The sequence below is a fragment of the Cervus canadensis genome, chromosome 14 (genome assembly GCF_019320065.1).
Source record: "Cervus canadensis isolate Bull #8, Minnesota chromosome 14, ASM1932006v1, whole genome shotgun sequence".
Lineage (NCBI taxonomy): Eukaryota > Metazoa > Chordata > Mammalia > Artiodactyla > Cervidae > Cervus > Cervus canadensis.
In genome coordinates this window covers 46324478-46458503 of record NC_057399.1, presented here as the reverse complement: position 1 = coordinate 46458503, position 134026 = coordinate 46324478, and the positions used below count along the sequence as shown (strand labels likewise).

The window sequence follows — 134026 nt, the reverse complement described above, 5'->3', positions numbered from 1 at the left end:
GCCTATCCGTGTACCCTTTTCCTCCTAATAAGACACTTTACTTGTTTCGCTTCTTTCTGTGTCTATGTGGAAATTCATTTCTGTACAGCTGATGGGCCAGGGCCTTGTCACTGACCACTGGTCCCTGGTGGTCTAGTGGCTAGGATTCAGCACTCTCACTGTCGAGGCCTGACTTCAATCTCTGGCCAGAAGCAGAAATCCTGCTTCAAGCCTCTGCAGGCCCAGGTCACCTGAGATCATGTAGTTTCTATATCAAAGCTAATCTAGTCCCACTGATTCCTGGAGAAGGAAAAACTCAATTGTTTCAGTTGGTCATGGCTCTCATCCTTCTTCCTTGGGCAGCTCTAGAAATTCAGCTCAAGATAGCAGTGGCAGAAGAGACCCTGCTCAGGTGACCGTCACTAGGATCTCCGAGCTCCAGCCTACTTGGTACCCTGAAGGCCAGCACCTCCCCAGGGCCTGACCTCTCTCTGACTTGAGTCTCCACTTGGCCCCTGGCTAGTGCTCCAGGGTCTTATGCTCCCAGTGACCGTCTTCCACAGGTTCCTGCAGAGCCATTTGTTTATCTTTCCAGACCTCCATCACTGATAGAAACTGCAACCCCCGGCTCCTCTCCTATACTCCAGCAAACCCAGCTTTCACCCCTGGGAGCCAGACCACACTTCTCTTTTCAACTTTGTCCCAACTCCTATCCTGTCCTCTTCCTAGACAGCCAGTTCCACTGTGTCCTGAAAAATAAAACTACCATATAACCCAATAATCCCATTCCTGGGCATATACCCCAAGAAAACTATAAAAGGTACACGTACCCTAATGTCCATATCAGCAAGACATGGAAGCAAACTAAATGTCCATTGACAGATGAAGGACTAAAGAAGGTGTGGGGTATATATACATAAACAATGGAATATTAATCAGCCATAAAAAGAATTAAATACTCCTATTTGTAGCAACATGGACAGACCTAGAGATTATCATAGTAAGTGAAGTAAACCAAATAGGGAAAAACAAATGTCATATGACATCAGTTACATGTGGAATCTAAGAAAAACGATACAAGTAAATTTATTTACAAAACAGAAATAGACATACAGACATAGAAAATGAACCTATGTTTACCAAACGGGGAAGTGGGGAGAGGGATAAATTAGGAGTTTGAGATTAACATATACACACTACTATATACAAAACAAATAACCAATATTACAATGCAAAACAAAGTTTTAGTATCAGTGAAATTTGGAATTCGCTGGATAGTATTCATTCTTCTCTCCAAGTCCTGCTAAAAGAATGAATTTTCTTCCTACACAGGAAGTCTTATTGCAGATGAGAGTTTTGTTTCAAAATCAAAGCTGACCCCTTGGGTTCGCCTAGTTACAACTGCACAGAGAGACGGTGCTCAAGCCAAAAGCCATTGGTGACCAGCATGAAGGATGCAAGTTACATTACTCCAAATATGCCTGTGTTGGCCTTCTTGGAAGTGTTTTAACATTTTTCTGATGTTTTCATCCACTCTCTCCATTGCTAACATTTTTTCAATGGATATAACCTTAGTCACTTAACACCATGACCTGTCATTCAGTTCAGTTCAGTTCAGTTGCTCAGTCGTGTCCGACTCTCTGCGACCCCATGAATCGCAGCACCCCAGGCCTCCCTGTCCATCACCAACTCCCGGAGTCTTCCCAAACTCATGCCCATCGAGTCGGTGATGCCATCCAACCATCTCATCCTCTGTCGTCCCCTTCTCCTCCTGCCCCCAATCCCTCCCAGGATCAGGGTCTTTTCCAACGAGTCAACTCTTCGCATGAGGTGACCAAAGTATTGGAGTTTCAGCTTCAGCATCAGTCCTTCCAGTGAACACCCAGGACTGATCTCCTTTAGGATGGACTGGTTGGATCTCCTTGCAGTCCAAGGGACTCTCAAGAGTCTTCAACACCACAGTTCGAAGGCCTCAATTCTTCGGCGCTCAGCTTTCTTCACAGTCCAAATCTCACATCCATACATGACCACTGGAAAAACCATAGCCTTGACCAGATGGACCTTTGTTGGCAAAGTAATGTCTCTGCTTTTTAATATGCTGTCTAGGTTGGTCACAACTTTCCTCCCAAGGAGTAAGCGTCTTTTAATTTCATGGCTGCAATCACCATCTGCAGTGATTTTGGAGCCCAAAAAAATAAAGTCTGACACTGTTTCCACTGTCTCCCCATCTATTCCCATGAGGTAATGGGACAGATGCCATGATCTTAGTTTTCTGAATGTTGAGCTTTAAGCCAACTTTTTCACTTTCCTCTTTCACTTTCATCAAGAGGCTTTTTAGTTCCTCTTCACTTTCTGCCATAAGGGTCATTAGGTAATTAATTTTGAAGCAGACCTATTAATAGAATGTTGCCTTAGAAACTGCCATTAATAGTTTAACACAAAATCTGATATCTGGAGTAAAAGGAGCTTGGGGAGAGTGGGAGTAAGGTGGGGACTGCAGGGTGTGACAGCAGAGAACAGGGTCCAGCTGAATTCTGATGATAAGTTTGCTTCTGGTACTTTTGGTTTAAATAAGAGTCAGTGATAGAGATCTAGGAGAGAGCAGGTTTGGAGAACCACCCTTGCAGGGAAATCAGGATGCCAGCATCTATTTTTACAGAATTTATAACTATTTATTTTTGGTCTAAGTAAATATCTGATGATAAATATCCAGTTCAGCTGGTCCCACAAGTGGAAATAAATCATCAAGTAACAAAGTCTGCCTTGGGGGGGAAAAAAAAAGGGCAAATGCTTATGTAAATGAAGCAAGAAGTGCATGATCGAAGATGAAATTTTCTGCATTTTGCTGTTTGGCCAGAGTTTTTCATCACTGGTCATGCTTGAGGCTTGTCGTTTAGGCCAGTGATTCTGAAGGTATGGGACCAGCAGCATCAGCACCACCTAGGAATTTGTTAGAAATGCAAATTTCTAGGTCCATAGCCCAGACCTATTGAATCAGAAACTCTGAGGATGGACTCCAACAACCTCCAGCTTAACAAACTCTCCAGGTGATTTTGACCCACACTCAAGTTTGAGAATCACTGTTTTAGCTAATACACTCATGGTAGCGGTAAAAAAATTCACTCTGGACTATATACTTAGCTTCCCTGAAAAAGAGAAAAAGGAAAAACAAATCCAAGCCAAGACTGCAGCTGCTGCTGCTACCAAGGAAAAGAGGAAGAAAAAAAGAACCCAGTGAAGGAAGTCATTCTTTCATCAGGCTCATCAGCAGGAAACTAGGGCTCAGAGTCTGGTCCCTTCTCCAGCTAGGAGAGAAACAAAAAAAGTCACTAAGTTTTTGTTTTTCTTTTTCATCTAAGACAGTCTCCAGGCTCAGAAGGCCATGGGGGAGGGCTGCAGAAAGCAAGACCTCACCAGGGAAACACTGGTGCAAACACTCCAAGAAAGTGGCTACCTTTGCTGCCGTGGGTGCTGTTGGATTATTTCCTGACAGTCATTAGAGGGCACTTCCTGCAGTTGTCACTGGGCCTCTCTTCTCCTCTAATCTGCCCTGGAAAAACACAAACAATGTTAGGACTGGGTGTATAATAAAAGTAAATTGATTCTAATTGAAAATCTGAGGCTTTGCCCATGCCTGAAGTGCATGGACGTTGTTAACATGTGTTTTGACCACTGCTTTCCGGATAGAGAAGCTGTTCCTTTGTTAAATAACTATAGCTTGCCACAGGATAGCAGCAATTTTGAGCACCTGTTTCATGCCAGGCTCTATAGTAAGTGTTCGGTAATACAAGACAAAAATAACACTCTTGGCTTCATCGAGTTTAGTCTAGTAGAAGCACACAAACCATTAGAATACAACAGGACAGTTGCTATAACGGAGGTGCAGACACAGAATGTGGATGCAGAGGGGCCCAAGTCTACATTGAGACCAAAGGGGCACAAAGAGCAGAGGAGGCAGCCTCCAAACTAAGATGTACAAGGTGTACAGTATTTTACCAGGCAGAGCACTGAGGAGGGGGAATTCTTTAGAAGAACTAATATGTGCAAAAGGATGAGGGTCTGAGACAGCATAATAATTCAGGAAACTTCAGTATAGTTCCAGCAGGAAAAGTTACAGAAGAGGAGACTGAATTAAAAGACTGGTAGATGATGTGAAAAGAGTAGGTCTTTAGGAAGGAAACCTTGATAGATGAAGAATAAAATAGACATCAGAAACTATTGATAATGTCTGCCAATAGTCCAAGTGCGGGATGATACTGGCATGACTAAGAAATGCATTCATTCTTTTGCCTCATTTACAGAATTATTGAATATGCTATGTGCTACGCTAGACAGTTTTCCAGAGGCCAAGGATCAAATGGTGAGCAAAGCAGATGTTGTGTCTGCCTTCATGGAGCCTGCAGTCTAGGAGGAAAGCCAGAGATTAAATATTGCATAAATAATTCATTACAGTTGTGCTGCATGCTATGAGAGAGTACAAGTCCCATGACCGCAAAGAGCAGGTAATGTGATCTTGTCTGAGAGTACCAGGGAAAAGGCTTCCCTGAGGAAGTGAATTCTAAGCTGCAAGAAGTGAAGGTTGAGACAGGGGTAAAACGAATTGAAATAAGGAATGCAGCAGAGATAGAAAATAGGAGTTGTGATAGGTTGCACTATTGACTGAAGATACTCAGCATACTTTCCCAACCCATGGATATGGGACTTGAGTTTGTCAATGGCTGTGGCAAATGAAATGTACATGGAATTGATTTGTCCATGACTGAGCAGAGCATTTGAAAGTGATTTCTAATTCTGCCATTCCTCATTTCCCTTTTCCAAACCCTGTTTTGGGACGGTGTCTTCAGCCTGGATCCCAGAATGAAGAAGACAAATAGAGAGCACAGAGTGGGAGTCAGTCCACAATCCACTCATAACTTGAACAAAAAATATAACCTCGTGCTGTCAACCATGGAAACTGGGGCGAATTGTTTCTTACCCCAGCATAACCTAATGGTGGCTGACAAATACAGAAGGAGAATAAAGCTTAACTGCTGATTAGAGGTACAACATAAAAGAGTGGGGGAAAAAATGGAAGAGAACTTCAAACAGTGTAGTCTGAGCAATTAGAAGAAAGCGACTAGGTTACTAACTTGAAAGGGAAGATAAGATGGAAAATAGTGATTTAGGCTTTGTATTGAATTAAAGGGCAGGCTGAATATTTGGGAAGACACGTTCTTTCAGTAACCAGAAAGGTAAATTAGAAGACCAAGGACAGGTCAGGATCAGAAAGATTTGTGGATCGTGACTTTAAAGGTGACACCTGAGCCATGGGGTAAATGAGCTCACTGTGGGTAAGTGAGCTCACTGGGTCTCAGGAGAGAAAGAGAATGGAGGCGGGCAGAGGGCAGATCCATGGGCATGCTGCATTTTTCAGAGGCCTGAGTGACAAGGAGGCTCAAGTCCTGATAGACCAGAAGCAGGTATGTTGGGTTGAGAAAAAATCAAGGATGCAACATGGCCTATAAAGCAGCCTCGCCACCCCCCCAAACAGTGACCCTAAACCAGATCAAAACTATAGCTCTCACTACCCATTCACAGGAGGTGAATCACCTGGAGATCTTGTTAAAAATGTTAAAAATGCAAATTCTGATTCTATAGTTTTTGTGTGTGTGCGTGCTCAGTCATTTCTGACTCTGTGTGGCCCCTGGACTATAGCCCGCCTGGCTCCTCTGCCCATGGAATTTTCCAGGAAAGAATACTGGAGTGAGTTGCCATTTCCTACTCCAGAGAATCTTCCTGACCCAGAAAGAGAACCTGGGTCTCTCTTGTCTCCTGCATTGGCAAGCGGATTTTTTTATCACTAGCACCACCTGGGAAACCCAGGTGGGGTTGAGTGGGGTCCAAGATTCTGCATTTCTAACAAACTCCCAGGTGATGCCAATGCTGCTGGTCTATTTGCCAGATTTTAGAAGCAGGTCTCTGGGAATGGAAGAAATGAAAACATGCAGATACAGTCAATAAATTCCAGATTGGGACTCCCTGGTGATCTAGTGGCTAAGACGCCACATGCCTGATGCAGGAGACCCGGGTTCGATCCCTAGTCAGGGAACTAGACACCACATGCCACAACCCTGCATGCTGCAACGAAGACCCAGCACAGCCAAATAAATAAATAAAAATAAATATTAAAAAATAAAATAAGTCCAGATTAAGGGAAATGCTTCATGACAATCTCATTTCTTAAAACAAAAAATGAGGAGGAAATTTATAGATTATCTCTAGAGATGTAACAACCAATAGCAATCCTTTGTTTAGATCCTTAATCAGAGTATAAGCAAATGTTTTTTAGAGCAATTGTAGAAATGTGAACACTGGATATTTGCTATGGGGGAATTATTGCTGACTGGAGAGATGTAGTGATGATGATTACATTTTAAAAGGTGATTCTTCAAGAGGGTACATACTTAATGATTCCATTTTTATGACATTCTGAAAAAGGTAAAACTAAGGAATTAAATGGCGCTAATGGTAAAGAACCTGCCTGCCAATGCAGGAGACATAAAAGACTCAGGTTTGAGCCCTATGTCGGGAAGATCCCCTGGAGGAGGGCATGACAACCCATTCCAGTATTCTTGCCTGGAGAATCCCATGGACAGAGGAGCCTGGGGGTCTACAGTCTATAGGGTTGCACAAAATCGGACGTGACTGAAGTGACTTAGCACACACTCGTGGTTACTTGAGGATGGGAGGTGGAGTTGGCTTCAAAAAGGCACAGGGAAATTTTGAGGAGTGATGGAACTATTCTGTTTCCTGGGTGTGTGGCTATCTGACTGAGTTTCTAAAACCTCAGAACTGTACCTAAGAAAGGAAAATTTTACTGCATGTATTAATAAGTTAGACCTTAATAAACCAGGCCAAAATAAAAAATAAACCCCCCAAAAGGGACATGATCGTTTAGAGATACATACTGAAATATTTACAGGTAAAACATTTCTGAGATTTGTTTTGAGATTTGGGGGAAGGGTGTTGGTTTGGTCGTATAGATGAAACAACATTGGCTTTAAATGGCTTATTGTTGAACCTGAGTGGTTGAACCTGGGTGATAGACCAGTAAAACTAGTCTCTCTACTTTCGATGTGTTTAAAATTTACCATAGTAAAGAGTTAAAAAATTAAAGCAGCAAAAGGCTCCATTAAATAGGATGTCTCCATAAGCACCCATATATCCCAGAGCACCAGAAAGGCAGGTTGGGGAGCAAGTTCTGGGGGCTCCATCTTCACCGGGAGGTACCCTGAAAGTAACAGTTCCGGTCCAACCCGTAGTTGTTACCTTCTCCTTCATCCTAAAGGACACAGGCCAGGCAGGGAAGTTATTCTCACCTGTGGAAGTGAATGGCAAATGGCCTGAAGGCCACCCCCAGGCCTCTGAGAAGGTCCTTTCACCAAAGGAGGCTTTGATAAACAAACTTAGATCAGCAGCCAGGGTGGGGTCCAGGTGGAGCTGTGGCCAAAGACTCCTTGGAACCAGGAAGCTCGAAAGGTCAGGGCCTGGTCAGTACCACGCCTCACAGTCCAGGGACCCTTGGGGCTGGGCTCTGAGGCTACTGAGATGGGTCAGGAGGGGTCTCTGGCACGTCAGAGAGCTCACACCTGCTCACCGTGGCCTATACTTTTCATGCTGCCTTCACTCTGCCTTATCTTTGGCCTTTCGAACACCAAGACACACCTTGAGGAAATGGAGGTGGGAGGAGACCAGGTTAGGGTGAAATGTGAGCAAAGGGCAGATGAAATTTATTCGCTGGAAAAAAAAAGGTACACGATTGGGCAGGAGCTTGAAGAAGAGGAGTTATGGGGTGGTCTTCTAGTAGAGGAGGGCCTTGAGCAAATTTTTTCTATTTGTAATGCCCAAATAGAAAACAGATTGAAAATGTAAAAGAAATGAAGGAGATGGAAAGAAGTGAAATATAATATTTGCATGGAGAGAAGGGACAGCATGGAGTAGACACGTATTGTTTTGTTCCAGAATCCTCTCCTTTTCTGGGACCTTCTCCTGCCCACCTCCCACCTTCCCCTGCCCCCACCTCCATTCAGATGGTACCGTAGGAACAGCCACGGTAACACACCGTGACCCAACTCCACGGCTAGAGTTCATTGACCTGGCTCAGGCTGACTAATCAGAATGCACCCATCGGAATCTGGAAGCAGAACTGAGCTCTTCCAGTTTCACCTAGTTGTCTAATGGAATGGAGATTTGAACTGAGGCACTATTGGTAACTTCTTCCAATGGATGGAGACGTAGGCAGAACCCAGCAGAAGAGAATAGACAAGAGACAGTCCCGGTGGAAAAGAAGTCCCTGGTTTGAGCTCAGCTCAGAGACCTAGCCACATAGAAATGTTCCGAAGATAAACTGGAACCCTCGTAGTAAAGCCACATTTTTGCTTCAGCTAGTTTGGATAGGATTTCTGTGACTTAAACCCAAGTGTCCTAACAGAACTCTATGCAAAGAAAGAGGGGAATATGGAGGATATATATAAACACCTGGACACATTCGGAGGGTGAGAGAAGATTGAAGCAATTCATTGTTGTTTAATCACTAAGTCGTGTCCAACTCTCTGTGATCCCATTGAGTGCAGTCCACTGTCATCTGTTCATGGGATTTCCCAGGCAAGAATACTGGAGCAATTTGCCATTTCCTTCTCCAGGCGATCGTCCCCACCCAGGGATCAAACCAGTGTCTCCTAGAGCTTCTGCGTTGGCAGGTGGATTCTTTACCACTGAGCCACCTGGGAAGCCCCAAAGCAATTCATACCTCTGCAAGAAATGGGAAGAAACACTGTCTACTGAAAAAGAGAGGTCCAGGTGAAAGGTCAGGGGTTTTAAAGTGAAGAAGATTGGGGCCGAGAAGATCGTCTTTTTTTTTTTTTTTTAATTAAATTCTCTAATCATTATAATAGTTGGAGGCAAGAATGTAAAATTTAGCATCTTCTGTAGATAGAGACAGTCATTACCAGGAAGGTTACAAACTAGACATCAAGAAGAGCCACAGATTTTTCTTCTTTCTCATTAGCTGTGCAGCCTGGGAAACAAAAGGGAAGTTAGAGGACACTTGACCCTCCTGTGAAGTGTGAAAATGTAAAGAAATTTAATCCTAGAAATATCTGATAATTCCCAAAGTGAGTTGGACCCACCACAAGGGCTGGGATTTCTCCCTGTATGAAGACATTACTAATGTATTTTAGGGTGTGCATTTTGAAGAAATCTTTGACAGGATTTATAGTGATAATTTCAGAGAATAATTCAGGTATCTCCTTGCAGATACCAACTAACTACAAACAACTCATGAATTTTCATCATGGCGACCTTTCGGGCCAATCAGTGAGGAACAGGAAGTGGATGCCATGGGACCCAGGCTGTGTCTGAGCCACAGCTCTCCCCGCCCTCTCTCTCTGGTGCTTCTAGGGTCTGTGTGGTTTCCTACTTGATGACGACTTCGAGTAGATTAAATCCCACTCTCAACTTCCTCCCATGGAAGAAACTGCTGGAACCTCAGTGCCAATTTTTGATGAAATTGCTGTGTGAATTTGTTGAGTCCAGAAGGTGTGTTCTCAGTAATGCCTCCTCAAGGCTATCCACCAACTGAGTTAATCCACAACATCTCAGCACCAAGTTCAGCTTTCCATCTCCTCCTCGTAGCAAGATCAGCCTAGGTTGGAGCCCTTGGGGAAAGCCTCCCCAAAGCACCACAGTTTAAGGGGAGAGGAAAGGAAACATTTCTGGAAATGACAGTGACAGGAGCAGAGTTAGAGGGATGTAGATGATGCCAGGTGATAACGTGGTGCTGGGGATGGTGAGGACGACTAACACTCATTGAGAGTCTACCATACTCACTCCCAGAAGTGTTTACCTTTTTTCAAGTGTAGGTTCATTTATCCCTGACACAAACTCTATAAAGAAGGTATTACCACCATTTTAAAGATGGTGAAATTAAAAAAAAAAATAAAGATGGTGAAATTAAGGAATGGAGAGAATGAAATAAATAAGTTGTCCAAGGCCACATAGCTATTAAAGAATGAAAATAGGTGGAACAAAAAGAAGATTGCTCTGATATAGTGACTTAATCTGATAAAAAAAAAAAAAGATTTATTCTAGTATTTTTCTTGTCATCCCCTTTCCTTCCTGCCCACCACCAAATATTTCATCAACATATGCCAGAGCTTGTTTTCCACAAACCTGCAAAAACATCCCTTAGCCCCTGACCCAAGGGGTGAGAAATCCATTGTAATTCTTGCTCCTGCATATACTTAGAGAAATACTGGCAAGAAGTTTTCCTAACTTCATTTCTTTGATTTAGCTTCCTTTCCCAAATACAGCATGGCATGTTTTAAAATTAGTTTCTTCCTACAAGTAGAAATTGCCCTTGAAATTTAAAGTTTTTTTATGTCTAAATGATCGTTATTTCCTGTTTTCTTGACTTGAGCCAAATATGAGACAGCTTACTGAAATGCTCAAGTTCCATTTCCTTCCTTACTACTTCTCTTCCTTTCTGTGTTTACACCTCCTTTTGGAAAATGTCTCTTTCCCTAAACACACTTGAAAAACTCATTTGCTCAGTGAGTTAGGGGAAATTTTATTGGGTTGGCCAAAAAGTTCCCTTGGGTTTTTCTCTAAGACACTATGGGAAAACCCATGCAAACTCTTTGACCAACCCAATACCTTTACTGAGTGCTTTGAGAAGTACTTTATCTCAGTGCTATTGAATACAAAATGTGTTCCATTTAGTCAGGCTCTTCATAGTAGAGAGACTTGACCTTTGGGCCCTGTTAGGAGTTGGACTGTGTACCCCACAAATTCTCATGTATAAGTCCTATCCCCAGTATTTCAGAATATAACTGTATTTTGAAGATGGGGGTCTTTAAAGAGGTAATTCAGTTAAAATGATATTATTGGGCAGGGCTCTAACTCAATATGACCGGTAACCTTGGAGGAAGAGGAGATTGGGACCCAGACACACACAGTGGAAAGGCCACGTGGATATGAGAGAGAACATGGTCAGCTACAAGCCAAGAAGAGGCCTCAGAAGAAACCAGTCCTGCTGACACCTTGGCCTCAGACTTCTAGCTCCATCCAGAATTGTGAGAAAATTTATTTCTGTTCTTTAGTCACCTCGTTTGTGGTACTTTGTTATGACATCCCCAGCATGTTAATTCAGGCCCCCCACTCCAAACCCACCTTTTTCACTTGAGTCAAATATTCAGCCTTCACGCCTATGTACCTAACAGTACCTGGATATCTCTGCTTGTATATCCCATCAACGATTAACACCTAGTGTGTCCCCATTTCTACCACCTCTCAGCCCTGACAACCACCATTCTAACCCTATTTCTATGAGTTCTGCTTTTTTTATTTTTAGATTCCACAAATCAGTGAGGCCATACAGTATTTTGCCTTCTATCTGATTTATTTCCCTCAGCATAATGCCCTCAAGAGCTGTCCCTGTTATTGCAAATAGCAGTTTTTAAGAAATGGATGAATACTATTCCATTAGAGATAGATAGATACCAAATTTTCTTTCTTTTTTTTTTTTTTGTAGGATATTAGTTCCCCTAGCTGGAGAAGGTACTGGCAACCCACTCCAGTATTCTTGCCTGGAAAATCCCATGGATGGAGGAGCCTGGTGGGCTGCAGTCCATGGGGTCACTAAGAGTCAGACACAACTGAGCAACTTCACTTTCACTTTTCACTTTCACGCATTGGAGAAGGAAATGGCAACTCACTCCAGTGTTCTTGCCTGGAGAATCCCAGGGATGGGGGAGCCTCGTTGGCTGCCGTCTATGGGGTCGCACAGAGTCGGACACAACTGAAGTGACTTAGCAGCAGCAGCAGCAGTTCCTCTAGCAGGGATCGAACCCAGGGACCCTGCAGTGAGAGTGCCAAGTCCTAAGACCTGGACCATCAGGGAATTCCCCATATTTTCTTTATTCATTCATCTGTTAGTGGACACTTGAGTTGTCTTCATGTCTTGCTTATTGTGAATAATGCTGCAATGAATATAGGGGTGCAGATATCTCTGAGAGGTCCTGTCAGTTCCCTGGGATGATGGGTTACTTTCAGAATTGCAGTCTTGCTGGATGAGAGCCAGTTATGTGATGTTGCTGGGTCTGTGGGAGTGGGCAGGCTCCCTAGCTGGCAGGGATGTTACCAGAGGTTTGGGCAGGTGTAGATTCTGTCTGATCTGGTGTGTCTGGTATGGGACTACCTCTAGTACTTTGTTCAATATTCTGGTGTTGGGAGAAGGATCTGCCTCAGTTTCCACAGCTGGGTCCTCAGGCAGCAGCCTATTAGCAGGTACATGGAGGTAGTTCCCACCAGGTCCCTGGGAGGACCTGGTAATTGGATGAATCCCTGGACAGGCAGGACTGCTTCTGGACTGTGGCTGAGAAGGGGTGAAACTGAGGCCCATGGTTATTTCAGGTTTCACAGGCAAGAGTAAGGTCTGCAGACCTGGGTCTGGAGGTGTGGATTGGAGGGTCTCCCACCAAGTCCCTGGGTGGGCTGGACTGCTTCACAGCCACGATCAGAGGGGCTGGAACCAAGTATAGGGCCATTTTAGGGTTTAGAGCGTCTGCTGCTGGGTCCTTCCATCAGCAGGGCCATTTGCTAACTGACTACGATAGACTGAATCCCAGTTAAAGGTTATTTTAAAATCTACAGTTTGACTGAGTTAGGAGGGATATATGCAAGGATTCCCAGATCACAGGCAAGACTGGCTAGACCCTGTTCATAAGCCACTTCAGAATTTACAGCAAGACTGAGGTCTGCGTACCTGTTGTCAAATGCACGGGTAGGCGTGACACCTTCTGGGTCCCTTAGTGAACAGTACTGGTGACAGAACCAAAGCCAAATGGTGCTGTAGCTGAGTTCTCAGATATGGAGCTGTTTCAAGTCTGTGACCAGTGAAGTCAGCACCCTGGATTCAGGACTGCCTTCACAAAATCTCTCTCCCTGGTCTGGGACTGGACTAAGGTTTCACAATCAACTTGGGTCCCAAAGCTGCCACAAAGGCACTTTTCTCCCTGATGGATGCTGAATTATTGTCTTTGATGAGAGGGGTAGGAGCAAGAAAGTATTCAGCCATCTTGCTGATGTTATTTTGAATATTCCTTTTATGAAGGATGACATATCTCATCATCCTCATCCATCTCATCATCTCCTGGAATTTGCATTTCCTTGGTGATTAGTGATGCTGAGTATCTTTTCCTTTGCCTGTTGACCACTTATATGACTTCTCTGGAAAAATGTCTATTCATGTCATCTGGCCATTTTTCATCCTTTTTTTTTTTTAAGTAAACAAGTTCTTTGTATATTTTGGATATTAACCTATTATGGGATATATTGTTTGCAAATATCTTCTCCCATTCATAGGCAGATTTTCCACTTTGTTGATAGCTTCCTTCACTGCACAAAAGTTTTTTTAGTTTGGTGCAATATTTATTTTTACTTTTGTTTCCCTTGCCTGAGTAGACACATCAAAAAGAAAAATATTGGTAAGGCCAATATCAAAGAGCGTACTGCCTTTGTTTTTTCTTTTCTAAGAGGTCTCAGATCTTGTACTTAAGTTTTTTTTTTAATGGTATATAAATTTAATAAGAAGGTATATAAATTTATTAAGAAGAGCAGATAAAACCATATCCTTCTTAATTAATTTACCAGGAAATTAAAGGAAACAGCATAAAGTTATTTGCCTTACCTAGAATTTTACCAGATTGTGGACCTTATGAGTTAGCTTGAAGCCTTTAACTTTGGGTACTATACTTGCTTTGAAAGATGACAACTTGAAAGACTGAAGGGCTAAAATGGTTATATTCAGTCAGGGTTCAGTTACAAGAGACAAACTACTCTAGCCTGTGGACTAGACTGCTAAGAATTACTTCTATTGTTTTGTTTTGTTTTTCGTTTTGTCTGTGCCAGATCTTAATTGCAAAATGTAGGATCTTTTTTAATTTTTTTAATTTATTTATTTTAATTGGAGGCTAATTACTTTACAATATGTGTTAAGTTTTAATTTATTTTGAGTTTGTTTTTGTCTATGGTGTGACAAAGCAGTCCAGTTTCTTTTGCACGTAGCTGTCCTGTTTCCCCAACACTATTTTTCCCATTTCATATTCTTGCCTCCTTTGTCATAGATTGACCATGTAAGTGTGGGTTTATTTCTGGGCCCTCTATTCTGTCCCATTGATCCATATGTCTGTTTCTATGCCAGTAACATACTGTTTTGATTACTATAACTTCATTATATTTTAAAATCAGAGAGCATGATGCCTCTAGTTTTGTTTTGACCATTTGGAGTCTTTTATGTTTTCATACAAATTTTAGAATTATATGTTTTAGTTTTGTGAAAAATGACTTTTTAAAAGAAATTGGGTTTCAGTGCCAAATTGTGGGATCTTAGTTTCCTGATCAGGGATTGAACCTAGGCAGTGAGAGCATGGAGTTCTAACCAGTGGATTGCCAAGGAATTCACTGACTTTGGCATTTTGATAGAAACTGCATTAAATCTGTAGATTGCCTTGTATAGTATGAATTGATTTATTGATCCTTTCTAATGTATTTTTTATTTCCATTATTGTATTCTTTGGCTCTGCTTGGTTCTTCTTTATATATTTTTACTCTATTAAATTTCTCACTGTGTTCATCCAGTCTTTTCCGAAGTTCATTGAGAATCTTTATGAACATTATTATCAGGTAAACCGCTTATTACCACTTTGTTTAATTCTTCTTCTGGAGTTTTGTCTTGTTCTTTTGTTTGGATATGTTGGTAGGTGGGGCTGGCCAACAGTCTGATTAGCTACTAGGCCCTATCTCATGCAGTGTCTGCTGGTTACATGGTCCAGGGGATCCTGGGGCTGGTACCCACCTGCTGATGGGTGGGGCCAGGCCCTCGAGCTAATAGGTTTGAGGGAAAAACTAAAGCGATTTGTGGATAATCAGTAAAATTTAAATATGGGCTGTATAGTAGAAAGTATTATGTAAATAATAAGTTTTAGATGGGATAACAATATTGAGGCTATGTAGCAAAATAGCTGTGTTCTTAGAATATATCCCCAAGTATTCAGAAGTGAAATGCTTCTGAATTTCAAACAGCTTAGAAAAAATAGTATATGCGTGTATATATATATATGTATAATATATATCATATGTTATCCACAAGAACAAAATACCTAGGAATAAACTTAGTCAAGCAGGGAAAAGACTTACATACTGAAAACCACAAAACAGTACTGAAAAAAATTAAAGATGACCTAAATACATGGAGAGACACATCATGTTCATGAGGTGAAAGACAATGTCATAAAAATGGCAATACTCCCCAAAATGATCTATGGGTTAAATGCAATCCCTATCAAAATTCCAAGAGCATCCATTGCATATAGGAGTATAAAATTCATATTGGATCCCAAAGAACTAAAAAAAAAAAAAAAACCTCCAAAAAGTCAAGGACTCCAGTTCCTGATTTTGAAACCTACTGCAAAGCTACACATCAAAGCAGTTTGGTATTGGCATAAAGACAGATATGTATAAACCAATGGAGCAGACTTGAGAGGCCAGAAATGAACTTGTACATCTGTGGCCAATTGATTTTCAACAGAAGTGCCAAGGAGGGAAAGGATATCCTCTTCAACAAATGGTGGTAGGACAACTGGATGTCTATGTGCAAAAGAATGGAGTTGTGTTCCCAACTGCAAACCGTATCAACAAAATAACTCAAAATGGATCAACAACCTAAATACAAGAACTCAAACCATAAAATTATTGGAGAATATAGGGATTTTGGATTTGGCAATGGATTTGTCTCAGATATGAGAATGTAAGCACAATCAACAACAGACAAATTAGATAACTGGACTATATCAAAATTTAAAACCATTGTACATCAATGGACTTTATCAAGAAAGTGGAAATATACCTATAAAATGGGAAAAAATATTTGCATATTATGTATCTAATAAGGGTATAGCAGAATATATATATTCAGAATATATAAAGAAATTTTATAATTCAATAAGAAAACAAGCCAATTCAAATATATGAAAAGAAGCCCTTGTGGGATTATGAAATGGTGCAACTCCTATGGGAATTAGTAGAAAGTAAAAAATTAAAAATTGAATTACCATATAATCCAGCAATCTCACTTCTAGATATACATCCAAAGGAACTGAAAACAGGGTCTCCAAGAGACATATGCATGTCTATGTTAATACCAGAATTCACAACAGCTAAGAAGTGGAAATAATCCAAATGTTCACCAACAGACAAATGGATAAATAAAATGTGGTATATAAATACAATGAAATATTTTTCAGTCTTAAAAAGGAAGGAAATCTTATCACACACTACAATATGGATGAACCTTGAGGACATCGTGTTTAGTGAAATAAACCAGCCACAAGAAGACATGTACTGTATGATTCCAATTGTATCAATTACCTAAAGTAGTCACATTCATAGATACGTAAGACTGGTGGTTACCAGGGATGAGGAGAGGGGGGAATGGGGGCTGATTTATGAGTCCAGAGTTCCAGTTTTTCAAGAAGAAATAGTTCTGGAGATAGTTTTACAACATGAATATATTTAACCCTACTGAACTGCATACTTAAAAATTGTTAAGACAGTAAATTTCATGTCTTTTACCACAATAAAAAATGCATTAGAAAAGAAAAAAAACCTGAGGAATAGTCCTGGATTTTACTGTTTGCCTCTTATTAACTCACTACTACTACTTCAATAAAAATAGAACTTAAAAAAAAAGGGCAAAGGGCTTGAATAAACATTTCTCTACAGGAAATATACAAATGGCCAAGATGCTCATTAGTCATTAGGGAAATGAAAATCAAGACCACACTGAGGTACCACTTCACACCCACTAGGATGACTATAATTTAAAAGGAGAGATAAAGTAACAAAATAACAAATGCATACATTTCTGAGGAGAATGAAAATGAAACTGAACAGTTTAGCAGTTCTACGAGGCACAGATTTACCACAAGACCCAGCAATTCCTCCTATATACCCCAAAGGACTAAAAATAGGTACTCAACATACCAGCACTATTTAGAACAGTCAGAAGTTGGAAACAGGACTTCTAGCGCCACCTGGGAGGCCGAAATCCTGTTTGATCATCTGATATTAATGTAAAAAGTGTGCCCAAATGATGCATTTAAATTCAGTGTATGTGATTTTTGTTGTTAAGGTGAAATTGACATGGCATAAAACCATTCATTTTTATGTGAATAGTTCAGTGGCATTTAGCTCTCACAGTGTTGTCCAATCACCACCTCTTTCCTGGTGGTCCAGTGGTTAAGAATCTGCCTGCCAACACAGGGGACACGGGTTTGATCCCTGGTCCAGGAAGATTTCATATGCTGTGGGGAAACTAAGCCCCTGCATCACAACTACTGAAGCCCACCTACCCTGGAGCTTATGCTCCACAATAGGAGAAGCAACCACGCTGAGAAGCTGCAACTAGAGAGTGGCCCTCATTTGCCACAGCTGGAGAAAGCACAGCAATGAAGACCCAGTGCAGCCAAAAATAAACTTAAAAAAAAAAGCTGGCAACAGCCCGAATGTCTATCAGTGGATGAATGGATAAACAAATTGTGACCTACATGTACAAAGTGCTATTATTCAATCATTAAAAGGAATTAAAAAACAGATACACACTACAATGTGGATGACTGTAAAAAAAAATTAGAAGGCAGACACAGAGATCACATACTGTATAATTTCACTTATATGAAATATATAGTTTAAGTAAATCCATATAGACAGCGCACAGATTGTGGCTACCAGGGGCTGGTGGAAGAGGGGAATGGGGAGCAATTGCTTAATGGATACAAGGTTTCCTTTTGGGGAGATGAAACTGTCTTGGCACCAGATAGAGGTGCTGACTGTACAACACTGTGAGAGCTAAACGCCACTGAACTGTTCACACAAAAATGAATGGCTTTATGCTATGTCAATTTCACCTTAACAACAAAAACTACATATACTGAATTTAAATGCATCATTTGGGCACATTTTTCACATTAATATCAGATGATCAAACAGGATTTGGGCCTCCCGGGTGGCGCTAGTGGTAAAGAACCTAACTGTCAATGCAGGAGATATAAGAGTGGCGGGTTCAATCCCTGGGTCAAGAAGATCTCCTGGAGTTGGGCATGACACTCCACTCCAGTATTTTTGCCTGGAGAATCCCATGGACAGAGGAGCCTGATGGGCTACAGTCCACAAGGTTGCAAAGAGTTGGACACAACTGAAGTGACTTACCACACAAATAGGGTTTAGTAGAATCTTTCAGCTTTGAATGTGAAGCGGACCTAAACTCAAAACTTTGTGATACTGAAGCAGAAGATGGATGTGATAATCTTGGAAAGTAAACATTTATTTTAAATGCAGGGTTTTTTTTCTTGAGGAAAAAATATGGAGTAAATATGTAATAGATAGTAAGTGTTCCATTCTTCAGGGTACTGTGGGTTTCAAAGTTTTTCTTGAGGAAAAAATATGGAGTAAATATGTAATAGATAGTAAGTGTTCCATTCTTCAGGGTACTGTGGGTTTCAAAGTTTTTCTTGAGGAAAAAATATGGAGTAAATATGTAATAGATAGTAAGTGTTCCATTCTTCAGGGTACTGTGGGTTTCAAAGTTTTTCTTGAGGAAAAAATATGGAGTAAATATGTAATAGATAGTAAGTGTTCCATTCTTCAGGGTACTGTGGGTTTCAAAGTTAGATCATCTGGATTCTCATTCTCCCAACAATGTTCTGGAGGACTATCAAAGGCACCCTGTTTTCTTCACATCTTTCTGTTCTATTAAGAGCTGAATTATTGCTGATTCAAAATTTACTGTAATACACTCAACTCATTCTTCCTCTGCTGGCTGGCTCCATACCACCACACTCTGAAAGACTAATACATATCAAAACTAGGGTTATGATCACATAATATTATTGAGCCTTACTTATTAAGTGCCATGCATTTTACTGCTTCCTGTATACCATAGTGAAGTTATGAGACCTAGCCTAATTTACCATCTAGTATGCAGATAGACCATAAGCAAACTATTTATGTATCATGATTAAATAAAGGAAAATAGTGCTACACTAGAGGAGAGGAATACAATTTCTGGTTGTGTGGTCAGCAGAGGCTTCTCTTAGCAAGGACTGCTGCTGCTGCTAAGTCACGTCAGTCGTGTCCGACTCTGTGCGACCCCATAAACGGCAGCCCACCAGGCTTCCGTCCCTGGGATTCTCCAGGCAAGAATACTGGAGTGGGTTGCCATTTCCTTCTCCGCCTTGCATGGCATTAACAAATGGCAATAGCTGAACTTTGGACTGTGGAAAATATATGAAAGTAGGTTAAGAAGTTTGGAAAGTATTTAATTGCAGTGGGAGATAAATTGCGCTTCTCCAGAACTTCGCGTTTTAAAAAGATCGCAGGGGAAAGGCAGAAAGCAGAGAGGCTCTTTAACAGGCACCAGGACTCGGAGTAACTATGGTTACGTTAAACGGCTTGCAAGACAGGCTGGCTGAATGCATCATTCTGTGGTAGAACTGCAGGTGGCGCTAGTGTAGTAAAGAACCCGCCTGCCAATTCAGGCGACAGAAGGAATGCGGGTTCCATCCCTGGGTCGGGGAGATCACCTGGAGGAGGGCATGGCAACCCACTCCAGTATTCTTGCCTGGAGAATCACATGGACAGAGGAGCCTGGAGGGCTTCATTCCATGGGGTCGCAAGAGTCGGACACGACCCAAAGGACTTAGCACGCACGCAACGTGACAGAACGATGACTGCAAAGCGGTTAAAGGACAAGTGGGTGATCAAGTATTTAAGAAAAAACAAAGCGCAATTTTTCAAGACCGGAACCAGGGCAGGGCACGCTCCTAAACTGGAAATCTTCGGATAGAGCCTGAGGTACAGGAGAGCGCAGGACAGTCGAACTCCGATCCCGCCTCCTTCCCTGGTATCATCAGAAGCAGTGTCCGGGACCGAGCAGAGCTGCTCCCTAATCCAGAATCGTACGGGAAATAACAAGAAGTAGAAAGACTAATCTCCCGTACTAAACCTGTGCCGCTTCGCATGCACCGCCCACCGACTCTTATCTCCCAACCGCTGATTAGCCCCACCCCGGAAGTACTGCCTACCAATACTTACGTCTACTATCCCAGGCGTCTGCACATCTCGCGAGAACTGGAAGAGCCTATGTGACCTGGGCTAAGCGGAAGTTGGGTCTCTTTTTCGTGGCGCCTCGGAGGCTGTCGGCCACTTCAGAATGAAGGTAGGAACTAGTGGCGGGTGTTCGGGTAGGCTTGTGGAACGTGGATCAAGCCCCACGATGTGTCGTTGCGCTCCAAAATCCTGGCCCTGGATGGAGAAGGGTCTGAGGCAGGAGAAGGGTCGCTCTTCTGGGGCCGGATCTCCATGGGAGAGCGGATGGCGAGCGATTGCAGCTGGAGCTACGCCGGTCGGGGAGCGCCATGGTGGCGTCTTGACTCCCAGGCAGGACAGAGGCGGCCGGGCTGACGGCAAGTAGGTCAGGCTCCTTGATCTGAGAGTGAACGACTGTGGGCCGTAATTGTCCGTGGCGGCATTCCTCAAGCCTTGCAAGATGGGTCCTGTTTTTAGTGCCGTGTTTGTGGCTCCTTGCACGTGTCCTTTAGTGAATATAATCAAATTTTCTGTTGTGTGGGGGTGACAGGAAAGGCTTTTTGCTATGGAATAACCTATCTAGTGGTTCTGCGATTTTCATGAAGTTCTTTTCCCCGTCGTTTATAATTTTTAGCTGAACATCTCTTTCCCGGCCACTGGCTGCCAGAAGCTCATTGAAGTGGACGATGAACGAAAACTTCGTACCTTCTACGAGAAGCGTATGGCCACAGAAGTTGCTGCTGACGCTCTGGGTGAAGAATGGAAGGTAAAAGTTGACTGTCGAGTTGAATTGTTAGCTCTATTTAAGAGAGGTGGTAAACGCTATTGGTAATTGATAAATATAATGGGCTTCACACTCGGGTTCTGTTTCCCAACTTTAGTTCCAAATGTCACTTTATAAGGTGGCGCTATCACCCGGCAGGGTTGTGTTTATGTAGATCAAATGAAAATATATCGTTCTTGACCTGCAAGCTAAAGGTCTCCAAAGGGATCTTCAAAAGTGCCAAGAAGGATGGTTTCTGATTTGTGGTTCCTTAATACTTCGGTTTCATAACACACTCTTTATACCCTAAGAGTTGTTAACTCTGGTAAAATATAGGCTAGAAATATGACTTGATTGAAAAGATTTTGCTAATCTAACTTGGGAAACTGGAAGTACAGGCAAAATTTAGTGACTGGAGGAAACTAAAGTGTCAAATCAGTCTTAATGAATGGTACTAAGTAGAATTAAGGGTGTACTTCTCTGAGGCCACAATCCTTTGTTTTAAATGTGTCATCGTGTTCTCTTGCAGGGTTATGTGGTCCGAATCAGTGGCGGGAACGATAAGCAGGGTTTCCCCATGAAGCAGGGTGTCTTGACCCATGGCCGAGTTCGCCTGCTACTGAGTAAGGGGCATTCCTGTTACAGACCAAGGAGGACTGGAGAGAGAAAGCGCAAATCTGTACGGGGTTGCATTGTGGATGCCAATCTGAGTGTTCTCAACTTGGTCATTGTGAAAAAAGGTGAGCCTTTTATTCTGGAGTTTATTTTTGTCAACACTGACTTAAATCTGTCTTTGAAAGTGGACTTGGCTTTGGCAATGCCTGAACAGATTAGGGTTCTTGTTTTTAAGGAAGTTGTTGAATTAAAAATGTCTGTTCACTTTTTTCTTTTAGGGGAGAAGGATATTCCTGGACTCACTGATACTACAGTGCCTCGTCGCCTGGGTCCCAAAAGAGCTAGCAGAATCCGCAAACTTTTCAATCTCTCTAAAGAAGATGACGTCCGCCAGTATGTTGTGCGAAAGCCCCTAAACAAAGAAGGTATGAAAGATTACGCAATATAAGGCTTTCTTAATTTCATTAGTTGTACCATTCTGTATGCATGTTGGAAGCCAATCTCTGCCTACTATTTACCTAGAATATGCGTTTTTAGGAAATTAGTGTGGAAAAGGGTCAAGATATGCAATTGGAATTAATCCTCATTATAACTAGTGCCCTATAGTGTTAGAATTTTTCTTGGAAATTTGCTTTTGAGTCATTGTATGAGTTCATTGAAAGATAACTTCTCAGATGTTTTAAGTTCATTGCTTTGGGGTCAGGAGAAAGGTCTGGGATTGTGATTGAATATGCTCTCACGGTCACACACTTGCTTTCTTAACATATCAGTGGTTCTAATTTTTTGTTTACTGAAGTGGATAAAGTTAAGCTGATGCTTTCATTAACGTAAGTTGCTTTAACTTCTGAATGTGGATAGCGATAGCTTTGTGAATTAGAAAACCATTCAAGATACCAGGGAACATTTTATATATATATATAACTATTATGTTGAAGTGTAGTTGACTTAACTATAAAAATGTTTTGTTAAAGTTAATTTTGTTGTACAGCAAAGTGATTGTTATATGTAAAATCTTCTGTTATGATTTATCTCAGGTTATTGAATATAGTTCCCTGTGCTATGATATGAGTAGGACTTTATTCCATGTGTAATAATTTGCATTTGAGAATCCCTAACTCCAAATCCATCCCTCCACACCCAACCTCTCTTGGCAACCACAAGTCTGTTCTCTGTGTCAGTGAGTCTGTTTTGTAGAGTTTGTGTTGTATTTTAGAATCCACATATAAGTGATAGGGTATTTGTCTTAACTGTGGCTTCACGCGGTATGATCATCTAGGTTCATCCATGTTGCTGCAGATGACACTCATTCTTTGTAGCTTCCTGTTTCACTGTATGTATGTATGTATGATGTCCATTCGTCTGTCGGTGGACATGGACGTTGTTTTCCTGTCTTGGTGACTGGGAGTAGTGCTGCTGTGAACTTAGGGGTGCATGTATCTTTCTGAATTACAGTCGTGTCTGGATATATGCCTTGGAGTGAGATTGTTGGATCATATGGAAACTCAAATTTTTAGTTTTTTTCAAGAAAACTTGGTGTTTTATATTTTAAGCAGGTATATTGTTCATTAGTCAACATAACACATCATCATAAATAACATATTAGTTTCAGGTTGAGTTTTCCTGACAAATCAGAAAAAATTGGGGTATTGGTGTCCAGGACTGTGGGCTTAAATAAGCTAATTAATACCTGGCGTGTGTTAAGTGCTTATTGGTCACTCATTCCAAATATTTGGAAACCTTCTCTGTGCTAGGTTCTATTATGTACTGAAGATATGGTATACACACACAATTATCCTCATGAAGATCATACACTTTAAAAAGTAATTGTAGTCGCACTCCTGGAAATAACATTAGTAAGTGCTAGTTCATAGTATTTATAAGATGGTTCTTGTTTCTTTATAACTCCTTTATCATTTAGCAGAACCTGGAAAATTGAGCATTTAGTCTTAGACTATATTTATATGGAGTGTTTATTGCTCTCACAGGGGTCCACAAACTAAAACCATTACATCTGAAAAGACTCCTGCTCTGAAGCGGATTTATAATCCAGACAGGCTCAATGAAGATACTTTAGGAATTTGCTGCTGGTCCAGTGATTAGGACTCTGCCTTACTGTGGTGGCCTAGATTCAAATCTTGGTTGGGGAACTAAGTTCCTACAAGCAGCACAGCATTGCGAAAGAAATTAATGAATGTTGATGGTTTTACTCCTCAGAAGCAGATAAGCAGGTCCTGTCTTGGAAAATAGAAATTTGAGAACAAATTGGGACTTCAAAGCATGGTGGGTGGGATAGTGATGCAGTTAATGCTTTACTTAAGTTTTCATGACAAATTAAATACTGTTTTAAAATAATGCTCACGTCTTATGATATAGACACACAATACCCTACCAAGACAATGTAATTATGGAAGGGACATCAAAGTGAGTAGTAAAAATTAAGATAGGACTTCCATCTGTTCAACTAAATAATATAAATTTATATATGACCTTGAACTTGATATCTAAACTATTGGTATGGTTTAGTGAGCTGTTAGAGGATTAAATGTGCTACTAAGTTTGAATCTCTGATGTTTTAAAAATGTAAATGTGGGTCCTGTTGAGCAAGGGTATTGAAGTGATTGAGTCATCATCTAAATTTTTAGGTAAGAAACCTAGGACTAAAGCACCCAAGATTCAGCGTCTCGTGACTCCACGAGTTCTGCAACACAAACGCCGGCGTATTGCTCTGAAGAAACAGCGTACTAAGAAAAACAAAGAAGAGGCTGCAGAATATGCTAAACTTTTGGCCAAGAGAATGAAGGTAAATCTCAGGGGGAAATAGGAATTATGGGATTTGCAGTTTTTAATCCAGATAAGCTTTAACCGCACTTTGTTTTTTGTTTAGGAGGCCAAAGAAAAACGGCAGGAACAGATTGCCAAGAGACGGAGGCTGTCCTCTCTGAGAGCTTCTACTTCTAAGTCTGAGTCCAGTCAAAAATGAGATGTTCTAAGAGTAACAAATAAATAAGATCAGACATCAAATCTCCCTTCTTGACTTTTAATTGATGATCAAATAGATAAATGAAGGCCCACAAACTCTTATGTAAAAGCAGGTACTGTATAATCTAGCAGTGGATTAGGTCTACAAGAGATACTTGAGAGTGATAGTCCTTCAAATTCAGAAACAGTCTATATATGATAGTGGAAGAAATGGCCAGAACAGAGTTTCTTTTAGTGGGTGTCTCAGAATTCTTATATTGATTGATTGACTTTTCAGCAACGCATGGGACAAGATGGGGGAAATAAATGACTTAGGACTATTAATCTTTGATAGACTTTATTTTAAGGAATATAGTTTCTACACGATATATGAAAAGTGCCCTTGTGAAGATGGACATTGTCATACGTAAAAAGAGTAAGTTGTGGAAAACACAGTTAATGGATACCATTTTAGAATAGTTTTACAAAGCTTTTAAAAACAGTGCAGATTTAATACATTAACAGAAACCTTTTCAACTCAAGTGGATTTACATTTTTATATTTCACACTCTGCAGGGGACTTGACTGTACCTGTTTTTAGACACTTGCATCTATGAAGGATGTGCACAGAAAGCATACCTTGTGCTGTTTGATATACGGGATGTAGGCTCTTTCTTAGCTCCCCGATGAGGGATTAAACCCAGACCCGTGGCAGGCAGAGCATACTCCTAACCACTGGACCACCAGGGAATTCCCAAAGGGTATTTTTTTTTTCTCTCTATAGGTACCATGTCTGCTTTCTATAGTAACTGCAGTTAGAACCTTTATTCAAACCATTAACAGGTGAGAGGGTCTTGAGAGAAGGTACATTAGGCTTTAAAAGGTGCTCCTTTTCTGGAGTACGTATTAACACAGGTGAGTAAAATTTTCAAGTGGCTTTGGCATGTAGAGACTGAAGAAGTGCTTCAGTTAAGACTGTGCAGAAGAATCACCCAAGGATCTGGCTAAAAAGTGGATGATGATTGGATAGTTTGGGGCACTTTGCACTATGAGAAGCAAGATTTGTAGAGGGGATGCCCACAGGTCTTTTTAAAATTGGGGTGCAGGTGTTGTTACTTTCTGCTGGACAGGACCAATAGCTGCTAAGAGTTACAAAACTTCAATTGGCAATTGACAGAGAAGTTAACTTGGAGCATTTTTTAAAAAGGAGATTGAAGTCTCAATGATTCGATGTTTTGTCTTTGTTTTTGCTGTAAATTTCTACTGCCCAGTGGTAGGTGCCAGAAAAGGCCTTTAAGCAACTTTAATACAAATCAGACTTATTTCTAAATAGGCTAAGCTTTATATTGGCTGTTTTTTAGATTAATAGTAAAAGTTCCTGTAAAATTCACATACTCCTAAATGTGTAAGATTTAGGAATACATGAGTATTTTTTTAGTGGGAAGTGCTTTGTTAATTAGTTCAAATTATTGAAAACCACAGAAAAGTGGGAACACAGTACTGGGATTCTGAACACCACAAGAGCTTGAACTACTGTGCACATTTCAGGAGCCTTAAAAATGTAAGAGACGAGAACAGCAAACTTGTGACGTTTTCACTTTATTCAACCTCAATTTTTTTTATATGCAAGGTAATTCCAAACTTTCTGTTGGGGCAGTAAGTGTTAAAAGTATTAAAACTAGTACCAAGTCTTAAGTTGCAAATATATACACTCTGAGACAGTGCAAAAGATTCATTTTTAAGGCAATGAGAATTCTAAAGTTCTTTCACTCACCACTTTAACCATAAATTGAAATAAGGATTCTGCATAGGTCTTAATAACCCTGAAATCTTGGAAGATTGGTATAGTAACAGTGTATGCTGTTAACTGTACCATCTGGAAATAGTTATCAACTGTGATTTAGTCATCTGCATAATTATTCTATAAAAGGAAGCACACATAATCATTGGTTTTTCAAACCATGCATACAAAGGTAAGGAAGACGAAGTTTACTATCCTTAAGGGATGGTTTAATGAAAGGCATGAATGTCAGTGAGGCATGTGAGGTCATGATTTTCTTAAACCTACAGCAACAAGCTTAATAAGCTTTAATGTTTTAAGACTTAATTGATTCATCCTAAAAAACCGTATTTACAAATGCACAAATAAGCATACAAATCTAAGTATTATACAAGAGTAGAATTCTGTGCAGTGCAAGTTATTCCACAGGTTTTTAAAAGTGAACAATAGCAACAATTTAATGTGCCTGAACAATTTCAGACCCAAAGACACACAAGAATTTTAATTTTGTAAATTATGAAGCTGATCTAATTTCATTTAAACTATTTGGCTCATTTATTCCATTTTAAAGCTGTTGCAAATTAACATGGTACTGGGAAGAGGATGAAGGAACTGGATATTCGAAATACAACCTGTTAAGGGGGCTAATATATAGCATGAAGGGTAAAAATAATATATTAATTTTGAAGTCAAAGGCATGGCAGTTTTCATCAGATTTTCAGGTAATTTTGAACTTAAAATGACTACATAGAGTACTCATTTTAATAGTTGGAAACCCCTTTCAAAAAACGATTGCAACATGCAATTTAAGAATTTTAATAAATATAATATGGCTGAATAGACACCTACACAGCCACACATATATACACAATACACAAATAGTTGAGATTTCATTTGCTTGGGGGTTAGGCAGGTTTACATTAATTTGCCATTCCCCAAACTCAATAGCTTCAAACAAACAAAATGCCAAGAGCAAATATGGTTTTCCATTATCAAACTACTAGAAATACTGAGAAATGCGACACCAATTTTCAGCAGATATAAACAGCTCAGAAATTGTAAATCTTCAGTAAACCTTGGGGCATTTTAATGGCATTTTTACACTGAGATGATTCGGTATGATTTCATCATAAATACTGTCCCAAGAGGAACTTCATTTCAGTTTTCGCCAATTTGTAATGTGAAACAAACCTTAAATGTCTCCAGATTGAATCTATTCCCCCAGCACTGTGTCAAGAGTCTAGTGAATCTGTTATTTAAATGAGAGGTGCTCCAAAACACTTCCTGCACCATTCCACACTGATACTTGGTGGAGCATCAATTTTCTGCAACTTTTCAAGAATCTCTGGAGACAGACTGTTGTATGCAAGTCCATACTCATTGTCAAAAGCCTCTGAAAGATATTTTCAAAAATGTAGTTGGAATTTAATAAGATGAAAGCTATGCATTTAAAAATGGTAGTCAAATCATTTTGTATATATATAAACTGCACATTTAAAAACAGAAATCTTTTAAAAGGCAAATGGAGTATTTACCCATATCAGTTAGAATTTTTTAAATTACTTATGAGAATAAGACTAAACCACCTTTAGTAATCCCCATTTGACCAACTTACCAATATCAATATTCTCTCTTCCAAGAGATACTAATGATAAGAAGAGGATTTCTCTGTATAAACTCCTATAAAACAAATATTTTAAAGTTAATGGGCGAAAAGCATAAAAATATGCTAAGAAGATTTTTTAAATAGTGAAAAAAACACCTGAAACTAACAGCACTGTAAGTCAGCTATACTTTAAAAAAAGATTAGGTTCTGTGTATTCATCTATGTCAGTGTCACAGTTTTGACTACACTGCAGTTTTAAGGTGTCACCTTTGGGAGAAACTGGGTAGAGGGTCCACAGATACTTTCTTTGCAATTTCCTGCAAACTTCTATTTCAAATTAAAAAGTTTAAAGTTAATGGGCATAAAGCTTCATGTTCAAAACAAAAATGGCTTATTTTAGCTATTAAAATTATTGATATTTAATAATGCAATAGGTAACTTTCAATTCTAATTTCTAATTCATACAAAAGCAATTTTTTGCTACACGACAAAGTAAGAAATTAGTTTCTAAGTAAGTTAGGGGTCTAAACCCTTAGACACAAACAGGTTCTGTGGTCTCTTACTAGTAATTTAACCCAACAGTAAAGGTAAAATCACCTTTATCTGATTTGCGAACATAAAAGCAAGACAAATCTTAAAAATCAAATTCATGCCTCAGTTGTTGAAAAAGAGGGGGGAATTTAGGAACTGACTTATGAGTATTTACACAGAAAAAAAAATTTGTAATGCTGATTCTGATGATGCTCCATGCAGCTTTCTTTAAAAGCTTCAGAAGCTGTATCATTTCTCATATTCCTTCCCTGCCCTTAAATCAGATGCTTGTAACAGGCTACTCTTTAGCCTGTAAAGGAGATAATCTCCATATCAACTGCTAAAATTATAAAAGGATCTATCGATTTCCATCATGAATTCTTGTCCTATTACTTCTGAGACTGTCTTCAAAGATGCCATGACTACAAACTTGAAGAGCACCTGGAAACATTGTTTATGTTTGATAGAAGATACTATGTCCCTTTTTCTGAAGCTTATATCACAAAATTCACTCAGGCTGAGACCACGGTGAGTACTGATCCAAATGTGTTAGCAGATAATAAATAGTAAGAGGATCAGGATAGCTCCATATCCTTTGTGATTCACTGCTTCCATCATTTTCTTAAGTTGGTTCTACTCCTAAACCCATATATATTTTTTTACATCTCACAAAATACGCTGTGTGACATGGCCTGAACAAGCAGTAGGTATGTTTAACACTGATGTTAAACATATTTATAGGTTTCCAGTGAAGAGAAGTAGTGTTTCCCAAAGACTGAGTGTATTTTAGACATGAATGCATCACTTACTAAAATTTATTCATCAGACATTTTTATTATGTTTGTGCTGAAGTATGACTGTATACATTTGGGTAGCACTTTAAAAAAGAATCAGATGTTCCATAATGAGTATGTTTCTTTTACAACTGGAGATAGTTTTGAAAGTAATTTTTTAAAAATCATGAAATTATTTCCAGTGACATCAAGTAAAAACTACTGAATTATTACCTTTGTCTTTTCACATCTCCCTTCATTTGTTGTGAAAGTAGGCTGATGGGTTTAAGAACATCATTATGTTGAATACTCTGCCTGATGGTTTCTACTAAAGTGCTTGTTGCTTGTTGTTCCTCTGACAGGAGATACGATTTCTTTTCAGAATCTAACGATATGAACACAGTAATAAAGAATACACTTATTCAATCTATTAAAGAAGTTATTTCTTTCCATCTTCACAATTATGCAGCAATGTAACCAGTTAATGCTTTCTTCAGATAGCAGAGGCCTGTCCCTTTTTCCTTTCCCTGCACTTAAGGGCTTTGTGCTTGAGGCTGGGGATGTGATGGCTGGTACTCCAGCAGCCATCCTATGACCATGAGTCTTTACAGATGGGAAAGCAGACAAAGTATAAGGAGTCTAGGCCCCTGCTGACAGAGGAACTGCTTACCAGTCCTGGAGTAGCTACATAAATTCTTCACATGAGAGAATCATCTTTACCTGTTTAAGATTCTGTCATTTTCTATTAAATACAGTAGAGTATAATCCTAACTGATACAAGAGTAATTCCTGAATTACTAAGAAAAAATACTTATACCAATTTCATATGTTATAAAAGTGCTTCAGTGGCATATTTGAACTGAATCACAGTTAACATTAAAAATACACCAAATCAACAATGTAAGCTTGGCCCAGAAAAAGGGTAAACTTAATACTGGACGTAGTCCCAGCAACCATACAGTTTTATGATACCCACATCAGCTGAGATGGAACTGTGTATCCAAAAGGTGCCCAGTCAGCCTCCTTTTGAGCATCTGTCATAAAGCAAGCTATTAATTTGCATACAACCCAGCCCCTTAATAAAGGTAACTAGTAATATTTCCTTTGTGTTGAACCAAAAAGCAAAGTTCTCTGTTACAAGAGGAAATGCTGGCTGCCATGGGTTTATGTTTTGTAAAAATTAGACTTATTTTTGGCTGTACTGGGTCTCTGCTGCTGCCCAGGCTTTCTTCCGGCTGCGGTGAGGGTGGGCTGCTCCGTAGTCATGGTGCGCAGGCTTCTCCTGTCGTGGAGCACAGGCTATTGAGTGCGCCAGCTTCAGGAGCTGCAGCACATGGGCTCGCTAGTTTTGTTCCCGGGCTCTAGAGCACAGGCTCAGTATTTGTGGCACACAGGCTTCGTTGTTCCATGGCATGTGGTATCTTCCCAGACCAAGGATTGAACCTCTGTCTCCTGCACTGGTAGGCAGATTCTCTACCAGTGAGCCACCAAGGGAAGCCCTCTATGGGTTTTTTTTTCTTTTTAAATTTTTTTTTCCCCATTTATTTTTATTAGTTGGAGGCTAATTACTTTATGATATTGTAGTGGTTTTTGTCATATATTGACATGAATCAGCCATGGATTTACATGTATTCCCCATCCCGATCCCCCCTCCCACCTCCCTCTCCACCCAATTCCTCTGGGTCTTCCCAGTGCACCAGGCCCAAGCATTTGTCTCATGCATCCAACCTGGGCTGGTGATCTGTTTTCACCCTAGATAATCTACATGTTTCGATGCTGTTCTCTCGAAACATCCCACCCTCGCCTTCTCCCAGAGTCCAAAAGTCTGTTCTGTACATCTGTGTCTCTTTTTCTGTTTTGCATATAGGGTTATCGTTACCATCTTTCTAAACTCCATATATATGTGTTAGTATACTGTAATGGTCTTTATCTTTCTGGCTTACTTCACTCTGTATAATGGGCTCCAGTTTCATCCATCTCATTAGAACTGATTCAAATGAATTCTTTTTAATGGCCGAGTAATATTCCATGGTGTATATGTACCACAGCTTCCTTATCCATTCGTCTGCTGATGGGCATCTAGGTTGCTTCCATGTCCTGGCTATTATAAACAGTGCTGCGATGAACATTGGGGTGCACGTGTCTCTTTCAGATCTGGTTTCCTCGGTGTGTATGCCCAGGGGTGGGATTGCTGGGTCATATGGCAGTTCTATTTCCAGTTTTTTAAGGAATCTCCACACTGTTCTCCATAGCGGCTGTACTAGTTTGCATTCCCACCAACAGTGTAAGAGGGTTCCCTTTTCTCCACACCCTCTCCAGCATTTATTGCTTGTAGACTTTTGGATAGGCAGCCATCCTGACTGGCGTGTAATGGTACCTCATTGTGGTTTTGATTTGCATTTCTCTGATAATGAGTGATGCTGAGCCTCTTTTCATGTGTTTGTTAGCCATCTGTATGTCTTCTTTGGAGAAATGTCTGTTTAGTTCTTTGGCCCATTTTTTGCTTGGGTCATTTATTTTTCTGGAATTGAGCTGCAGGAGTTGCTTGTATATTTTTGAGATTAATCCTTTGTCTGTTTCTTCATTTGCTATTATTTTCTCCCAATCTGAGGGCTGTCTCTTCACCTTGCTTATAGTTTCCTTTGTTGTGCAAAAGCTTTTAAGTTTCATTAGGTCCCATTTGTTTAGTTTTGCTTTTATTTCCAATATTCTGGGAGGTGGGTCATAGAGGATCCTGCTGTGATTTATGTCGCAGAGTGTTTTGCCTATGTTCTCCTCTAGGAGTTTTACAGTTTCTGTTCTTACATTTAGATCTTTAATCCATTTTGAGTTTATTTTTGTGTATGGTGTTAGAAAGTGTTCTAGTTTCATTCTTTTACAAGTGGTTGACCAATTTTCCCAGCACCACTTGTTAAAGAGGTTGTCTTCAGACTATACTACAAAGCCACAGTCATCAAGACAGTATGGTACTGGCACAAAGACAGATATAGATATAGATCAATGGAACAGAATAGAAAGCCCAGAGATAAATCCACGAACCTATGGACACCTTATCTTCGACAAAGGAGGCAAGGATATACAATGGAAAAAAGACAACCTCTATGGGTTTTAATCCTAGTTTTTCTACTGCTGAACAGATTTAATTTCATTGTATGCTATGATTTTAGGGCATTCAACTCAAAGATAATATGCAATTTCACTGCTGCTCCTTAATTCATGGAGTTGTGCAACCATCACCAATTTTAGAACATTTTTATCACTTCCAAATCTACCTATTAGCAGTTACTTCTCTATCTTCCCACCCCCTCAGCCCTAGGCAACCACTAATCTAATTTTGTCTCTACAGATTTGCCTTTTCTGATTGTTTCATATAAAATACTCTTGTGTCTGGCTTCTTCTGTAATATTTTAAAATTCATTAATTTTGTAACATATCAGTATTCACTACTTTTTATTGCCACATAATATTCCATTGTATGGATATACCATACTTTCCTCTTATCAGTTAATATGAACATTTAGATTGCTTCCATTACTTGGATATTAGGAAAATTTATTGCTGAGAACAGTGTACAAGTTTTAATGTGGATGTGTGCCTTTATTTCTCTTGGGTGTATACCTAAGAGTGCAACTGCTGTCATATACGGTGTTTACCATTTTGAGGAACTGTGAAACTATTTATACCAAAGCAACGGAACTATTTTTTATCCCAATTAGCAAGGAACTGGGGTTCTCTATATCCTCACCACAACTTAATATCTGCCCTTTTGGTTAAAGCCAATCTAGTGAGTGTGAAGTGGTATCTCTTTGTGGTTTTGACTTACATGTCCTTGACCACTAGTGATAATGAGCATCCTTTCATTTGTTTCTGGTCATCTGCATGTCTTTTTTAGAGATCTGTCAATTCAGGATCCTGCTAGGATCTAAATGTCTGTGTCACCCCAAAATTCATATGTTGAAAAGGAATGCTTACTAAATGGTATTGGGAGGTGAGACCATCAGTGGGTGGTAAGATCATGAGGGCAGAGTCCTCATGAATGGATTAGTTTAGCACCCCTTAAAAAGGGGGCACCAGCGAGATCCCTCATCCCTTGTACTGCCTGAGGGCGTATGTCTGCCATGCAGAAGAGGGCCCTCACTGATCATGCCAGCAACCTGGCGTTGGGACTTCCAGCCTCCAGAACTGTGAGAAATAAAATTTTTATAAGCTAATAAAGTAATAGTAAGTACACTTTTTAGTAAGCTACTCAGTTTGTACTATTTAGTTACAGCAGCCCGAACTAATTAAGACAGATCTGCCCAATTTTTAGGTGAGTTTTCTTCTTTGTGATGAGCTTTAAAACTTCTTTATATATTCTGAATACAAATCCTTAAGATACTTTTTATGTTTCGCAAGTATCTCCCCCCACTCTGTGGGTTGACATTTCACTTTTTAATGGTTAATTTTTCAGCACAGATGTTTTTAAGTCCAATTTATCTACTTTTTCTTTTGTCACCTCTGTGGGGGTATTTAAGAAGGCCTGGTCCTATAAAAGGTCATGAAAAAATATATTCCAATGTTTTCTTTAAAGAGTTTTATAGTATTAGCTCTTACATTTAGGTATATGATCCATTTTGAGTTCATTTTTATGTATGATGTGAGAAAGAAATCCAACTTTATCTTTTCTGCATGTTGTTCCAGTTGTGACTATTCATTCCCCACTGAATGATCCTTGGCACTCTTGTTGAAAGGCAATTAACATGTGTGGGTTTATTTCTGGAAACTCAACTTTATTCCATTGACCTATGTATCTATCCTATGCCAGTTTTCCACTTTTTTGATTACTGTAGCTTTGCAGTAAGTTTTCAAGTCAAGAAGTTTGAGTCCTACAACTTATTTTGACTATTCTAGGTCCCTTGAAAACCCATATGAATTTTAGGACAGGCTTGCCAATTTCTATTAAAACCCACCTGGAATTCTGATATAGATTGTACTGAATCTATAGATCAATTTGGGAGTACTGCCATCTTAACAATATTAACTTTTCTAGTCCATGAACATGGGATTTCTTTCCATTTATTTAGGTGGTTTTTATTTTCTTAACTTCTTTTATTGAATTTATTCATAAGTATTTTATTATTTTTAATGCTATTATAAATGGGAGTTATTTTCTTAATTTCTGGATTATTAATTGAAAGTATATAGAAATACAGTTGATTTCTATATATTGATCATATATCCTGTAACTCTGCTGAACTTATCCATTTGTCTTTTTCTGTGTGTGTGTTTATTTCCTTAGGATTTTCTAATTTAAGATTTTCCATATATAAGATCACAGAACCTGCAAATAGGGATAGTTTTTCATTTCTAATTTAGATGCCTTTTATTTTCCCATCTAATTGCTCTAACAAGAACCTCCAGTACAATGTTGAAATAATGAAAACAGCCATCTTTGTCTTGTTCCTGTGCTTAGAGGGAAAGTATTCGGTCCTTCTCCACTAAGTATGAGACCAGTTGTGGGTTTTCCAATATTCATAATCAGGCTGTGGAGGTTTCTTTCTATTCCTAGCTTGTTGAGTGTTTTTAACAAAGGACAAGAGATTTTGTGAAATGCTTTAGTTGTGCCCATTCAGATGATCATGTGGATTTTGTCCTTTATTCTGACTGATACGGTGTATTATAGTAAGTGATTTTCAAATCAACACAGCATGTCTGGGGTAACAGCACTGGTCATGATATACAGTCCCCTTTATAAATTGCTGGATTTGGTTTATAGTATTTTGCTGAGGATCCTTATGTCTATATTCATAAGTGATACAGATTTTTCATTTTTGTTTCCTGTGATGTTTTTGGTTTTTTTATCAGGGTAATATTGGCCCTCTCACCAAAATCTCCACTTTTTCCAAGAGTGCTTTTAGGCTTGAACTTCTCTAGTCTGTTCCAAATAAGATCATTCCCTTTGGGGAGAATTTTTGAACTCTCTGTTCTTACGGCCTGTCTCTTGGCCATTGCTCTGGAGCCGGGGCTGGGAACTGTGGCCTTTCTCTTAGAATGATTCCCCTACTTTGTGAGTGGGGCACTGGAGGGATGCCATTGCCTCTGATTCTTTAGCTTGCCTCAAAAGGCATAAAACCTCTCCCTTATGAGCAACATGCTGTGAGAACAATCAGAGCCCCAGTATTCAAGGGTTGCCAAAACAGGCGATGAATGGGGGCTGAGTGGAGGAACTGAGCCTCGGCGCTATAGAGCTGGGAGGATGGGAACTGCTGACAACGGGTCTTTCCCAGGGAGATGCTGTAGCCCTTGACTGGGGGCTGGTGGGGAGCAGCAAGTTGTATCCCAAGTGCTACAGAAATCACTGCTTTTACTGCAATTTAATATATATTTTCTTAAATAAATGTTTCTTCATTTTCCTCTATAGTCATAGACAGAGAGAGACATTTTTTTGTCTTTAATAACTTTCACCAATCATGTTGTTTTGCTGGGAAGTGGGACTGTGCAGCTCCCCATACTGCTTTTCCGAAAGTCACCACTCAATTCTATTATGTCTTATAATTTTATTTATGTGCCAATTCTTCATTTAAAGAAACCAAGTAAAGAAACAAAGCTATTCTTGGGAATTCTAAATTTTGTTCCTACCACAAATTAGAGAACATTTGAAAACACTTATCTATTTCAAGATATGAGGAGAAACAACTAAAGAAATTGCAGTTATAATTCAAGTTAAAATGTTAAGTAGTGAAAGACTGTAGGAAAAAATACAATCCCTTTTCTCTTCTGAGCAGGTACTGCTAACAGCTCGGGACATATATAGTTTTAGACCTTTTTCTATGCATACATTAAAAACATACAGGGGCTTCCCTGGTGGCTCTGTGGTAAAGAATCTGCCTGCCAGTGCAGAAGACGTGGGTTTGATCCCTGATCCGGGAGGATCCCACATGCTGCAGAGCAATTAAGCCCATGTGCCACAACTACTGAGCCTGGGTTCTAGGGCCTGGGAGACACAACCCCTGAAGCCCGCATGCCCTAGCACCTGTGCTCCGCAACAAGGGAGGCCTTGAATGAGAAGCCCCTGCACCACAACTAGAGAGCAGCCCACCACCCACCACAACCAGAGAAAAGCCCGTGCAGCAACGAAGACCCAGCACAGCCAAAAATCAATAAATATTAATAAAATATTTTGGTTTTGTTTTCCTGCAAAATGTACTGTTCTACAACTTGCCTTTTTTTTTCCACTTAATATAATGGGCATCCAAACTTTCAGGAATCTATACAGAAGTAACTCCTTCCTTTTCTTGTTTGCCAACATTTCAAAATGTGGATTTATCACAACTCTCTTGTTAGGTATTAAGTTTTTCATTATTATAATCTTTTGGGAAGCATTGTTTTAACGACAGCTTTGTACACTGTATATCTACAGAACAGAGCATTTTAATGTTTCTTCCAGAAACTGCCTACTGATACCATTTACCCATTGACCTATTGGATTGTCTGTGGTTTCTTACGGACTCACAAGGCTTCTGAATATTGGCTAACCATTTAAACCCCTTGTAAAAATATGTTCTATATATAAAAAACTGCAAATAAAGCCAAAATCTTTTGAGGCTTGTACCCATATAATTGAAATTATGATCTACACAAACACATTTGCTATACAGAATTTACTCTCCAAATACCTTACACCAAATTAATATTTGACAGATAAACCGTAAGAATCACACAAAAAAGCCACTCTTCAGCTCAACTGGACATCTAATAAACAGGTTGGTACAACAAATAAATTTGAAATAAAATGGAAAAAAGCCTGAGGAGATACTAAAAGTGAATGAAAGATTTAAAAACAAAGCAAAATAATTAATCTCATCTCCTTAATTCTATTTTTCCCTCAGGCATCCATTTTTATTTATTGCTAAACAGTATTCTGCGGTGTGGATGGACTGCACAGTAACTTGCTTATGCATTCACTTGTGGATGGATATTTGGTTGTTTCCAGTTTGAGTTTTATGTCTTTATTTTACTTACTAAAATTTCTCCATGCAACATACAGAGGTTCTCCTGGTTCCTGATGAAGGTTGATATTATCCCATAACAGCTGAATATAAACGAGTTTGCTATCCTGAGACAGAGATGACAGGGGAAGCTAAAAAAAGATCAACAGAAAGTATTAGTACCCTAAGCATGGTAATAACTAAGCATAATAGTAATTATCAGTGGACCTAGTGAAGCTTGATTATATAAAACAGATGAGTCCTTTTTAGAATTCTAGACCTGGAGCACGGCATGGTGGAGAGCCCTTCCTCCCGGGACACGGTGCAGCTGGAAAGGCAGCTGCCCCCTCACCCGTCACACACTGCCCGTTCCTGGGGGACCCGGTGCTAAACCACTCGTGGATGGCTCGCTTCTGGGTAGAGATTTAGTACACGGCAGAGCAGCTCCCTCGCTGTGATCTGCTGAAAGTCAGCCCTCGACATAAGGGTTTGTAAAAAAATAAAATAAAATTCTAGACCTAAAACTCAGAAGAAAAATTTTAATTTTTATTTATATCTAAGTACAAATGTTATTATTTTCTGAGGTGCACAATTCTCATCTGACTTTCAAGGGCTGAGTGACAGCTTGGTAACTGGCACAGCAGTTACGTGAATGGTTAACCTCCATCACAACAAGTTTTAAGGTACGAAAAGTACAGCAGTTACTGCTATCTCGTTGTACTGACTAGTACATAAATGAGTCAAAACCGTGTACAAGACTAAAAGTTTATTGTGCCTCTGATGTATGTTTGGGGTGGGGGTTATCTCTCCATATTCAGTATCATAAGCTTACTGTCTCCCTGGGAGTCAAGGATGCCAGCTCAAACAGAGTCAGAGAGCCAGACTGTGGTCTTTGCCCCCCATCACTTATTCAGTATGTGACCTAGCAAAATAACTTTAGTTTTTAATTATATCTGAAAAATATGGCTAATACAAATCCTTTAAAATAAAGTTGTGAGAATTTCAGCTGGGAATATCTTTTTAAAAAAAATTTTTATTTTATATTGGAGTATAGTTGATTAACGATGTTGTGACAGTTTCAGGTAGACAGCGAAGTGACTCAACCATACATATACATGTATCCATTCTCCCCCAAACACCCCTCACAGCTGGGAATATTATATTTCAGAATAAAAACTACTTTTCTAGCTACCCCTGCCACTAGAAATGATCATATAACTAAATTTAGGCCAAACAAATATGTATGAAAAGATTACATGCAAATCTAGGAACTATCCCTAAATAAAGAATATATTCTCCATCCATTTTTCTTCTTACTGCTGACTAGAATATGGATGTGGTAGCTTGGAAGTAGAGTACAGCTACCCTAGACCAGGTATAAAACTTGGAAATGGGAGGCCACACTGCAAGCAAAAAAGATAGAAGGGCTCTCAAGTCTCTAGCATTATACCATCCCTGGACCACCTATCTAAATTTTTAAGTGAGAGAGAAATACCCTATGACTTAACACTACTATCGTATACTTCCTAATACCTGAAGTTAAGCCTCATCCTAACCAACATGAATATAGTATACGTACAGAAGTTGGTTCCCTACCTGCACGCCTCCATTGCAGTGTTCAGAAGTGAGGATAAGTCCCGGCAAGTTACTAGGAAGATCCAAACGCCTGAAATACCAAACGAGGTTCCAGAAAATGATTGGATGTTGATTGATGAATGAGGACGTGTGAATCACCTGATCGCCTTCATTTTCTAGCAAAGATTCAAGTTCTTTGCGAAGCACTAGAGGACTCAAGTAAGGCACAGAGACAGGGGAAGGGTTGGGTCTTTTTCCTAAAGGATCCTTAAAGACAGAAAGAGAGAAAGAGTAAGCATGATCAGTTTTAGTATGTATGCTTCAGAGTATGTCTCAATGACAGCATACTTTTCTGTCCTTTCAAACTTATTTCAGGGCCATTACTACATGTAGTAGAACACCCTAAAGAAAACATAAAAGAAGAAAAAGTATTGAATCATAAATACCCTTGTTAAATGATTATGAACAAAAATTATTAATCCATATACCAGGCCCTATTTTATTTTTTCAGGCCCTATTTTAAACATGAGTTTCTCTTATCACATTAAGAGCAATGCCCTATGTATGACTGATTTTTCCTTTTCAACTTTTTACAAGAAATATTTGCATTTCTGATGTTTCAAATGATATTCTGATGTATTTTGGTATTCTGATGATACCAAAAAAATCTGACTTTATCTTCCACATAAAACTAAACAGATGAGGCCATTTTTTGTGTTAATATTTGATGAGTCTTTAAAATATACCTAACTTATTTATAAATTTGACTGCAATAAAAACTAAAGAGCAATTTTATAAATCAAATGAAATAGTGAATGAAAAAAGAAACCCAACCTAGACTTTGTAAGTTGTGCACAATTAGAATTAAATGTTTATGACCAATATTAACAAGCACCCATGGTGCCCAGATTGAGATCTCCAAATACTGTTTTTCTCTAAAAGGAATGTTTCTTAAAGAAATGACTGATTCGAGGTCTGAAGAAGGAAATATGTAATACTTGAGCGTCAAACATCTTATAATACAAGAAAGCAAGGAAACGTTAAAAAAACTTATACAAAAGGTGAAAGTCACTTAGTCGTGTCTGACTCTTTGTGACCCCATGGACTAGTTCATGGAATTCTACAGGTCAAAATACTGGAGTGAGTAGCCTTACCCTTCTCCAGGGGATCTTCCCAACCCAGGGATCAAACCCAGATCTCCTGCATGGCAGGCACATTCTTTACCAACTGAGTGATCAGGGAAGCCCCACAAAAGCTACTAGAGTTGTGTCAAAAGGAATAAGGCACCAACATGTAGAGGCTTCTAGCTGACCAAAGAAGGAATAAAACAAGCATCAATAAGGGTAACAACAGCAATGGATGTAAACATAAATGTTTAAACCCATGAGTTCATAATGATACTCTATGCCCCCAGATAATGGATCACCTTGGAGAATGCTAGGAACCCAACCTGTCACTGTGAAGTTGTTTTTTTTTCTTTTTTCACTGTGAAGTTTGATAAATAAGAGGAAAAAAGAAAATCAAACATTTATCTTGCTTTTCCAACATAAACTGCATCTTTGGAGAAAATCAGACAAAAGCCATGGGATAAGTTTCTCTTTATAAATATATTTCATATAATAAAGAATATGACAGAATTAGACTATCATCATTTTATAGCTCCAAATGGATAACTTATCTAGGCAAAAGAGGAGAGTGAAAAAGTTGGCTTAAAGCTCAACATTCAGAAACTAGATCATGGCATCCGGTCCCATCACTTCGTGGCAAATAGATGGGGAAACAGTGGAAACAGTGGCTGACTTTATTTTTCTGGGCTCCAAAATCACTGTGGATGGTGATTGCAGCCATGAAATTAAGACGCTTGCTCCTTGGAAGGAAAGTTATGACCAACCTAGACAGCATATTAAAAAGCAGAGACATTAACTTTGCCAACAAAGGTCCGTCTAGTCAAGGCTATGGTTTTTCCAGTAGTCATGTATGGGTGTGAGAGTTGGACTATAAAGAAAGCTGAGCACAGAAGAAGTGATGCTTTTGAACTGTGGTGTTGGAGAGAAGGCTCTTGAGAGTCACTTGAACTGCAAGCAGATCCAACCAGTCCATCCTAAAGGAGATCGGTCCTGGGTGTTCATTGGAGGGACGGATGTTGAAGCTGAAACTCCAATACTTTCGCCACCTGATGCAGAGAGCTGACTCATTTGAAAAGACCCTGATGCTGGAAAAGATTGAGGGCAGGAGGAGAGGGGGATGACAGAGGATGAGATGGTTGGATGGCATCACCGACACAATGGGCATGTGTTTGGGTGGACTCCAGGAGTTGGTGATGGACAGGGAGGCCTGGCGTGCTGCAGTTCATGGGGTCGCAAAGAGTCGGACATGACTGAGTGACTGAACTGAACTGAACCCCACAGAGATAGTTCATGTCCCTCAAGACATACCACTACTGATGAAGCTGTCTTGTAAAAATAAACAAATGAACAAAACAACAAAAAACCTGAATCTGATCAAGCTTCAAGCTGCAATTACCAACTTATATGGCTGCATTCAACAAATAAATTACAAGGGAAGAAAAGAGTCTATAGATTTAAAAAGACTAGAAAACAGATCACCAATTACAAAGCATTATTTGATCCTGATTCCTCAAACTGCAAAACACACATACTTGACATTTTTGAAACCACTAGGAATTCGAACGAAGACTGAATGACCCTGATATTGTTTGTTATTTCCTGGGTCTGATAATGGCACTTTTTTGTTTGTTTGACTTTTGGCCGCACCATGTGGCAAGTGAGATACTAATTACCTGACCAGGGACCGACCTGCACCCCTTGCATTGGGAGTGTGGAATCTTAACGACTGAACCAACAGCATTACATTTTTAAGAGTCCTTATCTCTTACAGATAAATACTGAAATATTGACAAATGGAGTATATGTTTGAAATTTGCTTCAAATGGATCTACAAGAGAACTGAATTGGGGTATGCATGACAAAAATGTTGTAAGTTGAAAATTACTGAAGCTGGATGGTGCGACAAAAGGACTCACTGTATTCTTTATTTGTATGTATTTTTGAAATTTGAAATTTCTTGGCCTGCTTATGAAAATGTATCATTTTTCATGTGATAAAAAAAACTACAGAAGAAGATGCTATTTTGATAAATACTTACATGAACACACAGTATAATTATAATATTGTTACATACCACAACCTCCTGCAGACTGTTTGGAAGACTAACTGTTGAAATGCCATGAAACGGTCGCTGGGAAAAGTCCATATTTTGCAAGGGACCTCCAACACTGTGACTTCTAGTCAAAGACACATTTCGTTTTGATAAACTATTAGGCATAGGTGAAATTTTCACAGTTTGGACATCTCCGCTGGCTTTCATTATTTCATCACTTAAAAAAATGAAGGAGAAATGCTGTGGTTAGATTGGTTTAAACAGTCCAAATCTGTAGAGCTAGAGTATTTTCTACAATAAATTTTGAATGTACTGAATGTATCTGAGAAGAGTCAGTACTGCCTTATAGGAATTAACTTTTCTTCAGGTATTTTTGTAAAATCAGTCAGAAAAACAGGATGGAGTGGATGATCTGATGAAGGGTGGGAAGACGGTATATGGTTAAGTATTATGGTATTATTTTTAAAAGACTGAGTGCCCATTCATGTGCTCTATTCAAGCATTATCTCACCTTTATTAAACAAAATCACCTGGAAGTATGTATAATGCATCCAAGTAAGTAATGTAGATTCACTGTCAAGTATTTAATCTCTACAAGGCCATGACCTGGGTTTCCCTTGTGGCTCAGTGGTAAAGAATCTGCCTGCAATGAGGAAGACCTAGGTTTGATCCCTGGGTTAGGAAGATCCCCTGGAGAAGAGAAAGGCTACCCACTCCAGTATTCTGGCCTAGAGAATTCCATGGAATGTATAGTTCATGGGGTCGCAAAGAGTTGGACAAGACTGAGTGACTTTCACTTTCAAGCCATGACCCACCTAAGAACAGAGGTCAGATTTTATTTACTTTTTTATTTTTAGTGTTTAGCATAATGCTGAGCATACAATAGGCTCTCAATAAATGTTTGAGTAAATATTTAAGAGTTAAAGGTATACTTGACTGTAAAGAGAGTATGTATCTGGAAACTGGCAACGACTACACTGAAGGGGAAAATACTTTTTTCTTTTGGAAAGTTCATTTTTGATAAAGACCACTGTAAAACATTAAACAGTATTAAAAATGGTTTATCACCATATTCCTTCATTAGATATTTAAACAACGTGAAAATCACTCAGTCATGTCTGACTCTTTGCAATCCAATGGACTGTATAGTCCATGGAATTCTCCAGGCCAGAATACAGGAGTGGGTAGCCTTTAAAGTTACATTCTTAAAATGCCAGAACTTATGTCTATGTCAGCCAGGTTGTATTTAAAGATGAAATTTTTACAGGGGCACCCAATTTTTATGAAAAGTTCTCTGAATTCTGTGGTACCTTGATTCAACTGCAGAGCTTGTTTCTTCAGTAATGGTCTGGTTATGTTTTGGCAAATCCATAAAGTTGATCAGGTCAGGTTCTGCTGAACTGGATATGGGTTTGTGCTCCAAAGGTTCACTTGCCAATGGAATGCTGCCACTTTGTAAACTGTCACCAGAGGTACTTGGTTTCAAGAAAAAGCTAAATATGGATCCGTTCAAAAAAAAAAAAAAAAAAAAAGGAAGTATAAAAAAGTCTATAAAAATCCTAGAATCCTCCAAATGTCATCATATTTACAATCACTGTATAGTAAAATACTCATTAATGAATTACACAAATCCATAGAAATACTGCCTATTTCAAACACACACATACACACACTCTTGCTTTCATTCTCTCTTCTCTTGTCTGAAACTTTTCAAATGAAAAGATCCAGAGCAGGTCACTATAGTTCAATTCAAGATCCCTTCAGTTTTTGAGAGACACTAAAGAAAGCTATGAGGGAAGTTGGAAAGCAAAATATTTCATTAATTTTCTTAGTTAAAAAAAATAAAGAACAGCATTTTAACAGGTATTAACCTATAACTATTTATAATACCCTTTCCCCCGCTTAAGAATTTCCATTTTTGTCTTTAGGCATTCTCTCTCCCCTCTATTAATTCAGTAATTTATTTTCATCTTCTCTCTCTTTTTCTCCTTCTGGGTGGGGATCGGGGGAGAGCTTTGCCCTGCAAGGGACATAAAAAAGCACTTTTTGAAGTCATAATAATGTTCTGTATCTTGATTTGCAGAAATCAAATTTACCTTAAATGAAAAAAAATCTGTAAATAAATACTGAACTCTAGTTAATGATACAAAAGCTCAATTTTGGGGGGGAAAGGTATTTTTATTTTTATTAATATAATACTACTACATATTAGTAGTAATATTATTACTACATATTATTATTACTAATAGGCCACATTGTGAAGCATGCAGGATTTTAGTTTCCTGACCAGGGTTGAACCTGTGTCTCCTGCAAAGCACAGAGCCCTAACCACTGGACTGCCAGGGAATTTCCCTCCCCATCTACATCTTATTTTAAACAAAGAAAAATATAAGATGGATTGGTGGATGGATGGAAGAATAGACAGGTGATAAAGCAAGCAATGTAAACCTTAACTGAAGAATACAGGGGTGGATATTTGGGTGTACTGTAAAAAAAAAAATCTTTAATTAAACTTGGCCATAAGTAGGAAATTTTCCATAATGACATACTGGGGAGGAAGATTAATAATGCTGGTTTATATTCAATTAGAAAATATACCACAAAAGCTTAAGAAACACAATTAACAAAAAAGTACAAAATTTATGGAGAATAATTTAAAACTCTATTAAAAGAAGATCTAAAACAGGGAGATATATACCATGCTCATAGGAGAATAACACTAAAGATGTCCATTTCCCCCAAAGGAACCTACAAATCTATATGAATCCCATGAAAACTTAAGGTGGACTTTTTCTGTGGGGGAGGACTCAAAGTTACTCTAAAGTTTTATATGCATAATCAAATAATTATAAAAAATTTCCAAAGGGGGAACTTACCCTACCAACCAGACATAACATAAATATAGTAATAAAAATAATACAGTATTGACAGAACACAGAACCAGAGTGAGGTATACACAGGAACTTGATATATGGTAAAGGTGATACTACATATAATATTAATGAAGGAAGGATGTAAAACTGGCTCATTATATGGAGAAAAGTAAACCTGGATCTCTATGATCATACACAAAGGTAGACTACAGATGTATTTAAAACCTAAATACCACAGGGAAAATAGAAAGGTAACAGAAGAACATTAGGAAAAGATTTTCATTTACTACAGATGGGAATCTTTGGAGTCTTATTTAAAAAGAAGATTTCAAATACACAAATCATAAGGTGGAAAATTAATGCATAATAACATCAAAACTGGTCATTTCTCTTCAAGGAATTAATATCAAGAATATTAAAGACAGGAATTCCCTGCCAGTCTAATAGTTAGGACTCTGTACTCTCACTGCCTAGGGCCTGGGTTCTATCCCTGGTGAGGGAACTAAGATCCCACAAGTGGCATGGTGCAGCTAAGAAAAAAAAAAAAAGAATAGTCAAGACAGATCAACAAGAAAAAGAAAACTAAATACAAAAATGAGTAAAGGCGAGTGACATCTGCAAGGCGGCACGGTGCAAAGTTACCTTTATCTCGCCCCTTCAATTTACAAGCAGTTAAACATCCACAATGCAACAAAGGTACCTCTGCCTGATACACTGGAGATTCCCACACACCTGTCCACCTAAGCGGGATGGACTAGAACACACAGAGGCGGCGAAACGGAAGGAACAGCACAAGTCCAGCCTCCAGTTTCAGCCTTCTGCTCTGGCAAGCTCTGGCAAGCCTCAGAAAACCGAGCAGCAGTGCAGGCAAGTGCACACAGCTTCAGCCTCCCAGAAGCAGCAGCAGCTGTCACGACAGCTAACTGAGGGGCAAAGGGGCCTGGGACCTCACCCCTCTGGCCGCTGAGGAACCCACAACTCTGGCCCCCTGACCCGCCGTCCCACGCCAGTGGAGCCCACGAACCTTAGAAAATCAGATGACCACTACCAGCAGTGGCAGAGCCTGCAACCCAGGGGAGTCCAGACAAGCGGGAAGAGCCCACCATCCCAACGCACCGGGTCGGAAGACCCCAGCCACAGTGGCAGCAGCAAAGCACCAATGACCCCAAGGCCCAGAAAGCAGTAACAAGGTCACACGGCCACACCTCTGACAGAGGCAGTGGAGTGTGGAAAGTGCAAACTCAAATATAATAGAGGCAGCTCAGGTAAGAGGAACCAAAGACCTGTGCTATTAATATATCACCACCTACCAGAAAACAAGAGACCTCTATTTTTTGACCAGTTGAATTGTCAGAATCAAGCAGAAAGGTGTTCAGTACTTCAAATATGTTGGCAATGGGAACAACTCATCAAGCATCATGAACACCACAGTTACATGTATCCTCCCACACACAAAAAAATTACACTCCCCCAGAACCCAAACTTAAAGCTATAAATACTGCAATCTAACTGGTTAACATAATGCAAAATAGCTGTCATAAAGAAACTCAGTAAGCTAAAAGGAAACTCGGGCAGTTCAATCTCAGAAGTGATATTACTAAACAGAGAGAATACTCTTTAAGTATCTGGGATGACTGGGTATAAGATAGGCTCAAGGATGTATTATACAACATGAGGAGTACAGCCAATATTCTGTAGTAACTGTAAATGGAAAATAAAAATTGTATAAAAATAATAATAATAAAAAAGAAAAGCAAAACTCCTACATAAAACAATACCCAATGACTTGTTGTCTCCAGAAGACTCACCTCAGCTCCAAGGACAAATGTAGACTACATGTGAAGGAAAAGAATATGATACTCCAAGAAAACTGCTGCCAAAAGAAAGTGGGTACAGTCCTACCCTTATCAGACAAAACAGACTTCAAACCAAAAAAGGCAATAAAGGACAAAAATGGATAGTAAATAATGATAAATATTTATCATTTATTAATGATAAATAATATTCATCAAGAAGACATATTATTAATATATATGCACCTAATACAAAAATATCAAAATACATTAAAAAATAACAGATCTAAAGAGAGAAATTGACTAACATAGTAAGAGACTTTTTAATATCTCATTTACATCAATGGATAGATCAGAGAGAAAGGAAAGCAGCCTTAAATGAAACCTAAGATCAGACGAATTTGATAAATTTATATAGAACATTCCATGCAAATGCATCAGAATACACATTCTTCTCAAGTATACATGGAACTTTCTCAAGGATGTACCATATGTTGAGACAGAAAACAATGCTCAATAAGTAAATAAAGCTTAATAAATAAAAGACTGAAATCATATAAAGTTACCTTCTCTAATCACAGTGGTATGGAACTGGAAATCAACTACAAGAAAGCTGAAAAAAATCACAAATATGTGGCCAATGAACAATAAGCTACTGAAACACTGGTTCAATGAAGAAATCAAAAGAGAAACAAAAAATTACCTGAAGACAAATGAAAATATGACATACCAACATCTATGGGATGCTGCAAAAACAGTACTAAGAGGGAAGTTTAGAGTAATACAGGCCTACTTCCAGAAACAAGAAAAATGTGAAGTAAACCACCTTACACATAAAGGAACTAGAAAAAGAAAACGGAGTTCCCTGGTGGTCCAACGGAAAGGACTCGCTTTCACTGCTAGGGCCCCAAGTTGGATGCCTAGTCAGGGAACTAAGACCCCACAAGTCACGGGGCACAGCCAAAAATAATGTGAGAAGAACAAACAAACCCCAAAGTCAGTAGAAGGTAAGAAACAAATAATAATGATCAGAGTAGAAATAAATGAATGAGACTAAAATGACAACAGAAAAGATCAGTGGAACTAAAAGCTGGTTTTTAAAAAGATAAACACAATAGACAAATCTTTAGCTAGACTAAGAGAGAAGGCTCTGATAAATACAATCAGAAACAAAAAGAAAATAACAAGGGCACCAGAGGAATACAAAGAATTATAAGAATATTTTAAAAACCAGCTATATACCAACAAACAGGACAACCTAGAAGAAATGTACAAATTCTTGGACTTGTACAACCTTCCAAGACTGAATCATGAAGAGATTTGAATTGATTCATTGTTAGTACAGTCTGAAGCAGTAATCAAAAAGCCTCTAAAAAACAAATGGCCAGGACCAGGCAGCATCACAAGTAAATTCTACCAAACATCTATAGATTTAATGCCTATCGCTTCCAAACTATACTGAACAATTCAAGAGGAGGGAACACGTAACTCATTTTACAAGACCAACATCACCCAGATGCCAAAACCACATAAAGACCACACAAAGTAAGAAAACCATAGGTTGGTATCTCTGATGTACAAAGATGCAAAAATCCTCAACCAAATACCAGCAAACCAAATGCAACAATACATTAAAAGAATCATATACCGTGCTCAAGTGGAATTTGTCCATGGGATGCAAGGATGGTTCAACATCTGCAAATCAATCAATGTGATACATACATTAACAAAATGAAGGACAAAAATATGATCATCTCAACAGGTGCAGAAAAAGCAGTTGATAAGGCCAATCATCCATTTATAATAAAAACTCTCCACAAAGTGGATATAGACAGAATATACCTCAACATAATAAAGCTTATATATGACAAGTCCCCAGCTAACATCACTATCAGAGGTGAAAAGCTGAAACATAACAGAGAAGTCCTAGCCACAGAAATTAGGCAAAAAAGAGAAAAAAAGGCATCCAGTTTAGAAAGGAATAAGTAAAACTGTTTGCAGGTGACATGATTTTATATCTAGAAAACCCTAAAGAATCCACCAAAAAACTATTAGTAGTAATAAATGAATCTAGTGAAGTTACAGGGTACAAAAATCAATAAAAACCTCTTGTATTTCTATATACTAATGAGCTAGCAGAAAGTGGAATTGAGAAAACAATCTCATTTACAATCACCACAAGAAGAAAAAAAAAATTAATAAGTATTTAAGTCAGCAAACAGTTACCAAACTCTCAATTACTTAATGACTAATTATAGATCAGTTAATCTCTTTTCCAATGCCTAGAATTCACTCATTTCACATTACAGAGCACCACCATAAAGGGCAACAAGATAAGAAAAGAGCTAAAGTCCCCTTCATCTTTTTTTTTTTTGGCGGGGGGGAGGCTCCAGAGCACGTAATCAAGGTCATTAAGGCAGAAGTATCAAAATAATAACTAATGTTAGAATTCTGAATTTATAATAACTGATATACTTATATAACCTATAAAGTTTAGCTCCAAAAATTAACTATTAATAATAATCATTTGTTAAATAACATGGAAGAACAGCCTCCTACAATATTAGTATTTTCTCTCAAATATTGAAAATGAAGGAGGGCAAGGAAAGGAACATCTGGAACACACCATCACTACTTCACTCTTCCACCAGAAGTCATGCCTTTTAGAGGGCACTTACCTCTCTAAGGGAGCTTTTATAATACTAACCTTGCAGAGCCTCTTAAGTCTTTAAATTCTATATTGAGAAGAGGCAAGAAGTTGCTTTTACAGAAGGGACAGGCTGTATTCAAATTTGAATCATCTGCCGTCCATCCAGCCATAATTTCTTCATCATAAACTAAAGCTCCACAAACTCTGCACTGTGAACAACTTGACATCAAAACCTAAGAGCAGAAAAATGCACATACTGAAAACCACCACAGTGAACAGTGGTCTTAATAGGTCTTAATAGTCTTAATAGTCCATCCTCTTGAGACAAACATAGAATTGTATTTATTCTGTGGATCACATTTGAAATTAATAACGGAACATTTACTTTATAGGTAAAACTACTGGCTTATTGCCTTATTTACATAAGACACCAAGGAAATTCAACAAAATGACTTATTTTATTATTCTGTCCATGAAGGTATCATAGAATTCTGTTAAAATGCCAATCTGAAATGAAAATGCTTACTGCCACTTTATTATGGGCTGAATATAGAACTTTTACCTCCATTGCACAATTCTGATAGATGCTGGACATGCTGGTGTTTTGAGAAGAACCATGATCTGACTTTTCAAATTCCTGCCCTTTTATGCCTCTTGGAAATGGAAGTTCACCTAGAGAGAAGTAAACATCATAACACATTATGTATGAAAATGTCCTTATTCTTTGGAAACGCATATGTAGGGGGAAATACCATGAAGTCTGCAATTTATTCTCAAACAGTTTAGTATCAAAATCTACTTATGTTCATTTAACAATAGTTAATCAAATCTAGGTGGAGAATATATGATTGTTCACTATATGATTCAACTTTTTAAGGTATTGGAAATTTTTCCTAATAAAAAGTTGGAGAAAATGAATAAAATTACAATTAAAAAAATAACACAGAACTAGGAGATTTCAGTAATATAGCAAAGAAATTCTCAAACTCTAGTAAGTATCTGATTCGCCTGGAAAGCTGGTCAAAAATATATATTCTTAAAGTTCCATTTCACAGATTAAGTCTCAAAAGTTTTAGCCTAGGGCTTGGATATTTGTATATACTTATAAACAAATACCCCAGGTGATTTTGAGACACACCAAAGTTTGAGAACTAATGATACAATTCACAAATATACACAAATAAAAATAAACTCAGTGGATTTCCCAGGCAAGAATACTGGAGTGGGTTGCCATTTCCTTCTCCAAGGGATCTTCCCAACCCAGGAATTGAACCCACATCTCCGGCACTGCAGGCAGATTCTTTACCACTCAGCCACCAGGGAAGCCACAGTCTGATTCCACACAGTACTTTAAGATCTTATAAAATAACAGTGGTAATATGGTGTGGCTATCCTCTCGACAGACGAGGGCTTACTGTGTGTGTGGTACAGGGGTAAGAATTACGGGCGTGTGAGTCAGAAGAGAGGACAACCCTCCCCCTTACCTGGTGAGTAATGCAGTTTCCCTACATCTCCACTGCTGCTGCTACTGCCGAGGCTTGTGTTGCTCTGGGTGAGTTCACTGGGGACCAACTCTGAGATACTCGTATTAGGTGATAGATTCTCTCCCAAAATATGGTCTTCAAGGCCAGCTGGGAAACTGTAATCTCTATTTGTTTCCTCCTTTAATCGGAAAAAATAAAATCCCACATACATACATAAGATCTTCTCCAATGAGAATATATTCATTCTATCCTTTTCTCATCACCGTATGTTCTGAAACCTTGACCTCTATTATTTGGAATTTCTCTTCCATACTCTTAAGACATTCAAGCAATGACCTATGCTTTAAGATCATGCTGTGCCCCTAGTGTATATTAGGACTGTGGGGTTTATCCCAATATTCAAACTATAAAATGAAGGAACCCTAGGAGCTCACTGTGTCCAATGTAATCAGAGACCCCAGTACAAACAGAGTAGGGGCTTAAGAGTCAGGAGAGCCAGACTGTGATCTTGGTCCCCCATTACATCCTGTGATACTAGAGAAATGATCCTACAGAAACGACTTAACTTCCCTTTTAATTATGTTATCTGAAAAATGTGGATAGTATGAGTACATTAAAACCAGATAATTGTGAGAATTTTTGCTGGCAATATGATTATTCTGAAAACAACCATCATTATTAGAGGAGTAAAACATGAACAAAATTCTGAACACTGTAATTGCTGATTACAGTGACTGTAATGCTTTAACTGACTGTTGATACTTTAAGATAGAAAACATTTCACTAAGCAGTTTCCTTTTGAATTTTTGCTTTAAACAAGACTTATATGTCTTCCTTATTATAAAACTACTTCTGGGTATACATCCAGAAAAAACAGAAACACTAATTCCAAAAGAGACGTGCACCACAATGCTCAGAGCAGCACTATATATAAAATAGCCAAGACATGGAAGCAACCCAAGTGCTTATCAATAGATGACGGGATCATGCAGATGTGATAAAAACACACATACACAATGGAGTGTTATTCAGCCATTTAAAATAAATGGAAAATTGCCATCTGCAGCAACATGGACGGACTTAATATTATGACTAGTGAAATAAGTAAGAGAAAGATCAATACTGTATATCATGCATGTGGAACCTATAAAGTAACACAAATTAATGTATATACAAAACAGAAACAGACTCACAGAAACAGAAAACAAACTTGCAGTTATCAAAGAGTAAGGGGAGAGGGACAAATCAGGGTTATGGATTTAACAGATACAAACTACTTTACGTAAAATAGATAAGCAACAAGAATTTACTGTCTAAGAAATAGTATGTGGTTTAAAAAAACTCAGGAAATTAACATGTGATACAGTATTAACTAAAGTATAGACTTTGATCAAATGTCACAAAATTTTATGCTAGTGTCTATTATTTGTTTTCACACCTTATTCAGGATTCCACATTGTATTTAGTTGCACTGAACAGCTTCAGCTGCATGCAACAAATTCTGGTAAACTCTCTTTTATTTTTTATTATGTTACAAATATTTTCTAATTTTCCTTATTATGGCTTCTTTGATACACCCATCATTTAAAAGCAGACATTTAATTTCTAATTACATAGGTTTATAAAGTATCTTTGATATTTCTCATTTTTATAATAATATTCTCATTTAAATGCTTTTTTCTCTGCAATCACTCCTGTATTTTTTCAGTCTTTTAACTTTACTGAGGTTTTCAATGGCTAAGTCAAAGATCTCTCTTGGTAAATGTCACATTGCACTTGAAAATATGTAGGGTATTTTTAAATACCTTTTGATATGGATTTGTAACATAATTCCGTAACAGTAAAAGAACAGGTGGTAAGAGAATAGCAAGGAGAGAGAATAAACCCTTCCTCAGCAATCAATGCAAAGAAATAAAGGAAAACAACAGAATGGGAAAGACTAGAGATCTCTTCAAGAAAATCTGAGATACCAAGGGAACATTTCATACAAAGATGGGCTCAATAAAGGACAGAAATGGTATGGACCTAACAGAAACAGAAGATATTAAGAAGAGGTGGAAAAAAAAAAAAAGAAGAAGAGGTGGCAAGAATACACAGAAGAACTGTACAAAAAAGATCTTCACGACCCAGATAATCACAATGATGTGATCACTCACCTAGAGCCAGACATCCTGGAATGTGAAGTCAAGTGGGCCTTAGCAAGCATCAGTATGAACAAAGCTAGTAGAGATGATGGAATTCCAGTTGAGCTATTTCAAATCCCAAAAGATGATGCTGTGAAAGTGCTTCACTCAATATGTCAGCAAATTTGGAAAACTCAGCAGTGGCCACAGGACTGGAAAAGGTCAGTTTTCATTCCAATCCCAAAGAAAGGCAATGCCAAAGAATGCTCAAACTACCGTACAACAGCACTCATCTCACACACTAGTAAAGTAATGCTCAAAATTCTCCAAGCCAGGCTTCAACAGTATGTGAACTGAGAACTTCCAGATGTTCAAGCTGGTTTTAGAAAAGGCAGAAGAACCAGAGATCAAATTGCCAATATTCGCTGGATCAGAACATCTATTTCTGCTTTATTGACTATGCCAAAATCTTTGACTGTGTGGATCACAATAAACTGTGGAAAATTCTTCAAGAGATGGGAATACCAGACCACCTGACCTGCCTCTTGAGAAATCTGTATACATGTCAGGAGGCAACAGTTAGAACTGGACATGGAACAAGAGACTGGTTTCAAATAGGAAAAGGAGTATGTCAAGGCTGTATATTGTCACCCTGCTTATTTAACTTATATGCAGAGTACATCATGAGAAACGCTGGGCTGGAGGAAGCACAAGCTAGAATCAAGATTTCTGGGAGAAATATTAATAACCTCAGATAGGCAGATGATACCACCCTTATGGCAGAAAGTAAAGAAGAACGAAAGAGCCTCTTGATGAAAAAGAGGAGAGTGAAAAAGTTGGCTTAAAGCTCAACATTCAGAAACTAAGATCATGGCATCCGGTCCCATCACTTCATGGCAAATAGATGGGGAAACAGTGGCTGACTTTATTTTTTTGGGCTCCAAAATCACTGCAGATGGTGAATGCAGCCATGAAATTAAAAGACACTTGCTCCTTGGAAGGAAAGTTATGACCACCCTAGACAGCATATTAAAAAGCAGAGACATTAACTTTGCCAACAAAGGTCCGTCTAGTCAAGGCTATGGTTTTTCCAGTAATTATGTATGGATGTGAGAGTTGGACTATAAAGAAGGCTGAACACCGAAGAATTGATGCTTTTGAACTGTGGTGTTGGAGAAGACTCTTGAGAGTCCCTTGGACTGCAAGGAGATCCAACCAGTCCATCTTAAAGGAGATCAGTCCTGGGTGTTCATTGGAAGGACTGATGCTGAAGCTGAAATTCCAATACTTGGGCCACCTGATGTGAAGAGCTGACTCACTGGAAAAGACTCTGATGCTGGGAAAGATTGAGGGCAGGAAGAGAAGGGGACGACAGAGGATGAGATGGTTGGATGGCATCATCGACCCAATGGCCATGGGTTTGGGTGGACTCTGGCAGTTGGTGATGGACGGGGAGGCCTGGCGTGCTGCGGTTCATGGGGTCGCAGGAAGTCGGACACGACTGAGGACTGAGCTGAGAGAGAACAGAGTCTGTCTGACTGCAGTCACGTGAGGCCGTGAAATGTCTGTACCTTGTTTGATGTTGCTGGGTATGTTCCAGAGTCTCCTGGTTTATAATCTATGAGAACTTGAACAGAATTTGTATCCTGCTGTTGTGTGAAAACTGTAGAAATCTTAATTATCTTTGATTGGCTCATAGTGCTTTTCAGGTCTACTCTTCCCTTCTACTTTTCTATTCATTCTATTAATTTTTGAGAGTTTGATACTGAAACTCCATATAAAAATCTTAATTTATCTACCTAAAAATAATTGTAATATACAGTGGAACTATATATATAACTATATATAACTTTGCTTTGTATATTCCAAGTCTCCTGTAAATGTGTTATGATATCTTCACAACTAAAAAAATGTAACAGTCTACAAAGTATGCAAAAATTAAAAGAAAAACAACAAAAAGAATTTACTGTAACAGAATTATACCCAATATCTTGTAATAACCTATAACAGAATATAATGTGTACCATGCTGTACACCTAAAAGTAATACAGGATTATAAAACCAATTAATACAGGATTATAAAATCAACCTAACTTCAACAAAAACTTAGCTTTACTTACGCAGTATAAAATCTATCAATTGAGCTGTAGAGTGATTTATGTATCTTAAAGAAATAACAGGTCAAAGTTATTTAAAAAGTGGAGTGACAAATGTAGAACAGACTGGTGGACACAGTGGGGGAAGGAGAGGGTAGGGCAAATTGAGAAAGTAGCACTGGCATATATACACTATCATGTGCAAAATGTAACTAGCAGGAAGCTGCCACGTGGCACAGGGAGCCAGCCTGGAAGCCTGTGACAACCCAGAGGTGTGGCGGGGAGCGGGGGGAGGCTCAAGACAGAAGGGAGATATATATATATATTATATAAATACATAAAATATACATATAAATGTGTCATCTATCAGCTTCTTGCTAGCTATATATATACACACACATATATATGTGAAGTGAAAGTCACTCAGTCGTGTCTGACTCTTTGCAACCCCATGGACTGTGTATGTAGTCCACGGAATTCTCCAGGGCAGAATCCTGGAGTGGGTAGCCTTTCCCTTCTTCAGGGGATCCTCCCAACCCAGGGATCAAACCCAGGTCTTCTGCATTGTAGGTGGTTCTTTACCAGCTGAGCCATAAAAGAAGCCCAAGAATACTGGATGGGTAGATAATCCCTTCTCCAGTGGATCTTTCCGACCCAGGAATCGAACCGGGCTCTCCTGCATTGCAGGCCGGATTCTTTACCAACTGAGCTATCAGGGAAGCCCAAATAAATATATATATAAAAAAATGCAATGACTCACAACAATGTACAGCAGAGACCACCACCACATTATAAAGCAATTATCCTCCACTTAAAAAGTGATATGCAAATACAACATGGCATTATTATTAGATCAAACATTAATCATTAATTCTTTCAACTAAATAGACAATGTGTTAGTTCAGACTGAGCTGTGGAATTGTAAAGTAGTCCTGATATTCTATTTCTTCATTATTAAATTCCTTACATGTATACTTACGTCATTTCAAGGAAGAAGTAGGATATGCATGTTTTAAGATATAAAAAACAAAATTACCAGAAAAATCTAAATAATAATTCATATATTAAAAAAATACTCCAAACATTCCAACATCAGATGGCTGGCACACATAAAGCGCTCTCACCTCATCATCTGAGTAGTTGTAGGCAGACGCTACAGCTCCCCACATCTTACTGGCTACTGTTGCTGCTTGTTTCATACCAGATTTTAGCACATCCATCTTGGGTCCTGAGAGGATATTGTCCAGCTTTAGCCCTGACAAAGAATTGACCACAGAACCCAATGAGCCTTGTGGTGAAGAACGGACCAGTGCTGATAAAGAAGTTGAACGTTCCTTAGGACTTCGGGAGGGAGTCTGTTGCTTGAGACGCCCCGTAAAAGTTTTAGACCTGGACACTGCAGGGGAGTCCTTTTCACTTTCAGGACTCTCCTGTGCTGGCGGACCATGATCTAAAGGTAGGCTTGATCTCCTCTCTAAAGAGTGAATAAATGCACTGGTAGCACCAGACTCTCTGTTTCCCTCTCCATGTAGTTCCATACTAGAAGACTTGCTACCTAAGGGACTCTTTAGATTCATGTAGCTTTCGATTTCATCAGCCAGATTACGTGCAATAACTGGAGAAAACAGCTTCTCTTCTGAATCAGTTTTTTCTCCTATACATTCAGTGGCTAAAAGTGACAAAGGATCTAGTCCAGTTTCAACATCTTCCCTCTCGACAGCTTTAGCAACACCATATAAGCTATTTCTTTTATTTGCTAGATCTCTGGATCCTGCTTTCCAGTCTCTGGACTGATTACTATCATTTTGTAGACTGTCACATGTATCCTTTGTCATAGTAGCTTTAGCTACATTTTCATCAACCACAGGTTCGATCAACTCTTGGCTTTCCTCAAGCATCTCTAACACCAATGATCGGTGCTCCGAATCCCAAGTGCTTTCAGACACACGAGTCCTAGTGTCAGCTGGATGACAGCTAATACTCTCAAAACTATGGGTTCTTGAATTATGAAGTGGAGAAGTCTTAGGACTTGTCGTCAGTGCTGTGAGAATCTTGGCATCTGCTCCCATCATGATAGCCACTTCACTTGAATTCAAATCCAAACTGCTCTTCTTAAGTAACATTCCTGCTCGACTTTCAGAACTAAAACTACAGCTTCTCTCTGGAAAATGCTTTTGTCTTTTTTCTCCTCTGTCACCATTCTTCTTGAGATTAATAACTTCACCAAAGACAGCATCTTCAACTGGATCTTGACTAGAAAATAATACATTTGATGTACTGCCTAAAAAGAGAAAGTACAATATTAAAAATACATCTATTTTCTGATGTAACTTTTATTAAAAGAATATTTTTTTCTGATTTTTGAAAGTGAGACATACTCAGAGTAAAAGATTAAGGTTAGATGGTATACAGAAAATGTCCAAAACACTGCTTAACCCTGTGTCTTAAAAACATTTTAATGTCTAATATGCCTTTTATTCTCTATGCATATACATACATATTTTAAGAAAAGATCATGCAATATATACTGTATAAACCTGTATTGTTCACTGACAGATATCATACCTATCAATAAATATAATCTATAAACATGTTTTATATTTTAAGAGTTTTATATTCAACTCAAGAAATATATTCTGTGTTAAACAGCAGACCTAAAAAGAAACAGCAGAGCCTGTATGCAGGGCAAGAATCAACAGTTAGAACCGGACATGGAACAAAGGAATGGTTCAAAATTGGGAGAGGAGTATGTCAAGGCTGTATATTGTCACCCTGCTTATTTAACTTACATGCAGAGTACATCATGCAAAATGCCAGGATGGGTGAATCACAAGCTGGAATCAAGACTGCCAGGAGAAATACCAACAACTTCAGATATGCAGATGATACCACTTGAATGGCAGAAAGTGAAGAGGAACTAAAGAGCCTCTTAATGAGGATGAAAGAGGAGAGTGAAAAAGCTGGCTTAAAATGCAACATTCAAAAAACAAAGATCATGGCATCTGGTCCCATCATTTCATGGCAAATAGATGGAGAAACAATGGAAATAGTGACAGACTTTATTTTCTTGGGCTCCAAAATCACTGCGGACGGTGACTGCAGCCACAAAATTAAAAAACGTTTGCTCTTTGGAAGAAAAGCTATGACAAACCTAGACAGCTAAAGCAGAGACATCACTTTGCCAACAAAGATCCATATAGTCAAAGCAAACTATTTCCAGTAGCCATGTACAGATATGAGAGTTGAACCATAAAGAAGGCTGAATGCCAAGGAATTGATGCTTTCTAATTGTGGTGCTGGAGAAGACTCTTGAGAATCCCTTGGACAGCAAGGAGATCAAATCATCAGTCCTAAAGAAATCAACCCTGAATATTCATTGGAAGGACTGAGGCTGAAGCTGAAACTCCAAAACTTTGGCTACCTGATGAGAAGAGGTGACTCACTGGAAAAGATCCTGATGCTGGGAGAGACTGAGGGCAGGAGAAGGAAGGGGTGATAAGAGGGTGTGATGATTAGATGGCATCACAGACTCAATGGACTTGAGTTTGAGTAAATTCCAGGAGATAGTGAAGGACAGGGAAGCCTGGCACACCACAGTTCGTGCGGTCGCAGAGTTAGACATGACTTAGCAGCTAAAGAGGCAGAAAAAGAAATAATCTCTTCTATCCTAGATTTCATATACCTAATTCAACAATTCTTACCAGAAGTCTACTTTGCACAAAGCAAATTCATAGTCATAGATTACATATTTGCTATAGCCAAAGTTTTACTTCTCCAAAGTACTGAATAAAAGGATCTAGAATGAAGTGCTTAGAATCAGCAAATGATAAGAAGCCTAATAAAATCTGAATAGCCAAAATTTTTTCTGTTTATTCCTTCAACAAGTATCTGAATGCCTACTAAGTACCCACTACATGAAGTGCTAATACAATGGAGAATAAAACAGACATAATCCCAGCCTTCACAGAGATCAATCATGTTTCATCAAGTGTCTATAGGAACCTCTCCCAGCTTTAGGTGATGCAGGCAGTCATTAATTCCATGCTACCATGCAATTTTTTCTATGCCAAGACCAAAAATTATCTCTAGTTGCATCACTGCGTGCATGCTGAATCACTTCAGTCATGTGTGACCCTATGAACTGTAGCCCCACTAGGCTCCTCTGGCCATGGGATTCTCTAGGCATGCCCTCCTCCAGGGGATCTTCCCGACCCAGGGATCAAACCAGGGTCTCCTGCATTGCAGGTGGATTCTTTACCACTGACTCACTGGGATTAGCAGAACTTAAGTCTAAGCATTCATATTTAGGATTCTCATTGGTTTTTTAAAAAGGGTAAGAACCTTAGAGTTTGGGGCAAAAGTTGCCTTTGATAAAATCTTTTTTTTAAATCTTTCAAATTAATTTCAAGATTCTTTTTAATAGTTCATATTGGTATCTAATAATCATAATCAACTAAAGAGAACTAATAATAAGCATTTAGAGATATTTTTTAAAGCTTTTAGGGGAATTAAATTAGCCTGTTTCGGAACTCCGAAGTTTGTACCTGCTTCAAAAAAATTTTACCAATATTTTAGAAGAGATCTTTGCAAATTTACTGGTTCTTATTTCTAGTTTAGTGGCACATTTTGTTCAATTTTAAATTAACTTTGACTTAAAATATGTTAAAATATGTTTGACATATTTAAATTAAAATGTTTAACATATTGGCAAAAGCCTCATTCCATTTTCTCCTTTCTTAATAGAACAACTCTACATCAAAATGTAACATGGAAATAAGATCAATAAAAAGAGGGAAAAACACACCAGTCCCCAAACTATGTCCATTTCAATATTCTGAGAAGATTCTTAACATTTGATGAAGAAAACTCTTGCCCTCCTTTTTTCTTTTTAATCTGCTATCAATACGTTGGGAAAACAGGATTAAGAATATATATATTACTCTTTCAAAAAAACATTTAGTTCCACCTATTGAACAAAACCCCTCAACCCCCTGCAAAATAATGGAAATTGGTATCCAAAAAAAAAAAAAAAAAAACCAAAAAACTTTAGGAATAAGAAATATTTCCATGTTAAAAAGCTAAGCAAATTAATGTCTATGAAATCACAAACAGATACACTTACAGATAAGACAACTGACTTTAGGGAAGTGAACTGTAGCTGCTAGGAACAAAGCGCAAATAACACAGGCCAATCTCATTGTCTTTTAAAATCATACACTTAAAAAAAATAAATAAATAAAATAAAATAAAATCATACACTTAAATGTTTGCCTTAAGGGTATTTGGGAGGGCTACAACATAATCGACAGTAGTAAACTCCAATTTATTCGAGTTACACACAATAGAGTGTCATTACAAATACTGATACCCTGGAGAAGGGAGTGGCAACCAACTCCAGTCCTCTTGCCTGGAGAATTCCAGGAACAGAGGAGCCTGGTGGGCTACAGTCCATGTGATTGCAAAGAGTCTGATGACACAACTAAGCAACTAACACTGTGACTGAACAACTTAATCATAAATAAGAAGTCGCTCAGGGTACCTATAATAATTGGGCAAAAATTAAAGACCCGCTGGCACTTTTGTGTAGAATCTAAGTGATATGAATCTTTTTCTTCCATTTCCTTTCAGGTATAGGAATCACCTTGCTATGCACAAGCCCTTTGGAATTTGACCACATAATTGCCTCTCTGTTCAGGATGAATATGAGGCCCACCCTACAGTTCCTCTCTCATTATCAACCGTAAGAAAGGAGGACAGAACTCAAAACAGACACGACAATAAGAAAAGTATTCCAGGACTTCCCCGGTAGTCCAGGGTTAAGAATCCACCTGCCAAAGCAGGAGAGACAGGTTCGATCTCTGGTCCGAGAAGATCCCACATGCTGCAGAGCAACCAAATTCATGCACCACTACTGAGCCCGTTTTGAAAGGTTATAAGCCGTAGAGTCTGTGCTCTGCAACAAGAGAAGCCGCTACAAGAAGATGCCCACACATCACAAGTGAAGAGTAGCTTCGGCTCACCGCAACTAGAGAAAGGCTGCACACAGCAATGAAGACCCAATGCAGCCATAAATGAATTAAAATTTTTAAAATTACAGAATACACGAATGCAGTCTTATTTTTTAAAAAAGGTTTTCCAAATAACATCTAAACACACTTAATACTCTTCTTTTTAAAAATAAAGTATTTTTAAATAACGATTTTAATTTCCTCTTTAGCCCATTTACAGGATTCAGCTTATTACTTTTGATTCTTGAGCATGTTCATTACAATTAAGTTAGCAATTTATAAAGTCACTAAAGACACACATGGACCTAGAGAAGTATGTTTTAAACACTTAATAACAAAAGTGTTGGACCTTCCCTCGTGGTCCAGTGGTTAAGAATCTGCCTTGTAAGGCAGGAGACACGGGTTCAATGCATGGTCCGGGAAGATCCCACATGCCGAGGGGCAACTAAGTCCATGCACTGCAACTATTGAGCCCACACTTTATAGAGCCCAGGAGCTGCAACTACTGAGGCCCACGTCCTAGAGCCTGTTCTTAGCAACAAGAGAAGCTACAATAGTAAGAAGCCTATGCACAACTAGAGAGTCGTGTCCAGCTCGCCACAACTAGAGAAAGTCTGCATGCAGCAACAAAGACCCAGTGCAGCCAAAAAATAATAAGTAAAAAAAAACTTAATAATTTAAATGTAAAGACTTACCAGTGCTACTTTTTCTGCCATTGACATCAAATATACCAGATGGAACTTTCACAATACTGCCACCCCATGCAGGAGGTTCAGCGGGACTCTGGGGCTCTGCAGTAGGTTGAGAATGTTTGGCCACAACAGCAGAGACATTGCACACCTCTGGGAAAAAATATTTGGACGTTATCATTTCTATCTTTGCCAGTACTGAACAGAAACAGTACTTTTAAACATATCTTATGGACTTTTTTTTTTTCTATGTGGAGATGAATACATGATTATTTTATTACTCATTTATTCTGATTTATTTTATGCCATAAATGCTGCCAGTATTGACTGAAATAAATGCTTTATTTTAGCATTCATAATTCTAACTTGAGCATTCCTGAGTGAATCAATTAAGACTGGCCTTTCGTCACATTCCTCATCACATCTCAAGCAGGAGAGGGGCTTGCTTCTGTATAATTCTGGAGCATAAAATAAGTGACATCATTAAAGAAAGGGAACTTTTGTGTAAGAGGACAAGAAGAACATTGTGTTGTCATAAAGCCACATATTTCTCCATATTTTCTTAAAGTGATTACTAGAAAACATTTCTATCTCAGTGAGTACCCTAAAAGAAGAAAAACTACACAGACTATATTGGAACTTACAAATGAAAAATGTCAACTTAGATATCTGAAGGACTTCTAGTGAAAGAGCATTTTAAAATAAAAGGTACGCTGGAATACAAGTTTGATGACTCAAAGTTTAGTCCCGGTTCTATCACAAAATAGTTACTTTACATTGGCAAATGAATACCATGATGGGTTGCACTTTCCTACAAAATTGAGGGTTGACCTACAGAGTCTCTAAAAATCTCTTAAATTCTTAAATTCAGAGATTACCAAAAATCTATCATATATGACAGAGAGTTCGTGCTAAGTCATTGCAGTCATGTCCAACTCAGTGCAACCCTATGGACTGTAGCCCACCAGGGTCCTCTGTCCATGCAATTCTCCAGGCAAGAATACTGGAGTGGGTTGCCATGCCCTTCTCCCAGGGGATCTTCCTGACCCAGGGATCGAATGTGCCTCTGTTGGTCTCCTGCATTGGCAGGCAGGTTCTTTACCACTAGCACCACCTGGGAAACCCACAGATGACAGTACATAATATCTTATAAAGCCCAGACTTTACATTTCTGAACATTATCACCAAAATTATCAAATAAGACTTTTAAATAATAGAGGTAACTCACTAAGTAAAGCTAAGCAAATATCAGTACTTAACCTTCTGTTTTAGTTATTAAGTCTCCTGACATTTGTTCTTCAGGCACATGAATTTCTGCATCATCCTTTAAAAGTTCATCCTTAGACCCATAGCCTTGGTCAGACTGACCACCTGTTAACAAAGAATAAAGACTGACATATGTTTTCATATATTTACAGTCCAGCTATAAAATGTCAAAAGAAAATTCCACCAACTTACGCAATTCAACTTCTAAAAAGAAAGAAGAGACGACAGCTCACAAAGCGCAGAAAACATTTTACAACAAAGATAAGAAGCAAAGAATAGTAGAAAGGAATTTCAAAACTAAAAACCATTACATACTTGAAAGCAATGAATCTTAATTTCCTCATGTATAAATTAGTAGATTTGGATGCTTTGAAAGTTTCTTTTGGAGTGTATTTATAAAATGCTACCTTTTGTGTTAAGACAGAAGTGGAAATAAAACATACACCTGCTTATTTCTGCAAAAAGAAATGCAAGAATAATAAACCATAAAACAACAAAACTGGTCACCAACAGGTGTGGGAAAATAGGATGGAAGCGATAGAGAGGAAATTTATCTAACTACGATTATCATATTGCTTTTTTATTTTTGGAAATGTAGTAATTTCTATATATTCAAAAATTAAATCAGCAAAACCAAGGATGGGGATGTAACTAAAACTGAATGTACATAGAAACAAAAGAAATCAATTGTTTATGAGTAACATAACCACACTTAAAGGATGGGACAGGACTAATCCAAGTAACTTTTAATACATTATTTTGAGTATACACCCTAAGCCTGAGGGATAGTAGCCAAATTCTGAACTCCTTCAGTTTGTTCCTCACAGGGAAATGTGTGTAGCAGTGTTGAAACTGTATTATGTGTACTGGAAGACTGAGCAACTGAGTAAATGTGATGATGTTGGGAACCAAGATTCTGACTGTGGAAGAAGAGAGAGATTTTTTACAAAAGAAAAAAAAATGACATGCAGAAAGGCAAAGAAAAACTTGTGTAACTGAGTTGGAATTAGAAGTATTTCTAAAATAACATAAAAATTTTTTCCAGCTCTGCTGAAACAGTCTAGACCACCACCCTGGAGGGAGTAAGCATATCTAGGGCCCAGATCTTGGTTTCTAAAAATCTATCGCCCATTAAAAGGAAGCTGAGATCCTTGAAGAAATGGCTGATTCCAGAGCTCAGGCAGGGGAAGGTACAAGAATGAGCCAGGAATACTTTGTAATGTAAGAAAGCAAGTGCTCAAAAACACAAGAGGACATTTCTAAAGGACATTCACCACCTTACAACCATCACAGGAGTAAAGACTGGTCCAGGCAAGAATCATCAATGGATGCTAAACTTAAAAGGGAAAGTGTGATGAAAAAGCAGGTATTATTGCATAGTTTCAGAGTATCTCTTCACAAGTGGCTTATTATCTGCAGGAGGGCTAATAGTCACTAACAGAAACCAAACACTGACACCAAGTGACCAAAATCAACACCACCACCAAGGAACAGACAAAACTGTGGCCTCTGAGATGTGACCATCTCAGAAGCCTATAACAGCATTTTGGTAGAAAAGCCATGAATGCATAATCTAATTTAATCACAGGGAAACATCAGACAAACTCAAATTTGTCAAACAAACAAAATAACTTGACTTACTCTTCAAAAAGGTCGAGGTCATGAAAGACAAAGAAAAGGTGAGGAACTATGCTGGTTAAGGGTGACTAAAGAGAAGGAGTTAAGTACCACAAAGGACATTACAACTGACAACACTGGGATAACAACCATACATTAAAGTGGTAGATAAATGTTTCCTTGAATTAGTAAACTCTACTGCAGTCATGTAAGAGCAAACGCTACTATAGTATTAAGAGGTAAAAGGGCAAAATGTATGCAATCTGCTCTCACATAATTTAGGGAGAAAATGTGTGCATGCATACAGAAAGAAAATGATACAGGTGTTAACCTAAAAGTGAATGAAGCTAGATAAAAGTTATTCAAGAGTTCTTTGTAGTACTCTTGAAACATTTAATAAGCTTAAAATGATTTCAAAATAGTTTTTTAAAAGTCTACTTTGCCTTTAATGTTCCATCATTTTAAGGAAATAAAATAAATTTAAGGAAATAAAGGCAAGTTACTAGGGAAACATTATCAAGGATGCCAATGAAAAACATATAAAACGAAAAATACAGTGACTTCCACTGTCTACCACTTTTTATTTTTTATTTTTTTCACTTTCTGTTGCTCTTTAAAGTACCATTGAAACTATGGGTTTGCCAAAAACAAAAGAATCAAACTTTAAAAACTTGCTATTTAGACCACCAACAAGGACCCACTGTATAGCACAGGGAACAATACTCAATATTTTTTTAATAACCTATAAGGGAAAAGAATCTCAAAAAGAATATATACATATATATATATAACTAAATCACATCTGAAATTAACACAATATTGTAAGTCTACTGTACTTCAATTTTTTAAAAAAAATTTTGTAAAAAATACTGCTATTAAGAATGACTACGTTCAGTCATTTTTTTATTGGCCCCTCAGAAAGTCTGGTAAAACATGATGGTGCCACGAAATGGACACTGGACTGGGAACTGAGTAAACTGATTAAACTCAGATATGCCTTTAATAAGCTAACTGACTCAGTATCAGGTACCAAATGGAAAGATTCTATGAGATAATCCTTCATGAAAAGAGTAACTTAAGCATCTGGGCTGGAGGTTTCCAAAAGTATCAGATGACATCACCAGAAACTCTACAGAGACATAATCACAGTAAATTCAATACTAGAGCTTCAGTCATTTGAAATGTAACTGAAAAGAAATATATGAAAAAGCGACCTGAAGTTTCCTCCCCAATTGGGGAATACACAATCTTCATGCAGTTTCCCAGTATTAGATCTTTTTTTTCCCCTTAAAGGAGACCAACTTAAAAATCTAGGGGGAGAAGGAGAGTGCTTACTATAAATAATAATTATTATTCTAAGTGGTGAAATGGTTTCATACCACAAATTATTTTCTTGGTTTTTCACAAATGAAATCAGTTTATTCTGTAAGTACAAGGAAAAAATATATGAGGAAATAAAATAAGGTGGTTTTCAAATTAAAGTCTCATGAAAATTCCTACATGGTGAAAGAAATTTAATTTACAAACAGGATTCTAACTTATAGTTTTATGTTGACTTTCACCAACTTATACCTGCTTCTGTAATCATGGGGGTAGTTTCCAGCACAAGAATCAGCAGATCAGTTTCAGCAACCAAAACCTACTGAAATCTTTAATGCCCATAAAACTATTTGACACAGTGATGCTACAAATCACCCTCAAAATAAGAACTGTAGACAGGCATAGCATATTTTCAAATAAGATAACAAATATGCTTTGCAAATTAATCATAAAGTTACCTGGGCATTTTCAGTAGTACATATGTGATTATACAGGAGAAAAAGCCAAGAAAACTAAAATTGCTTTCTACTTGTAAAGGTACTTAAAACAAAAGGCCTCTCCCCCACCCATGCATGTCAGCAAAGTTTAACCTAATAAACGGGAAATTACCTGAGGTGGTTAACATTCAAGGGTAGAATTAATGCACATGTGTATCCATAGCTTCACGTCATACAAGTCTGTCTGCACCCCACACCATAACAGCCAAGGACAAACGCAGCACCCAGAAACAGCACAGAGCATCAAGCAGAGCAACAGAGAGCAGAGAAAAGGAAACTTCAGTCACCGCGACGAGTTCATCAGATGCAGCACAGGGATTCAGACTCAGAGTTCTTTATAAGGAAAAGCTTGAGATACTAACAGTTAACAACAAAAAGAAAAAACACAAGAAGGATGTGCAACACACATGCAAAGTATGCTACTTTAATTAAGCTTATTTCTAACTTCAGAGGATAGAGCTTTGAATGCCCATGGCTTTGTATGTAAAACTACAAAACTTCAGCAGTTTTGCAGATTTTAAAGTGTCATTTAAGGTAGTGACCAAGCAAAGAATACTTTTTTCTCACGGTGTGTGACTTCTTTTCGTTCCTTTTTAATATTCATAATTCAAATATTTAATGACTATTATCCACTTAAGAAAAAAGGACTTGCAATATCTACTACTAGCATCAACATTCTCAGCTCACAATACTTAAAACAAAAGGCCTATTATATAATTCCTAACAATTATATCATATACTTGCACAAATTAATGATGAACAAACACAAAGTACCATTGAGAGACTTTTGTAGAGCAATTCAAAGTTAATTTTATACTGCAGGAAATAAAGAGACATGATCTGCAGTCAGAGGTGTACCTTCTCCCCTTATTTATACATGGTATTTTTAAGGTAATCGTACTGCACAAACTTGAAAGAGGAAGGTAAAAGCTTTTTTACAAAATGGAAGACTTAACATGAGAGTTAAGTGAAGGGTTAGTGAATCCAGATTTTAGTACCTGTGCTAGAGTGATTGTCAGTGGAATCAAGCCTGATTAAATCTCTGACGAAGACTGTGTGCTCCCCACTGTTAGCATCATTAGAACTATCCACGCTACCGTGGCTCACCGTGTCCCCATCACTTCCGCCTGTGGCATTCTGGGGAGCTGAAGATAAGCACAACAGCAATTCAGTAACTCATTCACTGGTAATCTCTGAAACTAAACATGAGTGACTCACAGTTCTTTTAAAGTTGCAGAATACTTTCTAAATCTGTGAGAGAAGAAAATAATTTTGGGCCAAGGCAACCTCTATCTTTAGTAGTATATGAAAATATCAACTAGAATTTTACCTCTGTTTTCTGCCTCATATAATTAAAAATTCATATGCCTATAAAACTTATGGTTCAGCAAGAAAGTTATCTTTCCAATCACGTGTATTACCTGATATTGAGGAGACCTGTGACTTTTGCACGGTATTTTTAAGCGGCTGCCTAAACTGTGCCAAGCCACGTACCACATTCCGTACCTTCGTCCACAAGAAGATACCACTGCGGGTACTGCTAGGCCACGGGCTCTCCAAAACTACCTAAAGGTAAAATAACGATTAAAATAATGATTATTAGGAATATTTGAATTTTTAAATGCACACACATATAATATATACAAAAAGAATACTACCCCCAAACTTCTAAGTTTTCTAAATAAAAAAATGTATAGAAATTTATCAGTCTTAATAAACAGCATATACTGCCTAATGTCAATCCTACTTACCTTATTATAATAGCCATAAGTAATAGCATTTGGCTTTATTTTAGCAGTTTTCATTTCAAATAAAACTCTCACTGCTAAAACAGGATGACCCCAAAGTCCACAAAGTTGCATCACTACTCGATAGCACACCTAACAAAAAATAACATCAGAGCATTAGTCTGTGACTTGCAAAGGTTTTTTTTAAATGACTTCACTCAATTCCTGTCAAAGTTATCAAGCAATAGTCATTACTCTTTTGTCCTTCGTTCTGGTTTGAGAGTCTTGGTAAACTATTCTAAAAACCTATTCATCAATGGAAGTACCAGCACTATTAACTTTTCCATATAAGATCTATGGGCACACATACCATTGGTTTCAGTAACTAAATTTATACAAAGAGAACAATTATTATTATTTTCCATAATTTGAGGAGGAATTCATTTTTAAAATTGCACATGATTAAAATGGTTCTCTCCCAAATCATGTTTTATATTTTATGCTAAAGGAATTAAAAGCAGCATCTCTAGGATGCCTACATAACAAAAAGAATTCTATAAACCTATGTCTTAAAAAGGAAGAAAGTAAAAAACACTGTAATACTATTAGCAAAGGCTTTTCTGAGAATATGTGCTTAGTGAAGAGGGGTAGAATTGATCATAAGAGGACAATCCAACTGGCAACTCCTAAAGTTTAGAATCTCACATTTGGAAGACAACAGTAGAAACCATGAAGAATGAGACAGTAATTGTAAGGATCCCTGGCAAAGAGGCTAGCCAGCTTGCAAGAGCAGTGAACACAGCAGCCAAAAACTACTATAGCTTAATTTGAGAATAAGAAAATATAAAGAAAAAGCTACTCTTCTTGGGATTTGTAAAATGTCTCTATTTATAACAGAGTTGTTTAACAACTGTGAACAGTACCATAAAGCTAAGTTGTGGCCTCTTAAAAGGGAAGAGAAAAAAGAATTGAGAAAGGATATTTAACTCAAGAGATGAAGGAGGGAAAGAGATGTGAAGAAGCAGAGGATCATAAAGATGACTGTGTGTGTGTATATAGATATACACACACATACAGCTAGAAATGAAGAATTTAATTCAGAAGCAGAAGAGTTCAGAAATTATCAGAGCAACTTCACAAATGACTAAGTTAAAGAAAACTCTTACTATATAAAAGATGTATGCCATGATTAAAAAGAATGTGGCACAAGAGAGTTCTTCAAATATCTGAAGTGTCACTTCACTGACGACTTCTGCAAAAAGCCGTAAGGAGGTGGAACTGAACTCAGCATAAAATACACTTTCTCATAGAGCCAGTTCAAGCTCAGACAAGGTCCCATATGTTACAGATTTCCAACATCTCAGGTTTTACGTTGAAGTTTTACTAAAATATCTTCAAGTTCTATTCGACTCTAAGATTCTGAGTCATGAAGAAATAAATCACTTTCTGTGTCAAATTGGGATTAATCTGGATTTTCCAAAACCATTCTCAACAATTTATTCTGAAGTCGACAAAGTATTCCTTCAAACTTCCAGGCTCACTTGTATAAGAGGCAGACACCAAACTAAAGAAACAGTAAAAATGTGAGGGATATAATTTTTTAATTGTAGTATGTTGTTGCCTACAACATGATACCTTTTGGATATCTATGGTAGATAAAAGATGGCCACAAACTCTTTACTACTCCTCCCATTGAGAGGGCTCTGTCCCTTCACCTTGAAGGGGAAAGCCTCTGAGACTGCATGACCAACAGGATTTGCCTGAAGTGACAACTGTACCAGTTTCCTGGTTTAAGCCTTAAGAAAGGTCAGTTTCTACTTCTCTCTCTTGAAACACATGCTCTTGGAGTGCTAAGTTATCATAGGAAAAGCCCAAGTATCACATGGAGGGGTCTGAGACTTATATGGAGGAAGAGGGGTCCATCTGAGCCTGGTTTTCCAGATAACCTTGCCAAAGTACCTAGGCTGGTATTTGAGTTAAGCTGTCTTGAACCTTCAAAATGAGACCAGCATGTAAGAAAGAGCTTGACACAAACATTTCATTTCCATTAAAAATTCAATAAATGGTATTAAAAGCAAAACATGTTATGCATTTTAACTTGAATTTAGCCTACATGGCATATGCTATTTCTGGGTTTCTATGAGTTTTATTTAAAAATCTACATTATTACAAGTTTTACAAACATAACATGTAGATCACAAAGCTGTCAAATTAAAACAAACATTAAGCATATGAATGAGACAGTGGTTTCTAATGGAGTATGAACCTAAAAATCAAAACCACTTACTTGCTAGGTGGCCTTATATATGTGTCATTCATCTAAATTTCAAATTTTCTTTCTTTGTAAAATGTAACATTATAATATATAATTGCCTCAAAGAGTTGCTGGGAATACCAAAGGAAATGACTACATAAAAATACTGTGAAAATTTTAATGTGCAACCCAATGTGTAATCAATAAATAAAATGCATCAAATATGCCAAGCAAATACACATCCTTAAAGTTTTAAAACAAACACTTCTTTCTTCCAGTTGGAAAGATGTAATTATTTCAGGTGACTACAAATCTGTCAATATAACTTGTTAGAAGTAGGAATACAACAAATTAACCTCCAAATGTTAAGCCTCCTATCGGAATGTTGATTGGGAAAATAATATAAAAACATTTTTTAGCTTACTATTCGTATTTGCTGCATGTTAGAAAACAAGAAATGTAATTACTTGTAAGTACCGTAGAACCTTAATACATACATACAGAGGAAACAACTTTTCAGGAAATTTGTCTTGTTAATTTACCAAAGAAACTTAACCAAGTAATGTGCTTTGACTTTACAGTGCAGTAACAATTAATACTAGCTCTCTCATGGAGCATATTTTACAGCACTTTAAAAATATGATATGCTGCCACATAGCTGAAATATATCCTAAAATATATCTTAGATACAAAAACTAACTCTATCAGAATAAATTCTTATAACATTAAAACATATGAGGTACAAAACACTAATACTGATCAAACACTTTAAATTTCCAAACAGTTTTATAAACATCAGATGAGAGAATATGTAATCAAATGTGAGAATGGATATGTTAGTATTTGTTCTGTAACTCTATATTTGAAAAGTTTTTTATAACATACAGATAATACTTCGAGAAAAACAAGTTTAGTGTGGTTACAAGCATTATTAAATCTTAATAAGGTACATGCTGTACTAGTTTCAGATCTTTTTTATTTCAAAAGAGGAAAAAATTAAACATAAAAATTAGCCTATCATGTGCTCCTCTTCAATTATATTTCTCTTCAAATCTTGTGCTGTCTCCTTCTTCCCAAATACCCATTACTCTGAATTTTTATTCCAACTATATTTTAAATTCTAATCTGGTTCTAATATCATTTACAGTTATTTTAACACAAAAATAATTTTTAAAGGGAAACACATCAAAGAGGAGAACTAAATCAGTAACTCAGTTTCTTCAGCTGTCTGTCGGATAATACCACTGCCTATCTCTGAGGATGATTCTGAGCCTGAAGAGACTCAGCACATTGTTCAGTGAGCACTTACTATCAGGCACTCGTCTAGACAGATGTACATTAACAGATTTAACTATCAAATTAACCATTTGAGGAAAGGAATTAAATATCATTATCCTGCAGACATTCCTCATTACATGGAGCTACTGGCATCTAGTGGGTGGAGGCAAGGATACTGCTAAACATTCTAGATGTACAGGAAAGGACCTCACAATAAATAATTATAGGGGCCAAAATGTCAACAGTGCCAAGGCTGAGCAACTCAGACCTCCAGCTTCAGATACATAATATCTGAATCACAGATAGGTTATGTAATCCACCTATGACACAGGTCCTAAGTGGGAAGCCACTTACTAAAAGCCTATTTGCTTCTTAGTAAAGTTATCTCAAGAATAAAATTAAATCACTATTTTTTCTATCTATCAAGGGTAATCTGGTCCAAGTAAGTCAATCCTCGCTGAATTTCAAAGCAATAACTTTTATTTTTTCAAAGCAATAACTTTTAAATAAATGTATTTAAAAATAAACAATAGGTATTAGCTCTATGAAACAGGGTAACAGTTTAATGAAAATACCTGAGGTTACTGAGAGCAACTGAGACCTAAATTTTCTTAAAAATACAAGTAGAATTTATCTTAGTAACAACTCAGTGTTATACTTGCCTCATCTAGAGGATCCACATCTGTTTTCCTCATCTTAATAAGCACATCATATGCCTGTTGAAGTGCTCTGACCTTAGGATGAGAAACTCTAACATAGGCAGGGAGACAAATAAACCATAAACTGTAACAATGACTGAAGAGACACTTGGCCCATTGTGGTGGATTTGTGTAACATCTCTTCGCCAACTTATGAGCTGTTTTTATCTCCTAGAAAGAGAATAAATAAAAAATTATGACATTCATTAAAATTTATTAGGATGACAGGAAAAGTGAAAAGTAAAAGGGAGAGAAGAATTTAATGTAAAATGTGACTCTGCAATCAAGCATTTCATATTTTTGCTTTTGTGAATGGCTTCCTACTTAGTGCCACATGGTTCTTCTTACAGGAGCACTTTATACTGTATTTTAACTATTTTTTTGGCAAGCATGTGTCTCCTAAGAGACAAGAAATTCCTTAAAAGTGGACATCATTCATGTTATAATAATATAATAGGTAATTAAGTGCTCTTCACATATATGGCACTCAAATGTGCGACGAACGAAAGTGATTTAGTCATTCATAGCTTATGAGTTCTATAATATCATTCTTGAAAAGTCAGAGCCTTCTCACTCTTCTCCCAACTAAAAGTTTAAGATGTTCTGAGTGCTCTGAGTTATTTCCCAAGATTTCTATTCTACCTTCTGTGTTAATTTCGTCACAGCTTCTTTCAAATCACCTATTCCTCTGCAGGCAACATATTCTGACAAAGATCACAGATGTCCCTACCTAATAATTTGATAGGTATATTTTCTACTTCTGATTTTCATTCTGATTTAGGTGGAAGAAAGAAAAGGCATCAAAACTGCTGAGCTTTATCGAACTCTACAGACATTCAGAAACTATAGAGCCCTCCACACGTCAGACTGACACTATCAGCCCTGCACGACAGATCCCTCTGCTGGGTGTGTTCTAACTAAACATATTGTTATGAGCTTCCAAGAGATGTGCCTGGAAAGATTCTCGGGCAAATGCAATCTAGAGACTTAGTACCAAAATTCTCCCATTTTAAAAAACTTGCCTTTTATTACGCTGATAAAAGTATATAATGTTAAAAAAAATTCGCCTCAGACACACTGAGAGAACTGTGTACTATATGAGATTACAGACCACCTCAAGTTACCTCTAGGATTTGAGGGACTGTACTCGAACTGATAAAACCTGAACCAAGAATTTCATTCTGAAATTGTCCATGTTTTGGAGATACCCCAAATATCAGTATATACATGTGTATATAAAGGATGTTTGATTTAACTCGCACCTAACCACAGTTTAACTCTTTATACCTAAATCAAATACAGTATTAAAGCAAGACGTCTAGGTTGTCCTAAGTTAACTCCCTTTATAATGTAATATTCAGTATAAAATATATTTATACTAACCATGATGAAAAAGTAAAATCACAATGAGATACCACTTCATATGCACTAGATGGCTAAACCCAAAAAGACAGACGATAACAAGAATGTGGTGAAATTCCCACTGCTGGTGGGAATTTTAAATGGTATGCCCACTTTGGAAAATAGTCTGACAATTTCTCAGAAGGTTAAACACAGTGTAACTATATGACTCAGCAATTCTACTTAGGCATATACCCAAAGAAATGAAAACATAACCACATAAACATTTGTACACAAATGTTTACAGGACTACTATGCATAACAGCCAAAAAGTAAGAGCCAACCACATGTATATGAATGGATAAATAAAATATTCCACACAATGGAATACTATTCAGCAATAAAAATACGTGAAATACTGATACATTCTGCAACACTGATGAACCTTAAAAACATTATGCTAAGTGAAAGAAGCCAGTCACGAAAGACCACAAACTGTACAATTCCATTTTTATGAAATGCCCAGAATAGGCAAAACTATAGAGACAGAAAACAGATTAATGATTGCCTGGGGCTATGAAAGATGGCGGAACTAGGGGGGTTAACAGCTTAGGGGTGTGGGCTTTCTCTTTAGGGTGGTGAAAATGTTCTATAATTGGCTGTGGTGGCAGCTGCACAGCCCTGTGAATGTACTGAAAGCCAGAGAGTGTACTTAAATGAGTGAATTGTGTGGCATGTGAATTATACTTCAATAAAGTTTTCTAAAACTGTATTTAGTTGCCAAGTTTCTCTTAGAACATAAACATAAGCATTCAAAACCTTCACCCTCAAATTACAAGTAGGGTTGCAAGAAATTAATTTTAATTCATTAACAACCATAGTGGATCTTCAAATAATTTCTGTGGGTGATAAGTCTAAACTATGAGCTACATATCACATATACATAGTTTACATTTTAAATTAGATAAAGAATATCTGACCTGTTTAGTTCTCTTAGCCATGAGAGCTGGACTGTTTGTAATGCTACTCCCAGTAGGGTGTCTACTAAAACAAAGTTTCAACTCCTGTGGTCTGTCAAAAAGCTTAAGGTCCAGTCTTGGAAAGTATTTGTAACTAAAATAAAAAGCAAAAATAGAACTGCTGATTTAAAATACATTAACTCTTCATATTATTTCAGAATTTAGGTGCATATTTCTAAACCTCAAATGTAACCAACATTATTCTCCAAAATCCTTGTATACACATTTCTTTTTCAAATAGGTATGATGATGTAATTAATAAGATAAGCAGACTATCTACATGGAAACTTTGGCTCCTCCCCATCCTATATGTTATTTTCAACCAATTCCTAGAACACAGAAAACCCTGATATTTTGACTAAAGAATTAATAACTCTTTCAACAGAACACATGTATTCAATGATAATTTATATTAAAACATTTAGTATATATACTTTGCAATTTTATTTTTCTTTATAAAAATACCTTGTATTCATATAAAAGGAAAAATGCCATAATATTTTTATATTAGGGACGTGACATAATTTAACAAATTCTTTACTGTTGGACATTTGTGGATTATTTCTCAACTTTTGCAATTAAGTATCTTTGTACATCTATCTTTGTGAATACTTTGCTTAATTTCTTAGAATAAGACCCTATAAAAGTTTTCTATGGTAAATGTCTATCAAGAAAATAAAAATTATTATAATCACTGTCAAATTATTTCCAGAGAGGTTATACTCATATACTCTCCAAAATATACTCTAACTAGTAGGAAAGCCTATCCTCAAACTGATAGAATAAAAATGCTTCTACTCATCATTTGATCTGCATTTTTTTAAATACTAGAAAAGCTTAACATACTTTCATATTACTGACTATTAGCATTTCTTCTCAGAAACTGCCTACTTATTTCCTTTGGCCAATTTTCTTCTGAAATATATTACCTTTCCTATTTGATTTACTTATCTGTCAATACCTGATTTACTTATTTGTCAATACCTGCATTCCAATGTATAATGATTAAAGCCAAAATAAAAAAAGAACTCTCCTTCTATAATTGACATGCAATCAAAACAGTACTTAGTTAAATCACTCATCTCAGGTATACATTCTTCATTCTTATGTAGTCCTAGTGAGATTATACATTAATTTTATTTTTAGAAAACAGTTCTTTTATATTCCCATTGCCCTAGAAATTCTTTTATGAATACAGCCTAAGAAAATAACTGTGTGTACACACAAAGATATAGATAGCAGAGAACTACAAATAAATTCCACAGGAAACTAGTTCAAAGGCATGCAATGTAGTTATTCAAAATGATATGGCACAAAAGTATTTACTGGCATGGGAAAACGTTCAGACCATTAAAGGTAAACACACATCACAACAAATATGGGCAAGATGAACTAATATTTGTTTTAAGTAAATTCAAATCTATGTACAAAAAAGACAGAAAGATATACATACGATTGTTAACAAACATTAAGTACTGGTGCTAAAATTATGTGCTAATTATTTTTGTGTGGTTTTCTGAATGTATTAAGTATTACCATGATCATAATAATAAACAAGCTTTTTAATTTCTTAAAAGATTCCCATCCAAATTCTCTAAGTTTATTTTAGTAAAGAGTGATTCCTGGCCCTCTACTTTTAAGTGACAGCTTACTAATGCGTAAGAATTTCAGTTTTTCACTGACAACAAAACACCCCAGAGGGAGGGGATCCTCACAAATATTTTTATTCTTCAGAAATGAAAATTTTAAAGATTAAAATGTGGTAAATGTTTAGATTAATAGTGATCGGCATCTGGCTTCCCTTCAAACAGGGCTGTCCGGTTCTTAAATTACAATCCCTGGTGGTATCTCCATAGGATATCCATCTCCACCAGTTCACAGAAAACATTTTGAAAATGACCTTTATAAATGATCAATATAGATATCTACTAATAGTTGCAAAAGATCAAACTATTAAAATTGTACCCAAACAACTTCAGAATCATTCCTGGTACCTGTACTTTGGTGACAGATCCTTTCCGTCATCAGGAGGTGGCTCGGGTGGCATTATGAATACAGTGTGCTCACTTTTCTGTGAATCATCTAGCTCTATCAATTTGGTATCTTCTGCTGAATCAAAGTCAACCTAAAAATAAGTATTTTCTTCAATTAATTTGCATATAAGCAAGACCTGATTCTAAAATGCTGAAACTTGTATTTAAGAAAAAAATATACCTTATCTGTTTTCTCTGTGCCTTTATCAGGAAACAACTAGGGGAAAAAAAGAATTCTCAGTGAAAATGTCTACTGTGAATTTAATAGAGATTACCTTAAATTCAAATTTAAAAATTCATTCTTTTTTAATACCAGGTAGATATGAAACACTTCACAATGTATTTGGTGGACCCCATACTTGTATAATGCTTCTCTTTTGACTATTAGGATAGAAAACAATTCATCTTGACTAGTTTGTTCATATATCCCTCTTTAGAAGGAAAAGATGGGCAATCACAAGAACCTGGTTTCTCAAACCAAAAATTTCATTATTAACAAACTCCTGCATTAATGATTGATAATATCTGTGCTTAGTTGCTCAGTCACGTCCAACTCTTTGCGACCTCATGGACTGCAGTCTGAAGGCTCTTCAGTCCATGGAATTTTCCAGACAAGCATACTGGAGTGGTGATTGACAATATCCCAGCTTCTCTAACTGAATGATATTGGACTATCAATATTTAAGTAAACAAAAATGTTGAAAAGTTTAAATCGTATTCCTAGAGTTTCAGATCACACTGATGTAATGGGAGAAAATTATGCAAGTCTTCTAAGATACACAAATCATTAGGAGCCTATAAAATTACAATGTCATAAGAGTCTATCTTTTTTTGATACAATCTCTAATAATTTTATAAATATAGTTTGCATAAACAATAAATCCTACAACCCACCTAGCAAAAATAAGAGCTCTACAAAAAATGAGAAAAAATATGTGAGTTATCACCATCAGAAATCAACTCAGGACTACCATGGTGGTCCAGTGGTTAAGAATCTGCCTGTCAATGCACAGAACACGGTTTTGATCCCTGGTCTGGGAAGGTTCCACATGCCGTGGGGCAACTAAGCCCATGCGCCACAACTACTGAGCCTGAGTACTTTAAGTACGGAACCCCTCGCACCCTAGAGTCCATACTCCGCAACACAAGAAGCCACTGCAAAGAGAAGCCCTCACACCGCAACTAGAGTGGCCCCTGCGCTCAGCACCCAGAAAAAGCCTGCATGTAGCATGAATGCCTCATGCTGCCCTTCATCACAGCCAAAAATAAAGTTTTAAAAGTCAACTTAAACTTTTTATGAGTGAGTAAAGCCTTAACATATTTCCAAATAGTTTCCATCAGGACAATGATTCATGTCAATGTATGGCAAAAATCACTACAATATTGTAAAATAATTAGCCTCCAACTAATAAAAATAAATGAAAAAAAAAAAAAAAGAAATATATTAGCAAAAGTATCTGGGAAGATACAAACAAAACCCACAGGATTTCCATTACCCACAAAACTAACCTTTTTTTTTGGTTTGTTTTTTGGGGTTTTCTTTATAGCTGCCCTGTGTGGCTTGTGGAATCTTAGTTCCCTGAACAGTGACTAAACCTGCGCCCTTGGCAGTGAAAGTGAGGTGTCCTAATCACTGGACCACCAGGGAATTCCCAAAACTAAACATTTTTTAATGAACTACTAAATCTTATCTTAGTCATGTGGAAAAAAAAAGATTCAGGAGTTTCAGTGATGTTCTTAGTACTTAATACAAACGAAAGTGAGATTCAAAGGGAAAAATCAGCTATGTTTGGTAGTATTAGATGCCACAAAGGAAAACAATTCTTATATTAAGCGTAGCACTGAACATTTGCATGTGCACGCACGTGCACAAACACACACACACAAACACCAGAACTTTAATGCTTTCCTCAGATCATTTGGGCTAATAAAACAATGATTATAAAGATAAACAAATTATTAAAGATTTTCTTTAATACTGGTTTACCGGACAAACTTTTACCTTTTCTATGCAGTCATCAAAAAAAGCCAATCCAGTATCTTTATCACTTACAAAACTACATTCTTCAATGAAACGAATAAAAATCTGTGTTTTGGATAAAAGGGTGTAAAATTTTGTATAGGCACGATCTCGACTTTTTAAAAATCCTGAAGAAAATAAAATTAGAATTAAATTCAAATTTCAAAGCAGAACTAGATGTATTATTTTTAAACTTCTATATATATTATTTTATCTTTATATACATACATATATAAAGGGACCATAGTCCCTTCTGCCTAATTCAACCATGAAAACTCTTAACTTATACCATTAACCTTTTCACTGAAATCTGAATTTCCTATAAGGAGTCTCTAGCCCTACAGATCTCAAATAGAAAATTTCTAATACTCTACATACTCTTAAGCAGGAAGGGTCGGATCTTTCCTCTGCAATGCTACCAGACAATTACTTATGTTATCATCTTATAGAAACTTCTGCTCTTCTGGCTATTATTTAATCCATTCCTCGATTAACTGTAGACAGCTGTTGACTTTAGAAACACTCCTTCATCCACTGAAGAGCAGGGCACCTAATTCAAAGTCTTCTCTCCAACTCCTCCCATCATCATTCTTCAACACCCATAACACCAACCATCCAACATTTCAAAGAGTTTTTAATTCCTTAACTTTCAATAATTTATGGTCTACTCCACCTCAATCACCAACTTCTATACGGAGTTTCATACTCCCTGGACTTTTCTTGGTAGCACTATAAACAGCTTTGCCTCCCAAATCTCTAATTTACAAATTACTCTCTGACTGTTATTCCTGTCTATCTGGTATGCTTAAGTTCTTCCTACCAAGCCTTTTGTGAGGGGTAATCTGCAATCCATTCACCCTTTTACATTCTATATACACCCTCCTATCTTCACGTCTTTATCTAACATTGATTCCATGTCCATTTTAATTATTTTCTTGTCAACACTCTCAATTCTTATGCCCTTTTGTCTTTTTTGTCAAACTCATCTAGTATAACCTAGCTCTGGAGCAATACATTGTCTGCTTTCTCTGGATCTGCAGCAGTGTGGCTGAATGCAAGCTGTTGGGGGGGTGGGGGTGGGAGGGGCGATGGAGTTATGTAACTAGGTGAATCAAAACCACTTAACTTACACCTTTATCTCTGACTAGTAATCACACTACATTTCTGGAATCTGAACTTTCCTTTACTCATGTTTTCAGTTATTTTCAGTGTTTAAATGTTCTCCCCCTCCATGTTCTCTCCCTCATCCCTGAATGGTAGTACTTTATATTGCAGAGGAAATGAATATCATTAAGTGAGAACTACATTATCTCACTATAAAATCTATGACTCTTTCTGCTGTCATTTATTCCTGACCATGTTTTACAGTGAGTATGACCCTCCTCCTATCTAACGCCAAACCCACCATGAGCCTGGGATAGAGCTCTTTCAGTGTTCTCTGGAAAATTCTATTAGCTAGTAACCAGTATACTCAGGTCTCTCTCATTTTAAAAATCTCTCCTCAAACATTTCTCCAAAGAGGACATTCAGAGGGCCAATAAGAACATAAAAAGATGCTCAATATCATTAATCATTAGAGAAATACAAATCAAAACCACAATGAGTCATCATCTCACACCTTTCAGAATGGCTATCATCAAAAAGGACAAAAATAACAAATGTCAGCGAGGAGGTGGAGAAAAGCGAACCCTTATACACTGTTGGTGGAAATGTAAATTGATGGCACCACTGTGGAAAACAGTATGGAGTTTCTCAGAAAACTAAAAATAGAATTACCATATGATCCAGCAATTCTACACTCCAGGATATATATCCAGAAAAAACAAAAACACTAATTCAAAAAGATATATGCACCCCAATATTCATAGCTGCACTATTTATAATAGTCAAGACAAGGAAGTAACCTAACTAGTCAACAGATGGATGGATAAAGAAGTTGTGATACACACACACACACATGCATACACATAATGGACTATTACTCATTCATAAAGAAGAATGAAATTCTGCCATTTCCAACAACACAGTTGACTTTAATGCTTAGTGAAACCAGTCAAACATAGAAAAATACTCTCTATATTATCACTTATAAATGGAATCTAAAAAATAAAACAAATCAGTAAATATAATAAAAAAAAAGAACAGATTCACAGATATAGAAAACAAACTAGTGGCTACCAGTGGGGAGACGGAAGCAGAGAGGGGTTAGATAGGGGTAGGGGACTAAGAAGTACAAACTATCATGCATAGAAGAAATAAGCTTTGAGGACACACAGCACAGGGAATATAGTCACTATTTTATAATAACTATAAATGGAGGGCATGTGTGCATGTGTGTGCGCTAAGTTGCTTCAATCCTGTCCGAAGCCTGCCAAGCTCCTCTGTCTATGGGATTCTCTAAGCAAGAAGCTGGAGTGGGTTGCTATCCCTTCCTCCAGGGAATCTTCCCAGCCCAGGGGCTGAACCTGCATCTCTTCCATCTCCTGCACCAGCAGGTGGGTTCTTTACCACTAGCGCCACCTGGGAAGCCCCCATAAATGGAGTATAGCCTGTAAATATTATGAATTACAATGCTGTGTTGTACACCTGTAACATATAAAGGCTGCACATCAATTATACTTCAATAAAATAAATAAAATGAAAAACTCTTCCTTAATAAATAATTAGATCCTTCCCCTTTCTGCCATTTCTCTTCTCAATAAAGGGCACTTAAATAAACAATAAACCATCCACTTGGTTGTTAAAGACATGAAGCTCTACGTTGTTCTTGACATCTCCCTCTTACATCCCATATTCAATTGCCAAGCTCTATTGAATTTACATCCTAAAAATCACTTTTCTATTCATGCTATCAAATAATCTAGGTCACTTCATTTGAACCAAGGCATTAATCAACTAATAAGTAGATCCATACTTTGGGTTCTCCAATTGAATCTCTGCAGAGAAGTCAAAGAGGTTTTTTTGTTTGTTTGTTTTACAAATACAAACCTGATCCTATTACCTACTTAAATATCCCTCACTGACTTGCGATTACTCTTGGAATTAACACTGAAATCCTTCATTGTTCCTAAAAGAGCCAACATGATCTGGCTTTCATCCACCACTTCAAGCATGGTTTTTAAGGTCAGTTTTTCCTCCAGCCTTTCTGTTATGCTTCAGGGCATTCCACATGCTGTTGTCCTTACTATATCACCTTGAAATATTACTTAGTTGAGAAAGGCTCCAATGAAACAGAAATAAATTATTCTTGCCAAGCAGTAACAAGAAGTCTTTTCTTCTAATGGATCTAGGCAATGATCAGCAAAGGCTACTAATACAATTGAATGAAAGGCTGGTGGGGAAATTATAGTGAATGAATGAGTCTGACAACAGCTGAACCCATGGATCAATCTTAGGAGTACTAAAAATGGTACACACGCAGATTTGCAATAAGAAGTAGTGAGCCTCATGTGAGCACCACTTGCCAAGAAAACTGAATCTGAATATAATTGTTAAGTTCAGTTCAGTCGTTCAGTCATGTCTGACTCTTCACAACCCCATGGACTGCAGCATGCCAGGCCTCCCTGTCCATCACCAACTCCCAGAGTTTACTCAAACTCATGTCCATTGAGTCGGTGATGCCATCCAACCATCTCATCCTCTGTCGTCCCCTTCTCCTCCCGCCTTCAATCCTTCCCAGCTTCGGGTCTTTTCCAATGAGTCAGTTTTTCACATCAGGTGGCCAAAGAATTGAAGCGTCAGCTTTAGCATCAGTCCTTCCAATGAATACCAGCACTGATTTCCTTTAAGATGGACTGGTTGGATCTCCTTGCAGTCCAAGGGACTCTCAAGAGTCTTCTCCAACACCAGTTCAAAACCATCAATTCCTCAGTGCTTAGCTTTCTTTATAGTCCAACTCTCACATCCATACATGACTACTGGAAAAACCATAACTTTGACTAGATGGACCTTTGCTGGTAATGTCTCCGCTTTTTAATATGCTGTCTAGGTTGATCATAGCAATTATATCCATTCTTTAAAGTCATGCTCTTCCTTCCATAAAGTCTTCCAAAATACTCATCTTTAAGAATGTTTCCTTTTTCTGAATGTTTATGCCCTCTCACTGAATGATAATGTAAAATCTTTTTCTTGAGTATTTGTTCTATTTCTTAAAACATGTTAAATTATTTTCCATTGGGTATCCCAAGGAGCTAGATTTTATACTCCTCTATATCCCTAAATAATAACTAATTGGACTTAGTAAGTGGTAACTAAATATTTGAGAGATAAGTCGTCCTAAACCAGAAATGAGAAAAGATAAAAGGATTATTGGGAAAATACAGATTAAAAAAAAAAAAAACTGCAGGGCCAAACTATAGATATGTAAAATAATTGTCGTTATGAATACTGATGTATCTGTTAAGTTTACCACTATATATATATAAGAGCTGCTGAATACCAACACAAATCTTTGTAATTTCCTAAAACTACAAATACTGAAGAGAATGAGTATGGTATTTTCCCCTGGAACAATGCTGTACTTTTCAAAAAATTTTAAAAACTGGTGGCTTTATTCCAAGAACTATTTGTTAGAGAATACTGTAAAGCCTAACATGTATAAGGTCAAAAATTATACAAAGTTGAGAAAACACCTAAAAGCAAACGACCAGCTTCATTCTACTGAGATAACTGATCATAGACTACTATAAATATAAGCAACATCTTAGATATTTCATAATTAAACACCTCCAATTTCAAATTTCTCAGGAAAAAAAATAAGGTATAAAAGTTAAAAGAAATTCTATTCACAGAACTAGATTACAAATACACAGAAGATTACCATATTTTAATATAAATTTCTAAGACCTTAGTAAATGTTTCTTGGTAGTACTACCAAATAGAAAATGTTTTCATTTAAAATAAAAAGTATTTATATTTTCAACGCTACTCACCCTGTCGGTCAAACAATGAATCAGCAGCTGTAGCTTTATTTGAAGGAGCCTCTGTGATTGGTCTGAGATATGTTCTGTAACCCTTTAAAATCGATGCCATAAAGCGCAAAAATGCCTCTTGAATTTCCATCTCAAGTTGTGTCATCTTCTTTTGCCAAGAGAAATCTGCTTCAATTGGAGTCATCTCAATTGCTGAACCTTCTTGAGTTTTTCGGTGAACTGACAAAACAAGAAAGAGAAATAAATGACATTAATACATAATGTTATACATATAAAAAATACATATTGTTATACATATATAATAACTCAACAATTAAGGGAACTGTCAAAATAAAGCCCATGACTTCTTGAAAATCCTCTCCTCATTAATGTGAAGGGATCATTGGCAGAGGCAAACAGGGAGGCACAGAAAACATGCCCAAAACACCATGAACCACAATAGTTATTTCTTACTACTGGAATTTGTTTTGTAATGAGACTCCCATTAAACACAGCAAAATTATGTTTAAATTTAACAAGAATTTTTTTATATACATTCTTTCATTAAAAATATCCCTTTTTACAGTTAGAGAGTTTGGGATCGACATGTACACACTGCTATATTTAAAATGGATAACAAACAAGGACCTATTGTATAGCACAGGGAAATCTGCTCAAAGTTATGTGGCAGCCTGGATGGGAGGAGAACTTGGGGGAGTGATACATGTATATATACGGCTGAGTCCTTCTGCTGTTCGCCTGGAACTGTCACAGTATTGTTCATCAGCTACACTCCAACATAAAACGAAAAGTTAAACAAAAAAAATCCCTTCTTTTTTCCTCACATTTACCTGAGAATAGCTGGGGATACAATTTCTTCAAGGTGCTAATCAGACTTTTGCACGGCTTTTTGGGAAGCTGCTTCCAGTTCATGCTCTTCTTTTCATCTGATCTATTAAATAACAACATCATTAATAAAGTCTGTTATAATCTGTCTTAAACAAAATTCTTATGTCAAACTAAAAAAGAAAATGGAAAGAGTATTTACACTGATGTTACAATTTAAGAATCTGCATTCTTAAATGATCACTTAAATGATCACTTAAATTCTTAAGAGACTTCCAAGTTCTCTTTTCATTTCAATCAACCTCAGCCAAATCTGGTCATCTCATTCTAACCCTCCAACACAGACTTTCATTAACTGGAGTCATGAATACAAGACAAGTCTTGTATCAGAGTTACATTTTAGAATTATAATATTTTAAGTGTCAAACTTAACTGACTTGAGACTTCAAAGTACCTATCAGAAGCAAATCTCAACAAATATCAGAGTCAGTAACATACAGAGTCTGTTTGTTACAAACAGTAACAAACTCTACAGAGATGAAAGCACTATGTGCCAACCATGAGTTGGCACTAATGCTATGTATCAAGCCAATATCACTTATGAACATCAATGCTAGAATCTTAAATTCCTAGGTATATATTTCAGGGATATTTTTGAGTATATTAACCATATACTCAAAGAAATATGCGTAATAATGATCAGAGAGGCTTTGTTCATACTTTAAAATTTAACTGCAATCTAAAAAGCCATCAACACTGCTAAATATTGAAAACAAAGCAGAGCTACATGTATCAACGTAAGTGAACCTCACAGAAAATGCTAAGTAAAACAGCAAATCAGAAAACTAGACAAACGTAAAAGCTTTTAAAGCATGCAAAACAAAACATCATTTATACTAGTATAAATATAATGTGTATTAAGTGGAAGATTCATGCAAATTATTTACATTATTCTCTATAATTCTTTGGTACCTAAAACATTTCATAATTGTATAATTAAACATTCAAAACTATTTTAGAAATAGCATTTTGATCTATAGAAATTATATAGAAGTTATTTAAATCTGAGCAAAATTAACAATCTCTGTATTATCTTATTCAGAATAGCAAATAAAATGGGGTAAATCTTTGAGTTACAACTTCAAAATAATTTCCAAAGCACCACAATATATGCAACCTTGAAACAACTTTTTCAGGGATAGTTACTAAAAAATAACAAAATGTGTACTATAAGAAATATTTAGGGCTTGCAAGCAGTTCATTGTTTCCAGGTGCTAAGTAAATCTAAATGTTCACAGTAGGGATCGATCAAGTAGGTGGACAACCAGGATATGGAGCTCACTTCCCCCCATCAACACATCAGAAAATACCTCAACACATGGAACAATTCTCATGAAAAACTAACTGAAAACTGGCAGGTGAACTACTGTACCACCAAATCAATAAGACAGATACACACGGAAGGAAAGAAAAGTGATTTGAGTCAGGACCTGTGTCCGTGGAGGGGACTCAGAGGAAAAAGATTATAAGGTGGACACCCACTCATGGGAGGGAGCAGTGAGAGCCAAAGGCAGGGCACCCCAGTCTCGGAGTCCTATGCAGGGGAGATAAGCTGTTTAGGGAACTGCTGGGACTAACAAGAGGTAAAAGGAAAACAAAGTTTTCAAAATGGAAACAGTTTAAGAGCTCTCAAGAGTAACATTAAATGTACCAATATTCACCTTATAGGGAAGGGTACCAGAAAACAGAAAAGGGGATCAAAAATGTATTTAAGGAGGTTATAGCTAAAAACTCCCCAAACCTGAGAAAAGAAACAGAGAACCAGGTAAAGGAAGCACAGAGGATCCCAAACAAGATGAACCCAAACAGACCCGCACCAAGAGCTACCATACTTAAAATGGCAGAAGTTAAAGGTAAACAGCAAATTCTAAAGGCAGCAAAAGAAAAACAGACACTTTGAACAGACCAATCACTGGTACTAAAATTGAATTTGTAATTTAAAAAATTCCCAGAAAACAAAGTCCAGGGTCAGGCAGTTCCTTGGGAAATTCTACCAAACTTCTCTAACAGTACTCCAAATTATTAAAGAGGATGAAACACTCCCAAATTCATCACAAGACCACCAATACCCTGTTATCAAAACCAGACAAAGGCACTACAAAAAAGACAATTACAGGCAAATATCTTTGAATATAGATGCAAAAATTCTCATCAAAATATTAGCAAATCAAATCCAACAATATATAAAAAGGATCATACACTACAATCAAGTTGGACTTCCTCTAGCAACACAAGGATGGTTAAATATAAAAAAAATCAATCCACGTGACACACCACATTAACAAAAGGAAAGGGGAAAACCACGTGATCATCTCAACGGACACTGTAGAAGCAACTGATAAAATTCAACCACCACTCATCTAAAAACTCTCAGTAAAGTGGCTACAGAGGGAACAAATCTCAACACAATAAAGGCCATTATGACAGTTCACAGCTAACATCATATTCAATGGTGAAAAGTGGACCTCCTTCCCGTTAAATTAAGCATCTAAATTGGAAGGGAAGATCTCAAACTGTTACTCTTTATAGATGACACGATACTTTATATAGAAAACCCTAGAAGTACAATCCAGATGAACTTACCTATAAAACAGAAAGAGATTCACAGACACAGAGAACAGACTGGTGGTTGACCAGGGCGAACAGGGGAGGGAGACAGATGGACTGGGAGTTTGAGGTTGGAAGATACAAACGATTACATCCAGAATGGATAAACAAACCCTAACATACAGCACAGGGAACTGTGTTCAATATCCTGTGATATACCGCAGTGGAAAAGAATATTAAAAAGGAATGTATGTTTGTGTATCACTGAGCCACTATACCGTACAGCAGCAACTGGCACAACATTGTAAATCAACTACACTTCAATTAAAAATAAATTCTGAAGAAAACCCTAAAGTCTCCACACAAAAACTATTAGAACTAATCAATGAATTCAGCAAGCCTGCAGGATACATGATTAATAGACAGAAATCTGTTGCTTTTCTATACAGCAATAATGAATTATCAGAAAGTTTTTTTTTAACAAACCCCATTTAAAGCTGTATCAAAAAGAATAAAATATCCAGAAATAAACTTAACCAAGAATGTGAGAGACCTACACTCTGAAAAGTCATAGAAGGAAAGTGGAGGTGATACAAAGAAATGGAAAGATATCCCTTGCTCGTCTTGAACTGAAAGAATTAATATCACTAAAATGGTCATGTTACTCAAACCTACAGATTTAATACAACCCCCATCAAAATACTCATGACATTCTTCACAGAAATAGAACAAGTAATCCCAAAATTCATGAACAATCACAAAAGACCTCAAATTACCAAAGCAATCCTGAGGAGAAAGAACCAAGCTGAAAGCATCACATCCCCGATTTCTACTGTACTACAAAGTTACAGTGATCAAAACAGCAACAGCAAAAAAAAAAAAAAAAACAGCAACAGCATATTTTATGTCTGGCAAAACACCAGACACATAGGTCAACTGAACTACACAGAAAGCCCAGAAATAAACCCATGCACCTACAATCTATTAGTCTATGATAAAGGAGGCAAGATTTACAATGAAGAAAAGACAGTTTTTTCAACAATTGGTGCTGGGAAAACTGGAGGGTTACAGGTAAAACAAATGAGATTAGAACATTCCCTCACACCAAATATCTAAACAAATTCAAAATGGATTAAAGACCTAAATAGATGACCTGAAACCATAAAACTCTAACAGAAAGAGAACAATAGCAGGACACCCTTTGATATAAGTCAAAGTAGTATTTTTTGGATCACTCCCCTAAGGCAAAATAAATAAAAGCAAAAATAAACAGATGAGAATTAATTAAACTTAAAAGCTTTTGAACAGCAAAGGAAATCATCAACAAATCAAAATGATAACCTATGGAATAGAAGAAAATACCTGCAAATGATATGACCAACAAGGAATTAACACCCAAAACATCTCGTATACAACTCAGTATCAAAAAAGCAAACAATACAACTCATTATCGGCTCATACAACTTATTATCAAAAAGCAAACAATGCAATAAAAAAAATGGGCAGAAAGAACTCAAGAGACATTTTCCCAAAGACATACAGATAGCTAACAGGCACATGAAAAGCTGCTCAATATCACTAATTACTACAGAAAAGCAAGTCAAAACAATTTTGAAATGTCACCTCACATCTGCCAGAATGGCTATCATCAAAAAGAAGACAAATAACAAATGCTGGCAATGATGTGGAGAAAAGAGAACACTCATACACTGTTGGTAGAAATGTAAATTGGTAGTGGCACTGTGGGAAAATGTATGGAGGTTCCTCAAAAAGCTAAAAATAGAATTACCGTAAGACCCAGCAATCCCACTCCTGGGTATATGTCCAGAAAAAAAGAAAACACTAATGTAAAAAGATATATGCACCCCATTATTCATAGCAGCACTATTTACAATTGCCAAAACACGGAAGCAACCTGTGTTCATCAATAGATAAATGAATAAATACTATTAACAGTCTGGTTCCAAATAGGGTAAGGAGTACGTCAAGGCTGTATATTGTCACCCTGCTTATTTAACTTATATGTAGAGTACATCATGAGAAATGCTGGGCTGGATGAAGCACAAGCTGGAATCAAGACTGCTGGGAGAAACAGCAATAACCTCAGATATGCAGATGACACCACCCTTATGGCAGAAAGCAAAGAAGAACTAAAGAGCCTATTAATGAAAGTGAAAGAGGACAGTGACAAAGTTGGCTTAAAACTCAACATTCAGAAAACTAAGATCATGGCATCTGGTCCCATCACTTTATGGCAAATAGATGGGGAAACAATGGAAACAGTGACAGACTTTATCTTGGGGGGCTCCAAAATCACTGCAGATGGTGACTGCAGCCATGAAATTAAAAGACGCTTGCTCCTTGGAAGAAAAGTTATAACCAGCCTAGACAGCATATTAAAAAGCAGAGACATTACTTTACCAACAAAGGTCTGTCTAGTCAAAGCTATGGTTTTTCAGTAGTCATGTGTGGATCTGAGAGTTGGACTATAAAGAAAGCTGAGTGCAGAATTGCTGCTTTTGAACTGTGGGATTGGAGAAGACTCTTGAGAGTACCTTGGGACTGCAAGGAGATCCAAGCCAGTCCATCCTAACAGAAATCAGTCCTGAATATTCATTGGAAAGACTGATGCCGAAGTTGAAGCTCCAATAGTTTGGCTGCCTGATGCAAAGAACTGACTCATTGGAAAAGATCCTGATGCTGGGAAAGATTGAAGGCAGGAGGAGAAGGGGACGACAGCAGATCAGACAGTTGGATAGCATCATGGACTCAATGAACAATGAGTTTAAGCAAGCTCCAGGAGTTGGTGATGGACAGGAAAGCCTGGCGTGCTGCAGTTCATGGGGTCACAGAGTTGGACACAACTGAGTGACTGAACTGAACTGATTGATAAAAAAAGAGTAAAATGCTAACATCTGCAGCATCATGGATGGTCTAGAGAATATCATGCCTAGTAAAATGGGTCAGACAAAGATAAATACTATGTGCTACCATTTATATGTAGAATCTAAAATACAAAACAAAAAAAAGGGACAGCAAAACACACTCACATTTACAGAAAACAAACTAACGGTTACCAGTAGAGAGAAGAAAGGGGAGAGGGGCAAGATAAGGGTATAGGATTAAAAGACACAGACTACTATATACAAAATAAATAAGCAACAAGCATATACTGTATAGCAGGGGTCCTCAACCTCTGGGCCATAGACAGGTACTTTAATGGCAGTATTAGATTAGAAATAAAGTGTACAATAAATGTAATTGTTGCTCAAACCATCCCCAAACCATTCCACCACCGCGCCCCCCCCCCCCCCAGTCCATGGAAAAATTATCTTCCAAGAAACTGGTCCCTGGTACCGCCAAGGCTGGGGACCATTGCTGCACAGCACAAAGAATTATAGCCATCAGCTTTTATAACCTTTACTGGAATATAAGCTATAAAAAGACTACATCACTATGCTATACACCTGAAAATAGTGTAATTTTGTAAATCAACTATACTTCAATTCTTAAAAAGTATTGAAAGCTCAAATAAATATACAAACATAGTATGGAGCAACAACAATACCACAATTACAGTTTTCAAAATACAATGGTAGATTCATTTCAAAATTGTTTTTTAAGGTACATCAAATGTTTTCTTCCTTCCTTAAATTATTCTTTGGGTTCAGGCAAGCCTATTTTCCCCAACCAATTCGACTGTTGTAACCACTGAAGTCTCATCCCAAATTCTTTCTCTATTCATTTTCTACCAATATCAAACAGGAAAGAATAAAAGCACCCCAGGATCTGGAATTTGACACTTACACTAGGGAACTTTCACTATTTACCGCTCTTTCCCACTTTGCTGCTCTTGTCGTTGAGGATGGGGTGTGGAGGGAGCGCCTAAACATCCATCTAGAACTGGATGGATGATGCTGCTTTTACGAGTGTGGTACTCTCTCTGAACCCTCAGTTACATCACTGCTATACAAATTTATCACCTAAACACAAACTGTGATTGACTTTTAGTATCAATTTCTCTATAATCCCCGTAAAATTCAAATCTTGAACTAAGGAAACAGCATAATATGACCCTATATTGTGATAAGGTCACTATGTTGTGACTTACACATGGATTCTGAATTAAACCTAGACATCATATTTCTTGAGCTCTGAAAGCAGGGTTTACCCTTTTTCTTTTTAAGAATCCATATTATCTTCTGATAAACATAAACATCTCCTGCCTACCATTAACAATATTATCCAATATAAACTATTATAATACTGAACACATTCTTTTTCAAACTATGTAACATTCCAGGACTCTGACACCTGTCCTGATTGAGAATCACTGAATTGAAGATGAAGACTTATTAACAACTTCTAAAAGTACCAATTTGTATATGGTTTTGATGAACTACAATTACATGTGGAGAAAAATATAAAGGGACATAATACAAAAAGAATCAACTTACAGATATAACATGTTTGTATCCAAGTCAATGCAAACAACATCTTGTGGTGGGTCATGAAGATCAAAGTACCTTGAGTCAACTCCAACTATAAACGGTAAAGGTGCACTGAGCACTGCCGCCAGTGACAGAGGACAAAGGGGAATATATGGGCATTGCCACTGAAATGGAAAGATCATCTGGGAAAAAAGTTTTAAAAAATTAACCAACTTTTAAATTTGCAATAAGAATTATGTAATTAACTAATATTATTGAAAGGGACTGTTAAAAAGCAGTTAAAGTCTAGTTTCTTTCACTTTAAACTTCATTCCAAAATATAAATGACTATAAAACATTACAGGTTAATCCTATGAACCACTGTGATTAAAACCTTTAGGCATGACAATGATCATAAGCACAATTAAAATGCTAACAGCTCTTTGAACGTTAATTCTAATGTCTATAGAAAATCCACATTCCTACTTTATGGAGAAAGTGAGAGAAGGGAAAAAATTGATGGAAATTTTATAAAACAAATTCATGATTTCTAACTGATGCATTTCATCCATCTATTAAATTTCAAGATAACCTCTGATTAAAATTCAACTAAGAACACCAAGAACTAAACAAAACAAAAAATTTAAACGATTATCTTGGGAATAGTAACAGTCAACTAAAAATTTCAACAAAAAATCTTCCTAACTGCCCAAATAAACATAAAATGTTCCACTTCAACTAATATTAAAATTTTAATCACTGATGACAAAATCTTTCTTCTATTATAAAAATCTTTGCTGTCTTTCAAGGTCTAGTTCAACTGTCGCCTTACCCATCATTACTCACCCCAAATAATTACCTATAACATTTACTACCTCTGCCAGTTATTCCAGATGGTTATATAGAATTGGAATTCTGTCTTCAATCATTTACTTGCTTTCTGGCAATTGAGCACTTAACATGTACCAAAGACTGTTCTACACGATGGGGCTCTAACAGTGTATAAAACAAAGCTCCATGCCCTCATGAAGTTTATAGTACAGCATAAGAGTCAGCAAACTTTTTCTGTAAAATATACAGAATATTTTATGGCTTGCAAACCATATGCGTCTGTCACAAATAACTCTGCCTTCATGGATGAAAGCAGAGGAAATATATAAATAAATGGCCTAGGTTCCAGTAAAACATATTTACAAAAAACAAGCGGCAGCCAGGATTTTACTCAAACACCTGGTCTAGCAGGGAGAGAGAAAACAAAAAGAAGACGTAATAAACAGACTATATGCCATGTGAGAGAGTGCTAAGTGCTATGAGAAAAAAAAAACCAGTAAAGCCAAGTAAAAGGTACTAGAGTTTAGAACAGCAGAGAGGAAAGAGGGAAAGTAGGCTATAGTATTAAACAGGCCAAAGCGGGTAGGCCTCATTAAGAAAGAGACACTGGGCTGAAACTTGAAGGTGGTAAGGGATTTAGTCAAGGGGATATCTAGGAGAACAGCGCTTTGAAGAAAAGGAACAGCCAGGGCAAAGACCGTATGGTGTGAGGACTGCCTAATATGCTCCAGGGGTAGCACAGGCGGAGCAGGGTGAGCAAAAGGCAGAGAAGTGGAAAATGATATCAGAGAGCAGAGGGACAGAACTGCTTGCAAAAGACCTTGCAAGGACTCCAGATTTCCTCCAGTAAAAACTGACCATCTTCCATTCAACAAAAGGTATGTTATACCTCCAACTATGTAAGAAATTTCAGAATAAAACTACTGAACAACAAAATACAACATCCTTATTTTCATCTTTGACTTTCACAGCACAATCAAAAATACAGTCAATTTCACAAAAATATCCACTGGTTCCACCAATTCTTGCTACAAGGCTCCATTAACTCTTCAATATTTTTTTATATCAAAATCATTCTCCTTTTGCAGAATTTATCCTGTCACCATTCTTTTCCATTTTCTTCTCTTTAAATGCTAAGTTGCCTTACTATCAAATCCTCATTTATCAACAGTCTTGCAAGCAACATCGGTTACATAAATTTCAAGCAATCTTGCATTTTAATAAGATTTCCAAGTTCACATTGCAAGAGACTAAACTACAAAGATTCAGAGAGAGGGCAGTAGATAATCCCTAAAGTTTTATAGGAAGGAATATTTGAGTAGGAACTTTCTAAAACTAGTCAGTTTATTAACAAATATTTTCACATTATAACTACTTTTGCTTTCACATGCAACTGGGGAGGTTTGGAATAATTAGTATATAACTAGGACCTTTGTCCCCCAGGAACCATCTCAAATAGCTATTAGTGTTTTCAGTCCTAGCAGCATTTCTTTGACCAGATTAAGATCTTGGAGACATACCCCATTTGTCATTCAGCAAGTATTTACAGAGTGTTTACTCCATGCTATTTAACTGTAATAAGTGCTGAGGACACAGGAGTGGAAAAGAGACCTAGATCCTTACCTCCATGTCAGTAAAATGGGGAAGGGAAGAAAGGAGAGTCAACTATTTTAAATTAAACAAATAATGGAAGATAGAGAAATGGAACATCCAAAATTCAACACTATGGACCTATAAAGCCCTAATGATCAGACCTCTTTCTAATTGCAAGGGGATGCCATCAAGAGGTTTTAAAACCGGAGGGGACTTGAATTTTTATTTATGCTTTTCACAATAGCAAAGCATTTGTACATTGTTCAATTTTACAATCACCTAGATTTTCGTGTATGTTACTGGCCCACAATGATTAAAGGTTCAAATTGGGAGAAAGTCTTGCCCACAATTTTAGGGCAGCTGAAATTGACTAGAGCTTCTCATTTAACACAGTAAACTTCATTCACAAGTTCTATTTTTATGTACTCATATAACTTCTCTGAAGAACTCCAAGATATGAAAAATTAGAAACTGAAATTTTCTCTCAATACAAATTACTTTTTTTCTTTATATTATCTCTTTGCCACTTTATTACATTTATGTTAAACATTTAGTGGTAATTTCAAAGTAGCTTTCACTGAAGGAAATTTCCCTTCAGAGTAAAAATTCTCTCAAGAATTCTGTACTAAAAAGAAAATTCTATACTTACAGCTACAACAGCTTCAGCTACCCCAGTCAACACAGCTGGCCTCAGAGAATGCAGCAAGATCTTACTCTCGAGTAAAACGAAGAGCAGCAGCGTTGCACAATTCTCAGGACCCAGGTTCATTAACAAGGTGCTAAAGTTCGCTCCACTAGAAAAGGAGAGAAAGATTATCAACTATTTCACCAAAAGGTACTAAGCTTTGCTTATTATTTTCTGAATATTGATACATTGAGAATATAATATTAACCTCAAGTCCTGATTTAGTCATCACTGCAAACTAGCAAAGTTAATGAGATGGTGCAAGAAAATGATTCAAATTCATCCTTCGGAAACAAAGGGGGCATTTATCAGGAAAGATCTCCCTAAAGAACAGCCGTTTGAGCCAAGCTCAAAAGAAAGAAGGTAGAGGCTGGTGGGGAGACAACACTTGCAAAGTTCCTGAGGCAAGAAAAACCATCTGCCATGTTCAAGGAATTGAAATAAACATATTGTGACTAAAGCACAGGAAAGGAAGAGGTGAATACAGTAAGAGATTATGCCCCAAATAAAAATATTTGCATTCTCCAACAATTTTATATTAGCATCCTCAAAAAGGCACACTGCAGTGTGAATAAAAAACTGGAAAACAAGAGCAAAAGGGTGCCAGTGAAGAGGTTCATAACGAAACAGCTCAGGTGAAGGCCGTACAGAGCCTGGACCAGCCACGCAGACGAAGAGAAGCTAAGAGATTCAAGGCATTTTAGGAGGTAAAGGCAGTTCACCTGAAATATTTAGTAATAAACTGGATATGGGGAGGGGAGATGAGAGGAAGAGGGAGATACTCCCTACATCTGATCTTGCAACTCTCTTTAAGTGTTTCATTTTTAAAATGGTGAATGACCCCTACCATACAACCAGCTATCAAACTTTGAAACATTAAGGTTATTCTCCATTTGTAAAAATAGCACAGTTCTATCATACTAACTCTTAAAATATATTAAAGCATTCTGATCCAAGTGAATAAATGTATTATTTTATATACCATTAATTACCTTAGTGGTAAAGGTGTAGAAACTGGTTGTGATAATATTAATGCATCGTGGACTGACAGCTTAAAAAAAGAAAAAAAAAGATAAATTAACGAAGCCAAATTTGAAACCTAAATATTTATATCAAGGGTAAAATGGAAAACTGTTTAACATGCAGACTGATACAGTTTTGGAACCATGTACTAAAATATAAAACAACAGCTGTATTTACTTAGAAGTATATAGTTCTTTATAATTAAATGATTAAATCAAATGAATTTTGATTCAGTTAGTCAATTAAAATACACCTGTTTAAAAAGAGTAACTGCTTTTTAAAAGCCTTACAAATATTTACTTTGTATTTGGCAACTACTTAATGTGTATTAATACTTGCTGAAACTAAAATACATTCTAAATAAATAAATAAAATAAAAATACATTCAAGATTAACAATACCTGACTATCCTATATAAGGTTGGTAACTATCTTAGAAAAAATGTTTAAATAGCTTGCCTCTACTCAAAGTGCCAGTCTACAAACTGTTATCGGTCTAGGAAGAAATTGTATATAGAGAGAAAGTGATTTAGAAACTTTTATGGAAATTTGACATTGCTCTCATATCCAATTACATTATCAGTGAACTCATGTCTGTGGACAGGGTATAGACCTGTTCATGTCTACACTGACTGCTTATGTTATAAGCTATATGCTTATACAGGTCTGCCATCAACTGGAAATAAAAAGAAACTGGTCCTTTAACAAAGACAGTTTGAAGAGCACTATTACAGACAACTTTACTTATGCCCTCCAACCATAACTGATTTCACATTTAATATTTATTAAGTCACTCTGATATTAAAAACTTGCCCTCAACATAATTCTGGGTTTTATGTTATTAAAATCAGCTACATAAATTTAGGCCACAAATGGACCAATGATGATGTCATGAACAAGTATTATAATTATTCCAATTCTGTATACCCTAAATTCAAAAAAAAGTACAAAAGAGTATTCGCTAAAGATACAAAATATAAGAATTCAAGGACATAATGGATGCATCTTGCTCCACCTCAAACCCAAAGGGCCATAGAGTCCACACTGCGATGACTGGAATGAACATATGCCGCCCTCCCTTCAAACATACTCTTTTTTGATTACCTGTACCAGGATTCTTGGTCTTTGAGGTGAAGGAAAAGGGATGTTTTGCATAAAATGTGAAATGTGCCTAGAAAAAAATTTTGAAATAAAGACAATTACTTTTCTAAAATACTTCATGGATTTTAACAGATCTTAAATATAATTGATCATCCCGGATTTGACAAAGCCACTTACCTAAAACTTAATAAACAAAAGTCAATGTGCCATTAGAAGTCAGAAAAGACGTGATTTTAAAAAGACAGTGACTCCACATCTATTTTTCTGGTTCTCAAAACATTTCCATGACAAAGAGAATTACAAATTGAAGGGAAAACATGTAGAGGTCAGTCAACACTAAAATCAAAACCTTACTTTAGTATTAAAGAAAGTGAAAGTGAAGTCGCTCAGTCCTGTCCAACTCTTTTCGACCCCACGGATTGTAGCCTACCAGGCTTCTCTGTCCATGGGATTTTCCCGGTAAGAATACTGGAGTAGGTTGCCATTTCCTTCTCCAGGGGATCTGCCCAACCCAGGGATCAAACCTGGGTCTCCCACATTGTAGGCAGACGCTTTTACCATCTGAGCCACCAGGGAAGTCTCAATTACCTCACCCTTAATTTCTACATCAGTTTAGAGATGTTTTAACTTGAAATGGTCATTTGGATTGGCTGGGGTATGTGTGCATCAACAGCTATTTTTCTCTTGGTTATTTGAGAATAAGCATGAAGAACACACACAATGCAACGTGTATGTTTCTTCCTTAGCTGAATTCTCAGAAAGAATTCTCACATTTTTATGTGATGATTCTCACCACCACTCCTTAGTTCTAAATTCGAAGTCATGGATTCTGTGAAGAAGCGAGCAAGTAAAAAGCAGGATGACTGTGATTCTCCTTCCCTTTCAACTCTTTATGCTTAAAGTTAAGTAAACAATGAAATGTACATATATACATCCAATTTTTCCATCAGACACCCTTCAAATCATTATACATACTTCTCAATGGGAAGAGGATGTGGTCCAGACACAGAAAGTTTGTAGATAAACATGAGAAATTTTCTAAAAGCTTCAAAAAAAGGCCAGTGCGAGAGTAAACAAATGCATTTGTTCGAATTGATGGATTTAGAGACCATTTTCCTCTCCACAGGTGTCAACAGGCCCAGCTGCATAAGCTGTTTTTCTGTTAGAAGTTCTCGAGAATAAGGCTCATAAAACTGGATTGCAGCTCCATATACCTACAGAGTAAAAGAATTTCATAATAAAATTTGAGTGTTTTTTAAAACTTAATTTCTCTCCTCTATTCCAAAAGAACTATTTTCTTAGAGTACATATGACAGATAAAATGAAAAAAAAAATCTCAAGCACTGCTGATGGGAATATAAAATGGTTGCAGCTATGGTGGAAAACAGTTGGCAGCTCCTCCAAAAGTTAAACAATTACCATATGATTCACCTACGTATATACCCAAAACAATCGAAAGCAGGGACTGAAACAAATATTTGTACACCAATGTTCATAGCAGCATTCTTCACAATAACCAAAAAAATGGAAACCACCCAAACGTCCACCAACAAATGAACAGATACACAAAACGTGGTACAGTCGTCCTTCAGTATTCAAGGGTGGTTGATTCCAGAACCCCCCGCGGATACCAAGATCCATGAATGCTCAAGTTCCTTATATAAAATGTACGAGTAGTACAATCAGCCCTCCAGATCCACAGGTTTGGCATCCACAGATACAGCGGGCTGACTGTATATACACTCACATACAGTCATATACTCGTATTATTCACCCCTAACAGGAATCAAATTCTGAAAAATACTGCAACACAGACAAACCTTGACAACATTATGCTAAGTGAAACAAGCCAGACACAGGAAAACAAATATTATATGATTCCGTTTATATACGCTACCTAGAATAGACAAACTGGTAGAGACAGAGAGTAGAAGAGAGGGACATACGGTAGGATTAGAAGCAGCTTCTGTTTCAAGTGATGAAAAGGTTCTGAAAACGGATAAGTGACACTTTTATAAGTCTTATAACTGAAAACAGATAAATGACACTTTTATAAATCTTCTAACACTATATATGTGTGTGTATGTATATACATGTGTATATATGTCATATGTATGTCTGTGTGAATTATATTTACCCTTGAATTTACAAATACAAACACTACTCTTGGATACAATTATTTCAAAGTCATCTCAAGGGTTTTTAACAAGCAATATAACAAAAGCATCTCAAAGAGGCTCTGTTGTTCTCTCCTAGTCAAGGTATATTCGGTAACTCAAGTGTTTGAAGATCTTTAAAAATTCACTTATATTTACTGCTTTCAAAGTGAGAAACTACAAATGATTATTAAGCTAGAGAGTTAGCTTACTTGTAAGCAATCCAGTCAATACAGTATTGGCCTTCATTCACTGAGAATTTTACTATGTTCCAGACACTGCTGGACACTTAACCTTAGTTAATCATCTTACAGTGGTTGAAAACATGAAGGTTGCTCATGGACACAGATGCATTTTTGTTTGCTTCACAAAAGTCAGCCTCTGTCAGTCACACTCTTCAATAAAACTGAGTATTCTATCAAATATCCTATGAAAGGTTTCAATTTTTAAATTTCCACTAGATCTGTAGCTTTATTTACTTTTTATTTCCTAATTTTTTTGCCATTTCTTTTTTATTTTAAATGATTATTCTTTGTCATTATTACTGTTTATACATGTTTTGAGTTTTTGGAACCTACAAATGCACATGTGCTTTGGAGAATACATACATACATTCATCTCTCCTGGGATACGCTCAGGTGTATAACTGTTGGGCCACAGAGTTATCTCTTATCCTGTTGACAACGTAGAGGTTGTTTAAATATTCTGAATACAAGACCCTCGTGGAACACATACTGTATCACATTACTTTCTCCTTTTCCACCTTTTTTTTTCCTTTTTCACCTTCTTAATGGTACCTTTGAATGAACAGCTGTCCTTAACTTCAATAAGGTCCTATTATTCACCTTTTCTTTCATGGCTAGTGCTATGTCTTTCCTTTCTGGATATTTTCTGTCTTTGGTATTCCATGGTTTTATTATAACATGAAATAAGTGGTTCTATATATATGTTTTTTTTTTCTCTCCTTAAGATTCAGAGTACATCTTTAACCTGAAAACTCAATTTTTCATCAACCCTGGAAAACTTTCAACCAACCATTAGCTCTTAAAATGCTGCCTGTACTCTTTCTAATCTCTCCTTCTGGATTATTAAGTATCTATTGGTCTTTTTGATTCTATTCTCTACATTTTTAAATTCCTTTTATGTTTTCCTGTGCCACATTCGAGGTAACTTATTTTCCACTTCATTAATTCTTCCTTCATGCATGACTTACCTGCTGTTTAGGCCACTGATTAAATTTTTAGTTTTAAGGAACATATTTTTCATTTCTAGACACTTCTTTTTCCAACCTGTCTATTCAGTTTTCAAAATATCATGTTCTTTCTTTGATGTGTTGAGCTTCTCTCTTAGGTCTTAAATATTTCGACTATATATTCAATTTACAATATCTTTGATATTATCTATCATTTCAATATCTTAAAGGTATAATCTAGGTCTGTGTCTTATTGATTCTTCCTATGGTACCTATGTCTTCTATCTTTTACTAGAAACTCATCTTGAGTCCTGGGTGTTGGCTGTATCTCTCCGGAGACTTTATATTTGCTCCTAAGAACACTCAAGTGGTATCAGTATCCTGATTCCAATTTTCATGTTGACTTCTCACTTTGGGCATTAGAGTACAAAATTTAAATAAAAAATGTATTGTGTCTGAATAGGATCCTAACATTCAATGAGACATCTCATATTAAACAGTCTGTGGATTAAAAACATGGGCAAAACTGGTTTAATAAAAGGAAAACATGTACCTTTTCAGCAGAAGAAGCTGTGAGAACAAAAGTTGAGAAAACTGGTAGTGGGTATTTGCTTTGGGGATCCCAACATTCAATAGTAGCTCCCATCGGAAGGCAGAAGAGAGGGACACATTCTGAGAGTGGAAATGACTCATAGTCCTCTTCTGGATATCTAAAAATTAAACCTTTTGGAGAAAGAAGATAATGATAATTTATTTATCCATTGATTCCTTATTTTATTTATTCTTTTTATTTTTCATTCTTTGGCTGCACTGCACAACTTGTGGGATCACAGTTCCCGGGTCAGCGAGTCAACCCAGGCCCACAGCAGTGCAAGTGCAGAGTCCTAACCACTGCACTACCAGGCAAACGCAACAATCTTTTTTAAACTGTTACTTTTAAGTAGTTATTAATATGTAAAACATACTAATAAGACATTTTAATAGCAAATTTTATATGTGAAATATTTATGTGTGAAATTTCATGATCAACTTTTCTCTTGCCATATCAGAAATGAGAATAACAAATTTAACATTTATTTTTACTCATGGACTTAGAGTTCACTATAACACTAAAATGTATTAAATATACTAGTTAAAACTCTATTTAACAGAACCATTAATTTATTTCTCCTGCATAGTGCCAACATCTTAGAGAATGCAAGAAACATTCAGGGAAATTTACCAACTATTTCAGTTAGCCTCCTATTAAAAAAAAAATAAACTCAGTGAAGGGACAGTATAGCTAAGGCAGCAGAAATTATCTTAGCCCCTAAACTTATTTTGAATGAGCAGCAGTGTAAAATGAATGCAAGATGAAAAGTAAATGAGATAGAAACTCTTGTGACTAAGTACAAAGTATGAGAGATCAAGGAAGCAGGAGGAGGGGGGCACTCTCAGAAGCCAAACAAAGCCTCCTCAGAATAAAACAGCTACATGACATCTCTAATATCTCTAATACACAGACACTTCTAGGTTAAACATTTGAAAATCAGTAGCTGAATTTTAAGTCCAAATTCAGTCTCCAAAACTCTTTATTCTAATATGTATGTCTTATATCAAATGCCTAAACAGTTTCACAAAATTTGTTTCTATAAGTTAATTCTGTAAGTTTAAGTGACACTTAACACCTCAAAAAAAATTTTTTAAGGAAACCGCATATAATCAACACACTACAGCAATATTAACAGCATTACATTTTAAAGTGATACTGAAATTTATAACTGTCAGTTGCTGCCTTTATTTTCATATTATAAATTAAATGGTTTGATTCATTAATATGGATGTCTTTATGAGGACAATTAAGATTTCTCATATATGGATCTGCCTGACTTCCCTGAAGTAAAACCTTACTCCAAAAATTGTGCATGACAAAAAGTAATGACACTGCTTCTGTTCACCAAGAAGTATTCCAGTATCTCTTCTATTTACAGCTGGAGCATACCTGTATTTTCAGTTTTTATCCCACCATACCAGTGGGATGAAGAGGTCACACTTAAATCTTTACAGCCCTTGACACTTTACTGTGCAGTAAGAATGTGACGATAGATTTCTCAAACACTTCATGGCAGAAAAGGTTCTCAGGCCCTCCTCTCTTCCATATAGCTGATTCTTTGCAACAAGGGAAAAAGGAAGCAAGTCCACCTCTCATGGCAAGTAACATGTGGTTTCAAATCAGACACACAGAAATAAGAGAAGGAGATATATAAGAAGCAAAGATGCAGTTTGACACCTTTCTGATTGTCAAAATATAAAAAGGTCAGAGAGTATGCATTTTCCACTCAACTATTAAATCTATTAGAGTAGACTAACAGTTTGAATGTTTATTCCACAAATGCTTGTTTGGAATAAAATTTTCTGTTCAATTAATAGTGTATTTTTGTTGGTAAGGGGTAATATTAATATATCCTGTAGTATGAACTTAAGAAAACTTAATGTCTTTACATGCTAAAGTTATAATTAACTCAATTTATGAATAGATCAGTTCCACAAACTGTATAAGGGAGCAAACACTGTCTCTTCTAACCAAATGTTAGTGTGTAACAATTCCTATAGAAATAGAAACCTTTTTTTTTTTCCCAAATTTACTTACCAGCTTTATATGCTATAGCATTAGAAGCAGGCACAGACTTCTTATAACACAGAAACACACTGGAACCCCACTGTAAAATATAAGTTAGGTTTTAAAAAGACAAAAGAAAAGAAAATAAATAAATAAATAAAAGACAAAAGAGTGAAAATCAATTGATTTTGTCGAATGTCTTCTAAAGATTTTGATTATTTCTTCAGGGAAGTCTATTTAAAACATGTTTATCAAAAAAAAAAAAAAACATGTTTATCAAGCAGACTATATAGTATACAATATAACAAAGCATAAAATGGAAAACACTAAAAGAAAAGGAGTAATAAAAAAACATTGCCACAAAAATTAAACTGATGTGAGGTCTGTTTCAAAAAGTTCAGAACTCTGTAATCATGCAAAGGCTGCCTCTATTTGAAAGAAACAGCACAAAATGGAGGGGATGCTGAGCCCAAACTAGGGAAGACTGGGGCCACTAGAGGCTATGAAGTCATTATCTCCAGAGTCAAACTGGTCTTGACAAACAGCCTTGGGTGCATCGGTCAGCTCTGACTATGTCATTTAGGCTTTCAGTCTGATTTAAAATATTTTTCAAAATAAACATAACTCAACATAAACACAACTCAAAAGAAACATAACTTTAGGGTCATAAAAAAACTATAAATCCAATGCATACGTTGTATTTTTCTTTTTCACTATAACCCTTTTAAAATAAGGATGAAAACTACAATATCTAAGATAATTAAATAAATATATGCAGTATCTCAACCCAGTCTCCCTGAAGTTGTCCTTGCAGACAACACTGAAACCCAAAAGCTAGTAAAATCTGTACATTAATGTGATGTATTAGCACATACCAAGGGAAAAAAAAAAATCCCTTACTTTAGGTATCTATTTTCTGGATGAAATTATTCTAAAACATCAGATAGCTAAGGATTTTTTAAGTTACAATGAACCATGAAAATCAGAAGGCTAAATTTTTTTTTTTTAAATCATGACAATATAAACTGAGAGTAAATAATGAACCAAATGATAAAGAGGAATCCAAAAAATTTTTCTTAATTTTCATATGAAATTTCAGAAATGAAATTTTATTCTTACCATTCCACAATTTAAGTTTTTATCAACTTTGCAGAAAGTATGGGGAGGGGTTTCTCCCTTACTGGTTACAATGACACAGATGTCAGTTACAGCCAAAGAATTCTGGGGCCGAATTAAAGGAGCCCTTCGATAAGTGATAAAGATTCTTTGTGAAGTAGTTGAACTATTGTTGACATTGGCACAGCGACCATAGGGTGTGGCTTGGATCACTTCACATCCTGGGATAAGCCTTTCTTTCCCATCATATAAAACTCTGTATGGGAGGGAAGAAAAAAAATTGACAAGTAAACTTATGTCAGGTTAACACTAGTTTTTTCTCCTTGATAACAAAATACATTTTTTTTTTTTTGGTCTCACCTGTTGTTTCCCAAAACTTAATTACATACCAAAACTAAAATTATTACTTTGGGAATTATAAATCTCTTAACTACTATTTTTTAACAGTTAGAACACAATTTCAGAAGTGTAAATAGGATCAAACAATTTTTTTTTAATTGATTATAAGAAACATGAAATAAAAGACAGGCAATACTCCAACCATCCTCAGGTCAGTTCTTAGAAGTTTTATCTAATATTCAGATGTTTTCACAAAACTTACTTTCAAAATTCTCCTAAAAATTTTCCCTTTAAAAATTCCTCGACTGAAACTATAAAACACTGCTTAAAGAAATTACACATGAGCTAATAAATAAAAAGGGCTTTCCCTGATGGCTCAGCAGTACAGAGCCTGCAATGCAGGAAACGCAGGTTCAATCCCTGGGTTGGGATGATCCCCTGGAGTAGGAAATGGCAACCCAAACGTTATCCCATGGTCATGGAAAAGATGACTTAGTATTGGTTAGATATCAACTTTCTGCAAACATATCTACAGGGTCAACACAATTATGATCTAAATCCTAGCTGCTGCTGCCTGCTCTTCTTAAATGAGTTCAGGGCTTCACAAACCCTGATCACATAACCTAACTAGCTCCTTAAAAATATACTTTCACTATAGCTTTTTGTTCTTTTATGTTTAGTAAACTTACCTGATAAGTACAAACAGAAATGAAATCACATTTCAGGCTCTAATGCCTTCATTTCAATATTCTTTTGAAAGGAAATAATCTAATGACTCAGTACAATGCAGAGAAATTCAGTAAGGATGGACAGAAGTACATACTTAGTACACTTGATCTTCAAGTAACAAATAACAGAACCATCAAGGATTTTAAAATTTCTATTCCTGTGCACCTTAAATAAATTTTATTCCCTTCACTACAGCAAAAGAAAGTCACCATACCCAATGTCAGTAAGGGGTGGTTTCTCTCTTCCTCTCTTGTAACAGAGAAACAGTTCTGGGCTTTTCAGACTTCCATAGTTCAAGTTTGCCTGGAGACCGGATGGAGTGACTTCAACACAGGTGTAACCTTCAGGTACTATTTCCCCAGATGATTTGTTAATAACTGCAATGTCTGTAATTGGAGCTTTAGGTCCAGTTGACTTAGTATCTAAACGATTTATTTCTTGATCCAGAAGAGTAGATGTATCAGTGAGACCTGCCACAACAAAGTAGTCCACCACTCTGGGCCCTTTGTTTTCTATCATGGCTGCTACTAGATATCCTGGGAGAGAGAGACAGAGAGAAAAAAAAATACATCGATTAAATGAAATGCCTTACCCTAATTCACTAAATTAAAATATTCCTGAGTTAACAATAATTAACCAGCATACTTCCCAGTTGGATTTACAAACTGTTGTCATTCTGTAGAAGAAGCTTGTTATGATAGCATTTCATCAATTTTTACCTCCTACAAAGTAGAAGTTTACAGCACGAATTCATCTGTAAGACAACTATGATTCTATCATATGCCTAAGGCCCTGTTAAGGATAATCAAACTATCGGAAGAGGGCCATGGTGCTTTCCTTTCAGCAAAATGCATACACACACACATGAACAAAATGCATACTATTTTAAAAAAATCATTCTAAGTTACAGAATTCTTAGAGCTAAACTTTACATTTAAACAAATGAATTGAGTTCTTCATGAATTATTCAAGATCTAATAGGAAAAAAATAAAGATACTAATAATAAATAAAACTGGGCGCCCCTGGTGGCTCAGTGGTAAAGAACCCTCCTGCAATGCAAGAGACACAGGTTCTATCCCTGCGTGGGGAAGATTCCATGGAAAAGGAAATGGCAACCCACTCCAGTGTTTTTGCCTGGGAAATCTCATGGACAGAGCCATGAGAGTCACAAAGAGTTGGACAGGACTTAGCAACTAAACAACAACAAAAGGCAATAAAAATAATTAAACCAGTCTCTTAATTCAATCAGGAATATGCCCGTACAGTTAAAAAACTTTGAGTAAACACCGGGTAAACTAAGAGTGTTTAAGGGTCAAAACTAAGTGTGTTTAGGGGTCATTAACTATTTCATATATAAACACCAGATACAGCATAAAAAAAAATAACCAAAAAAGACAAAATTATATAAAACACATATTAAAGGACACTTAGGTAATATATGGTAGAAATCTAGAGAACATGAATGCTGAGTCAAGATTTCTATTATCTTTAAACTCAGCAACACTAAAAATAAAGTTAAGCTTCTGAAATCTTAAATATTTCTATGGATTTTATGTGTTTCTTAAAAAAACTTTATTAAGGTATAATTTACATATAATAAAATGTACATATTTAAAGTGCACAATTTGGTAAGTTTTCACAAATGTATACACCCATGAAACCATATCACAAATCAAGATAGAGAATACATTCATTGACATCCAAAATACTCTTGTACCCCTTCATCATCCCTCCCTCCCCAGACAATGAGTGACCTGCTTTGTGTCATTATAGATTACTTTCTAGAACTGATATACCTCAAACCACACAGTGTATTCTTTTTTGGTCTGGATTCTTTCACTCATTTATGTAATTATTGTGAGATTCATCCATGTTACTATTTATATCAACAGTTCATTCCTTTTTATTGCTGAGCAGTATTCCCCTGGCAGGCTACAGTCTGTGGGGTCGAAAAGTGTCAGACACGGCTTACCGACTAAACAATTAACAACAATTCCATGTCCGAATATACCACAAGATGTTTATCCATTCACCTACATTAATAAACATATGGGCTATTTTCAGCTTGGAGCTATTATTTATATAAAGAAAGCTTACATGAATATCCATGTACAAGCCTAACAGACATACACTTTCATTTATCTTAGTCAAATTCTAAGATGGAATGAATGGATCACCTGGTAGGTATATGCAATTCTAAAAAAGTGCCAAAAAGTTTTCTAGAATGATTATATCATTTTACATTCCTATCATCAGTATTTGAGAGTTCCAGTCGTTCCACATCCTTTCCAACACTTTAGAAGGTCAGTCTTTTAAATTTAGACTACATTCTATTATGCCTATAGTGATACTTAGCTATAGATGTAATTTGCAAAGTGGAAACAGTGTCAGACTTTATTTTTTGGGGCTCCAAAATCACTGCAGACAGTGACTGCAGCCATGAAATTAAAAGACGCTTACTCCTTGGAAGGAAAGTTATGACCAACCTAGACAGCATATTAAAAAGCAGAGACGTTACTTTGCCAACAAAGGTCCGTCTAGTCAAGGCTATGGTTTTTCCAGTGGTCATGTATGGATGTGAGATTTGGACTGTGAAGAAAGATGAGTGCCGATAAATTGATGCCTTTGAACTGTGGTGTTGGAGAAGACTCTTGAGAGTCCCTTGGACTGCAATGAGATCCAACCAGTCCATCCTAAAGGAGATCAGTCCTTGGGTGTTCATTGGAAGGACTGATGCTGAAGCTGAAACTCCAATCCTTTGGCCACCTCATGCGAAGAGCTGACTCATTGGAAAAGACCCTGAGGCTGGGAGGGATTGGGGGCAGGAGGAAAAGGGACGACAGAGGATGAGATGGCTGGATGGCATCATCGACTCGATGGACATGAGTTTGAGTAAACTCCGGGAGTTTGTGATGGACAGGGAGGCCTGGGGTGCTGCGATTCATGGGGTCACAAAGAGTGGGACACGACTGAGTGACTGAACTGAACTGAATAACTGGTGATGTCGACAACCTTTTCATGTGCTTATTCTCCATCCATATATTATCCTTTTCATGTATTATTGGATTCTACTTGCTAAAATTTTGTTTGAAAGTTTACATATGTTAATGAGGGATATAGTTCTTTTTTTCCCCCCTTATACTATCTTTAACTGATTTTGATATCAAGATAATGTGATAGTACTGTTGTTGAAGTTGAAACTCCAATATTTTGGCCACCTGATGCGAAAAGCTGACTCATTTCAAAAGACTCTAAAGCTGGGAAAGATTGAGGGCAGGAGGCTGCTGCTGCTAAGTAACGTCAATTGTGTCCAACTCTGTGTGACCCCACAGTCGGCAGCCCACCAGGCTCCCGTCTCTGGGATTTTCCAGGCAAGAATACTGGACTGGCTTGTCATTTCCTTCTCCAGTGCATGAAAGTGAAAAGTGAAAGTGAACTCGCTCAGTCGAGTCCGACTCTTCACGACCCCCATGGACTGTAGCCTACCAGGCTCCTCCATCCATGGAATTTCCCAGGCAAGAGTACTGGAGTGGGTTGCCATTGCCTTCTCCAGAGGGCAGGAGGAGAAGGGGACAACAGAAGATGGGATGGTTGGATGGCATCACTGATTCAATGGACATGAGTTTGGGTAAACTCCCGAGTTGGTGATAGACAGGGAGGTCTGGCATGCTGAAGTCCATGGGGTCACAAGAGTCGGACACGACTGAGCGACTGAACTGAACTGAACTGAATGTGATAGTCTCACAGAATGACTTGGGGAAACTCTCTCCTTCAGTTTTCAAGAATTTTTATAGAATTGTTGTTAATTTTTTCCAACATCCAGGTCTAGAGTTTACTTTGAGAGTATATCGTAAACTATAAATCCATTTTTTTTTAACATGTAGGGCAATTCAGGTTACCTATTTCTTCTTGAGTAAACTTTCATATTCTGTAGTTTCAGAGTTTGTATCAGTCTTAGTCCATTCAGGTTGCTATACCAGAATATCATAGGTTGGGTGATTTACAAACAACAAAAAATTTATTTCTTGAAGCTGGGAAATTCAAGATCAAGGCACTGGCAGATTCAGTGTCTAGTAATGGCTGGCTTCCTAGGTCACAGAAGGCTGTCTTTTCACTGTAACCTCTCAGGGTGGAAAGGAGCAGAGTCTTCCTGGAGTCTCTTTGAGAAAGACACTAAAACCACTGATGAGGGTTGCATCCACAAGACCAAAACACCTCCCAAAGCCCTACTTCCATATACCACCACATTGGGGGTTACATTTTAACGTAAGAATTGGGGGGACTTCCCAGTGATCCAGTGGTTAAGGATTTGCCTTCCAATGCAAGGGACGCACGTTCAATTCCTGGTCCAGGAACTAAGATCCTACAAGCCGCGGGACAGCGGAGAATCAGGCCGCAAGCAAGACCCAAAGCAGCCAAAAATTAAAATAAATAAATGAATAAATGAAGAAGTGGGAGAGGGCATATGGCCAGGAATTTGTCCATTTCATCTACGTTGTGTAATTTACTTGTATAAAGTTTTTCATAATATCCCCTTATTCTTTTAGTCATCTGTAGAATATGTAGTGATGTCACATTTCTCATTTATGATATCAATCAAGTCTGTGCCTTCTTTTTATCCTGATCAGTCTGGCTAGAAAACTGTCAATTTTATTGATCTTCTCTAAGAACCAGCTTTCAGTTTCACTGGTTTTTCTCTTTCTTGCTTGTCTATTTCATTGGCTTCTATTTTGAACTTTATAATTTTCTTTCCTCTGTTTATGTAGAATTTAATTTGCTCTATTTCTAGTTTCTTAAGGTCAGAGCTGAGGTCACTGAGATCTTTCTTTTCTAATGTATGAATTCAGAGCTAAAATGTTCCTCTCCATTATCGTCTTCGTGGCATCTCATGAACTCAGTTATGTCTTCTTCTTAATCAGTTGAACATATTTTAAAATTTCTCTTTCTTAAAGTATTTTCTTTAACCAGTGGGCTACATAATGTTTTTCAGTTTCCAAATTTTGTACCTGGAAATTTTCCAAGAATCTTTCGGTTACCAATTTCTAACTTAAATATACTATGCTTGGAGGATATACTACATATGACTTACAGTCTTTTATCTTTATTGAGATTAGTTTTACAGCTAAGAATATAGTCTCTGATAAATACAATGTACATTTTAGTGGAATGTATGTTCTATTTTTGCTGGAGAGAGGCCAAGAAGGTTATTAGTATTATTCAAATCTATATATCCTTGCTAATTTTCTGCCCACTTGTTTAATTATTAACAGAGTGTTACTGAAATCTGACTATAATTATACATCTGTTGATGTCTCTTCCTTTTAGTTCTATCAGTTTTTGCTTCATGTAATTTAAAGCTCTGCAGACATAACTATCTAGAATTACCATGTCCTTTTGATGAACTGACCCCTTTATCATTATGAAATGCTTTATCTCCGGTAAAAATTAGTCTGTATTAACAAAAACTTTTGAAAAATATTAAAATATTTATTAAAACTTAGGCGATATACGGTTAAATAATTAGACTTCATTTTCCAACTATAGTCAAGATACCCTTTCAGAATCAATTTCTTTTCACCTTACTATTTAGAATGGCATACATTTTAATAAATAAATACTCTTAATATCAACAAAATATTATTAACTTCAATTTACAAGACTAAATGTAATTTACAAAATTCCTATCACTGAAATAAAAAGATTTTTTAAAGTTTCAAAAATATCTGTGTTCCCTGGCATTCCAAACCATAGAGAATGAAAAATGAACATTGTTTAAACCACAATGAAAGTAATGCATTATCAAAGTTATCTGCTACAATTAAGGCCTTAGTGATTCCACATAAAAAGTATTATCAACATCAGTTATGCTGGCTGATTCATGGAATTACAAAATCAAAAAAGTAACTCATTTCAGATAAACTCTGCTTCTTTTTATGAAAACAAAACAGTGTAATTCCACACTGTTGCACCTGCAACTGACAGTTCTGTAAGGAAGAAGGGATATAAAGAAAGGCTGAAAACACAAACGCTTTAAAGGAGTCATAGAAGATATGAGCTGTCAGAACTAGAGAGAGAACACAGGCAGTGACTACTGGTCAAATTCATCCAACTACTGCCAAACGGATTTGGTAAAATCAGAACTTCCTTCTTGTATTTTCAAGAGAAAGCAGAAATAATCCAGATCCCACCCCCGCTCCCCACCACACACCTCCAATATTCCAGGGCAGAGCTCTTGTGACCAAACCATGTGTCATCTACCTCCCACGCCAAGTGTGACTGCCTGGGCTGTAGAGAGCCCGGATAGTTCCTTTCCAACTCTACCCTGATAACACAGAGTTGAGCACTGGAATAATACAAATTTTTATTTAAATCACCAAGTTTTAACAGTAGCCACTCATTAAAAATCCTTAAATACCATACAAATAAAATGCATAAGCAGGCTATATTCACTCTAAAGATTAAATATCTATAAAAGAACAATTTCTAAATTTCATTTTAAAGTACTGACCTGGTTAAATACCCAACTTCATCATGAAATTTGTGTGAGCCAATGAACCTAAGTGTATATCAAACTGATAATGTAATTACATACAAGAGAATGAAAAAGGAAAACTAATCCAAGTAAAGTTTGGACAATTTAACATGAAGAACTGAAAATAAATCTTAACCTTTACTTAGAAGGCTTGTTTTTTTAATACTGGTATGTTTGTAACAATTCTGAAATTATTCAATATGAACTCTACAATGGCATAATTGTTGGAAGCCAGAGTTTTTGCTATGAGAAAAGGGAGATATAACTAAGGGATGGGATAAGACAAGTAAGAATCTCTATTTGAGAATGGAATTAAGAGGTATCGTTATGAACTCACAATTTTAAAATATATATAACTGAAGGCATGTGCACCTTGAATTAGATCACACAAATCTTTTATTAATGGTAAAAATTAGTCAAATTAAAATAAAATCTGGATTTCAGTTAACAACAATGTAACAGTATTGATGTCTTAGTTTTGAAAAATGTATCATGGTAATATAAAATGTCAGCCATAGAAAAATACAGGAATTCTGTGCTATTTTTTCAACCTTTCTGTAAACCTAAAATAATTCAAAAATAAAAATGTTTCAATACATGTGTGTAAACATTATTGGTTACAAAAAATGGTAACAGTCCAAATGTCCATCAACTGATAGAGATAAATATAGTATATTCATACAATGAACTATTATTGTTCAGCAGTAAAAAAATTAAGTAGTAATACATGCCACAACATGGATGAACCCTTAAAACATGCTAAGTGGAAGAAGTCAGTCACAAAAGACCGATAGTATGATTCCACTTATATGATGCAGCACAGGCAAATCCACAGAAAAAGTGGTTGGCTGCTAGGCCTGAGGGTGAGGGGAAATAGGGAAGACTGATAATGGGTAGGGGGTTTCTTTGAGGGAATAAAAATGTTCTAAAATTGTTTGTGGTGATAGTTGAGCAATCTGTGACTACACTAAAAATCAGTAAATTATATATTTTAAACGGATGAACTGTGTGGTGTATAGATTACAGCTCAATAAAACTGTAAAATATGTATGTGTGAGTCAGTGTATCTCCTCCTCCTTTCTGCTATTAAAAAAAACAAAAACAAAAACCCAGAAGCTGTGTCACTCCACCAGCAACAAACAAGCCCAGCACCTAAATCTCTGTTTCTTTACGACATTTCCAGTCAAGAGATAGTAGAGCTCCTTGGAGAAATGGCCAATTCCAAGGCAGGAATTGTTATTTTTTAAAAAAAAATTTTTTTTTAATTGTTATAAAAAAAATAACACAGGATACACCTAGAATATTTTATACAAGGGGGGAAAAAAGCACTGCTCAAAGACTAACGGGGGGTTCTATCAAAAGGGGACTGAAACTGCTTGAAGAGTCTCCCACTGGCCAATCTGGGAACAAGTTTAGCATCAAAATGAGTGACAGTAATGGACTAATAAAACACTGACTTTTTTTAGGCCTTGAGTCCACACAGCTGATATTATAAAATAAATGAATAAAAGTGAAAGAAGCAAAGGAAGACTCTTCAAAACAGAATATAACATAATAAACACCTAAGAAATTATTAAAAGCCATTTTACAAGCATCACAGTATTCAGATTCAAGTAAGAATCATCAAATGGATGCTAAAACGACTGGATAAAAAAGTGGTCAAGATGGCAGAATAGAAAGACCTTGAGCTTACCTCTCAAGTGAAGTGAAAGTGAAAGTTGCAGAGTCATGTCCGACTCTTTACTATGACCCCATGGATATACAGTCCATGGAATTCTCCAGGCCAAAATACTGGAGTGGGTAGCTGTTCCCTTCTCCAAGGGATCTTGCCAACCCAGGGATCGCACCCTGGTCCCCACACTGCAGGAGGATTCGGTACCAGCTGAGCCACCACGAGCCCACCTCCTCCCAAGGGCACACCAAAGTCACAACTATTTACAGAGTAACACTGGTAAGACCTGAAAACTAGCAGAAAAGATGTTCTACAACAATGAAACAAACAAGAGGGCTAGAGACAGGATATGGTAGAGAACCACACCTCCAGGTGGGAACCACAAACAGGATAATTACAAATGCAGAAGTAACTCCCCAGGGTGCCCCACATCAGGCTCCCTAACCCAGAGACTGCAACCAGGAAGATGAGACCCTACAATGTTTGGCTGTGAGGGCCACTGAGGCTTACTTTCAGGAGAGTCAAAGGACTCTAGGAAATAAAGACTCAACTTTTAAAAGGGCACACTCAAAATCTCACACACTGAGAGCCAGGGCATAAGCAGTAATTTGAAAGAAACCTGGGTTAGGCCTACCTGCTGATCTTGGAGAATCTCTTGAACAGCAGAAGGCAACTGGAGCTTACCCTGTGGACACAGATACTGGCAGCAACCATTTTGGGAGCTCATACACCATGAACACACTGGGGCTGGCAAATGTCATTTTGGAATCTTCTAACTTATTAGCAATGGGACCTGTCCCAGCTCACTGACCTGTCCCAGTCAGTGCCAGTACTGGGACACCTCAAGCCGTGTGGCTACCCAGGCCCTACCAATCTGTGGCCCAGCCAGCTAAAGACACCCACCCTATCTGCCTCAAGACCCAGCTACTTTCACCAAGGGCTCAAGACGCAGTATTTTTAGAAGAAATGTTAAAGAGACTACTCTCATGTGGAAAATAAAAGGTTACAACTAGAAAAATAGATGTTACAAAAGGAAAAATCTCATTGATAAAGGCAAATATAAAGTAAAGGTGGTAAATCAACCACTTACAAAGGAAGATTAAAAGACCAATGTAGTAAAATCATTTACATCTGCAGTAAGTAGTTAAGGGATACAGAAAACAAAAAAATATAAAATATGATGTCAAAAAGAAGAAATTAAAATATAGCAATCAAAAATCTATGATAATGTAGGAAAAGCAGTTCTAAGAAGGAAGCTTACCTACACAAGCTTACCTTACCCAAACCTACCTCAGAAAACAAGAAAAATCTCAAATAAATAACCTAAACTTATAGCTAAAGGAATGAGGGGGAAAAAAGAAAAATAAATAAAGGAATGAGAAAAAGAAGAGCAATCAAACCCATAGTAGAGGAAAAGAAATCATAAAGATCAGAGCAGAAATAAAAGAAATAGAGGCAAAAAAAAAAAAAGATGTGAAGTAATTAGCCTCCAACTAATAAAAAAATAAATTAAAAAAATAAAAACAATAATAAATAAATAAATAAATAAAAATTAAAAAAAAAAAAAAGAATAGATCAGTGAAACTAAGAACTGATTCTTTGAAAAGATAACCAGAACTGATAAACATTTAGCCAGACACATCATGAAAAAAAAGGGCCCAAATAAATAATATAGAAAATGAAACAAAGAGGTTACAACCCACACCACAGAAATACAAATTATTATAAGAGATTACTATGAACAATCATATGACAATAGAATGGACAACCTAGAAGAAATGAACAAATTCCTAGAAATGTACAATCTCCAAAGATATATCAGAAAGAAACAGTAAATATAAACAGATTACCAGTAATAAAACTTAATCAGTAATTTAAAAAAAAAAAAAACCTCCCAACAAACCAAAGTCCAGGGCCAGATAACTTCACACACAAATTCTACCAAACATTTAGAGAAGAAAAACACCTAACCTTCTCAAAACTATTCCAAAGAATTGCAGAAGAACAAGCACTTCCAAACTCATTCTACGAGGCCAGAAGCACCCCACACCAAAACCAGAGAGTATCTCACACACACACACAAATACAGGCCAGCCAATATCACTGATAAATACAGATGTAAAAATCCTCAACAAAATATTAGCAAACCAAATTCAACAATACATTAAACAGATCATACATCATAATCAAGTGGGATTTATTCCTGGGATGCAACGGTGGTTCAAGATACACAAATCAATCAACATAATACACCACATTAAAAAATCATACTCAATAGTGAAAAGCTGAAAACATTTCCTCTAAGATCAGGAAAAAGACAAGGATACCCACCTCTTCCACTTTTAATAAACATAGTATTGAAAGTTCCAGCCATAGCAAATCAAAGAAACAGAAGGGGAATCAAATTTGGAAAGGAAGAAATAAAACTCACTGTGTGCAGAAGACATGATACTGTACATAGAAAATCCTGAGGGAATTCCCTGGTGGTCCAGTGGTTGAAACTCCACCCTTTCATGGCTGAGGACATGGGTTCAATAGTTTCCTTGGTTGGGGAACTAAGATCCCACAAGCCACACAGTATGGCTAAAAGAGAAAAAAACAAAGGGATGGAGTGGGGGTGGGGGGAGGCACTTCCCTGGTTGCTCAGTGGTAAAGAAGTCACCAGCCAATGCAGGAGTCATGGGTTCAATCCCTGGTCCAGAGAGACCCCACATGCCATGGGACAACTAAACTCACGTGCCACAACTATTAAGCCTGTGGTCTAGAATCCAGGAATGACAACTACTGAGCCCACATGCAGCAACTATTGAAGCCCAAGTGCCCTAGAATCCGTGCTCTGCAACAAAAGAAGCCCCTCCAATGAGAAGCCCACACATTGCAAGGAAGAGTAGCCCCCATTAGAGAAAAGTCTGCAAAGCAACAAAGAACTAGCACAGCCAAATAAAAAAGCAATGAGAACTCACCACTGTATTTGGCAAAATTGCAGAATACAAAATGAATATACAGAAATTGCTGCATTTCTATACATTAACAATTAATGATCAGAAAGATAAATTAAGAACATATTTACAGGTGCATCAAAAACAAGTATCTAGGAATAAATCCAACTAAGGAAGTGGAAGATCTGTATTTGCAAAACTGATGAAAGAAACTGAAGACAAAACAGATGGAAAGATATACCATGCTCATGGACTAGATGAACTAATGTACTATCCAAGGCAAAACAGATGGAAAGATATACCGTGCTCATGGACTAGATGAACTAATGTACTATCCAAGGCAATCTAGAGATTCATGCTAGTCTCTATCAAAATATTGATGGCATATTTCACAGAACTAGAACAAATAATTCTAAAATTTGTACGGAAACACAAAAAAAACCCAAATCTTGAGAAAGGAAGCCAAAATAATCTTGAGAAAGGAAGACAAAGCTGAAGGTGCCACATAAGCTGATTTCAAACTATACTATAAAGCTACAGTGATCAAAACAGCATGGCACTGGCACAAACACAGATACACAGATCAATGAAATAGGATAAAGTGGGCCAAAACAAATCTATTTTTATGGGCAATTAACCTATGACAAAGGAGTCAAGAATACACAGTGGAGGAAACACAGCCTCTTCAATAAATGGCACTGGGAAACTAGAAAGTTACATGCAAAAGAAACAAACTGAACTACTTTCTCACATCATGCACAAAAATAAGTTCAAAATGGATTAAAGACTTAAATACAAAACCTGAAACCACAAAACTTCTAGAATAAAATATAGGCAGTACACTATTTAACAATAGTCTTGGTAATATTTTTTTGGATATATCTCCTCAGGCAAGGGAACAAAATAAACAATTGGGACTGCATCAAACTCAAAAGCTTTTGCACAGTAAAGGAAACAATCAAGAAGACAAAAAGACCAGCTATTTAATGGGAAACTGTATGGAAAACAATATGGACACTCCACAAAAAATTAAAAATAAAACTATCATAACAATCCAACAATTCTACTCCTGGGTATTTACTGGAAGAAAACAAAAGCACTGATTCAAAAAGATAGATACGAATTTCCCTGGTGGTCCAGTGGTTAAGAATTCTCCTGCCAATGCAGCAAACATGGGTTCAATCCCTGGTCTGGGAAAATTCCACATGCCACAGGGCAACTGAGCCTGTGCGCTGCAACCAAAACTCAAAACAGCCAAATATATAAATTTAAAAAAAGAACAGCAATAGGTATCACAAAGCAGCAAAACATATATGCTTAATGCATTTCAGTCTCATTCACAGTCTATTTAATGATAGCTTATGAAAAAATTCTATTAAGTTCATTTGACTACTAAATACACAGTGAAAATAATAACAAATTAAAAGGAAAAGAGGTAAGCACACTATCAGATCAAAAAATTAAAGTTGTCAAGGAGTGAGGGAAATAGTTTATGAAACAGAAGATGACCCAAAGGCATAGTTAATTAGATCCCGAACTGTAAGAGCTCCACACATCTCAAATATATCTACAGGGTATCAAAGCTTTACAAATGCTCTACAGCATTTATAATCATGTCATCTACTTATAATGGAAAGGTTAACTTACATTCTTCTCTCACTTTTATCTACATACTAAATACTAAAATCATAAATACTAAAATTCCATATAATCTTAAAAAAAAAAAAAACTAACTTCTATTTTGTTTCATTAGCCAACTTCCAAGCTAGTACCACCCACAGTTAACTGTAATAGTTCTGCATGTTTTTTGATCTGGTAGATAAACTCCCTCTTCACCTTTTTAAAAACTTTTCCGTTTTAAAAACTTGACTGGCGTCTTTGGTGAGGATCACATAGCGGCTTCAGGGGTATCTTTAGGAGCCAGCACTATGGCAGAAAACATCAATATCAAAATAAAAATCTACCAGCCTGCTCCTTTTAACAGCCGCTTCTCCAACAAGAACCAAACCAGGAACTGCTGGCAAAACTGGACTTCCACAGCTGTGAGAAGGCAATGCCTGCTAAAGGGGGTGATGTCCCCATGTGTGAATTATATTGGTGTGTGTACAAGTCCCTCCACCCTATATCCTGGCTATCAGCCTGGGACGATCGCCAGGCAGAAGGCACATTTCCTGGGAAGATCCGAACTGGCTCCTCCTCACCTCTTCTGTCCTCCATCCTTCTCAGGGCAATCAAGGGGCACCTGGGGTGATCCGCACCCTGGGATCCTGAATCATGGCTGGCTTAACTAAGAATAAATACTCATTGGAAAAGTGAAAAAAAAAAAAAAAAATCCAGGTTTATTCATCCAAGCTTCTTAAGTTTTGGGAGGAAGAAAGTAGAGATCTTTGTTAGGAACAGGTCTAAAACTCAGATTTAAGGAAAACAAGCATCCTTACATTAAGTTCTCCAGTCAAGTGAGTATGGTATGGCTTTCCTTTTTATTCAGGTCTTTTTTTGTTGCTATTAATAGCCTGTAAGTAAAGTCTCATGATTTTCTCCATCCATGTCCTGCAGATTGTTAAGATTATTCATAATTATTTTACAGTTTTGTGGCTAACGGGAAGGAGCTTTTATGTTTGCCAAACAATCACTGCTGGTACATCAACAACCTATGACTGAATCTCACTCCTTGTTCTAAATGAGGGGAATTAAAGCAATGAAAATACAAAAGGCCATATCTTTATGGAGCTTACATTACAGTTGGGAAATATTCCGTAAACAAGTATAGACTTATAAATAATTTCAGAAAGCAAACATGCTGTGAATAAAAAATAAAGCAGAGTAAGAAAATTATATTGAAGTGTTTATATGAAGTGCTTATATTGAAGTGCTTTTTATAGTCCAATCAAGGAAGATCTCTTTGAAGAAGTTAAGGAAGTAAAATCTGAGCAGAGGTTGAAGTAATAGGAAAGAGTAAATCATATGATGATAGAAAACACTGCAAGGAAAAAGAAATAAAAAATAAAAGCCTAAGGGCAGGTCAATTCCTTTATCTTTGAGGAACAGCAAGAAGGAGATGGCTCCGGAACTTAGGGAGTACTAAGATGAGGTCAGTGAAGGGGGAAATCATACAGCACCTTTCAAGTTAGGTAAGGTCTTTAGATTTTACTCTAAGTGTGCTGGGAAGTGACCAGCAGCCTCCAGATGAGGGTGATGTGCTATTATTTATGTCTTTTAAAAAATCACAGCAGCTGCTATACACAGAGGGAGAACAGAGCAGAAGCAGGGAAAGCAGTTAGAAGGTATCTTCAGCAGTGCAGGAAGAGATAATAATGACATATTACGGAGGGAGTGATAAGAGATGGCAGGATTTGAGATACAGGTTAAAGATAAAACTGCTACTGATGAATTGGAGGTAAGAGGGAAAACACAGAAACTAAGGACAGCCAGCGTGCGGCCTAACTGAGCGGGTGAATGGTTGATGCCAGACACCGAGAGTGCGAAAAAGAGTGAGTTTGAGTAAATAAACCCAAAGTCTGTATCAGACAAGTTTCAGATGCCTACTAAAACATACAAATTAGAGAAGGCAGTCCAACAGTGTGGAGTTTGATAAAAATATCAAGGCCACAGTCAGCAGCGAACTGATGATACTAATAATCACAGTATTAAGTAAGATATCTATACTGATGTAGAAAAGGTTTAAGGGCTAAGCCTAGGGCATTCCAACTTTGAGGTAAGGGAAGAGAAGCTAGAAAACACAACTGACGGAGAAGGAACTGCCATAAATCAGGAAACAAGCAGGATGATATGGCATCCAGAAAATAAGTGAGATTATTCCAAACACAGGGACTCATCAATCGTGTCAAATGCTGATGAGAGGTAGAGTGGCTTTAAGACTGAGAACACTGACCAGAGCGGGTTCAGCAGATGAAGATGAAGAGTCAGCCTCAAGCACGTTGGAGAGAAAATGCAAAGAAAGAAAATAGAGACAATACAAGCAAGTCTTTTCAACAAATTTTGCTATACATGAAACAAAAAGGGGTGTGTGTATATATGACAGAGAGAGATTTGAGATGTTACAGCATGTTTTTATGCTAGCAAATATGATTCAGAAGGAAAGAAGGATGATGCAGGGGAGACAAAAGATAACAGCAGGAGCTAAATCCTTATTAGGTGAGGAGATGCAGCACAGATGGAGGATGCAGTAGAGGGAGAGAGACAAGTAAAGGAAGAAAAGAGATTAAGTACTCTGTTTAGTAATCAAAGCAGAAGCGTAAATGGCTACATAATGCTGATGGCATTTATGGCCATAAGTTTAAAGAGAGACAGTCAGCACTGCTGTTTGTTTTCTTTAGTCACACTCTACTGCTCAGGTTTAAGGGAACACAAAGTTTGCAAAGGACTGTGTTTTATCGGTGCTGAAGTTTTACCCTAATTACAGTGAAGGAAGCAGGAAACAAGAGATGGTAACTTGACCTCACAAAATAGTACAGAACATTAGTAGGCATTAACTTTTTATTTTTTTCAATGAATCAATGTAATTGGGTAAGGAAAGAAGTTACTGTATCAGGGGGATGAGGGACAGTGAAAAAGTGGTGTGAACAATGGCCTGGTGGTCTGGATAGAATCCAAGAAACATCAAAGTGAAGTCGCTCAGTCGTGTCCAACTCTTTGCGACCCCATGGACTGTAGTCCACCAGGCTCCTCTATCCATGGGATTTTCCAGGCAAGAATACTGGAGTGGGTTGCCATTTCCTTCTCCAAAGAAATATCAAAACAGGGTATTAAAGTACAAGCTAGCAAAAGAGAGACAGAAGTCAGAATTAGATGCTGAAAATATTTTAAGTTATACATCATGATGATAAAGTCTAGGGCAATGGTTCTCTATTCTATCTATACACTGGAGTCTGCTGGAATACTTAAAAAAAAAATCAGACCAAGGAAGTAAGAATTTCTAAGGGTGGCATCCTCCCATCAAAAAATTTTAAGAGGCCCAGTTAACCATAATATACAGTTAGAACTGAGAACCAATAATCTTGGGTGTGATCAAGGAAATGGGTAGTTGAAGCAACCTAAAAAGAAACTTGCAATCTGCAGATTCAAGAACTTCAAATGAAGTCAGTCGTCTTCTATTATTCTCAAAATAAATAAAAGCATGAGCGATACTCTAAATATTTTACATGCATTATCTCATTTCATACTCCTAAAAACCCAACAAGGTGTAACTAGTATTATCCTCTTTCGATGATGAAGAAGAATGGAAGAGAATGAAATACACAAAATTAAAAGTCCTAGGTTGTACATGAAGTAGTATAATACTATTTGAAGGCAAACTATTGAAAGCTAAAGATCATGTAATAAATTTTAAGCCAACTACTTAAAAAAAAAAGGATGTATAGTTAATAAATCAATATGGTGATAAATGGAATACTAAAATAGACTCAATCCAAAAAGAAACAAATAACAGGACATTAAAACCAGATAGCAAGATAATGCATGCAAACCCAACCGTATCAATAATTTCACTAAATCTAAGCAGTCTACACCAAGACAAATGAAAATGTATGTCCATAATACTTGAAAGGATGCTCAACACTGCTAGTCATCAGAGAAATGCAAAGCAAAACCACAATGAGATATGACCTCACACCTGTTGGAATGGCTAGCTTCAAAAAGAACACAAGTAACAAGTGCTGGTAAGGATGTGGAAACAAGGGAACTGCACTGTTGGTGGCAGTGTAAATTGGTGGCGGTGTGAATTGGTGGCGGTGTGAATTGGTGGCGGTGTGAATTGGTGGCAGTGTAAACTGGTGCCTCCACTGTAGAAAACAGTATGGCAGTTCCTCAAAAAACTAAAACAGAACTACCATATAACCCAGCAATTCCAATGCTGGGCAAATACTTGGGGGAAAAAAAGGAAAACCCTAATTTGAAGAGATATATGCACCCCAATGTTTTCAGCAGCATTATTTTTGATAGCCAAGATATGGAAGCAACCTAAATGTCCATCAACAGATGATACATGCATACATACACAAAATGGAATACTACTTAACTATGTAAGAAGAATGAAATTTTGCCATTTGCAACAATGTGGACAGACTTGAGGATATTAGGTTTAGTGAAACAAGTTAGATAGAGAAAGACAAATTCTGTATGGTATTATATGCGAAATCTAGAAAATAAAACAAACTAGTGAATATAACAAAAAAGAAACAGACTCACAGATGGAGAGAACAAACTAGTGGTGACCAACAGGAAGAGGGAAGAGGGGAGGGACAAGATAGGGGTTGGGGATTAAAAGGTACAAGCTACTATATATAAAATAAATACACTACAAGGATATATACTACACAGCCCGGGGAACATAGCCAGTATTTTATAACTATAAATGGAGGATAACTTTTAAAAATTGTGAATCACTACACTGTAACCTGAAACTTAAGACATCATCTATACCTCAATTTCAAAAAATACAAATAAATCCAAAAAAAAAAGTCCATATAAAAACCTGGATACAAATATTCATCACAACACTACTCAAAATAGCAAAAATGTAGAAACAACCCAAATGTCCATCAAGTCATGATGTGGAATTTCCATGCAATGGAGTACTATTCAGCCATACAAGGAATGAAGTACTACTGAGTCATGCTGTGACGTGGATTAATCTAGAAGGTATTATGCTAAGCGAAAAAAGCCCAGACACAATAACTAGACACTATTCCATTCACAATAACTATCCAGAACAAGCAAATCTACAGAGGAAGCAAGACTAACGGTTGTCAGGAAGAGGACGGAGGGGGAAAGAGAATGGGGAGTGACTGCTTAAAGGGAAAAGGGTTTCCTTTCAGAGTGATAAAAACACTCTGGAGCTAGACAGTGATAACAGTTGCATATCCTTGAGGATGTAGTAAATGCCACTGCACTGTATTAATAGATTTTTAAGTTGTTAATATGAATTTTACATGATGGGAGTTACGACACAATTTTTAAATAATTTCTAAGAAAATATTTTTACTTATTTATTTACTTATTTGGCTGCATCAAGTCTTGGTTGTGGCACTCAGTATCTCTGCTCTTCCCTGAGGCATGCAGAATCTTTAGTTGTGTGGCCCAGGATCTTTTTTTTTCAGTTGTGGAAAGTAGGATCTAGTTCCCTGACCAGGGATTGAACCTGAGCCTTCTGTACTGGGAGCTTGGAGTCTGAGCCCCTGGATCACCAGGAAAGTCTCACCACAATTTTTTTTTAAAGGAAATACCGATATGTATAACAACATGAACCTCAAAAATATTATTCTGTAATGAAGCCATTCATAAAAAATCACATACTATATGACTTTATTTATATGAAATGTTCAGAATAAGCAAATCTACAGAGACAAAAAATAGACTAGTGGTTGCCTAGGGCTGGGGTGGAAGAGAGGAGAGCTGGATCGTGACCATGAATGGACAAAGATTTATTTCCAATGTGATGAAAACGCTCTAAATAACATTATGCCAATGGCTGTAAAACTCTAAATATTCTAAGAACAACTGAATTGAACCTTTTAAACAGGTGAATTTTATGGCGTATAAGTTATATCTCAATAAAGGCTATTTTGAAAAGCAAATTATCAAATGGTCTAAACACTCCTAAATAAAGGCAGAAATTATTAGACCAGATATAAAAATGTAAGACTCAACTCTAAGCTATCTACAAGAAATATGCTTTAAATACAAAGACACGAATGCATTAAAAGTACCATTAAAAAAGTGACTGACTGGACAAAGGAGCAAAGACAAATGGAGAAAAGACAGCCTCAACAAGTACAAGTGGAAAAGTTAGATTTCCATATACAACAAGGCTGAGACCTTATACTTTCTATAAGAATAATTCGAAATGAATCACAGACCAAATGTAAAATGCAATACTATAAAACTTGTAGAAGAAAATACAGGCAAAAATCTCTATGAGATCTCAGGTTTGACAATGAATTTTTTAGATACAATAGCAAAAGCACAATCCAAGAAAAAAAAGACAAGATAGACTCTACTAAAAACCTATGCTGAGCTAAAGACAAAGAGAATGAAAAGACAAGCCACAGAGTGAGATAAAATATTTGCAAAAGACATATCTGATAAAGAGCTGATATCCGAAACACAGCAAAAACACAGAGAACTAAACAGTAAGAAAACAGACAATCCAATTAGGAAATGGGTGAAAGATCCACACATACACATGGCAAATATGTATATGAAAAAATGCTCAACATATTTAGTCATTAGAGAAATGCAAGTTGAAATAATGAGATGCAATAATACAGACGTATTAAAATGGGCTTCCCAGGTGGCTCAGACAGTAAAGAAACTGCCTGCAATGAGAGAGACTGGGTTCAATCCCTGGGTTGGGAAGATCCCTAGGAGAAGGGAAAGGCTACCCACTAAAGTATTCTTGCCTGAATATTCCATGGACAAAGGAGTCTGGCAGGCTACAGTCCATGGAGTCGCAAAGAGCTGGACATGACTGAGCGACTTTCACTTTCATTAAAATGGCTAATAATTTTTTTTTAAATTGACAATACTGAATGCTGAAAGGGATGTCGAACAGAAACTTCCAATCATTGCTCAAGGGAAAGTAAAATGGAACAGCCACTCTGAAAGACAGTTTAACAGTTTCTTAGAAAGCTAGACATAAGCTGACAATCCTTGTAGACTCCTTCTAAGGAGTGTGATTATACCAGCAATCACACTCCTAGGTACTTACATAACTGATTTGAAAACATACATCCATATAAAACCTACATATAATGTTGACAGCAGCTTTAGTCATAATCACCAAAAACTGGAAGCAAAGAAAAAGTCCTTCAATAGGTGAATAGATCCTACTATCAGGTAGCTGTCGAAAAAAAAAAAAAAAAAATAGGTGAATAGATTAAAAAACAAAACAAACAAAAACCTGATACATTCAGTGATAAATTAGCTATCAAGCCACAAAAAGACTTGGAGGAACCTTAAATGCATATTGCAAAGGGAAAGAAGCCAGTCTGAAAAGGCTGTTTTTTATATGACCCTTTTTACATGACATTCTGGAAAAGTCAAAACTATAGAAAGAGTAAAGAGATCAGCGGTTTCCAGGGCTGTGGGGTTTTGGCAGAGGGTTGAAGAGTTGAAGTGTGGGATTCTTACAGATGTAAAACTATTCAATCTGATACTGTAACGGTAGATACTGACATTAAGCATTTGTCAACATTCACAGAACTTCAGAGCACAGAGAGTGAATTTTAATGTATGCAAAATTATTAAATCCAGTGAGGATGTCATGGGATACCCTGAAGGAATATGGAGTAGGTCATGAGAACATCACAAATGTATGAAACAATTTCACTGAAGGGGTTAGGGTTGGGGGGTGTGGAGGGCAAGATGCTAGCCAAAGTAACTTTAGAAATGAGTACAGCCTTTAAAAGCAACAGGAACTGCAAACAGGCACTCTAGCTGATAAAACAGTTTCACACAGGGCTATGAGTTAACAGTTCTGACACTGTTATACACGTATACTGGTACTGAACAATTACATAAATGGATGACAGATGGTGGGAGCCACGTTTTTTCACTAAGTAGGAATTTACAGAGAGACTAGGGGAGGAGTATCCATGTAATAACGGATTCAAGTGGGAGCTCACTATGAACTCATTTAGTTTAATATAAATACACATTGTGACATATAGGTAGAGTTACAGACATAGGTATATCATAGGCTAATATACACAAGTATATTTCCTTGCTCAATCAACTAAGAAGACCCAGAATTAAGGCCACCCCAGTAGCCATCAGCACACCTAGCACCTGGATCTTGATTTCTAACGCTATTTTCCAACAGAAGGAGCCAAGGCTTCTTGAAGAAATGATTAATTATAGGATTGGAACAGGAAATACAGGTATCCCTTGCTTTTCAAAAGTTTGCTTTATGCCACTTCACTTTTACAAAAGACCTATATAAGCACCTGGTTTTTGCTAATGCAAAAGAAATCTGGAAAAAACAAACAAACTACTTTTATGGAAAAAGGTGAAAAGCAAAAATAGGATGGCATTTGTTTTGCAGCAAGCAGTTTTAAAGGCAGCAGGCACCCCAAGCAGAGGAGGGAGAAAAGCGTAACCAAACTCCCTCCCCAGTAACTACACTCAGCATATCAGCATCAAGCTGACATAGCTTTGAACTGTGTCTAAAAGCATCCGTGCTTCATCTAAATTTATTGTGCATAACCGTTAGCAAGATGTGTCCTAGGGTAACTGTTTCTTTGCTTTACACCGTAGTGGTTTATGAAAGGTTTCATAGGTACACTCTACTTTCATAAAGCAGAGGAAACCTTTACACAAAATTAGCCTGCACAGACACAGAAAATAAACTTATGGTTACCAAAGGTGGCAGAGGGGGTGGAGGGATACATTAAGAGTTTGGGATGAGCATATACACACTGAATTCAAGTGAAATGAAGTGTTAGTCACTCAACTGTGTCCGGTTCTTTGCGACCCCAGGGACTGTGGCTCACCAGGGCTCCTCTGTCCATGGAATTCTTTAGGCAAGAATACTGGAGTGGGTACCCATTCCCTTCCCCAGGGATCAAACACGAGTCTCCTACATTGCAGGCAGATTCTTTACCATCTGAGCTACGAGGGAAGCCCCAATATATGCACATTACTAAATATAAAATAAAGGACTTTATATACAACAATATATAAAACAGATAACCAACAAGGATCTACTGCATAGCACAGAGAACTATAATCAATATTTTGTAAAAACCTATATGAGAAAAGAATCTGAAAAAGAATATATATATATGTATGTATACAGTGTATACACACACACACACAACTGAATCATTTTGCTCTACACTGAAAACTAATACAACACTACAAATCAATTATATTTCAGTTGAAAATTTTTGAGCAAAAAATTTAAAAAACAAGGTGGGGGAAAAAAAAGAACCTGGAGCATTTACTTAGCACCAGAATTAACAAACATGCAAACAGACAAGAGCAACAGCAAACCCACATTTAAGGGTGTGTGTCAAAGGAGCACAGGAGCCAAGTGAAGTCAACTAAGAGAGCTCCCAATTGCCAGGGTCAGAACAATTTGAGCAGATAAGGTAAGACTGCATTATAACCCAAAGTATAAAATAAGCACCTGTAAGTCCATCCTAATACAAATTGATATGAATAAATAAATGAAGGAAAAGAGACCACTCTCTCAATGCAAAAAATTCTAAATAACTGGAGCAAATACTCTGTCCTCAAAGAGTGTGTGATCCCCTGCTCCTTATGTGTGGGAGGAGCTTAGTGACTTCTTAAAAGAGTACAGAATGGAAGTGGGGAAGAGAGTAACTTTGCAGTGGAGAACATGACAAACACTACATCAGCCAAGCAGTCATGACCGACATCAAAATCCCATGTCAAGGTGCTTCTCGGATGGTCCGCTGGCTGAGAGACTCCATGCTCCCAACGGAGGGGGCCTGGGTGCAGCCGCTGGTCAGGAAACTAGACTCCTCATGCCGCAACGAAGAGTTCACGTGCCACAACTAAAAGAGCATGCACACTGCAGTGAAGACCAAAGTCCCATGTGCTACAGTTAAGACCAGCAGAGTCAAATAAACAAATAAAAATATTTTTTAAAAGAAAAAAGTAAACTCTCTAAAAATGAAAGAAATCATGCTGATAATATGTACTCTTGAGATATTGTAATGGGGCTTTATCTATGCAACCTTCCTCACAAAAACATATAACCTCAATCTAACCTTGAAAAAAAAAATCAGAACAACTCCAATAAAGGGACATCCTACAAAATGTTTGACCAGTACTTGGCAAATGTGTCATAGTCATCAACAACAAGGAAAATCTAAGAAACTGCTATACTCAAAAGTAGTCTGGGGAAAAAAAAAAAAAGTAGTCTGGAGACACAACTAAATGTATTTGGGTGGGATTCTGGAACAGAAAAAAAGGACATTAGTTAAAAACTGGGGAAATCTGAATAAACTAGAGACTTTAGTTAGTAATAATGTGTCAATACTGGTTCATTTATTGTAACAAATACAATATACTAGTATAAGATGTTAAGAAACTGGGTCTGGAATATAGAGAACTCTCTGTAAATGTAAAACTGTTCTTAAAAATAAAGTATTTAAAAAAAAAATAAAGTATTTTTTAAAGGATGCAAATATATATATCATGTACATTTTAATCACAAGAAAGCCAGAGCGGCCATACTAATAACAGGCAGACTTGGGAGCAGAGATAAAAAGAAATATTTCATAATAACACTAAAAGTTAAATCATCAAGACATTACAATCCTAAACATGTACATGTCTCACAAGAGAGCATTAAAGTACATGGAGCAAAAACTGACAGAAGTTAAGAAATAAACAGATTCATAATTAAAGAGGATTCAACACTCCTCATTCAGTAATGCATATAACAGGTACACAGAAAATCAGAAAGATACTTAAATTTGAAGAACACTATCAACTAACTTCACACAATTAGTATTTATAGAATACTCCAACAACAGCAAAATCCAAAATCGCTTCAAGTACATATAGAACATTCACTAAGATAATAACTGACCTCTCTTGATCTAACTAGACAGTGGAATCAGAAAAGATCTCTCAGGAGAATGCCCTGGCAGTCCAGTGGTTAACACTGAGTGCTTTCACTGCTGTGAGCCCGAATTAAACTCCTGGTCAGGGAACTAAGATCCCATAAGCCATTCTGCATGGCCAAAAGAAGAGAAAAGGAAATGGAAAAGCCCTCTCAGAAAAGGAACAGGTAAATGGAATAGTACATACAAAGGCTCTGAGGGAAGGAATCTAAAAGTAGGCTGGTGTGACAGGTGCCCCATAGGCAAGTACAGAAGCAGGGCTCCTCAAGCAGAGGAAAATGTCTGCATATTTTCAGTTCTACCCACTTTCTTTCATCCCCACCACTGCTGTTCTCAATTCTCATGTAGATGCCTACAAGATCTTCTAGCTGATGAACGTGCAGCCTCACTCAAGCTGCTTTCCCTTCACTATTGAGCCAGATACTGAATACCTTAAAATCATTAAATGTCTCCCTGTCTCCTACAGTGTCTATGGTCTTAATTTCCTATCTGACTTTTAATACTCTTCATGACATAGTCCCTCCTTACCCCTCTAGCTTACTCCCCACTTCCCTTCAAAATAACCCGTGCCCCAACACTAAGTTACTTGCATTTTAATAAAGCCCATCACATTCTTTCATTACTTGGTGCCTTACACATCTTTGAGTTTTAAGTCAAATGCCTTCTATGTAAACTGTATTTAATTCACACCAGAAACGCCTAGGTATTTCTCCCTGCTACAACAGCTCCGTTTGCTCCGTTCCAGATTTGTCATGATGTGGATGCTTGTCGACAAGACTAGGATGTTTATCCTGCTAGACTTTAATAGGCAGACTGCATGTTATTCATGTTTTTATCCCTAGCAGATAGCATAGTACCTATTTAATAGAGACTTGTTTCTACAATTAAACAACAGAGACTCCTAACATGTATGCTTTCAGAATCTAAGCATCCCTAAATTAAGAGACAAAGGAACCACATGTACACAATGACAAATGAGAGTCAAAGAATCCTTTTAAATATTTCAAAGAGCTAAAAAAAACCCATAAAATGACTATCCTGTAAGTCAAATGATTATAAATCTGTATTCACAAATATTAAATTTGGCTGAAATGAGGTCCAGTTAGAAATATTTATGCCCCACAATATTACCATGAGAGTTAAGAATTTTATAAGAATTTTATTATATTGAAAAATAAAACAGAATTATTACAGAAACTTGCAGCAAATCAGTAACAGAGACTTACAAATTTTTATTTTGATCTCTACCCAACAAATTCAAGTCACAGATGCACATCTACAGTTTTCACCTTGCTTTCATTCCTCAATCAAATACCGTATCGTAAGAGCCCTCATGATCCACTGCAAAGGAAGTACTACAAAGAATGACTACATTTTCAAAAAAAAGAAAAAAAAAAAAAAAGAATGACTACATTTTCAAACGTTTAATGTGGATTGGACCATCATACTAGCAAAAAGATTTCATTATAGCATTATTTTAAGATGGAAAAGGTGGAATTACTAAAATATTAAAAAGACAGAATACTGGTTAAATAAACTATGATAGTAAACTTTGGACTACCACTATACAAAACCATAAAATATAGCAGTATGTAGCACCATGTTAGTTTTCAAATACCACACAAAGAGAATTCTATTACATTTACTCATATGTATTACATACTGACATAAATTTAGAAAAAATTTGAAGTTTAAAAACTACCTAATTTCCCCCCACAAATAACAATAAATAAATCTATTAATTAAAATTTAAGTTTTAAATTTCAAATATGAAGTTATTGGATTTTGGAATTTCCTACAATCTGATGCTAAAGACTTACCATTTTATACTAGCTATACTATACAAACTCATTCCCCAAGTTTTAATTCTTTCAAAGGATTCTCCAGTTCCAACAAGGTGTCCCATTACTGCAAGTATGTCAAACTGACTATTTATTTATTTATTTCAAACTGACAATTTTAAAGAGGAGGTACAACTTCTGGTACCAGCATACAGAAGACAAAATTTTAATTCATGTACTATAAAAGCTTATTTACCCTTACTATCTAAGTTTCAGAAAATAGATTATATTGGAAATACAAATTAAAACAAATTCCATCTGCAAATCAAGAAGACGAAATAAGACAACCTGCCGCTAACTCAGTTTCTTTTCTACTTTACAACCTGTACTTAAGTTGCAAGAATAAGACTGAAACTTAACTTTCAAACTGAGCAGCAAATTCAATGCAAAATCAGTATCTGTCTTAGCAGGAAACTCCAATGAAAACACGAGATGTTTTGGTCTCAACTGGCAGAGGAAAGGTGCCTTCTTGGGTTATTACTTAACATGCAAAATCCCTTGTCTATAGCTACAAACTGGCTTTTATTGCAGATACTTAACATGTTTCCTTACAGCGCTGCCTCAACCAAATAACCTTCCAAATCTGGCACTATGAATTGTTACAGCTTACACACACCACTGCAGTCCCTTGTAATTTAAAACATTTGCGTTTTAAAATCAGTCTCCACACACCAATTCTACTGCCAACCTCCCCAGCTGAAAGCTCAAGTTTAAACTACAAAATACTATATTTACTCTCAACAACATAATGCACTCATTTACAAATTACACACGAGTAAATGACTCCAACCTTACAGCTTCAAACTTTCTAACATCGTAGCTTTTCCATCATACAAGTCTAAACAGTAGTACAGTAAGTGAGGTACTACGGCGAAAGTGAACTGCCATATTATAGGTAAATAATATAATCCTAATCAACTATTCGGCAAAATGGCCACAGGAGATACCAATGGGGGAAAGTGTGGATCGAGTTTGACATTACTAGAAAAACGAGTCAAAGCAAGTTTAAATGAGAAGCAGATTAACCTCATGAATACAAATCTAAGTTCATTTTTGAGTTCCAGTCACACCAAGAAGCAGTTTATCAAATTTTCAACAGTAATACAGGGCAAAAAATAAAAGCGAGGGTTTTTTTTGTCATGGTAAGACTGATAAAGAATAGATATCCTTCAGTGCTGAGATGAAGTTTTCCTTGAGTTTTGCTCGTGTCACGTGTACACATAAAAATCCTACAATTCTCTTAATTTCGGAAAGCTTAATACACATGATCACCTCAAATGTAACATTTATTGAAAACTTAGCGCCTTAGCACTAACATTCTCTCCTTACCACACCCTTCATCTTCTAAACCAAGAGACCGGAAGGGAAAACCTACTCCTATCTTAAATTAGGGTCTAGCGAGAACTTCTTAACGCGAGTTCGCGCACAATTAAGCTGGTTCAGTAAATCAATTACCCCAACTACAAGACTTGACAATTTCTCAGAAGCAAAAACACAGACAGCCGAGGGCTTATTACTGGAGATGACTCTTTTCCTCACGTTTGCACAAATAACTTCGGTAACTGACCTAAATTTTCCAGTTAAACAAACAGGTAATGGGGGGGGGGGGTCCGCACTGTTTAAAAATTGGGTCATTTATTTATCCTGACGAGGCACCATCTTTCAGAGGGAAAAGTCTACGAAGCAGAAAGCCGGGGGAATGGGAGGGCAGATAGATGATAGCATCTTCAATGTAGAAAAGTTACAGCTCTTTACAAGAGTCAGTATTAGGGGCTCATTAGTTGGTTTTATTTGTGTTTAGTCACTTTCCTAAAAGTCATCGCCAACAAAGAAGCCCTGAGGATCCGCCACAGTAAGGCGGAGATGTCCTCAATTCACCTGCGACACCTGCCCAGGTCCCGAGTTCTCCCCCCGACCTGGCCCCAGACCCCTCTCCAGGCCCCGGATCTCGGCTCTTCACCCACTCCGCCCCAAAGCCCTCGAGAACCCTCGTCCCCGCCCCTTCCCCCCGCCCCCACCCAGGCGGGGTCCCCTTGGCGGTCCCCAGGGCCCAGACCCCTCGCGCTTCCTTCCACAGCAGTGGCTCCCCGAAGCCCGGGCGGCTGCGCGGGGAGGCTCTTCCAGGCGGGGCCTCTCCGCGCATCATACCCCGCAGGCTCCTGGGGACACCCCGCCCCCGCAAACCGCAGAGAAACTAGGCCGGGAACGCCAGCCCCCGCCACTCTCCGCCTCCCGGGCGACCCCCCGCAAGCCGGCCGTCGGAACTCAGCCCTCCGAGTCGCTACCTGCCCAGCGCCCTCCCGGCCCGGAACTCTGACCGGCCGAGGCGCGGCGCAGGGTTCCTCCGCCAAAGGTCCTCTGCCGCACGCTCACCTGCTGCCCGATCTTCCTTCAGCGCCACCCGGGCACAGTCCCTTCCTGGGGCATGAAAGCGCCGGCTTCGGGCCTGGTCTCTCTCGGCAGAGCAGGGCGGGGGACTGGCTCCGGCGGCCACCGCCGCCTGGTCTGCGCCTGCGCCGGCTCCCGGGCTGGGTCTCCAGGGGCGCCTCCTGCAGCGAGGGGTAACGGCCGGGAGCGCGAGCTCGCGCCGGCGCCTCGGCTCACCGGAGGTCGGCCGTGCGGGCTGCGGGTTGCCTAGGAGCTGCGCGCTGCACTGCCGCCCCGACAGCTGACGGCCATGTTTCTGTTCCCTTTTTCTCCTTTCCTCCGCCTCCTTCCGCCCCTTTCCATAGAACAGCACTTTCCCTCCCCCCGACTCCCGCTCCCTTTCCTACTGCGGGGGCGGCAGAAAAGGGCGTGGGGGAGGGGCGGGGAAAAGGAGGGCGCGGGGGGCGGGGCAGCGCCCGAGCCCCGCCCCCGGAGAGGGCCGAGGCCGCGGGGCCGCTGCTCCCCTCCCCCACCCGCGACCCCCGCGGGGTGCCCGGTCACACTGTCGCCACTCTGAGAGAGCACCTCCGCCGCGTCCGTCCTGCGCATCCCGAGCAGAAACTAGTCAGGGAGAAGAGGCTCAAGGCACCGCTTCGCACCCCTTCCTGCGGGGCTCAGACTCGCAGTTTGGTGTGGCTTTATTGCCTTGGCCTCGGGCAGGTGGCGGCTGCTCCTTTCGGGCTTTTCACAGGCGGGGAAAGTGACGCCGAGTCGCTCAGAGTCACTGAGAACACTGTCGAAAGCTTCCTTCTCGGGGTGGGAGTTGGAATTCCCACGTTTGACTGGGGGCCTCCCGGACAGGAGAGAGCCCCACCGACTGTGGCTTCCCCAAGCCCTTCCCGGCTGCAGCGCCCCTGGAGAGTCTTAGACCGCGCTTGGTGTCGCTGCCTCGGCTGAGATTAGGGGATGAGAACTCGGATCTTGGAAATCTCTCGTTTAGATAATCAGCCCACTCCTGCCTCCTAAGTAAGTGTAGCCTCCATATATATTCGGCTGCATGCATGATCGGTTCCCTTAATGCAAATTATATGAAATGTTGTAGACTACATCCTGAAATAATTATGTATATGCAATTATATATACATGAAAAAATAGCAGCTAGTTATTCAGGAAGAAGCAAATGGTTTAAAACAAATTGGGAGAACAT

At 37.4% G+C, this 134026-nt stretch overlaps 2 protein-coding genes and 1 pseudogene across 4 annotated transcripts; 2 read left to right on the top strand and 1 right to left on the bottom strand.

Annotated features, from left to right (window-relative positions):
• The first annotated feature begins 20161 nt into the window (after positions 1 to 20161).
• RPS6 (ribosomal protein S6) lies at positions 20162 to 24559 on the top strand. The gene is made up of 6 exons (XM_043486530.1): positions 20162 to 20290; positions 20795 to 20926; positions 21453 to 21663; positions 21817 to 21963; positions 24181 to 24338; positions 24423 to 24559. The coding sequence occupies exons 1-6, from the start codon at positions 20285 to 20287 to the stop codon at positions 24516 to 24518; spliced, it is 750 nt and encodes a 249-aa protein (XP_043342465.1). The 5' UTR covers positions 20162 to 20284; the 3' UTR covers positions 24519 to 24559.
• Positions 24560 to 24837: 278 nt separating this feature from the next.
• Positions 24838 to 133160, bottom strand: DENND4C (DENN domain containing 4C). 3 transcript variants are annotated; one of them, XM_043486527.1, is made up of 33 exons: positions 132826 to 133160; positions 105065 to 105386; positions 103786 to 104038; positions 102697 to 102766; positions 100621 to 100790; positions 97695 to 97933; positions 96723 to 96789; positions 95589 to 95647; positions 94561 to 94705; positions 91515 to 91690; positions 84456 to 84556; positions 83626 to 83844; positions 78677 to 78822; positions 76856 to 76891; positions 76636 to 76766; positions 74603 to 74735; positions 72246 to 72452; positions 68076 to 68204; positions 67746 to 67890; positions 67323 to 67469; positions 62885 to 62995; positions 61631 to 61777; positions 56052 to 57208; positions 50709 to 50886; positions 49787 to 49896; positions 49282 to 49457; positions 43219 to 43401; positions 41930 to 42125; positions 38750 to 38995; positions 37188 to 37305; positions 29421 to 29571; positions 27892 to 27956; positions 24838 to 27669 (listed from the first exon to the last, which is right to left on the bottom strand). In XM_043486527.1, the coding sequence occupies exons 2-33, from the start codon at positions 105367 to 105369 to the stop codon at positions 27533 to 27535; spliced, it is 5853 nt and encodes a 1950-aa protein (XP_043342462.1). In that variant the 5' UTR covers positions 105370 to 105386; positions 132826 to 133160; the 3' UTR covers positions 24838 to 27532. The 3 variants fall into 3 exon arrangements, with proteins under 3 accessions (XP_043342462.1, XP_043342463.1, XP_043342464.1); XM_043486528.1 differs by lacking the exon at positions 67323 to 67469; XM_043486529.1 differs by lacking the exons at positions 102697 to 102766; positions 103786 to 104038; positions 105065 to 105386; positions 132826 to 133160 and adding an exon at positions 102049 to 102661.
• LOC122452942 lies at positions 117923 to 118245 on the top strand (annotated as a pseudogene).
• Positions 133161 to 134026: the final 866 nt, after the last annotated feature.

What these genes read in the sequence shown, in the direction of transcription:
- RPS6 (XM_043486530.1), top strand. An exon ending in CTCTGGGTGAAGAATGGAAG is followed by an intron (nt 20,927 to 21,452) that starts GTAAAAGTTGAC and finishes GTTCTCTTGCAG; the next exon opens with GGTTATGTGGTCCGAATCAG. An exon ending in TTTTGGCCAAGAGAATGAAG is followed by an intron (nt 24,339 to 24,422) that starts GTAAATCTCAGG and finishes TTTTTTGTTTAG; the next exon opens with GAGGCCAAAGAAAAACGGCA.
- DENND4C (XM_043486527.1), bottom strand. Translation starts at nt 105,369, where the DNA reads ATGATAGAAAACAAAGGGCCCAGAGTGGTGGACTACTTTGTTGTGGCA. An exon ending in GCACAGAGAAAACAGATAAG is followed by an intron (nt 76,767 to 76,855) that starts GTATATTTTTTT and finishes ACTTATTTTTAG; the next exon opens with GTTGACTTTGATTCAGCAGA. An exon ending in ACAGGTCTCCTCAATATCAG is followed by an intron (nt 67,470 to 67,745) that starts GTAATACACGTG and finishes GCTTATCTTCAG; the next exon opens with CTCCCCAGAATGCCACAGGC.